General features: G+C 37.7%; 3 pseudogenes; 1 reads left to right on the forward strand and 2 right to left on the reverse strand.

The window, feature by feature from the left end:
- Nucleotides 1-19,661: 19,661 nt before the first annotated feature.
- LOC149192163 (protein DWD HYPERSENSITIVE TO UV-B 1 pseudogene) lies at nt 19,662-20,851 on the forward strand (annotated as a pseudogene).
- Nucleotides 20,852-44,789: 23,938 nt separating this feature from the next.
- LOC149192164 (suppressor of mec-8 and unc-52 protein homolog 2 pseudogene) lies at nt 44,790-45,743 on the reverse strand (annotated as a pseudogene).
- A 70-nt stretch (nt 45,744-45,813) lies between these two features.
- LOC149192165 (suppressor of mec-8 and unc-52 protein homolog 2 pseudogene) lies at nt 45,814-111,362 on the reverse strand (annotated as a pseudogene).
- Between the last annotated feature and the right edge of the window lie 32,817 nt (nt 111,363-144,179).

The following is a 144,179-nucleotide window of genomic DNA, read 5'->3' on the forward strand; positions in this document are numbered from 1 at the left end:
CGCCTCCATAGGTGTCTTCATTCCTAGTATACGGTGTGGGCTTTTGTTATGTAAGTATACTGCTGTATTGCATGCCTCAACCCACAAATGCAGTGGTAGGCTTTGGTCATGCAACATCGCTCGAGCTGCTCCCATAATCAATCTGTTCTTCCTTTCGGCCACCCCATTCTGCTATGGGTTATGGGGTGCCATCAACTCCCGTTTAATTCCTTCTGCAGCGTAGAATTCCTTAAACCGTTGGGAGACATACTCTCCACCATTGTCGTTACACAAGGCTTTTATTTTCTTTCCAGATTCTTTCTCTACCAAGGCTTTAAACTCACAAAACCTCAAGAAGGTCTGATCCTTCTTTTGCATAAAGTAGATCCAACATCTACGAGAAAAATCATCAATAAAACTAACATAGTACCTTTTTTTAGTGGTGGAGGCTGTAGAGAATGGTCCACAAGCATCTGAGTGAAATTGTTCAAGGATTGATCCAGCTCTACTGTCTCGATCCAGAAAGGAAGATTTCGCATACTTACCCAAGGTACAACCTTTGCATGTATTCGTCTGCTCTAACTTTCCCTTGGGAAGTCTAGTAGAAATCTGCTGCATGATCTTCAGGGCTCCATGGTGCAAGTGGTGCAATATTCTATGCCATAGATCACCAACATCTTGGCTCTGCACCATCTCAGCTTTGGAACTCAATGTAGCGCAATCATCTACCTCCATCTTGCAGAGATTCTTTACTTGAATCCCGATTCACTTGGTCTATCGAGTGCCGATATGCCTTAGAAATACCTTTCCTTTACTAAAGACTACATCATAGCCTTTATCTTCTAGCATAGCAATAGACACAAGATTCTTCCTCAGACCTGGTACATACTTTACATCAGTCAGGGTGAGAGGAGCTCCATGCTCCCTCTGAAACACAACCGTACCTTCACCTGAAACATGATACTTTCCATCATCGCGCATCTCGATCCGCATCTGGAGATCCTTCTCCTCCAAGGTACTGAAAGGATTCTTGTCACTTGACATGTGGAATGAAGCTCCTCTGTGTAGGTACAACACACATCCCACCATGGATGAAACCATGCATGCGATAAGAGAGAAATCCAACTCAAACTATGAGGCCAGTGCCTCACCATCAGATCCCTTTGAGGATCCCTTCTTGGATTTACTCTGTGGATAATTCATAGCATAATGGTGTCAAGTCATAAAAAGGGTATTTTTCAACTCTAATTACCTCACATTAACTTGTCAATCCAGGAACGATTTGTTATCTCAAAGATTGTACTCATTTTGAGGCAATCATTTGTCAAAGTAATGCTAGTAGTATAATGCTCAAGAAAATACAAGAATAAACGGATGCTAAAAGAAAATCTACTTACAGCAAAGCACTTTAAATCCTAAACCATGCATTCAGAAGACTAAGTAAATTATCAGTCAAGGGTATAGTAACAATGACTCATCCCTTTGTAAACTGATGTAACTGAAGACAATCGAGGAACAGATCATCAATCTGGGAGCTAGACAACGAATGTCAATGCTCACTACAGTTTCATATCATTCAATGCAATGGCAATGCAAATAACAGGAAATGGAACAACAACTATAATTGAAACAACAACTAGGAAATGAAACTGCGACTAGTCTTGATACACAACGAAACCTTATGCTAAGAAAATGAAGGCAGTAATCGTACCCTATAGGAATCAAAGAACAATCCTTACTCTAAGAATAAATTGGACAGCAAATAGAAATGGAACAACAACCAATTAGCAATGAAATATAGAACAACGCTTAGAGCCAATTGTGAATATACAGTACCAAAATAAATGACATACACAACACACATAGATATTAAGAGAAATAGTAGTTTGACTCTAATACCACAAATATTGATCTCAGTTATAAACGATAATGGTCGCAATTCATAATAGAATAGCAATGTCAATTGAACAGCAATCGTAACGGAGTATAAACTATAGAAGAATACAATAATACCAACTTAAGAATATTAAAACACAGTTACTCTGTAATTGAACAATGATAGAATTCTATAAAGAACAGTAATGTTACATTAATGACTTAAAGGAACAACAATATGTTATAAAGTCAGAATGAACAATACGACTTTCCTGTTACAGAGGCGATACTGTAAATATAACAGAGCTGAGATAAAATAACAAAACACACCAGATTACTGATCAAAGCTGATAATGGAAACCACACACGAACTAAAGATAATGGTATAGGAGAAAGTGTTCCACTAGGGCCCGGCCCTTAGCCTCCAGAGACACACTGCTTGAAATTATTCCAGGATCAAAGATGGAAAAACAACCAAATTTATATTAAAGCATTAAAACAGAGTTACAGTGGATCACTTCTCAATGAGAATCGATGATAAAAGTTTTGAATACAACGAGAAATTACATAAAAGTAACAACAACCCATCCCCTGGGCTAGCAGTGCTGCCCCTTTTTATAACAGCCGAGCGGGGATATCATTGATGCAAAAATAGTTAAGATTGCGATCCCTCAGGATCAAAGGATCGTGAGGGATTCGCTAAACTGTTAATTCTAGTTATCCCTTTGTTTTCTTGTGCCGATTCGATATCTCCTTTTCCTTTCCTTGGATGATATGCTTTAGTTTGGATTGCCGTGTCTACATATGGTTTCCTGCCACAGGGACAACAGTTAATTCTGCTCTGTCTTTTTCCTTGGGATGACAATCTTTCGTTTTTCCCTTTTTCTGCATAAGAAAATGGCGATTATTAGTTATCTTGTATTACATACAATCCTCATAGATTTTGCCATATTTTCTTATTAATTACCTAGTTCATGATGAAAAGGGATTATAACTCTTTAAAGAAAAGTTGACAAAATAATCAATAAAAAATACCTTCTTCAGTACTCCACACACCATCCTGCTTACTCTTTTTCATGCCCTCATGAAAACATTGTAGTTGACATGTAAGGCAGTAAGAGAGTAAGCTGGAGACGGAATCTCATGTGGTGGTCGACAACCATAATGCCTAACTAGGTGTTCAAAAACATGGCCTGTCTAGCCCTCAGGCATCTCATATAGGGCTTGGTATCCAGGTGCAGGGTGCCACATAATTGGACTCCGAAACCTATATCCTAACCAAGATGGCCCTGCCTTCAAAATAAGTTCACCATAGAGGCTCAAACGATCACTGGCTAACTTAAAGTTCTCGTAATTAAATGGTTCCTTGAGTTAGATTTTCAGATTAGAGGTCCGATATCGAAATTTAGCAGCTGCAATGGCAAGGTCCTTAATGGTAAAGAAGTATTCTATCCCTTGTCGATTGATTGTTGTATGAATGGGTCCTAACGTGTCAATTACGCTTGGAGTCCTCATGAGGCTCCTGTGTTTATTCGATAACTATAATGGATCTCTAGGCTCAGCTCTTACCCATAAGTCTAATCCGTTTTCTTGTCTTTGGAAGGCATTATAGGCTTTAATCCATTTGATTTGATTAACTACAAATGAAACAAATGACTGTAGTTGGATATCCCCAACGAAAGGGCCAGGGTTCTGCTCTGTCTCCTGATCTAGTACGAGGTTATGCAGATAGAATTCACATAGTAGTCCTTGAACCTTTACTCCATAGTGCTTACAACAATTTATAAAATCATCAATGGTATTAATTTGTATAGGGGCTCCTGCTTTGACGGCCTTAATTTTCAATTGCAAATATTGTTCCATTAAAAACAAGGCATAATTCTTGGCAGGGGCTCTACATGCTAGGATGTAAGTGTACAAAGAGCATAAGGTATCCATCTCTCTGATAACTACATCTAATCTATGAGTTACCTTTGTGACTTTTTCTTATTCCTTTCACCATCCTTCAAAGGCTTGGCTTTCGGATAAATTGACATTCCTTAACTATTGTTGTAATTCTTCATACTTTTCTCAAGAAACCGTTTGTTCTGTGAGTTTTTCTACTGCTTGCTGAGCTTGCATCAAACCCTCTCATACGGTTATTGTCCTCGGATCGCTGTCCCACGTAGTAGTGGCCAGTGGAAGATTTACTTGAATCTTCTTATTGCGTCGCCTCATGCTTATAGTATGCATTCCTTTAGAGGATTGTGCCTTTGTCTGAACTTCTTTGTCACAAGCCGATATATCGTCTATTTGCACTTCAACATGGGCAATGGTGGAATGTTGTTCCTTTTGCTTTTGAATGGCAGTTTGCACTTCAACAAGAGTTTGAACAACAGGTTGTTCTTCAACAGCGGTTTGAACAACAGATTTTTCTTCGACAGGGTTTTGAACAACAGGCTGAACATGGGTCCTTCGAACCTTTTTCTTGGGGGGTCTCACCAGAGTGGCTGCATGTCTTACCCCTGAAGTCCTTTTTGCTCTCTTTCTCATTCTCAAAACCTTGATTTGCTGTCGAAGTCAAGCTATCACATTTAGTAATCTTTGCTGTTCTTTTCGTAATTGTTTAATTTCTTCTATTTCCTTAGAAAGAACAACTGCCTGTTTACTCGGGCCTGGACTATTATCTTGGCCAATTCCCTGGTTTTCTTCTTTGGGTGCTCTTTCGCTGTTTTGTTCAGGTTGCTTAGGAGTAGAAACCCTAGTTGGATTTGTTATTTCCTGGCTAGGTTCTTTGTCCACCCCTTCTTCTTCATCCAATTCTTCCGGTGTAGTCTGGCTGGGAGCAGATTGTTCCCCTTCTATATCTTCATCATTTTCTTCACCTGTTATACTTTCATCATGAACATAATGATTCTCTTCATTTTCTTCCTCGTTGCGCAATTCTTCAGGTGCATTTTTTTCTTGAGTAGAATGCTCTTCTGGTTCTTCCTCAATTTGGAGGCCTAGCGGGCTAAGAGGTTGGGCATATTCGCCCATATTGGCTAGAATTTTGGCCAATTCTTCATTTTGCAATGGATTTTGCAATGGACTCTCTTTGCATTGCTCTGTCTCTGCCTCCACCTGCTTAGGCTACTCGGTCTCTTCCTCCGTTTCTCCTTCCTCATTTCCTTCCAATTCTTTCTCATTCTCTTCTCCTTCCAATTACAGGGGTTGCTTGTCCCCTGAGTCGTCTATCTCCATAGGTTGGCTGGTACTCCCTTGGAGATTTTCCAACCTCCCTCTACTCCATGCCAATCTAACTGATTTTCTCTGTTTTGATGGTCTATTCGGTGTACCGACAGTATGTTTGCGTTTTGGGGCTGGTGGAGTCGGTGCCCCATCTATCGTAGCAATTAGCTCTTCCCAACTGCTCTGCTGCTGAGCAAGACTGTGGCTAACTATCAGCCGTATTAGTCCATGGTGACTTACTACCGATTCTACATGTTGTGACTTTTTCATGCTTCGGGAAACATCATGAAGTAAGGAATTTAAAAATGTCGGTAGGTTCACAGAGAATTTATCTTTTAATACAGATAAGAGTTTAAGGTGTCGTGGTCTTACAACGTCTTTCCTACCTTCACAGCTGATGTAGCTCTGGAGGACCTTCGCCAATTCTGCCCATGACTCTCCTAATGCTGCTGGTAGGGCTCCCTTTCCTCTGATTGTCGGGTTTTGGCCTTCATCCTGGAAGATCTTCATGATCTTTTGCAGTCTCTCCTTCTTTAGAGTCCACATAGGTCCAGTGGCTGGCAATCCTAAGACCTCTACAATTACGTCATCGGTGACTGCTATATGTTTTCTCCTTACTATGTTGTGATATTATTGCAAGTTCTACAAGAATTCTATTGCCACGGTCTCATTGGATTCCTGTAAACGATTAAGATAGATTAACCATCTTGCATTTTCCAGGATTTCCTATGCAGCATCAAAAACTGTCAATACCTGTAGTTCTCTTCGAATTGACCTTCCTCCCATGCTTTTAGCTCACTGTAAAAACGCAGAGACGACAATGGAACAGAAGGCTGTTTCAAACTGTTAAAAACATGGAGAAAATAACGAAATAGCAAGGCTCGTTCAAATCTTACTAATTGTTGCAGAGTATAATGTGGAAATAGCTTTAGGATAGCAAGGCATGCAAATTGAAAAATGAGATACCGTTAAGCCTTGTTATTCCCAAGTAAAATTTTACCGAATAATAGTCTGACATGTATGCTGGAAAATTATGAGGTCAGCCTCTCCCCTGCAATGTGATAGGCCGTCCTCGGCCATCAAATGAGGGAGCGATGTGCCGAACTTGCTTGGTACAGAGTCATAAAGGAAAAACGTATGTGGAAATGCCATGTTTACAAAAGGAGAAGGTTACCAAAATCGAGGCGTATAATAGGATCACTTAACAAATAAGAGAATGTTGTGATATGATGCGAGGCTGAGAGGATAGGACAGCTGACATGCACAACCAGTCTAATGCGGTCATTATTGACTTTTCTGTCATGATTGGTTATGATAGATTTTTCATACGTTTAATGGTTCGGGGAAGTGATATACATAATCTTATTTGACAGATTACAAAGGTATAAGACAGAGAAGGGTGTTAATGATTGCTATTGGTGTATAAAGAATGTGACTTCAATACCATTAATAGAGCTCTGCTACCAACAGGTGTCCATAACCTTGGCAGAGTTGTTTATTTCACCCACGGAACCATGATCCTTTGTGTATGCTTAGGAAGTGCTATACAATGTCACAATGGAGGTCATTATGCTAGCTTGGTAACCAGTTAAAACATAATTCCATTCACCAGGAAGGAGTGAAAGGTGGGCAGGCCAGCTCTTGATGAGACCTCCTGTTCCAAGGACTCTTTTGCTTTTCTGATATGTCTCTTGGATCATATCCCTGGTGTGGTGGCCATAATGCGAATGCCACTTCACTTTCTTCCTTATAATCATGGTAGGCTGGCTCTTGATGAGACCCTCTATCCTGCATTTGATAATTCATCTAAAAAAAACATTCTTCTTTTTTCTTTTCTTATAAAATGCTTTCCTATCTATACACAAAGGGCGGTTCAGCCCTCCTTAAGAGTAGGAATGGTGGAAGAGGTCTTAAAATCGCAATAGAAAAATATAAACCCTTCGTTCTTATTCCTTAATAATGATCAAAGAAGATTATGGGAATTTAAAAAGAACCAGCGTGATAAAGATGACGAATCATGTCAGTATTAGTAGGATAATGACAGCAAAAGTGATGAATAATTGTGTCCTTTCTTCTTTCTTCTTTATCAATTCACAACAATTTCTTGTAAAAGTAGCGATTTTATAAAATTTGCTGATTTTAGTATGCTCTAGCTTTGTATCCATTGCATGAGTGTATAACTGTGCTCCAAAAGACCTGAAACAAGAGGAACAATAGGTATCTTTAAGCATAAGTAAAAGGAATACGAGAATGTTGTCATTTGAAAAAGGAAGGGCAAAAGAATACAAGTGCTATTCCTTTGAAAAAGGAACAGCAAAAACCGAAAGTGTCGTTCCTTTGGAAAAAGAATAGCAAAAACCAAACATTCCATTCCTTTGAAAAATGAACAACAGAAAATCAAAAGTGTCGTTCCTTAGGAAAAGGAACAACAGAAACATAAGTGCTAAAAAGTGTCATTCCTTTGGAAAATGAACAGTAAAATTCAAAATTGTTGTTCCTTTGGAAAAGGAATAGAAAAAATCAAAAGTGTTGTTCCTTTGGAAAAGGAACAACAGAAAACTCAAATGTCGTTCCTTTGGAAAAAGAACAGCAAAAATCAAAAGTGTTGTTCCTTTGGAAAAGGAACAACAGAAAACTCAAATGTCATTCCTTTGGAAAAGGAATAACAAAAATCAAAAGTGTTTTTCCTTTGGAAAAGGAACAGTAGAAAACTCAAATTCCCTTCCTTTGGAAAAGGAACAACAAAAATCAAAAGTGATGTTCCTTTGGAAAATGAACAACAGAAAACTCAAATGTCATTCCTTTGGAAAAGGAACAGCTGATCCGAATGGAAAATGGCATCAACCCATGGTACTCATCCACCCATATTATTCATCGACCCATGGAATTTACCCATGGTATTGTAAATGGCATCTGTCCGTGCTATTGTAAAATCCACCCATGGTATTCATTCACCCATGAAATTGACCAGTGGTATTGTAACTGAAAAATACTATAAGTAACAAGTCACATTTTGTAAAAGGACATATTTTCCGCCACAATGTAGCCTTTATAGTTCATAGGCATGTAGCCACCACATCTCTTCTTAGAGATAAGCTACCATCGCCCTAGCTGGGTTTATCTAATTCTGTTTGATTTTTTTTTTGGGCGGCAACTTTGCAGATCAGATTTGAAACATTTGGTACAAAATTTACAAAAACAAATACCAGATCTGGATTCCTCTCGAAAAATCACCCAATTTCAAAAAAAAATGGGATGAATCGGAGTTCGGATGTGGGAGATATCGCTGATTTAAAATCAGCTATTTTATTAGAATTTTTGTGACGGCGGAACTGTTGTAGCACGAATCTGAGATCTCAGAGTGTCCAGATAGGGATTTTCAACTCATGGGAAGATGCAAAATTATCCTTCTGCTTCTAAAAATAGGTTATAATAAATATTCTGAGTTATATTGGCCGAGTTATGTCCATTTTAACTTTGGAGCAGCATTCGGAGTGGGTTTCCATTGGAGACGTAAATAATACTTCACTTCATTAATGTAAAATACTAAAATATGCTTACAAACAGTAATGGAAATAAACCAGCTAGGGCGATGGTAGCTTATCTCTGAGAAGAGATGTGGTGGCTACATGCCTCTAAACTGTAAAGGCTACATTGTGGCGAACAATCTGTCCTTTTACAAAATGTGACTTGTTACTTATAGTATTTTTCAGTTACAATACCACGGGTCAATTCCATGGGTGAATGAATACCATGGGTGGATTTTACAATACCACGGGAAAATGCCATTTACAATACCATGGGTCGATGAATAATATGGGTGGATGAGTACCATGGGTTGATGCTATTTTCCATTCGGATCAACAACAAAAGTCAAAAGTGTTGTTCCTTTGGAAAAGGAACTGTAGAAAACTCAAATGTCGTTCATTTGGAAAAGGAACAACAAAATGAAAATGAAAAAGGAACATCTGAAACAAAAGGTGTTGTTCTTTGAGAAAGAAACAGAAAACAAAAATGCCGTCCCTTTGGAAAAGGAATAGAAACAATGACAAAAGTGCACACAAATGTTGTCCCTTCAGAAAAGGAATAGCAAAAACGACAGTACTGTTTCTTCTGAAAAAGGAACAACAGAGAAAATGCAAATACAGAAATATATACAGAAACTGATTTAACAAGACAAAGAAATTATGTACAAAGTGTAAAAACAGGTGAATCACTTAATGAATTACAGGTGAGGAAGATTTCTCTTCCTCCTGTAGAGTTTGCATATCGGAGTCTTCGCGTAGTTTCTGGCAGAAGGATTCCCGAGTAAGTGGTTTGTGGTATAATCGAACTCGGTGGCCATTTACTTTAAAGGTATGTCTAGATCTGTCAATAGTGACTAGAGTAATGGTGCCATTATCATGTACCTTTTGGATTTCATATGGCCCCAGCCAGTGAGTCTGAAGTTTCCCAGGAAAATCCTGAAACCTAGAATCGTATAAGAGCGCCCAATCTCCTTCGCAGAAGACTTTGTTTTTAATGAGAGAGTCATGCCATTTAGCTTGCTGTTGTTGGATTAATGTAGTGTGTTGAAGGGCAGAGAGCCTGATTTCATCTAGCTCATTGATCTGTTGTAATCTATTAATTTGTGCCTCGTTTAGATCTAGGCCGACTTCTTGTGCTGTTCGCAGTGTTTGGATTTCGAATTCTATGGGGAAAATTGGTTTCTTTCCAAACACCAATTGGTATGGTGAATAGCCGGTAGTGCTTCTCCATGTTGTTCTATAGGCCCACAAGGCTTCTGGTAGTCTTGAAGCCCAATCGCGTCTATGTGACGCAATGGTTTTTGTCAAGATTGCTTCTATTATTTTGTTGTTGCTTTCTACTTGACCATTTTCTTGTGGGTGGTATGGAGTAGTAATTTTATGTTGGATATGATAGTTTTTAAGTGTTGCAGCAATCTTGTTACCAACAAACTATGGCCCACCATCTGTAATTATGTCTCTTGGAAGCCCATATCACACAAATATGTGAAACAAGAACTGTATAATAGAATCCTATGTAGCTCTCGGTAATGCTTCTGTTTCAACCCATTTGGTGAAATATTCTGTTGCCAGCAGAATATATGTTTTCTAGTTCGAGGATGGGTTAATCGGACCAACAAAATCAAGTGCCCATTGCTTGAATGGTTCAATAACCAGTTGTGGGTTTAGGGGCATTTCATCAGACTGAACATGGCGTCCTGCGCTTTGACAACTGTCACAAGCTTGAACAAACTTCTTTGCATCTTTGAAGATCATAGGCCAATAATACCTTGTTTTCAGCACCTTATGTCCAGTTCTCCGATCGAAAAAGTGTCCGCCACATGGTCCGTCGTGACAAGCTTTCAAAATATCAAAAATTTCATCCTCCCAAACACATCTCCTAATGTGCATATCTGCTCCTGTATGGAATAGGTAGCCCCCAATCCAGGAAAATCGAGCACTTTACTGGACAATTTGTTTTCATTCATTAGGGGTCAGATGTTTTGGTAATTTACCTACTGATAAGTAATTCGCAGCATCAACATACCAGGGTGTTTTAACAGTGACAAAAAACAAATGCTCATCTAGAAATTGATCTTCAACTGCTGTTGCGTCCACTGGTTTTGGCATTTGCGAGAGAAAGTCAGCTACAAGATTTTCTTTTCCAGGTCTGTCCTTGATTGTAATATCAAATTCCTGTAATAAAATCAGCCATCTAGTTATTCTACCATTTGTGATTGGTTTATTTGTTAAATATTTTATGTCAGAGTGATCTATATACAAGATAACAAGATATCCAGTAATGTAATGCTTGAACTTATTGACAGCATGTATTACAACTAGAAATTCTTTTTCAGTAATAGTATAATTCAATTCAACAGGGGACAAATTCTTGCTAATATAATAAATTGCATATGGTTTTTTATCTTCTTCCTGCCCAAGGACTGCTCCAATAGCTGTATCTGAGGCATCTGATGATATTTGGAATGTCAGGTCCCAATTTGGTCGTCGAAGGACTAGAGCTATAGACACAAGTTTCTTCAGATCCTGAAAAGCACGGTCACATTTTTCTGTCCAAAGAAAGTCAACATTACCTGTCATTGCATATAGATGTGCAACAATATGTGACAAATGTTCTATAAACCTTCTATAATAACTAGAGAATCCAAGAAAACTGTGTACCTCTGTTTGAGTGGTAGGAGTGGGAATTAGCAAAATTATCTGAATTGTGGGTGGGTTTACTTGTATGCCAGCTGCTGAGATATAATGGCCTAGAATAAGTCCTTCAGTCATCATCATATAGCATTTTTCATGGCTTAAGCAAAGCCTAGTGGAAATGCAGTGCTGCAGACTTTTTCAAGTGTGTCCAATGCTGGGTCAAAATCATCTTCGTATGGTGTGAAATCATCCATGTAGACTTTGAGCCCCTCATTTATTAGATCTGAAAAATGCTGATGATAGCTCTTTGAAATGTGGCAGGATCATTGCATAAGCCAAAAGGTAGAACTCTATAGGCAAATATTCCCTAAGGACAAGTAAAAGTGGTTTTGTCTTGGTCTTCAGAGGCAATCTAAATCTGATTGTATCCACTGAAGCCATCTAAGAAAGAAAAGAATTTATTTCCTGCTAGATTGTCTAATACTTGATCAATGAATGGAAGGGGAAAGTGGTCTTTTTGTGTTGCTTTGTTTAACTCTCTATAGTCTACACAAATCCTCCACTTTCCATTCTTATTTGGCCCCACAACAAGTGGAGAGACCCATTTACTATCGGAGATAGGGTAAATGAAGTTAACATCTAAAAGTTTTTGAAGTTCAACGTTTACAACATCTTTTAGATGAGGATTAAGTCCCCTTTGCGGTTGGCGAATAGGTCTCGCATCCTTTTCTATGTAAATGTGGCGGGTACATAACTGGGGATCAATTCCTTTCATATTAGGCTAGTCCCATGCAAATGCTTATTTATATTTCCTCAATAGTTGGATCAGCTTCTTTTCTTGTCCGGAAGTCAGGTTGGCATTAATTTTTAAAGTCTTTCCTCGTTCAATTTCTACAATTTTGCTATGTGAAACAAGAGTAGTAGGTATTGTTTGGTCGTGTGTACCTTTAAGAGGGTCCTCTTCTAATTCATTATCAAAAGCTGCTTCTATCATGTGACATTGTATGTGGGATCTAGGTTCAGCTTGGCTAATGAAATTATTAATGGCATCATCTTCTGTTTGGTCTTTGAAATCAAGGGCCTCTTGTATGGTTAATGGAGATCTAATATTTTTGGTGACGTATGATACAAGATGCTTGTTATTTTTTATTATTGTGACACTTGGCTACCCTGGGGGGTATAAAGCTAGATTATTAATATTTTCCCCCCTAGTAATGGTCATATTGCCTTGTCGGCAGCCAATATAAGCATTGGCAGTTGCGAGCCAAGGTCTGCCTAAGATCATTGGATTTCCATCAAGTCGGTTTTTGGGGTTTATTATCAGGAAATCAACCAGATACCCCTGGGAGTCAATGGATACCATAACATCTTGTAGTGTGCCCTCCGGCCTAACTACAGATCGATTAGCTAGTTCTAATAAAGTGGAGGTCGGTTCTATTGATGTAATGCCCAGTTTTTGGCAAGTAGTTGTTGTTAAGATGTTAATTGCAGCTCCTAGATCAACTAAGGCATTTGAGAAGGTTTGACCATAGATTTGTATGGTTACTATTGGATTTCCTGGGTCTTCGTATTTAATGGGCGTTTCTATTCCTGATAATAAGTCAGATAAAGTGCCAACTACTTGGACTTTTGGGTTATTTGTTATTGTCCTCCTTGGTTTCTTTATACATAATTCTTTGATGGTCTTTGCATATATCAATATGTCTTGACTGGCTTGGAAGAGTGGAATTTTTATGTACAGGTTGCGTAATTCTCTCAGAATGTCAAAATCAGGATATTGTATCAGTCGAGGTATAATTAAGTGTTCTGGTAATGGAGGAGAGGATGTGGTTGCTGGATCATGAATTTGTTGTTTGGTCATGTCCTTTTCTTGTAATGATCGTTCTATAGGTAGCCAATTTTCAACTTGAACTATTTTATCTCGCTCTGTTTCAATGATACGCCCAGATCTTAATTGAAGGTCATCACACTCCCTTAGATCAGTTCCTATCTCTGGTGTTTCAATTATTTGAATGGACTGGACCAGTCTGTTATTTGGATTGGGGTTGGGTTGGGTTGGGAGTTGTGGCCTTAAGTTAGACTAGGGGTTTTGCTGTAGGGCTGGCAGTGTAGGTTGAGGAAGCGGGATAGTTCCTACTGGTTGATTCATTGGTCTTTGCCAATTTGTCTGCCAGGTTTGACTTTGTGAAGTAGGAGGGGTCCATTGTGGCAGATAAACATTGTTTTTCCAATATGGTGGGGTATAGGGAAAATTTGGCCAATTGGGTTGGCTTGCTTGATTCGACCATGGAGATGATGAAGGGAATGACTGTTGTGACCAATTCAGGAAGGGAGGTTGATTTTGCCACATTGAATTATATTGTTGAGCATGATATTGTGGAGGCTGGAAAGAAGAAGCTAGGTCTGAAAACATACCTGTTTGTCACGACTGCCATTGATGGCGTTGATTAAGTAGATACACTGATTCTGGCTCTTCTTCTACTTCCTTGTATACTACTTTCAATCAAGGAAGTGAGGGGCAACTATCTGTGGAGTGGTCTTTTGTAAAAATGGCACAAACTTGGACTGCAAGTAATGGACACTCCTTATGGCTATGTTTCTTTCTGCATCTGGGACAGAAGATTGACAAATTCTGTTCTACTTCTGCTTGCTTTTGTTTGGCTTTCATAATATCAAGTTGTGTTGTCAGCGTCCCCAATATGTCAGTTTTAAAATTTTCTAATAAATTTCCAATTTTTGCACGAGTTACTGCGTCTGCAAAAATTCTTGTTATCTCTTACAAACTGATCATGTTCTGTTGGTTTTAGCCTTGTGCTGCCTCTCGAGCTCCTAATATATAAATCAATAATGTCAGCAAAATTTTCTTGATAAATATCTCCTTTCCCCATAATGTTTAATGTCTCAATCCATTATTCCTTCATTCCCCTAATTAATAATGTTTTGAATACATTATCAGGTAAGGGTAATGCTGCATAAGGAGATCTTCAAAGATTATACTGGAAGCGTTCAACATATTCTTCTAATGTTTCATTTGGTTTAACTACCATTTGAAATATTTCATCTTTTAATTCTCAAGACCTGGAATAGTCCTAATATTTTTTTAGAAAAGACTCTTTCATTTGATCCCAATTATTTATAACATCACCACCTAATCCCATAAACCATCTTAAAGCAGCCCCTTTTAGTGTAGAGGGAAATAATTTCAGTTTCTTGGGATCAGTGGTATAGTCATATCCTCTACACAACGCATCGAATTCAAATAGGAATGCATCTGGATCTTCTGATGTAAGGCCATGGAATGTGGGGATATGCCAAAGAGGAATTGCTTTCATAGGTGCATTAGCTGCAGTATCCACAATGGGGTATTGCAGTGTAGAGGTTTGGGTGTTTGGATGGTTCTGGGCCATTTGGTCAAATATATGCCAATAACCTTCTGGGATATCTAAGAGGGTATTCCTAGGTTTTCGAGGGGGGATGACTCTAATGGGGATGGCCTTGAGTCCTTGATAGCACTTCCTTTATCTGGGATGATGAGAGTGCCTAAGGTTTGGGGGGATTCAGGTTCTTCAACTTCGTTATAAACGATTATTGCAGCACTTCCCTTATCTGGGCTGCTTAATGGTTGAATTATCCTAAGAGGAGATTTTGGTTCTTCAGCTTCTCCTCTTTCTCCTATTCCTTCACAGAGATTGCTAAGGTTCCCTTCTTGCAATGATTTTGGGCTAGAATTTTCAGTTTCTTGAAAATCTTGCTCTTCAGTTTGACTATGCACCTCAGCAAAGGCTACAGATGGTGATCCTGTGGCCTGAAGGGAACTAGTAGGCTATCTAGAAGTAACTTTTCTAGGTCCTACTGAAGGCCGAGATTCTGCTTTCTTAAGTATTTCGTCTATAAAGGTCGATCGGCCAAGGGTCACTGGCCCCTTAGCTTTATCAGGCTTGGGTAGAGGTTTGGTATTCTTTTCTGGCTTTTTTTTCATAGTCATGCACACACAAATCAACTACTAGGTTCTACCCAAACAAAACAACAACAAATCTGCAGGAAAGAGGGCAACGGAGCAGGGCTATTGCATACTCCACATGCAGGTTCTTACCTTCCATTTTTAAAACCTAGTTCTTTCCTTACAGGTTCTTCCACTACTCTGGAAAAAGAAACAAATGGCTACACTCTTCCCTAGCAACGACGTCAAAATGTCAAGCCATAAAAAGGGTCTTTTTCACCTCTAATTACTTCACATTAACTTGTCAATCCAGGAACGATTTGTTATCTCAAAGAGTGTACTCAGTTTGAGGCGGTCATTTGTCAGAGTAATGCTAGTAGTATAGTGGTCAAGAAAATACAAGAATAAATGGATGCTAAAAGAAAATCTACTTATAGCAAAGCACTTTAAAGCATAAATCATTCATTCAGAAGACTAAGTAAATTATCAGTCAAGGGTATAGTAACAATAACTCATCCCTCTATAAACTGATGTAACAGAAGACAATCAAGGAACAAATCGTCAATCTGGGAGCTAGACAACGAATGTCAATGCTCGCTACAGTTTCAGATCATTCAATGCAATGGTAATGCAAATAACAAGAAATGGAACAACAACTATAATTGAGACAGCAACTAGGAAATGAAGCTGTGACTAGTCTTGACACAGAGTAAAACCCTATGCTAAGAAAATGAAGGCAGTAATCGTACCCTACAAGAATCAAAGAACAATCCTTACTCTAAGAATAAATTGGACAGCAAATAGAAATGAAACGACAACCAATTAGCAATGAAATATAGAACAACGCTTAGAGCCAATTGTGAATATAGAGTACCGAAATAAATAACACACACAGTACACATAGATATTAAGAGAAATAATAATCTGACTCTGATACCAAAAATATTGATCTCATTTATAAAGGATAACGGTAGCAATTCATAAAAGAACAGCAATGTCAATTGAACAGCAATCGTAACAAAGTATAAACCATAGACGAATACAGTAATACCAACTTAAGAATATTACAGCTCGGTTACTCTGTAATTGAACAACGATAGCATTCTGTAAAGAACAATAATGTTACATTAATGACTTAAAGGAACAGCAATACGTTATAAAGTCGGAATGAACAATACAACTTTCCTGTTATAGAGGCAATATTGTAAATATAATAGAGCTGAGATAAAATAACAAAACACACCAAATTACTGATCAACGCTGATAATGGAAACCACACATGAACTAAAGATAATGGTATAGGAGCAAGTGTTCCACCGGGGCCGGGCCCTTAGCCTCCAGGGACACATCACTTGAAATTATTCCAGGATCAAAGATGGAACAACAACCAGATTTATATTAAAGCATTAAAACAGAGTTACAGTGGATCACTTCTCAATGAGAGTCAATGATCAAAGTTTTGAATACAAAGAGAAATTACATAAAAGTAACAACCCGTCCCCTAGGCTACCAGTGCTGTCCCTTTTTATAACAGCCGGGCGGAGATATCAATGATGCAAAATAGTTAAGATTGCAATCCCTCAGGATTAGAGGATCCTGAGGGATTCGCAAAACTGCTAATTCCAGTTATCCCTTTGTTTTCTTGCACCGATTTGATATCTCCTTTTCCTCTCCTTGGCTGATATGCTTCAGTTTGGATTGTCGTGTCTGCATATGGTTTCCTACCATAAGGACAACAGTTAACTCTGCTCTGTCTTTTTCCTTGGGACAAAAATCTTTTGTTTTTTGCTTTTTCTGCATAAGAAAATGGCGATTATTATTTATCTTGCGTTACATACAATCCTCATAGATTTTGCCATATTTTCTTATTAATTACCTAGTTCATGATGCAAAGGGATTATAAGTATTTAAAGAAAAGTTGACAAAATAATCAATAAAACATACTTTCTTCAGTACTCCACAAATGGCCCACTTCATGACAATGAAAGCATCGCACTTTCGATTTGTCAAACTTCTTCCCACCATGGGAAGAACTAGATTTGGAATGGGATGCCTTCCCTTTCCCCTTCCTCGCCTTACTCTCTAAGGCTAGATTTTCCTCATCATCTTTATTTGATGAGGATCCATCTCTGGTGCTTCCTTTTATCTCCTACTGCATCAAATCCGACCAAAGTCATTCCCAATCTATCATTTTTTCTCTTCCTTTAACTGAGTCTTGGTAGCTATGCCAACTCTTAGGAAGATCGAGGAGTGCAAGACTCACCATGTCATCATCGGCTGTCATGATCCCTACACTTCCAAGCTCATCCCTATAGGTGGTGAGCTTGTTCAGATATGTAGAGATTGTGTCGTCCTTTTCACACTTAAATTTCTGAAGCTTGTCTTTCAGTGTCAGCTTCCTCTAATCATTGCTGTTCTCATATAGATCTTTCAATGTTTTCCACATTGAAAATGGTGTCTCCTTCCCATGGAGACTCGAGACTATGTGGTCTTGAACTCCCTCTAGAAGGATTCCCCTTGCTCTAGCCACACATTTCTTTCATTCCGCCAATTCAGTAGCATCAGCCGTTGCGGGCTTGGGGACTTCTTGATCAATGAAGTCCTTTAGACGTTATCCTATAATATTGCTTCCATATGATCCTTCCAGGCTATATAATTCGAGCTGCCATCAAGGGCATATTCGAGTCTTAAACCATTGAACGCCATTGGTGAAATTGAGATGTGATAAGAACTTGATTTCTATATTCAGGAACCTCAAACTTCAAACTTCTCCCTTCTTGTATATTGTTCTTTGCTTTGATCACCTTTGCTCTGATACCATGTATAAATTCTCACTGTAGATCAACAGATTATCCAATATACTAATGCAAAATATAAGATCTACTTCTACAACAAACTTTTCAGAAGCTTAATTGAATATGAGAAAGATCAAATAGAACACATATATCTAAGAACGAGAAATCAATCACACATGAACACAAAAGAATAACCCAGGGAAAGCCTCAGTCTAAAACCCCAAGATTTGTATTATCATACAAGTGGAAATATGTTCAAATTACAAAAAGAATCAGCTCACAAGCTATCTTGCTCTCTCTGCAATCAAACAATACAACTCACAGACTAAATAGACACAAGATATTCCTTCCCTTAGCCCTCCAAGCCTCCTATTTCCTTGCGCAGTTTTTCTTGGAGTCCAATGATGCCACCTATGTGATTGGCTTCATCACACACTCACTAAACTGAAGAAGTAACTGCACAATCTCCAAGGAATGAATTCCTTCATAATGCAAGAGATATTCATAATGGAATATTCTTGCCATTGATAGTACATTGTCCCATCATCTGATCGCAACTGAGTCTCTGACTAAACTGACATGCATGAGTTATTTATGAGAGAATATTCAGTTATCTAAAGTGCAGCAGTTACATTCATGCATGCATTGACTAACTGAACTCACAATTAGTTCAAAAACCTATTTGAACTAATCTAACTGGACTTAACTCAGTTAACTGAGCTAACTAATTACAAATCAAATTACAACTCATCCTTATCTCTTTAACTGAGGGATAAATTCCTCAATCAATGGAGAAACTATTGCATGTCTTCACATAGACTTCATGTTTGATTTTCTACAACTAATTAACTCAAGATGAATTAATTAATTATTTTACAAACATTTGCTAAGATCAAATTCGAATTTTACTTCTCTATTTTAGTTCAGGGACTAACTAAAATAGGAAGGTATCCCGAAATGCTATTTATAGCAGTGCTAAATTTAGCACTTCTATATTTAGAATTTATTGTTGCTATTTTCAATAATAATGTGCAATGTATTCAACTGAAAATACTAACTCTTTTGTTCTTGAAATTATTTGTTTAAATCAAGCCTGTAAGGCTTGGTGCATGGAATGGTCTTCTATTGATCATGAAAATGTTAGGTTCCCAGATTCAAAGTCCTTATAAATAGAAGTAGAGGATTTCCCTCAAATAATTGCAGATGATGAGTCAATTATGTGCCATAGTTTAGTTCATAGTCTTGTCAAATATTCTTCAGATGAAAGTGTTGGTGAATTACAATTCCATTTGAGAGAGTCATCCTTTTAGAGGAAAATCTTGCAAACATTTAGGAAACGGATATTCTAGGTGATCTGGCCTGGGAAATGGAATCATGGGCATGTTATTCAATGATGCTAACACCTTAGTGCAATAATTTGTGCAAGTAGGAGTAGAGGAAAGATTCTTTGAGACAGATGAAGGTTTTTTATTCTAGGGAAGATTGACTGATGTCTACTAGAGATGGGGGAATGCAGGGGAATATTAGTGATGTTTCTGGAAAATAATTTCACAATACTTTAACTCTTGATGCATTTTATGATGTAGTATAGGCATCGACACCGCTCTGTGCAAGTGCAATAAGAAATGGAGAAGTGACTTCTATGGATGAGTTGAATAATGAAGATTTGATATTCTTTTTGGAATTTCACTTATATGAAATGCTTCACACTGTCCCTCAATTTATTTTGAAAAAAAAGTTTATTATAGAGAGTTCATGATAGCCTCATTACTTGGTTTAAAGGTTCTTAAAAATTTACCAGTAATTTAATTGGAAAGAGAGAGCATGAACAATATTTGAACATTATTTGGAATCTCTTTAATAGATTTAGAGAGAGAAAGAAAATGTTTTCAAAATTTTATAAGGGCTTGCAATTGGAATAGGCTCTAGAACACTTTTTTCGTGCAAGCAAAAGCAACTAGGAACTGGAAATGGTAATGCTATTTCACTTTCCAGTTCTATTTTTATAGCCAAGATGGCCCCTTCTGCATGCCCAACCACTTACCCTATTTCAAAATTGAAAAGGAGCTCTACTAAAAAATCTACAAAGATTAACAAGAAGTTTTGACCTAGACAATTTGAGTATCATCCATATGATTCTAGTTTGATGGTCTTTGGGACTTTTGATGGGGATATGTGTGTTCAACCATGAAAGTGGTAAAATTATTGGGCATGTTCAGTCAGTTGGAGCAAATCACAGTATTCTTGGACTTTATTGGTTGAACAATGACCCTACCAAGACAACAATAGTAGAAACCCTACCACTTACACATATGAATATTTTGAGAAATTAAAATTTAAGATCTATTGATATTAATGCAAGAAATAATTATTTCCTTGCTAGTGGATATTCAAAACATGCTTCCCTGTATGAGGTATGCATTAGAAAACAATTACAAGATTTTGAAGATCTCCACCATGATCATATAAGTGTGGTAATGTTTTATCATATTTCCCCATAATTGTTTACAACTCCATCATTTGATGAGGAAATCAAAATGTGGGATTTATGGCAAAATCCTACGCATCCTTTATATACAATGACCAAATTAAGAGGGAATTTGATGGTGTGATTTACACGTGATGATAATTAAATCCCTTCCTTAGCTGTTAATAATGAGGTCAAACAACATTTAGCAATGGATGGGAGAACATATATGAAATTTGATATTTCTCCTCCTACAGGAAGTGCTCAAAACTATACTCGATCATATTACATGAATGGGATGGATTACATTAGTAGTGGGAGTTGTGAGTACAATGTTGTTAATATATGATGTTCACAAAATGTAAGAAAACTTAAGGATCTTTCCCTTGAAGAGGAATACTCTATAAGGAAGAAGGCCTAGTTCAAGTTTATGAGGTAGAGCTACCAGTGAATATCCGATTCTTACCAGCAACTTATTGTTTCTAGGAAAACTAGTGTCTTTTCGATCTGCTAGTCCCACTAATACGGGTAGCTATCTTACAAACAAACATTCAAAGTAATTTGCGATTTTCTTTAGATATGATAGATAAGAGAGAAGCAAAGGAGACCAACCTGGATCTTCTGCTTGGCTCCTTGCTTGATTTCTCTCTCCCTTGATAGAGCTTGCCACTCCTCTCCTACTTGTCCCACTTCAGAGAATACCTATAGAGTCAAAGCAACAAAACACCACCAAAGCATCTCGATCTATAATGTCATAAAAAATGAAGAATAAGAAATACATTGACCATACAATTGCATTCACAAATAACAATATTCACAAATACACGATTATATGGAGGAAAAATCAAAGAACTTTATTAATAGTAGAAGAGAGGATTACAACCTAGCTGTCTGATCCAGCATCATCCTCTCAGCATCAAAACCCTTTTCACCTCATGAAAAGCAAGATCACCCAACAATATAATGTCTCTTCTCAATGATAAACCAACAAAACTTCCTTACAAATTACAAACTTCCAGCCTCTAGATCTCTCAGATGAGGGATCCATTTATAGATGTCCTGTAAGGGTGTGAGTTAGCTCTGGGTTTTTGATTAGTGTAATTACACTGGTAGTTCATGGTTCCACTTGGAGATTTCATTGATCTCTTACTCATCCCTAGGCGAATTCAGAGAGGCAAGTGTCATATGAGAAGTTCTGGAAGATTCCTCGCTCATCCTGATCCTTATAGGCCTAGGGTATGAATAAACACTTTTAGGGGTTAAAGAGCCCTTGGTTTATGGACATATGAGTTTGGGGTTGTAGTGCCCAAATATGTCTATAACGGTTGCCCCCTAAAGCATGAGGTCGTAAATCTTTTGATGTCGGGTGAAATGCTTTATCAGGAGGATCTGAGGTATTCAAACTGGAAGGTGACCTGCATAAGATACAATACAATACATCATCGTCATATTATTTTCATGATCTAGCTGAGGCGGGCATTCCCATGCTCAACTTTATAAATTCATTTTCATGTACATAGGACAGACAATCGTCTGCTATTGCAAACTGGTGATTCTTGATATGAAGAGTCATCTTCCCTGGCTTAGATGACTATCTATGCAACTTCTATGTACAATTGATGTCTTTATTTTCCCAAATATATCACAGCCCGGATGGATGAAACTAGATTCGGGGTCTTCAAACTCATTCAATCTTCACTCGATGTAAAGTCAATCCATGTGAAAAGATGTTCTGAAGTCGAACATGGAAAGACATCACCTGATTACCAACCAATAATGTAAGCTGTTAATAGGCACGAGAGGAGTCACCGATAATGAAAATGAACCTCAATATACTACAGTACAATTCACGTGGTGTGAATATATGAGTCGTTGTCGAACACCACGCAAAATATTTCGGTTGAAGGCCATTGATGTAAACCTGTCGCCGGAAGTGAGAAACTTTCCATTGAGGCATGTAAGCTTCAAAGTACTGAGATGGGTGTTTCTAAGTCAACTGTTTGGATAATGAGCTGATGTCAACAAGCAATGACCCGTCATAGGATGGCCTTGATGTATCCCACATATACGACACAAAACGGAGCAAATGATTTTTCTGGAGGTGAAAACGATCTAATGATACAAGGTTTAGGAATGATGGTCATGAAAAATGAAGGGTGAAGGTATTGTAGTGGATGAGGCATTAGCTGGATGGTAAATTCTCTGAATGACTTCTCTTGAACATGTCGGCAAAACTGAGATGGATTGGTAGCATTAAGCCCAAAATATGGATGGTACAGAAGACCAATGGTGATATGACCGGTGAACGGAATAACCCAACCCGACTCAATCATGGTGATGGAATGAAAGTGTCATGTTCAAGAGCGACCTGCTACCAATAAAATTCTTCAAGTTTGCTTCCCATTTTTCCCCAGTCATTGCTGACCAGTACCTCTATTTTTTTCAATCTTGAGGAGGATAACATATGCTTGTTCTATAATTTTCGTTTTGGGAAAACCTGTAGTTATATTTTAGTGAGCCTAGTGATAGTGAAATTCGTTCTTGTCTAGATGGAAAAGTTTGTTGCTATTGTTTTAACGAGTTTAACGACAAATATAACTTAGTCCTTTTCATGTTTAGAGAGTTTGAAAAGGGATGAAAAGGAAACTGTAGCAGTCTTTTTCGTAGCATAATCCCTTAAGTCCAAAAAAGTAAAAAATAATATGAAAGGGATGACTTTTTGATCGCTTTAGCGAGCCGAGAAAGACAAGCACTCGATCTTTTTTTTTAATAATCCCTCAGGTCCAAAAAGATTAAAATGTATAGGAGGGATGGCACTTCCCCTTACTTTAACGAGTTGGAAAGGTCAATAGCATGACAATCTTTTTATATTTAATGAGTCTAAAAAGATTTTAAAAGAGACTCGTTTTTTAGGAACAAGTTGTGTTTTCGGGTAGCAACTGGTTCCAGGTAAGTTTGGAACTTCTCAAAAAATGGCAGTGTGAAGAGGGTGGCTACCAAGACCGCTCATTGCAGTTGTTCCTCAAAAGGGTAAACAATCAATTGGGAGCATATGATTGGCCAAAAGAATGGAGGTGACGGTAGGAACACAACCAAGGTTCAAAAGGCTGATAGCAGGGCAATCACAAAGGTTATTTGCTGAGGGTGGATTCATTTTTTAATGAGCTTGAGCTGAGAGAAACTATGCTCATAGGCGGGTTTATTTTTTAACGAGCTTGAACCTTGCGGAAAAATTGCTCATTTTCCTTTTTATGTAAGCTAGGAATGACCAAACTATAAAGCTAAAAAGCTAAAAACGCTAAAAAGCTAAAAAATGAAATTGGTCATTTTTGCTTGCATAAAAAGGTTTGCATGCCCCCAGCATAAAAAAAGTCTTTAGTAACCATATGGAAACTTATTGTGGTTAATCAGGATGATTTTCTATCGATACTTAGACAAAACACTTCCTGCACTTTGTCTGCTAAATAGACAAAGGTGAATGGTCACCTAGACCGATCACATAACTTACAGGGAAACTTATCTCTACAGCTGGGTTTGTCCGCAAAATAGACAATGATGCATGCCCCCTAAGCTTTGTTACATTCACCGGACTACTCGCAGTAATGAGGTGGATGGAATGAAGGCTGAAAAGTCATACTTGACTCAAAGAGACCATTTAGGGATGATGTTTGAGTTGGAGCTGTGTTTGAACCGGGAAATGAAAGCTGGTTGGTAAGCTCGACAACTTTGCCTTCATGCGGGAAACACATCACTCGAAAGCGTTTGGAAACAATAGATTCCATGCTATAAACATAGTCACGTCCAAGGAGTAGATTATAATTTAACGGCCCTTGAACCACCATCACGTTCAAGTGAACAATTTTCCTTCTCAAAGTTATCGTCAACTTAGGAAGGATCCTTAACGGTCGACTAGTTCCTTTGTTAAAACCTGATAAATTTTGCGTACCAGGCATAAGTGATGGCAAACCAAGCGCTTTCCAAGCAGTTGAGGAAAGGAAACTCATTGAAGCCCCTTTAACTATGATAGTGCCAGACATGATCATTTTGTAAACTTGTACTATGATCCAGAATGGTACATTAGATGGAAGGCGGGGTCTCGCTAGTTGATTCAAATCGAAGGAAATGACTAGACTACTTGGAGGGGGTACCAGATAAATGGTTGAACGAACCCCTTGAACTGGGGAATTTTCCTCCTGTTGTAAAGGAACGAGTAGATTGCCCCCAAGTTCATCGGACTCTGAAGTAACAAAAAGAAATTGAACATTATCGTTCTCACTTTCTTAGCCACTTGGTTACTAGCATCACTATCTTCACCATGCGAAGAGGAAGAAGGGGAGGGAGACAGGTTTCCACTGTGGTCACTTCCGCCATATTACTTGGAGGCGGGAGGGCAAAAGTACCCATTAAGGAAGGGTCTTTTAGGAGACCTACTCCGACATTTTGAAGCGATTGAGAACTTCCATGGATCAATGGAATGCTTCCAGTAGCTTGTAAACTGTTGGGGCAAAAGGTTAGTTGGTCAACGATTGTAATTTTACCTTGGAAGGAAAATGCAATATTTCTAAAATATGTTGACACAACGGTGGCCATAGCATAAATTCAGGGCCTTCCTAGCAAGATATTGTAGTCAAGGTTTCCATCAATGACCTCGACTTCAATTTCTACTATCTTGCCCCCCAGTTCAACTTGCAAGTTACTTAATATCCCATACGGCATGTATGTTCTTCCATCGAATGCTTTTAATGTCGTTGATGATCGTGACAATGGTGGTGAGCCTAAATTTTTCTAGCAACTCATTGACATAATACAGGTAGATGCCCCCTCATCGATGATTGTTCGATGAACAGTTTTGTGGAGGGCTTTTACTTGTATAAGGAAAGCGAGTTGGGTTGGTAACTGAGGTTCGTATCCTTTATGATTAAAGGCCACCAGATTGGAATCCGCCAGATCAATCCCACCTATCGCTGATAACAAAGCCTGCTTTTGGGAGGGGCAATTCTGCAATACTTCAAGTGTTGACATAGTGGATGGCGATTGTGCCAGATCCTCCACTATATTATAATTCTGTGCTACTCATGAATGAGGATTAAATGTCGATTTATGTACTACTCCCTTTGGCAACTTTATATTCAGTTCAGGAATAATGGGCAGAAAAACTTTAGGCGAAGTTGTTGTCGAACTACTAGGTTGATTTGTAGCCTTCTTGTTCGATGACTGTGGATTCCCATAATCTTTATTCCTTGTCAATATCAAAGCATCATTTTGCTGTTTCAAGATGGATAGCATAAGCAATTGGGATGGGGAAGCATGATTGATAGCAACCAGGTTTGTTTCTGGGCTTGAAAACGGATTAGTCAACACTGATGGGGTATTTGAAGTTTTTAAAAATTTCATAACCTCAGCTTTATGTGGACAATCATTCGTGAAATGCTTGTCGTCGCATATGTAACATGGATAAAGAGGTTTCTTTTGCCCAGCAGGGTTTTCAAAAGATTTTTCAGGAGGTGAATTTTCCTGTTTCTTCTTATTATTTTTCCCTTTCTTCTTGCCCCCTGGTTGCTTTGGATTTCTTCTCTTGTCAGATGACACAGCATTAACCTCCGAGGCAAGAGGTTCTTCATTTGATTTTTGACTAGAAACTGTAAGGGATTTTTATATGTAGCCTTTTTGGTTTTCATGCTTGTGGTACTGATCACACCATCGCCGACATGAGAGTCCCTATTTGATTTATGAGGGGGAGGAATGGAAAATTCTGGTCTAAGAGCATCAGGAATTTTGTCGTAGAGTGTGCCTGACTGAGTATAGATCAAGTCTAAATATTGTGCACGAGCATTGACTTTCTCTTCAGTGAAAATTCCTCCCTTAGCCACATCCTCTGTAATAGAGGGCAATAATGACTTTATAAACCATTCAGCTAAAATTTGATTAGGAACATATGTCTTTACCTTTTGCCGACGATGCCACCACTCATGAATATGATCAGATATGTGAGTAGTTGTTGTTTATTTAAAGTTGGTAAGGAGTTCTGTTCTTGTTTAGTACCTTATGGGTAGTTGAAAGTGGGCTAGAAAAGTCGTGGCAAGGGTGATGAAGTTATCAAATGAGGCTCTAGGCAATTCAATATACCATTTTTCTGCCAGACTAGTTAGCGTTCATTGAAAAAGGTGAAGCCTAATCGATCATCATTTAGGGTGTTAGATGAGCACCACAAATGGAAGGTCATTACATGATTTGATGGATCTTCACCTAGATTTCCATTGAATTTAGGAATATCATAGGGAAGTTTATGAGGAATCGCTGGCCACCAAGGGGCGTAAGCAATTGGATCATTCGTCAGCCAGTTCATATCTGGTAATTCTAGAGTTGCTACAAAAGGCAACTATTGATTTAGGTTTGGTGAAGCATACTCAGGATAAGATGGGATCGCCTGAGCAGTGGGTATTTGCATACCAGCATAATGTATCTGATGCTAGTAACTTTGATAAGGTTGATGGGCATAACCATTATAGTATGGTTGTTGATGACCATTTTGAAAATGGGGTTGTCCATTACCTACAAAGCCTTGTTGCTCAGGTCCTTGGTATGTTTGCTAGAATTGCGGTTGTTGATATTGTACCAGCCATGGTTGTTGGACCATTTGTTGTTGCCTAATACTGGATGATCGACCAAGATGTAGAGTGATGGTACCTGTTTGAGCCTGAGTCATTCCAGGTAAGGAGGCACTAACCCGAGGTTGTGATTGAGCTGCAGAGACAAGAGGCTGTTGTATTGCAACCTAAGAGACTTAAGGTTGACACACAATAGGTAGTGCTTGTATTTGCGATACAGTCATAATAGCAGGTGTAGTGGGAATATTCGACACAAGTTGGATTGATTGCATTGAATATACAACCCTTGGTTGTTGAGGCAGTATTGGCACCCAACCGATGGATGTAATTCCATTTTGACCTAAATTTTGTTGTAAGCTCTCATATGGTTGTTCTCCAGGAGGGAACAATGAAAAGGCATACTATCCCCCATATGGTGGCAATCCAGTGCTTAAAGGATAGATCGGTCTTTGAAGACTGGACTGTCCAAATTGATACTGACATATAGGATCAATTTGTTGAGTTTCAAGATAAGAAATACCAGATGAGATTCCGGATGAAGAAATAGGAGTAGACCATGTCGTCGAAACAGTCCCTGATTGGATTCCAGTTGGTGGTTTATAGCTAGCTGGGATAGGTGGTATACAAGAAAACATTGTAGGAATGGTAGCAGGAAGCTTTGTTGTAGCTACATCAATTGACACAGTCCTAGATGTTGATGGTTGCTCAGACATATTTATTCTATCCAAAAGATTTCTTAGCGATTCGACAGGAACTTGCGATGAAAGATTATTAAGAGAACTAACTTCAAGATTAGAAGGATATAAGTGGATCCCAGTTCCAAAATGCAATGGATTACTGGATGGAAGATCCTCTACTATCTCTTCTATGGCAATCAGTCCAAGTGGAAGAGGTAGACCGTCAGGTTCATAAAATATTTCTAGTGCTGAAGAAGGTATAGCTTCTTCAGTAACAGATACTGGAGGGGTGACACCTTCTGAATTCTAGAACTCAACTTCCAGATGTTCAGGTAAGTGAACTTTAGTCTCTAGTTGAACTCTAGATGGAGCTGTCTCAGGTATAAAAGTGTCTACCATTACACTAGGATCAGTTCTAATGTCCTCTTGTAACCGTGGAGTTTCTTCTGTAAAGGCAGATGTACCAGAAATGATCGGAGTAGTCTCTGATGATGTTAAAACACAAGTTTCAAATAAATTAGGTGAATTGGACTCAGTTAAACATGACCATTTTTCCTGGAATGGTTTCATCTCTAGAGTCAAAGATGGTTGAGTTGCTAGTCTCTGTGAATGACAGGGTTTCGATTGACTTTCTTCCACGATTGCGGATTACTTGATCAACTCAAAATTAAGGGGAAAATGATGTTCCGTTTTAAATAAATTTTAATGATGCTTTGACACAACTTTTCTTTTTCAATTTTTAAGAGTCGAGAGAAAGCTAAAGATGACTCTAGTCACCTTTTATTTTTCATGAGCTTGAAATGACAAGTGCTCAGATGGACCTTTTCTTTTAAGGAGTCGAAAAGGAATGAAAGTGACTACTCTAGAAATCTAGACAGAGGGATTACCAAACCAATTGCAAAACTGCAAAACACACCTTGGTGATAAATTAAAGAGAAATTACCAAGGACTTATGTACAACAATCAATCTTCTCGAATGTTGTGTTCAATGCATTGTGATCGATATGGCGACAGACATGGCTTCCTATGGATAAAGGATATCAGCCTATTGTGGTCTCCCAATATATACTCGATGGTATAGGGAACAAGTCCGTAATAGCACTTGGCGTATCAAAGAGGAGGAATCACCCAATCTTCAATGAAAACGATAGTTACCAGGTTTTACGATGCCATAACACGTCTCTAGCCTAGACTTCTAGTTGTGTTGCATTAGGTTCTAAAGCATTTTTATGTTCATTGGGATTTATTTTAGAGTTGATCTTGCTTAGAATTTTGTCTTTCAAGGTTCACCACGTGATGGAGATGTAAAATTCCTAAATATGCAATCTAAAATGATAAACAGTCATTTATTTTCTTTTAGCAATGAAAATCTTAGCTACGAAGGAGAGAAGATTATGATTCTTTCAACAGAGAGAAAAGAGCACACACTAAATGCACTTTTCCTAAATCATTTTCACACATAGTCTAAATGCAAATGCATGTATTTGTTTTTCGTTTCCTTAATGTGAGAATGCCAAAAAGGAAAACTAAGTATAGATCTGAACTATTTTTCTTCAAAGTGACATTTCGACAATTTCTTTTCAAAAAATGAAAGGAAGACTAAGACAACACTTTTCGATTTCGAATAGAAAACTACTTTTGACACTTCAAATATTAACAATTCAAATCAAACACAATGACAAAAGTACAATCGAATATCTAGAAGAGGAAAACTTTACGACACTATTCTTTTGACTCAAAATGATAGTTACGACACTTTTTGCATCAAAAACGACAGTTCGATTAAGCTACTTTTGAAAAAAAGGACTGTAAATGATGGAAAAATACATAAAAACATTCACTAATCCTAATCAAGGGAGGCTAAAACATGTAAAGGAAAGAGGCTTGAACAATGAGATACTGATCATAAGCAACAACACAATCAGACAGAGCTGAAACCAAGGACAAAAAACCAAAATTTAAAGAGAGAAATGAGATCACTCAATCATCGCACCTGTCCTTCAGAGAAACAGGTATGCATCTCATATGCTACACATGGGAGGTGTGATGCATACTGTTTTCCACTCACAGAAAGTGTGATGGTCGAGGGAGCGAATTTGAGTTGGGTTTTTTGTCAATTTTGGAGCTGAGTTCAGGGATTAAGGTTGAGTTATTATGAACAGTAAAGAAAAAAGGACAGAGGTATCATCTTATGAGGTTATTGAGCTACCACAAGGGTGCTTAGAATGCTTGTAAGTCAGATTTTTAGTTCATAAACCAACCCGGAGATTGATTGAAGTAGCTTTCATCTACTTCGCAATTGCATAGCAAAGGCGGTTTGAAGGCTATATGGCTAACTTCAGGCTCTGTCTGTAGTTTATAAAGCAAACAACAATAAAAAACAAACAAACTATTCGATCCCCAGCAGAGTCACTATTTTGTTTCTGGGAAAACTAGTGTCTTTTCGATCTGCTAGTCCCACTAAGATGGGTAGCTATCTTAGAAACAAACAATCAAAGAAATTTGTGATTTCCTTTAGATATGATAGATAAGAGAGAAGCTAAGGGGACCAACCTGGATCTTCTGCTTGGCTCCTTGCTTGATTTCTCTCTCCCTTGATAGAGGTTTCCACTCCTCTCCTACTTGTCCCGCTTCAGAGAATGCCTATAGAGTCAAAGTAACAAAACACAATCAAAGCATCTCGATCTATAATATCATAAACAATGTAGAATTAGAAATACATTGACCATACAATTGCATTCACAAATAACAAGATTCACAAATACACGATTATATGGAGGAAAACTCAAAGAACTTTATTAATAGTAGAAGAGAGGATTACAACCCAGTTGTCTAATCTAGCAGCATCCTCTCAACATCAAATCCCTTTTCACCTCATGAAAAGCAAGGCCACCTAACAATACAATGTCTCTTCTCAAAGAAAAACCAACAGCACTTCCTTACAAATTACAAACTTCTAGCCTCTAGATCTCTCAGATGAGGGATCCATTTATAGATTTCTTGCAAGGGTGTGAGTCAGCTCTGGGTTTTTGATTAGTGTCATTCTGCTGGTAGTTCTTGGTTCCACTTGGAGATTTCATTGATTTCTTACTCATCCCTTGGTGAATTCAGAGAGGCAAGTGTCATATGAGAAGTTTCTTGAAGATTCCATGATCATCCACTTAGCAAACTGTCTCGAACATTTGTCCATCCTCGCTCATCGCACCCTACAAAAGGCCTTTTCAATATGCATCGCACTGCCCGTGTGTAGAAGGTGAGATGCATCACACCCTGACCATGGAGCAGTTAGTATGGTCCAGTTTTGGCCAGTTCTGATTGGATTTTCAGGTGGAACTTTTGGGAAATAATGTAATCAATTGACCATGATCCTTTAGGGTATGAAACAAAACTTTTAGGGGTTAAAGAGCCCTTGGTTTATGGACATATGAGTTTGGGGTTGTAGTGCCCAGATATGTCTATAACACTTATACACAACATTTAGAACTACTATTTATAGACCTGACAACATGAATTATGACAATAGCCCCTCATGTATTTTGGGTGCTAAATTATCAATTTTGCTATTATGAGGTAGACCTACTAGTGAATATCTTATTGTTACCATCAACTTATCCACAAAATTTTGAACTAATGTTTATAGATCTAGGATCATGAATTATGACAACAGTCCCCGATGTATTTTGGTGTTAAATTATCGATTCATCTATCAACACAAAGGAGAGTTAGAAACTTCATTGAAATCATTTTTTTCAATTGTCAAGGACCATTGGATATTCCCACATTTGTAGATGGTGTCATAATGTCAAAAAAAAATTATATTACACACATAGAGATGCTAAAAGGAATTCAAGGGCATGGTTACTATGATGAAATATTTGTCCCAATAATTGACAAAACTACTTCTGAATATGAATTAACAAAATATTCCTTGAGTAGAATCAATTTCCAAATCTACATGTGTCAAGGAAAATGAAAAATGCTTCCAAGTTTTCATACTAGTCAAAATTCTAATGTACTTGGGAGGACAATTCTACCAGCAAAGATCCTCAAATCGTTAGAGTGTAGAATTGTGACTCAAAGTGACTAGAAGTAGTAATAAAATATCAGTGATTACGAATAGCTACAAAGTATCTAAACATATATCCATGATACCTGTTGTTGAAATTATTTGGGTAGTGAAAAGAGTCAGTTCCTATTTCTTGGTGCTAGTGAAAGTATCTCTATCCTTAAGAAGATGGAGTTAAAGAGTCAAAATTGCAGGAGTCGTTATAGTGGTTGTTGTATCCACCAACTAAATTACAATTAATTTTGCGATCTTTAGAATGTCTAGTGATTGGGGGCCAATTTCTTAGTGGTTATGATAATTGTGGCAACTTGAACCTTGGCGAAAAAAAATATGAGAGATAACTCTTGAAATATTCACCAAAAAGTAGGTATATTAAAATTAAATGACTACCAAGGTACCCATCCTACTAGTAATGAAGAGGGTTCAATTTTTAGGTGTTATGTCATCATTTTAAACTGTTGCTGGAGCATGCTTCCATGAGGGATACACAACACAATGAAGATATACTCTTAATAGATATATCGACAACATAATGAAAATTATTCTTACTTAAAAGTTAACAGTTGCATCCATATAGTCTTGCTCTCTCTAGAATAGCATGGAAATCAACACATCCTCAAGTCTAAAATTAGATAAAGGTTGCATATCTATCAAGACATGGTTAAACCTAGTAATCGTGTCTTTCTTGAATGATGAAGCATAGTACCTTCAACAAAATTCTTCCAAGTTTGCGTACTAGTCAAACTTTTAATATACTTAGGAGGACAATTCTGCGAGCAAAGATACTCAGATCATTAGAGTATAGAATAGGGTCTCAAGGCGACTACAAGTATTAATAACATATTAGTGACTACAGGTAGCTAGGAAATATGTAAATAGATATCCATGGAACCTATTGCTGAAATTCTCGAGGTAGTGAAAAGATTCACTTTCTATTTCCTGGTGCTAGTGAAAATATCTCTATCGTTGAGAATATGGAGTTAACGTTTCAAAATTGTGGGAGCCATTGTAGTGGTTTTTGTAGCCACCAATCAAATTACAATTAATTTCACGATCTTTAGAATGTTTAAGTGCTTGGGGGCCAATTTCTTGGTGCTTATGATAATTGTGGCAACTCGAACCTTGGTGAAAAATAATATGAGGGATATCTTTGGAAATCTTCACCAAAAATAAGGTATATTGAAATTAAATAATGACTACCAAGGTACCCATCCTACTGATAATGAAGCGGGTGCACTTTTAAGGTGTTATGTCATCATTTGCAATGTCGTTGGAGTGTGCTGCCATGAGGGATACACAACACAATGAAGATATACTCTCAATAGAGATATCAACAACAAAATGAAAATTATTCTTACTTAAAATTTAAGAGTTGCATCCATATAGTCTTGCTCTCTCCAAAATAATATGGCAATCAACACATCCTCAGGTTTAAAATTAGAGGAAGGTTGCATAACTATGAACACATGGTTAAACATAGTAACAATGCATACTAGTCAAAATTTTAATATACTTTGGAGGACAATTCTGCTAGCAAAGATACTCAGATCATTAGAGTATAGAATGGGGACTCGAAGCCGGTACAAGTAGTAATAACATATCAATGACTATGAGTAGCCAGGAAATATAAAGAGATATCCATGGCACCTATTACTAAAATTATCTAGGTTGTTAAAAGAGTCAGTTCCTATTTCCTGGTGCTAGAGAAAATATCTCTATCTTTGAGAAGATGGAGTTAAAGAGTCAAAATTGTGGGAGTCGTTGTAGTGATTGTTGTAGCCATCAATCAAATTACAATTAATTTCCCAATATTTAGAATGTCTAAGTGCTTAGGGTCTAATTTCTTAGTGGTTATGATAATTGTGGCAACTTGAACCTTGGCAAAAAATAATACGAGATATATCTCTAAAAATATTCACCAAAAAGAAGGTATATTGAAATTAAATAATGACTACCAGGGTACCCATCCTATTGGTAATGAAGAGGGTGAACTTTTTAGGTGTTATGTCATCATTTTCAACTACTACTGGAGCATGCTACCATGAGGGATACACAACACAATGAAGATATACTCTTAATAGAGATATCAACAAAAAAATGAAAATTATTCTTACTTAAAAGTTAACAGTTGCATCCATATAGTCTTCCTCTCTTCAGGATAGCATGGCAATCAACACATCCTAAGGTCTAAAATTAGAGAAAGGCTCCATATATATGAAGACATGGTTAAACTTAGTAACAGTGCCTTTCTTGAATGATGATTAAGCATAATACCTTCAACAATATAGTGTATGTAGGGGTTTTATATCAACAATCAAGGAGAGATGATTATATTGCACTCAAGTATGTTCTTGAATGAAAACGTGTAGGCTTGTAAATTGTTTGTTGCAAATGAGTTCCAAACATTTGAACAAATATTTCGGGTATCTGAGTTAAGTTTGGAATACTCAAAATTTCTATGATTTTAGCATGAGATAGATAACGTTAGCAGTTATTTTGGAGATATGATTAAACAATGATTTAGATGCAGGGGATCTTATTAATTTGATATGAAATTAGTTGATGAAGAAAAGGTTATTGTTGTGTGAGTTTGGAATGCCAATAGTTTGGAAAAACACCATTCCTTATTGCCTTGAGACAAAACTCATTTATAAAGGAAGTTTTATAAACCTTTTTATATTAAAAAAATTATGTTTTAATTTTTATTGTGTAAAAGTAAAACTTGCAATTTTTTAATTCCTACATACCTTTATATATCTTTAATAAATCTGAATTTAAGATAATTATATACTCATTAATAAAAGTAACTACAATAAACCTAATATATTTCCTTACTGGTGTAAATCTCATCACTTGTATAAACTCTAATTTCTAAATAGGCATTCTATAAGTATTTGCAATAATAAAATAACTATAGAAAATATAGTATATGTATAATAGAAAGAGTCGTAGGTATACAAAATCATGCATGGAAGATAGGAGGACTATCATGGTAGTGTATCTCTTGATTTTGGGTGTAGGTTTCCTATTGAATAGAAATGCAATCAAAGGAAGGCTTGATGGATAGTTTTCTGTGCTATTTGGTGAGGTGTATCTGTGTTACAGGCCAGAGGAAGAGAGCTACTATAACAACTAGTTGGTAAGTATTTTGGAGGGTATTAAGGCATGAATAATTCCTTCTTTGTAAGAAGCATATGCCCAAGCTTGAGTGCAGGCAGGTCAAGAATTCTTTCATGAGTTTGGGATTTTTTTATCCTGCCATTGGTACATGGTTGTTGTAGGGTACGTTAAGGAGGAGCCTCAAATCTCTAAATTGGTGATTAGGTGTCTTCTAATGGTAAATCATAGTAATTTAGAGAGTGGAGAAAGAGGGTTGAAGCAAGCAGCGAGAAAACCCTAACTAGTGATCATGATTTCAGAGAAAAAGACATCATCTCTTGAAACATGCAAAGAATGCCAAAATTATAGAATGATTTGGTCCACTTCTTGTCTAAGAGAAATGTTATTAATTGGAAAGTCAGTTTTATTATACTATCTTTCTCTGTTGAACATTTGATAATAATAATAAGAATAATTGATCAATTTTTTTCCCATATTGGGGTTTTCCCTGGCTTGAGCCATATCCTTGTGTACTCTTGTCTTGGCTTATCTTTTGGATCTATTTTTATGTTCTTTCTTCAGTTACTATCAATTATGATTCATATGATTGCTAATGGAAATGATATGGTCTAGTAGATGGGCTAAATATTTAAGTAACTCACCTAAGAAAAAAAATCTTAACTAAAAATTAACATGGTATTAGAACACAGGTAAGGACAAGCTCAAGCAAGAAAAAGTGCAGGCTCTAGTAGGGAGGAAGAATCTCTAAAATATCAAGGCTTCATTCTAAAAATGATCTCTAGTCATAGTATCTATGACTAGACTTAAATCTTATCTAAAGAAAGCGAATATTTTTAAAGGGCATATATTCCACGATCTGGAGGATTGAGGGTCTAATAGCCAACAACAAGCTCAGTTATTTTTCAAACATGTCAAAATTTTGGGTTAGCGTTTGAAGGTATTTCATTGGCACTTCTATGAATTAGCTTGGGCTTCCTGAGGCCATTTGGCCCTATTATGACAAAGCATCTCTGATGGAATCTCTTTGTGACATTGAAGACCTATTATTGGAGATTGTCTCAGCCTTCTTCTAAGTTGGCATATTAATAAGAACTCAGAGGCTTTTCTGATGCAATTCTTGGTGAAATTTTTTTTTCTATGCCTCAAATTCAACCTAGTACCTGTAACAATAACTATCACATCCTTCATATGCTAGACTTTGAATGACCTAACTTTATTTGCAGCATTTTTTTGTGATAGATTTGGGTGCTTAACATTGACTACAACATGGGATTTTTTTGGTAACAAATGTAATTGATTATCACCTTTTAGTTTCTATTACTTCATTCTTTTCTTTATAGTGTAATTGAAATTGGCACCAAGTGCTTGTGATAATTAGATTCTAGTGTGCAGCATCATAGTTGTGTCTACCCCATTCTGTGGAGGGGGAATTGTATATCATGAGTTCCCCAAGAACTTGGAGATTTGTTTGTCAATATAGTCTTGTTAAGGACTTTGTTAATCCTACAACCATTTCAAATAAATTTATTCTAATCACTTTCTTGGAAATAATCCCTTGTGTTTTGTTTATAATAATTTCTATTGTACTTGAACTATTACTAGCTTCTAGTTATATTTTGATTGTATTTAAATAGTAGGATTTGGATAATATCATCCATCCTATTTTCTTTTCTCTCCTTGATATCATGACTCCATAAGACACTGGTTGACTTAAATTCAACTATTAACTTACATAAAAAAGCAAAACTATCAATTTTCCTTGATTTTAATGCATCTTAGGCATTTTACACATATTAACGGGGGCTTTACTGGTGGAGCAATACCATACCAAGTGGGTTCATATTAGGGGATATATAATAAGGAAAATTTGAATTAATATATTGGTGGATATATAGGGGGTATTTTTAATTAGCAAGTATAAAAAATGGAGCTAAAAGTTAATGAAAAAATATAAAGGGGTATAAAAATGTTAATGAAAAAATGGATACCTATAATATTTAGTGAAATTAGGGGTTCTTTAAAATGCGGAGGTGTATTTGGTTCATATTGGTAGGGGGTTAAATAATGTGATTTTTAGAGGTATTTTCCAATATGTAGTCCAATTAGGGGTATTGTTTAGTATGCCATGAACCCACGCGATATGTCAGAGGTTCATTGAGTGAAGCCCTGTTGCACATATTGCACATATATAATAGGCATACTTAATTCACTTTTTCCAATTTTTTGTCAAATTTCCAAAAGATAAGCTTGTTTTTTTTCAATTTTCATTTAGAAAGAGAGAAACTATACTTATTTCACAATTTGCATGGACTGAGAAGCATAAAAACACCTTAAAATACTAAAGGACATCACTTCAAATTTCATTTATAGTGATAAAAACATTCTAAACATCATCATGTATCTATTGTTTTTGAAATTTAATTTATCATAATTACTTCAAATTTGCATTGGGTTATATTCACAACATAATGTTAAATATCTGCATTGATTTCCATGCATTTAGGACATAGAGAGTTTTTTAGCTTGTCGGTTTTCATACTTTAATCAGAAATTATGAACATAACAACAACCTTTTATTGGTTTAAAGATACTTCTACTTTTTTTATTAGAAGTTAACACCCTTGATCAATTAGGGATACCCCTTTGAATTTGGAAAAAAATAAATTTGAAGTGAGAAGGGTCAAGCACGATCATAGTTGCTTGATTTCTAAATATTATCTAGACTACCTTATGGTTTGAGGAAGTGGAAATTTTTAGGTAATGACATCTTAATTTGTTATTATTCTTATTACTATATATATATATATATATATATATATATATATATATAGATATATATATTTTCTCTGTAAAAGCTAATTCTATTAAAAGGAAGGCAAAAAATATTTACAATGTGGTTATGGCCTCAGCATAGAACAACTAAGTCCCTTCTGGAAAACATAACTGCCCCATATTTGGGGAAACAAGTTTGGAATTTCAAAAAACCATATTAAAGACCGGGAGAACAACAACTAAACCAGAATGAATACATGAGAATTCACCATTCTGAAATAGTTGAAAGACCAGATAGAACTAGATACAAAACCACAGAAGCCAAGACCTGACCATTCAGCATGAGAAATCTGAGGTGGCTTTTGGGAGTCCACGTGTCGTCATATTGGGAAATCCTGGTCTGGAGCCTCCTCAACAACTGGACATTCGTTTCCATACGAAACCACGCCTTCTGTCGCCGCATCACCATCTGCCCTGCTAGCTGGAGGACCAGTCGCCAGAGGTAAGTCGCTTGAGCAGCTAGCAATGGCATCAGGAGCATTTCCACCTGGGATCCCCATAACCGGAGGAGTGCCGCTCGAGCTACCCACGAAAGTATATGAAGTGGTGGCTCCCCTAGTGCTACCACCTGGGTGCCGGGTGTAGCCTCTAGAATCACCATCAACATTAAGGTCAACACGATAGGTAACTCCGCCTTCATCCATCGGAGACTGCTCAGGGCCCAAACATTATTCCATTCTGCGAATGTTCTGAGCTTGGTCCGCAGAGAAGTGCGCAGGAGCACTAAGCTGGCTTTCTTCTTCAGAAAAGATAATGGTGACATTAGCCAATATAATGGGCCGGTTCAGGTTGCTCTGGAACCTGAAATGGTTCGAGTGGAAAGCTGAGTGAGGGTAGTGACGTCTAGGCAGACTGGGAGGGAGTGAGCTGGTCTGAGAAGGAGGTGGAGAAGCAAGAGGCAAAGGCAGAGCCTCATTGTGCGCAGCCTGAGAGCGAGAGCTGCCCCCACGGTCCCCTCCTTTGCGACTTCGCATATGATGCCGAACCATCTCGCTGCGCTGGATGAGAGGCTTTGGAGAATTGAGGGCTTAGGAATAAATCTGAGAATGAGCAGAGGGTGCCTGGGAATGGATCAAAGGGAAGAACTGGGAATGAAAATAATGGAATTAATTGCCAAAGGCTAGACAACAGAGCAGGCAGCAGCGTTTTCTTACAACAGTTCTATTGCAAGGGATTTTTGATTGGAGCGGGCAAACACTGCAGGATGGAGGGCGAGAAAAGGGGTTAATAGGCACCATAATGAATTGATATATCTGCATTTCTTGGCCAGAGCAAGCATTTATGAATTTGTGCATGCTGGCCTGCTGTCTCTTGAGGTGAATATGCAAGTGCCAAGGCCGAGCCTGGGATGGTGCATTGTCCAGCAACTGGCTGGGTCAAGCACCATCATTCCATCTCCCTTGCATTAATGCACAATTAATTCATCCGCATCCGGGTATTAATATAGATATATTAAGTCCAATGGGTTAGTTTAATAGGTTCAAACAGATTGTTTGAAGTGGGGTTTGCTATGAGATCTCCAGTTTTAGTTCAGCCCAATCCCACTAGGTAACACAATGTTATTGTAACTCTCAATTGAGTCACCCTTCATTCTGATACTTCAGGGGAAAGGAGGGATCCAATATTGTTATTTTTTAATATAAATAATTGTAGTTGCTATTTTTTTCCATCTCTAGTCCTGTCCCTTGAAAGTTTCGGGGTCTTTTGAGCCATCCCAAAATTTCATCTCTTGTTAGCGCTTATCCTACTAGAATTATAGTCAACCATTATCCTACTAACCTTTGCCACACAAACTTCATATTCATAACTCTAACCATCAACAACAAACATTCAAAGCTCTTAAGCTCAATTATAAGCTTGGAAACTACTTTTCGTAACAAATAGTCACAACCCACATTTTATTTCCCCAATTCCAAAACATAATAAACAACTAAAACAGAAACAGACTTAAATCAAACAACTAAAACACAAAAAAATATGGATATATCCACACCTCTCTATCCTAGCCGTAATTTTATTTTTCCATAATTAAATATACCAATATTCGGATGTTCATAAAACCGTAATCCCACAACTCCACTTAACATGTAGAAAGAGATGCAAAATGGGTTCAAATAGTCACCCAAAAAATCCAAATAAGGAAATAAATGCCAAACCCTAGAGATGTGAACTCACTAACCAAGCACTCCTAAGGATTTTGAAAAGCGTTTTGGAGGAACTCATCGAACTAGTTATGTTTTCCACCATAAGGTATTTGTTCTAGGCATAAGTATTGATTGTAGTTGGGGCCCTATGGTCGTCTCAATGTAGACATCACACTAGTTTTCAGAACCCTTTCAGGAGGATACCATCAATCTCCTCATGTTTTCATCTAAATCCTTCAACAACCATGAATCTAGAGCTCCTTGATGTCCATCTGAGAACCCCTACCTAGAACCCATCTATCTCTCCCTTTTCTTATGAATCGGAAAATCCCTTTACAATTTCCATGACTATGACTCTTGGGTCTTCCACAACCATGAAATCTAGTTCACTAAAATGGCATCATAATATAAAAACATCCATTGACTTTTCAGAGAAAAAAATGAGTGAATGAATCCCCTCCCGACTTTCAAGGGTATGATTGAGGGAAATGCAAACATAAATACGTCTCTTTTACCCTGCATCTTTGATGAAATATAAAACAAACATCATATTCTATAGGCAACAAAGTGACATCCTTTAATAAAATTCCTTCGATGTAAAGAGAGCAATTGAAGACATTTTTTTAAGACAATTTGAGTGTTTATGACAAAAATTTATTTTCATATTAAACAAAATGTCTCAAACTACCCTCTTCTATAGTATTGTGTAGCCATGTTCATTGTGGAAGAGGAATTCAAATAATTTTTCACTGATTCCTTAATTTTTTTTTGCAAAAATTAGGTCTTTAATCCTTTCTCTCGGTGTTATTGTGTCCAAATATACTCTTTATCTCCACTTTATTGAGTCCATTTCTGTAGCACGAAGGGATGAATAATTCTATAATTACGTTATGCATTTATGCTATGGAAAATACTTCACAAGAAGAATTCTATAATTATGCTACTTGTTATGGATGGTCCTTCACAAGAATAATTATTATTACATCCATTTCTAGGCCACGAAGGCTGAAGAAATCTATAATTACAATAGGAATTTATGCTAAGGAAAAAAAACTCCTCAGAAGAAATATATAACTATTTTACTTCACAAGAAGAATTCTATAATTATACTATGCGCTTATTGTATGGAAAATCATATCTTTTGACCAAAATATAATAACTTCACTAGATTCATGTACCAAACTACATGAAATGCAGTAAACAAAATAATGAAACAATACCATATTTGTAGCGAAATTGCAATTCGTAATATTTTTCTACCAAGACAATGAAACCTTTTTTTGACATACAAATTTTCAATTCAACTTGGGGTCATCCATCTCCTCTATTTTTCATGACCGAGTTTCCCAGGGACATCCAAATCCACTAACGACCATCTCTGTTGTTTTTGTCTACATGTGACTGACCCCAGGACTATGCTTGGATTTGGAGAAGTGTTATTTGGTCACTATGCAACCTATTGTACTTTAGGTCTAACTGCAGCCTAAGCTTCAATTTGGAGAGGCATTATTTAGTCATTATGGAATTTAATTTAGGCCTAAGTCTAACTATGGCCCCCAAAAAGAAAGAGATTATAGCCATGATAGGGATCTTCATGTTAAGATACACATTATGATATGCATAAATAATGGTGGATGAATGATATAGTATCAGATAGAAGCTCACTACATGGAAAGAGGATAAATAGATATGCACAATACTCTGTTTAATTCCCAAGGTCAACTTGAAACTATTTTATTGGAATCAAAACATTCATTTGTTAATATAGGGACCAAGCTGAGTTGTATTGAGAGAAAATATGCTTTGCTAAAGCTACAATTTTTGAATAGGAAAGTAGTTAGAATTCATTTCATCCAAAAATAGATGGAGTTAACTCAACCCTAATATTTATCCTATCTTCTCTAATCATCCTGCTGATCACTCTTTTTGGTCTTGTCATTGCGCTAAGAAATATTGATTGCCTATATTTATGGTTTTTTTTAGTGATGATGTTGAATTTATGTTAAATCAATGTCAGCCTAATTAACTTTGATAAGCTTTTTTCCTTAATTGTGGCACAACTAAGGATTTTGGTTTGAGAAATCATCTAAGCTAAGGAAACCACATCTTTTGGCAATTCAAGTAGTCCTATAACCATGATTTCACATGTTGGTAGCACGACCTTCTTCCCCAAAACAATTTTTCTCTTTTAAGTTTAGGATAAAATAAGAGGTCAAGTCTGAACAATAATCAAGGGTAGTGATATATTATCAACACTTAATTACATTAGAAGCTAACAACAAGTGACAACACTAGACTATTCTTACAACATTTTAGAAGAGACTCTGTTACATCATCATCGATAACAACTTTTATGATTAATATACTTATGCTTGAACCTTTCCAAAAACTATCTGATAATAATGTGGTATTACATCAAAATTTATCGATGGTTGTTCAAGATTGAAACTATCTATGAAAAAATCAAAACTCACATTTTCAATCCACCCTCATCATCTAGATTTGCACACCACGCAACATACAAATGGATTTGATGATGCTAAGAAAACCACTAGTATAAAGTGTGAAAAGATCACATTTCAAAGGTAAAACACGGAGTTGTAGATAATTGGTTGTGGGGAAATGAAAGGAGATTATTTATCAAACTGTCACACACACTTAACCTGGTATCTATAGAAAACACCCAGAACCTAATAACAAAGCCCCAAAAACTAGCAAAATTTCTTAGCCAAACAAGAAATTGGAAGAGCTTAACCCATATACTTTAAATAGACAAAGGTTTAAAAGAAATTTGACAAAATCCCCTGAGAAATAGATTATTTATATTAAAATATATTTTGATAATCAAGGGTTTGAAGAAAATTTTAAGCTAACGGTTTGTGGACAATTAACAAAAAATCCACCTCCACTAGAGGAACAAACAAATTAGAGAAATGAAATGAAAAATCCTTACCACTTGGGAAGATTTTATTATAAGAGATCTAAATCCCATGGCCAAGCCCTGCACATTCTCCTTGGCCACTTTATCATGCTCAATGTGTGTGAAATACACAAATGCATATTTTTGTTTTAGTACACTGCTATATTGTCGATGTCTCCAAAAATTAAGGAAATTTTCAATGAGTATAATCTCTTTGGCCTAGCTGGAAATGTTACAAAAACATAAATTTTCTAATGGCAAAGCTTCCTTCTCCTCACCCCCTTTCCCTGGAGGGTGTTCCTTGACGGTGGTCCCCCATGAGGGTCGTGGTTGAAAGGAGCGTCGGTGATGGAAGGAAGCACATTATGTATCAAAAAGGAGGCGACCTAAGTTAATAATAATCAAAATAAGAACTAGTCCAAACAAATCCATAAATACACTTACCGATTTCCATAGACTGGCACAGACTAGGTCGTAGAGTAGTGACTCTTGGATGGTCCATCTATTCCTCTCGAAAATACATCTCACAACCCTTCCTCAATCATTTCTCCATCGCCAACCAATTGAGGTATCTAAGAAGCACACCAACAATCATGGTTTGACCCTGGCCATGGGCAACCTTATTCTTTCCCTCGTACCAATCCATGCCCCGATCACTCTCATGAGAAAGAAAGAAATTGTATAACCCTCATACCAGCCCAGGCTATGATAGCTCGAATAGGAAAGTAGAAATTCTATAACCTAATGGGAAAGGAGAAATTATATAGCCTCATGCAAAGAGAGGAGAAATTTGAAGCAATGAGCTATGGGAAAGAATAGAAATAAATTCTATAAGCTCATGTGAAGAGAGGAGAAATTCAAAGTAGCAAGCCATGGGAAAGAATATAAATTCTTTAACCCTCATGTGGAGAGAGAAGAGATTTGTAGAGGCAAGACATTTTTAATTTATAATCATTAAAATATGAATAAGTTAGAGAATAAATTTTAATTTTAAGATGAAATGATACTTTTAAACCACCTTGACATGTATAGCAGTGATATAATAGAATTTTCACTAAATGTGTGCAAAGACATGCCGATACAAATGTAGATGAATGTAGTGTGTTTTTCACTTTTTGACTCAATAAAGTGTGTTTTTCATTTTTTACTGGTTTATAGTTTAGATCATAAATAAGTAAATATTACCACTTCATATGGGGTGGTGAGATAATATTAATATACCACTATTTCATTAATGTGTATCATCACATGGATGGTGGAGGTACTGAATAGAGTGATCCATTACTCAATGCCATTTCGAAGGATCCTAGACATATGTTTTTTCTCTTCCCAGTCTCACGAATCTCGGACACCCACTTCCCTAGCTCCAGTGGTGCACACCTAGGTACGTTCGAGGCCGAGTCTTGGAATTTTGAATGACATCCATGCCATCAACAAAGTGGCTACCAATACCATCCATGCCAATCATCAGGGTAGAGCAGAGGGTAGGAGATGGGATTATATGGATTTACAAGCTTCTCTGCATCCAACCTAATCATTATGGTGGGCTTATTAATCAAAGAAAAATATGAAATGGAGGTGGCACATTTTCTGCAACAAAATCACTAATGGCGGAGCATACGCCATCTTCCATCAAACACATAAAATAAGTAGAATAAAAATGTTTCATGATGTTCTACATGTTCATTATGTGCATAACAAAATAACTAGAATAAAAAAGCTTCATGATGTTCTGCATGTTATATTTGAAATTCCGTCAAAAGAAAACAACCTTCATCATGTTCTACCTATTATATTTCAAATAGAAGAAAACAAGATATCATACAAAAACATACAAGATACAATAATAACATTCAAATACTATCTTCTTACATATATTCATTAGAGGCTTCCATGGCACATTTTTCTTACAATTCCCAGCTAACAGGTAAGCTTTACATGTAAGCACTCATAAGAACAAATTTTGGCAGAAGCACTGGATTAGAAATTTCCTCATACACAAAGCCACTTCCCTGGTTGAATTTCATCATCATAATGACCTCCATCTTTATCATAGGCATCTGTCTTCTCCTATTTCTTTCCATCCAAAATTTTGTTCATTTTATGTAACTCATTATTTAGCTTCTGGTCTTTATTTTTCTTCCTTGTTTTATGACCATCTACCGTCTTCACCCAAAATTGAAAGGCAGTTTCAGTCATTAATTCCTTTTGTTCATTATATTTTTTCCATTCTTCTTCCATCCCAAAGTCCCAACTATGGATACTTCCCTTGGTCCTACCACTCATATCCATTTTTGTTAGGTCATCCTAATCATCATTGTCTACAATATTTCAATTATACTCCAGATAACCTGTATAACACTCAGAGTAACTTTTAGAAATGAAGTTTTGGACCATTTTCCGAAGCATCCTTCTCCCTCCGCTGCTAAAGCCTACGATTGTCACATTTGAATACAGACCCAAGATCATGGTCCTTCTCCTCTTGAGTCATAAATTGAGGATCCTTATGTAAACTTATTCCTGCCTCCACACTATAAGCTGATATCTCATTATGCATGTATTGATCAGTATAATTTAATTGTTTTGGAGCCCATTTTCCAACAAATTTCTTAGGTAGTGGTGGATGATATTATTTCCATTTTTGTAGGTTGGTCCTTGAATAGTATCATAACCACCTTGTTGCTTCCAATCTTGAACCATTGTTTCCATAGGTCGTGCTGGACCATACATAGGATCATTGAAAAATGGTCGCCTCTTCATGTCCCTAGATTATTCTTCCATCTCTTTTAAGAGGGGACTATAGATTTAATTTCTACCAAGAACAACTTAATCAGTGCCAACACCTTCAAATATGTCATCTTTCTTGTTATTGGCATTCACAAAAACTTGTTTCTACTGCTCCTTTTCTTCTGTGTGAACTTTGCAAGGAGGAGGAGGAGGTGACATTTCTTTACTCAAGTGCCTCTTCGAATCCCCATATACAGGATTCAGTTGTTTTTCATAATCATTTGCATATTCATCGACCAAGTATTGAAGTGCCTTGCCTCTGCCTTTTTTCCTTCCTTTTCTTCTTCAAAACCTTTCAATAGGAGCCCAAGAAGAGATAAGACATGATCTTAGTATTATGCTCAAGCACAGATGAATCCATTCCAATTGTGATGGATTCCTGTGGAGTTGGGAAATCATCTTTACTTCTATGCAATGTTGTCAGAATGTCTTGATAAAAATCCTCAATGTTGTAGACAAAAGTTGTTTGGCCTGGAAGAGCCATTTCATTAGGCTTGTTCATGCTATTAGGCTTTATCATCCATTCATAAATCAAATTTTTTGTAGTAGTGCAGAATGACACTAGTTGGTCTTCCTTCTATGCTCTTGACTTCCCATCTATAATATCTTCATTCTCTAGGTTTTTTGTCAATCTCACTCCTCACTTTGTGCAACAATCCATAATATAATCCTTTCACCATATGTGTATGTTGAATATTACCTCCAAGATATTTGTTGGTCTCAATAGATATTTGTTGTCTCGATAAATCCTCTCTGCAAATAGAGCTGATCCCTCTATCCCAATGAGTGGGACTAGCAACCAACGTGACAATTTATGAGACACTTTCATAATTATAATTGAAATGATAGAAGAGGAAGGAGACCTACCTCATTCTGATGCTATAATACACTCCTTTGTTGAAGATCTTGATCGCTTTCTCTTTAGGCTCAGTCATTACTATACATAACATTTGAATACCTACGCAAGAGGCAAAAGACACAACAAAGCATACAAGTACAACAAACATAATAAAATGTAATCCATTTAACAGATCAAGGAAAATTAAGATAAATGATGCATTGGCACAAGAATTTATGGAAAGTGAACCAGTAGTTGTATATATTAATGAATGAAAGAGGAAGCATACAACCTAAGCCTTGATGTTAATAAGCCCTCCTTGAGTGAATGTCCATGTCCAAGTTGAAGCTCTCCAAGCACTCCTTCTCCAAGGCAAAGTGAATAGCATATAGGCACTATCTCAGCATAAGGGTGCAAATAATCAGAGACCAACCATTTGGGAATGGAAGAGGATGAATATATAGGTAGGGAGAGGGATTTAGGATCTCTCCAAAGAAATGGGAAGGCCCTCATCTCATGGAGGAAGCTCATATGGACAAGATCAAAGGGAAACATGGGGAGAATTCAACCACATCCACAACAAACAACCTTCAACTCATGATTTTGGAAGCCTCTAGATCACGAGGCTTCTTGTCCTCTTTTGGAAAATTTTCCTTTTAGGGATAAGTGCGAGTATATAGGTACAAACTGTGCTGCCACCATGAGTATAGTATGGTACAACCCACCATCAGCATGGGTTGGAAGTGTCATAGTCGCGATGATCTTGAAATTAGGGTTTTGAGCTCATTTCCTGAGGGAAGTCTCAAGGAATGTTTCTATTAATTATTCAGGGAGGATCTAGACTACATATTAGGATATGTACACTACATAATTTCCAAGTTTTTGGCACTCCGAGGTATGACACAAAGAAGTGCAGGAGGTGTGAAAAAATATTGTGTAATATAATAGTCAGTGACGGTTAATATGCTTTACGATATTTTTCAAGGATGAGAACAAGCATCGTTAGGAGACCTACAAATCAAGGAGGCATATACATATACATATATGATATATCTGTCATCAAAACATGAATCCATGATATGGTCGCAACCATATAGATAGAAAGAACCATGTGAAAATATCCATGGTATGGGCACAACCATATAAATCAAAAGGATCATCTGGAAGTCTAAGATAAATGGTATGGATGCAACCACCTGATATAGAATGATCATCATCATCATAGATATAAGATCCCACGGTATGGTCACAACCATCCATATAGAGGAAACATGTATACAATCATGAATAATACATAACTTCATGCAACCTAAGTTATATCAGACAAAACTAACGGTCTTGCACTCGATCCCAACCCAATCAAAGTATGAATTCTAACATGCGAATGAATGTGTCAAAGTCGAACATTCCAAAAAACTACCTGATTACCAGCCAATAATGTGAATCATTGACAGACGAGAGAAACAACCAATAATGACAATGGATCTCAATGTATGACAGTACAATCTATGAATGTGAAAATGAAGTTGAAGTTGAACACTCATGGAATTAGCGAATCGAAGGCCAATGATGAAAACCTATCGTCAAATGTGAAGAAATTGCCATTAAGGCATGCAAGCTCTAAGGTGTTGAAAGGGGGTCTCTAAGTCATCTTCATGGATAATGAGTTGAAATCGACAAGAAGTGACCCATCAAAGGAGGGCCATAATAATTCCCTCATCATTGACATGAAACAAAGAATACAATGGAATAAATGCATATGATCCACGACTGTGGAAAAAGGTAAAAAAATATATAGGTGATAAACGCAGATAGGACTTCTCTTGAACATATCAGCAACATGACTTTGGAGTGTGGCAACATTTGACTAAACATAGGACTAAGGGTGATGATGACAAAATGGAATATTTAGATGAAAGGAAAAATGGATCACCCAAACCTGAGAGGAAAAGTGACTGAGTGAGGATATCACAAACCTGACACGAGAAACAAATGAGTATCATCTTCAAGAGTGACATGCTTCATATAAAGGAGATGTTTCACTTTCATTCTTTGCCACTATTTCTAGTGAGTACCCCAATTATTTTTAATCAGAAGCTTGAAGGGGATAACATATGCATTTTGTATAAGTTCATTCTTTGAAGGAATCCATCCTAGTAAGTTTTACTAGCCCTAGGAAGAATTACCTCAGTCTCGTCATGGTGACAAGTCTTTCATTGTTTATTTTTTAAGAGTCCGACAAAAGAGTAACTCGATGTATTTTTCATATTTAAAGAGTTTCAAAAAGAAATGAAAAATAAAACTCCATCAAATCCCTTTTCGTAATTTGTCTCTCGAACCTCAAAAGGTAGAAAACAATATTTGAGACAACCTCTTGACCATGTCGACCAAGGTGTTCCTTTTTCATAAATAGTCAATCCTAGCACGAAAAAGGGGTAAACATATAGTGAGACAAAGTTAATTCATTTAATTTAATGAGTTTGAAAAGACAAGTACTCGAAAATATTTTCATATTTCGAGAGTCAGAAAAGAGCTGAAATATGACTCCCCCTGGAGGAATGAGTGGTATAAAATAATAACAACTAGTTTCAGGCACGATGGAACAGCTCAAAACATGTAAAGGTCAAGAGGATGTCTAATAAGACCACTCATCATAAATGCTCCCCTAGTAAGGGTAAAGCAACCAAGTGAAAGTATATGATTGACCAAAGAGATGGTTTCATTTTTACACAGGCTTGAAACATGAGAAACTATGCTTGAGCATTCTTGAGGATGGTTTCATTTTTTCAAAAGCTTGAAACAAAGATAAAATATACTTGAGTTTAGTTTCATTTATACCCAAGCTTGAAACAAAGATAAACTATGCTTGAGATGAGTTTGCATGCCCCCAGCATAATGACTCAATTCGAGGTACATGTCCCCTAAGCTACATTTCATTCATCTAAGTAGACTACTGGTTACTAACAAGTGGATGGAATGAAAGTTCACTTATGAGATCAACTGAAAGACTCGACTGGATTTTATGAGATCTAATCAAAGACTCGAATTGGAAGGGGATTTGTTTCATTTTTTAATGAGATTGACAGATGAAAAGATCCACGCTCATGAAACATTGTTTAAATTTTTAACGAGATTGACATAGTAAAAGAACTATACTCATGGTCCTTGTTTCATTTTTTAATGAGCTTGACACAAGAAAAGGAATTATGCTCCAAACATTTGATCACAGACCAAAAGAGGCCATGGCTTCGAATAGATTTTCATCATATGGGAGAAAAACACTCTCGAAGGGATACATTTCAAGGGATCCAAATGAAAAATCAAGCTCCAATGACCCTAGTACATGATGTACTACATCACCTACTAGATCATCAGTAGATGTGGGCATGCAACAGGTGGCCACATCATTAGCCTATGACGGGGGTGATACCTCTTGAATATAAGAACTATTTAGGGACAGCGTTTGATTGGGAGTTGATTCAGGACTAATGAATGTAATATGATCAATGATCACAATGCTTCCTTCATGCGGGAAACACATCACTTGAAAGAGGGAAGAGACAAGAGCTCCCATGAAATAAACATAGTCATGACCAAGGATCATATTAAAATATGAAGGGACTAAGACAACCATCACGTCTATATAGATAATATTTCTTCCCAAAGTAATAGGCAACTTAGGAAGGATCCCTAACAGTTGACTGGTTCCTCTTTTAAAAGCTAACAGATCCTAGGTGACGAGGAGAAGTTGCCGAGAACCTAAAGCTTTCCAAGTAGTTGAGGACATTATACTAACAGATGCACCCTTGTCTATGACTATGCTAGGTACGAACATATGGTAAGCCTATACTGTAATCGGGAAAAGGACATAAGAAATAAGAAGATATCCAGCCAGTCGAATCGAATCAAAAGAAGTGACTAAACTACTTGAAGGGGGTGTCGTAGGAATGTGAGAGCTACCCTCTTGTGTTATGGGAACAAGAGAACTACTCTCATGCACCTTGGGAATGAGAGAATTTCCCTCCAGTTCATTCGAAATTGAATAAACCAAAATAAATTAAGCAATATGAGGTTCACTCTCTACCGGAAAGGTACAATTAATTGAAGGTGGAGCCAATTCTACCATTTTCTTAACCAATGGCTAGTCAAGAATGGACTCATGAGACTCACTTTCAGAGAGAGCGGGTTTTACCAAAGATGGATTTTGATCAATCACTTGATCAACTAGTGGAGGATTAGGCGAAATCTTCCGATAACCAACCAGAAGACAAGACTAGGAAGTTGTAAGGTTTTCCAACTCTTTGGAAACTTCATCCATAAGAGGAAAAAGGGGAATGGGATGATTACTTTCACACAACTTACAAGGAAATTTGAATTTTCCCTTTTTCCCATGGACCTTATTATTACTAGTTAAAGGTTTATCACCAAGATCATCTCTAGATGCTAACAACAAAGGTCGATGTGAACCTGTGGACCACACTTCTAAGACCTTAAGAATACCAGGACAATTCCAAAGAAGGTGGTCACCCTTACATAACATGAAAGGGAATTTTACTTTCTAGGGCTCGTTGGAAGATTTTTCTTCATTAGTTGCATCAATAACAATATTTTTTTTGTTTTCCCCCTTGATTATTTTGCTTCTTTTTGTTCATCCTCTTCTTCGTCTTCTTAGCTTCCTGGTTACTAGAATGTAGACTTACACCAGACGAAGAGGAATACCGGGATGAAGAAATAGGCAAAGAAGGCGAGGGGTAGATTTTAGGATCAATAGGAGGTTGATGTTGTTCAGGTGGAAGAGAACTCGGTTGAAAAGTAGTTTGTACATTCGGAATCACCGAGGTCGAAAATAACCAAACTGGCAGACCAATGGTCAATCTAGGAGGGGTCAACGTTGTCATATAGGGAGCACCAACATTTCCAAAAGAATGGAAAGGACTAGGATTCCCATCAGGGAGGTTTCCTTGGTTGGTAGACTCAGGAAATGTTTCCATTGGTATCAACCTAAGATCTACTAAGGAGTATTTCCATAGGAAGGATGTTTTTCCACGATCAATTAATTCATTTTAGAAATTAACAAAACAAAATAAAAGAGTGGTAAGCTAGGCAAGCGGGTTTGCCAAGTATCTGTGAACTAGTATACACACCTTAGTCGAAACCAAGGATCTAATGTACGATGACCAATCTCCCAGAATGCTGTGTTCGGTGGATTACATTTACAAGGTGGCTGACTCGGTTACCAGTGGCTAAAGGATAGCAACCTAGTGGGGTCTCCCAATATATACTCGACGGAACGGGGAGCACAACTCCGTATTAGCATTGTCTAATGCATAACCGTTCGGTGAAAGAGTTCTGATATACTTACCATACTAGAGTGCCTCCGATATATGCTAGAGTACTGGAGAACCTATGATATACTTTCGTATTGGAATGAGGTTTCACCCATGGGATACAATGCAGGAAGCTAGTGACAACTACTAGGTTTATAGACGCTGGAACACGTCCCTCACCTAGACCTATAATTGTTTGTGTTAAGTTCAAAATTCTCCTTAGGTTAATTGAGGTAAATTTTAAATTTTTTCTTCAATTAAGTTTTGGTTTTAAGGCTCAAAATGATGTCACCTGAACACCGAAGATGCAGGTATATGAGAAAAGGAAAAAATTTCATTTCAATGAAAGCCAGACTGGTCAAGGAAAGAAATTTCAATCAATAATGAATCAAACAGAATGCATTAAGCCAAATTCCTTTCACTAACTTTCACTTTTGTCTTCCAATTGAAATGCCAAAAGTAAAAATGATTTTCAATTTTCACTATCCAAAATGAAAATTTTCGAAAGCAAAATGATTTTTACTTTAATAAGATGCACTTATATGAATTGTGATTTTCTTTTCGTATTGAATTATTTGATGCACCTAATATAGTATTTATATTTCAATCGCCAAAAAATGTAATCTATTCTCAATGATGAATCTCAAAAAATAACTTTTCAATGCAACTAATCTAATGTATTTTCACGAAAAGTAAATTTTGAAAGACAAGCTAAAACCAATGCACAATGATGCTTTCAATGATTTCCATAGAAAACAACACTCTATCAATTAGCAAAACCAACATCTCAATGAAACCGAAAAGCAACAAGTGATGACCAATTGACTAAAAACACTAGAACTCAATCAGATTTCACTTCAATCCTAATCAGACAAATTTTGCAAATTAATCAAGACAATCAATCAAAAAGCTAATAAATCTAATCATACAAGATGGGAAAAGACCTTACGGGCTAAGACACAGTGGATTCTAAGGCAAGAACCCTAAAAATTCTCACGTTGAAATATTAGCGCTACTTTATGTAGAAAAACTCGTGTTTATTGGGTCATCAACGCTACCTTTCATAGTAACAACCCTGCTGGTCGAGGTCATGTTGACAGTGCTCAATCTGCCAACATTCAGGGGATCTCCCTGGTATGAAGTCCCAACCTCACACCATTTGGTGTGGGAGTCCCATCCATTACAATGGTCGGATTGCCACTATCTTAAAAATTTTCCTTATCTCTTGCTTGTCAGCACATGAGAGTGGTCTTTGCTTCGAAAAACAAGGTTCGCTTGCCTGGTGAGTGCTTAGTGTTACTTGTGTCAAGGTTCTTTCACTACAAAGGGAGAGGGTGGAAGTGAGTCTCAAGTTGAAAGGGAATAGTCCCAACTCTATCAGAGACACACAACACAATAGGACATGTGCAACTTCTGGCGGAGTATTCAACACGAATGCAGCAGTCAAAAATACACAGTGAATGGATAACACGTACAACACCTAGCAGATTAGTCCACACGAGTGTGATGGTCATTATAACAACTTTTTGAGGATGGTTCTATTGAGTGTCTTGCAGGATAGCCCACACGGGTGGGATAACATTAACAACTTATAAAACACATTTCCGTAAGCATATGTATTAGAACAACCAAAATAGTTCAATTGCTTTAACATAGTTAAAGAAACATGCATTACAAGTGTCCAAATAATAGTCTTATAAAAAAATACAATACATGTGTGAAAATGTGATGGCCTATTATCAGGCTTCTGAATTAAGTGAAAGTTCCAAAACACATAGGTACACCATACATCACTAACCCTGATAGTGGGGCGTTGGAGCCACTACTCGCTCTTGAAAGAAAATACTACAGACTCTCAAGGCTATGTGGGAGGAGCCAAGGTGAAAATTATGTTGCATGTAGAAATGAGGGGTATTTATAGCCAAGGGTAAAACTAGCCCTTGTGGTTGTTCAACTTCCCACATGACTGTTTGACTTACACGACTCTTCAAATTTATATGCTCTTCAGATTTACATGTGGGTCTCTTGGACTTCCACGTTACATTACATTGATTGCAACAGTATAGCCCATAGTAGTGATGTGGTCAAGATGAGTCATGACATGACTTGAAATGACAAAGATGGTGTGTTCATGCTGCTGGTGGTGTGCATGTTGAGCTATAGTGTTGTTGAGTGATGGATGTGATATTGGTGTATCATAGCTTCACCTTCACATGGCAAGGTGTGCAGAGTCTTTGATGGTCTTAGTGTTTGCTTGATGTTTCATGTGCTCGTAACTCCTTCGCTTGTACTTTGGCATGCTCCATGTGTTCGTTTGTTCATGAACAAATATCCTCACATGCATTCCTTGTTATTTGTTCACGAAAAAATATCCTTGCATGCATTCCTCATTCGTTTGTTTGTGAAACAATCTCCTGGCATGCACTCCTTATTCATCCTGTTCGTCGTCATGTCATGTCTCATCCATGTACTTGTGTCTATAATCACTCATGATGGGACGACATCAAATCTAGAAATATCCTGGTCTACCATGATGCATTTTCATTCGCTTTTTGATGTAGGAGACTGAGAGGGAGGATAAGACTTTGAACTGTGCAAGGTAGATTTCAAGTTGGGATGCGGGCTCTGGGCATTGTTCATGAAAATTTCGCAAAGTTCACTGGGAGGAAGAGATGGGAAATCTAGATTAGCAGTGACTATCTGCGAGAGTTGTCTTGGTTGGAGGGTAGATCTGCACAATTTTTAAGGGAGACAGTGCAAGAAGCAGAAGGAGACTGGTGGTGAAAACTATGCAATTTCTTTGGGTTGCTGGCAATGGGAAGCAGGAGGCTGCTTAGAAAAATTGCATTAATTTTTTAGGGAGCTAGTAGCAGGTTGCGAGAGTCTGCTAGAAAAAAATGCGCAAGTGCTGGGAGGCTCACCTGCTGGACATCCTTGCATAGTTTTTGAGCTGAGCAGAATGCTGGGAAGTTAAGGGACTACTCATGAAAACTATGCAGTTTTCTGGGTGAGAAGTAGGTCATATGACTAGGTGACGAGCTAGAAAAACTACACAATTTTTTGAGAGAGACAATGATGGACATAGGGTTTCTATCTAACATGTTTGTGCAGTTTCTTCAGTCATCAGAGTAGGTATGTTTGGCATCTTCTACGCAATTGTTTTTAAGGAGTAAGGTTTGGGGTCACTGAATGGTCAAAATATTTGGTTGACCAACTAGAGGCTCGGTTGATGTGCTTGTGGGCAGTGCAGATTGGAATGGCTTACTGGGAAAATTCTATGATGTTTTGGGTGATAGTAGATCGATTCGATTCTAGGGTTGCACAATGTAGACTGCCTGGGAGGAAGCCTCAATCTTTACGTAATTCTAGGCAGCGGTACATAATCACTGAGAGATGAAACTGTGTAATGGAGCTTAGCGGATGTCCAACTGTTGGAGGATGGTCTGATCCATAATGTTTAAAAAAAACGACCAAGCGTGTGAACGAGTGACTTTGTACATGAATGAAATTGCAAACACACACTCAACATGACTTGATGACTAGACACCTCAAACCATCAAGACAACATACGCTCAGTGTGATAGACCGACGATGTGAGCGACAAACATGACACTTGTGATATATCATTGAATGACCGTGATGACGCTTGTGTGACAATGCATATGACTTTATGTGTGAGTGCAGAAGATGTTTACATGGAAAACACAACTTGCACACACGAAGATTGACCTTATGCATAGCCAGAACATGTTTGCAAGCATGACATTGTGACCAACATGAAAAAAGATGCCCGATGAACGGTCAAGTGAGGAGGGTGTAAAGACTCAACCCGACCTCATGGGATGAGCCTAAGTACTTGCAAACATCAAGGAAGAACCCAAGGAAGGCTTTAAAATTAGATGCAGGCCAAAATTTTGGAAGGTGTTGTAGCCACTATGACACTCGGTGACACACTGGTTGAATTCCAGCTTCTCTGTTTTGATCCATTGACACTACAGGGCCTTAGTCTTTCAGGGAGTATTGATTCATTATGTGGGTTACTTTGGTTTTCCCACTTACCCCATGGATAGACATGGTTCACCTTTTGCCAACTCAGTCAAACACAACAACACATTTAAGCTTGATCACATTGTTTCAAAATCAAGAAGGGTAGTTTGGCTCGTGAGTTAAAAAATTTTAGAGTATAAGTTTTCATCTCTGGTGTTGCTCCACTGCCAGTAGGCCTAAATAGTACGCCAATGGAGTCATGCAAGAACAAACACATTTCTCCACTGCCAAAGAGCCTAGTCAGTACCCTATTGGAGTTGCATGTTTCACCTCTCTGCACAGGAAGCCTTTCTCTTCTTTCGCCTTTGTATTTTTAAGAGGACTGTGCATAGGCACTTATTTAGTTTTTTGGGTAGAAGAGGGATCCCAACTTATTGAGAGCAGAAGAGGTTGTTCCTTCAGAGAAGCATGTCAGACCTCTGACATAGGTTTTCTTGTTTAGATTTTCCTCTTCCTCATTTCTACTATTTGGATGAGCTTGAACACACAGAGCATAAATCTAATTACATGCACAGGGTTTCCTAGTGTGGACACAGGTTCATCATTGGACCCAACCTTCCGTTATTGACAGATCATATTTTCTGTCAAGAATTCATCAGCTGAAGGTTAGAACCAAGCACAGAGAAGACAAACGTAGGCCAGGCCAAGTGTTGCATTGTCACAAGACTCTTTAGATCTCAGCCACATACTCATTCAAAAGCCATAACTTATTAAAGGGCAACACTTATTTACAAAAACAAAAAATAACAATATACTAAAAAAACAAAACAAAATAAAACAAAAATAGGAAGCAAAGTGAAAAAGAAAAACAATAAGTAGTAAATAGACTATGTACATAGTGCGGGGCACATCCCTAGCTTACTATAAATGCTTGAGATCTTAGCCGTTGATAGGAAGGTTTTCAATCCTCCCGTCAAGTGATTGCAGATGGTATGTGTGTGGGCCAAGCTTCTCATGTATAATGTACAGGCCAATCCATAGGGACTAGAACTTTATATGCTTGCCTTTGTCTTCATGGGGTTTATCCCAATTCAAGGCTAAGTCACAAACATCGGAGTTAGCATTCCCTATAGACTTCTTGTCGAACCATCTTTTGATACGGTTCTGGTGGAGTGTAAAATTATGTTTTTATTTCATCCTTTCTTCCTGTAGTTTTTGAAGTGTATCCATCCTACACTGAACTAGTAGACAAGGCTTGCCTTGACATTCTTTAGATAATTGAGGCGCAGGAAAGTAGACATTTGGCGGTAGGATGGATTCTTTATCATAGACCATGGAGTATGACAATATATTCAGAGAGGGTGTGGGTGTTATGTGGTCAGCCCATAAGGCATTAGTCAAGGTAGAGTGTGAGTTACATTGTTAAGAGTAAATTGTCTTTTTGATAATGTGTATAAGGTTTTCGGTCGTGGATCTTGCGAGACCATTTCCCTATGGGTAGTAGTTAGATGACTGTTTCAACACAATACCATATTGCAATGAAAAATCATAAAGCTTGAAAGATGAAAAGTATTTTTCATTGTCAAACACAAGTGATATCAGAATGCCAAAGCTTGTGATAATGTTACGTTCAAGGATGCCAATGACATCCTAGTCGTTCACTTGCTTGAGTGGAACTACTTCTGTCCACCATGTGAAGTAATCAGTTGTTGTCAAAATGTAACCGTGTTGTTTTAACAAAATTGGGGAAATTTCCCCGATGATGTCTAGGCCCCATTGTTGGAATGGTTCAGTCAATACAACAGGGTGCAGTGGGGCTGCTAACCTTCGTGTCCTACTATTACATCACTGTCAGACCGGACACTTTCGGGCATATGCGTGTACATCCTTGAAAAATGTGGGCCACTAGAAACCAACTCACACAAATTTGTGCACATTGGTATTTCCCATGAAGTGGCCCTTGGCTCATTTTTCATTCAAAGCATGCGAAACCCTGTCTGGTTCGCGTGCCTCCAGGCACCTGAGCAAGATTCTATTACTATGCTTTCTGTAAAGCACTCTGTGAACCAACTAATATTGCAAGATTTAAGGCACAGTGCCATATTCTGTCTTGTGGAGAAGTGAGAGGGTATGGTGCCATGCTCAAGGTACTAGAACACATCTTTGTACTAAGAGTTTCTGGATGCAGTGGGTTGTGCTCACTCTACAACATACATGTCGATTTCTTGCTCCCAACCATCGAGCTCTTCTTCTTTCTCTTGCACGTGTACTACCTGAATGTTGGGTTGTGTTATATTCTTTCCACGACTAGCCCACATAGTTAACCGGGGGGTTACAAGGGGGGCGGAGCCCCCCCTTCGTTGCACCAATTGCGTAGCAGGGGGAGTCACAAGGGGTTTGAGGGGTGTAGGTAACCCCACTCTAGGGGTCCTGAGTAGCGCCCTGAAAATTTTTGGTTTTGGACCCTATGTTAGGTTGGGTGGACCTACCTATGGTTTTGTGCATGTTTTTTGCACATGGTTTTGGGTGTGATGGTTTTCGGTCCATGATTTTGGATGCGATGGTTTTCGGTCCATGCTATTAAATGCTTCGGCATGTATAAATATGTATTTTAACATTGAAAGGAATATAATGAAAAATCAAGCTGGTAGTCCCAGTTTTTGGATCCAGGGGAAAATATCTGTGTATATGTGCTTTATGTGTTATGCTCTCTCATTGTTTGTTTTCTGTGTTTTAGAATTCATCTGTAGGTAATTTCCGTATGGGGTTAAAACCTACATTTGGTATCGAAGCTGTTTTTGGCTTCAAGGGGATGCCTTTGTTGCTGAGGAGTTTCACTCGAGCCTGTGTTAGACCCTGTTCAGTGGGAGATCTGCGAGATCGATTCTGGTGGTGAAAGAAGATGGTGAGCAGTGGAAAGATAGAGATCGAGAAACTTAATGGTCAGAGTTTTGAGTTGTGGAAACTCAAGATGGAGGATCTGTTGGTGGACAAAGATTAGTGGATCATGATAGATCTGGGTAATAAACCAACGGGAGTCTCCGATGAAGAATGGAAGAAGTTGCATCAGAATGAAAAGAGCACAATACGATTGTGTGTCTCAGATTCAGTATTGTTGAATGTATCAGGGGAAACTATGATGAAGGCTTTGTGGGACAAGTTATTGACTTTGTACCAATCTAAGTCCCTAGTGAATAAATTTTTCCCACAGAAAGGGTTGTATAACCTGAGGATGAAAGATGGAGACTCGGTGAGAGAACCTCTAAACACATTTAATATTATGGTAAGTCAGTTATCATTTGTTGATATTAAAATTTTAGATGAAGATAAGTGCATCAATTTGTTGTGTTCTCTACTAGGTTCGTGAGATAGTCTAGTTATTGCAATAGGTAGCAATGCAACTGCCTTGCAGTTTGATGAAATAGTCTCATCCTTGCTAATGGAGGAGATGAGATGGAAAAATATGGAGAGCCAGAATGGTGATTCCTTGTCAGTATGAGGATTGTCCTAGAACAGAAACAAAAATAAGTCATCGAGTGGGAGATCTAAATCTCCAGGAAAACTTGTAAAGGTGGTGTGTTGGAAATGCAGAAAGGAAGGGCACTACAAAAGGGATGTTAAATCTAAAGCTCTTGATAAAGGAAAGGGATATGATGATGCTCCTTCTGCCGAGGCAAAAACCACCTCAGATGAAGGTGGGGATCTGTACTTGGCTTCTTCAAGTACACATGTTGATCATGAGGCATTGTTGATTGACTCAGGTGCATCCTTTCACTTCACTCCCCATAGAGAGTGGTTCTACGAGTATGAGAAATATGATGGTGGTGATGTCTTCTTGGGGGGTGACAGGAAGGCTACAATCATTGGTCACGGAAAAGTAAAGCTGAAGTTGCAAGGTGGAAGGGTTAGAACACTTTCGGGTGTTCTACATATTCCTGCATTAGCCAAAAATATGATTTTTGTAAGCAAGCTAGATGATGCAGGTGTAAAAACAGTGTTTGAGAAGGATACATGTAAGATGGTTTGGGGAGCACTGGTATTGATGTGGGGAGTTCGGATTGGAATTCTGTACAAGCTGCAAGGTAGCACTGTTGTTGATGGGTGCAACAACTTTGTGGTTAGTGAAAGTGGAGTAGAAAATCTAGTGGTCTCTGGAGAGAAGACCATGTTGTGGCATCAAAGGCTTGGACATATTAGAGAGAAGGGCCTTCAAATACTTCATGGTAAAGGTATGGTAGAAGGTATGAGTAATAGCTCTCTGGATTTTGATTTCAGTGAAAAATGTGTATATGGGAAGCAGAATACGGTGAGTTTCCCCTCTAGTGGTAAGAGGGAGAAACAGATATTAGAGCTTGTGCATAGTGATGTGTTTGGACCTGTGAAGGTTCCATCACTAGGTAAGTCTATGTACTATGTAACATTTATAGATGAATTCTCAAGGAATACATGGATATATTGCCTTAAGAAGAAATCTGAAGTTTTGACAGGTTTAAAGAATTTAAGGCTCTGGTGGAAAACCAGATAGAGAAGAAGATAAAGGTGTTGAGGACAGATAACGGTGGAGATTTTTGCAGTAAGGAATTGAAGAATTCTGTAAGAAGTGTGGTATAGCATGGAAAAAGAATACTCCATATACACCTTAGAAAAATGGAGTTGTAGAAAGAATCAACAAGATGTTGACGGAAAGGGCAGGAAGCATGCTCAGTGGTGCCAGGTTAGAACAGGATTTCTAGGCAGAGGCAGTGGAGACAACATGTTACCTGGTCAATAGATCACCTTCATCATTGTTGGAGGATAAGACTCCACAAGAGGCATGGACTGGTAAGAAACCCTCTCTTTCACATCTGAGGGTATTTGGATGTGATGCATATGTACATTTTCCAAAGGAGAAATGAACCAAGTTGGATAGTAAATCTGAAAAGTGCATATTTATTTGGTATAAGGATGGTTTAAAGCATTATAAGCTTTGGAACTGAGTAACAAGGAAGGTTGTGTACAACTGAGATGTGGTGTTCAGAGAGGTAAAAGATGTTATTAAACATCAAGTCCAACCAAAGGAACCTGAGAAGATAGAGTTTGAGCTAAAGGAGGAAGAATCAAACTCTATAGCAGAGCAGGAATCAGAATATGAAGAGCCACAAACTCTGGGTGTGAGAAGATCAGTTCGAGAAAGAAGGAAGCCAAAAAGGTATAGTCCATCTGCTTTCTGTTCAAATTTTTCTTTATCTATTACTGATGATGATCCCAGAACTGTGAAGGAAGTAGTAGATTCAGAGGATGGAAAACTCTAGAAAGAGACCATGGTTGATGAAATGGCATCTTTGCACAAAAATGAGGCTTGGGATCTGGTGGAGTTTCCGGCTAGAAGGAAACCCATTTGTAGAAAATGGGTGTTCAAGAAGAAGACAAATGCAAAAGGAAAGGTGGATAAATACAAAGCTCGTTTGGTAGAAAAAGGTTATTCCCAGGTGTCAGGAATTGATTTTAGTGATATATTTTCTCCTGTTGCCAAGGTAACTTCTATTACATTACTTTTATTTGCTGCTACTGCTTTTGATTTTGAGATAGAACAGATGGATGTGAAGATAACATTTCTTCACGGGAATCTGGAAGAGGAGATCTACATGAAGCAACCTGAAGGCTTTGCGGTGAAGGGTAAGAAAGAACTAGTATGCAAGTTAAAGAAGTCTCTATATGGATTAAAACAGTCACAAAGGATGTGGTATCAGAAATTTGATACATTTATATAGGGACTTTGCTTCACTAGAAGCAAAGAAGATCACTGTGTGTATTTTAAATTAATTGGTGACTGTTTTATTTATCTGGTCTTGTATTTGGATGATATGTTGCTAGTTGGAAATGACAAAGAAATTATCCAAGATTTGAAGAACCATTTGTCCTCCAAATTCGACATGAAAGATCTTGGTGCTGCAAACTATATTTTGGGCATGGAAATTAAAAGAGATCAGACAAAGAGGAAGCTCTAGTTAAACTAGAGGAAGCATGTCGACACAATATTATAGAGGTTTAATATGCAGGATAATAAACGGATGAAGGTTCCTATTCCTATAGGTGTAAAGTTATCCGTTGAATAGTGTCCCATGACACAAGAAGAGGAAGAGGAGATGTCTCGTTTTCCATATGCAAGTGCAGTGACTAACCTGATGTATGCAATCGTCTGTACTAGAACAAACATTTCACATGCAGTGGGAGTATTGAGCAGGTTTATGTCAAAATCAAGGAAGGAGCACTGAATAATAGTGAAGTGGGTTTTCAGGTATTTGCGTGGCACTAGTGATTATGGTTTGTGCTACCAAGGAATACCAGGATTGGATATTCGTGGCTTTGTTAATGCAGACTGGGCTAGAGATATGGATCAAAGAAGATCTACAAGTGGGTATGTGTTTAACCTATTTGGAGGTGTAGTCAGTTGGATGAGTAAGAAACAAACCGTAGTGGCACTATCAACTACAGAGGAAAATACATGGCAGCCACTCATGCAAGAAAGGAAGCAGTTTGGTTGCAAAGATAGTGTTCAAGTATCGGTTAGTAAAACGAGCTACAAGGATAGACTGTGACAACGAAAGTGCAATATTCTTGGCAGAGAACCCTGCATATCATTCAAAAGCAAAGCACATTGATGTTCAGTATCACTTTGTGAGGGATATGATAGAAGACAAAAAGGTGTTGCTGGTAAAGGTGGACACTTTGAATAATACTGTAGATACATTGACAAAATCTGTGAGCTCTAAGAAGTTCTCTTGGTGTAGAGAAACAATGGGTGTTTTAGGGATGGATAAATAACTAAGCTCTCTTGTGGCTCCCTATAGAAAGAAAACAACAAGTGGGAGAATGTTGGGTTGTGTTATATTCTTTCCACGACTAGCCCACATAGTTAACAGGGGGGTTAGAAGGGGGGCGGAGCCCACCCCCCTCGTTGCGCCGATTGCATAGCAGGGGGAGTCACAGGGGGTGTGAGGGGTGCAGGTAACCCAACTCTATGGGGTCCGGGGTAGCGCCTTGGAAAATTTTGTTTTTTGGACCCTATATTAGGTTGGGTGGAACTACCTATGGTTTTGTGCATGTTTTTCGCACATGGTTTTGGACGCAATGGTTTTTGGTCCATGGTTTTGGATGTGATGGTTTTCGGTCCATGTTATTGGATGCTTTGGCATGTATAACAATGTATTGTAACATTGAAAGGAATATAATGAAAAATCAAGCTGGTAGTCCTGGTTTTGGGATCCAGGGGAAATCTCTGTTTATATGTATTTTATGTGTTATGCTCTCGCATTGTTTATTTTCTGTGTTTTAGAATTCGTATGCAGGTAATTTATGTATGGGGTTAAAACCTACACTCAGCTATGAGTCTACAGGGACCATGACCCTTAATAGTGTGAACTAGGTTGATGTCAAGATCATACTCTTGCAAGCCTATCATCCAGTTTGCACATCATTCACCCAGCTCTTGTTGTACGAGCAGTGAGCACACTGCTGGGAGAGATACATAAAGTATGCAATGGATATTTAGGAATTTGGTTATGAAGTGTTTCACCATTGTCTATACTTTATATGCTTGTTTGTCAATAGTGGGGTGGTTGAATTCGGGTCCCTGCATGCTTGCGCTCATGAAGGAGATGGGATGTTTGTCGTTCAGCTCATCGTTCTGAGTGAGTACTGTAGCAAGCGAGTTGTCGGAGGTGAAGGTGTATATAAAGAAATAATTTTTGAAATCTGGGATGTAAAGTGCAGGTGCTTCTACTATAGCCTACTTGATACGGGTGAATGCATTGCTTTCCCTCCTTCCCCAGTTGTAGGTTGCATCGTTCTTGATCATATCTTGCATTGGTTTTACTATTTGCGCATATTCCAAGATGAATTTCTGGAGGAAGTTTATCTTTCCAAAGAAGGATTCCGTTGCTTTCTTGCTAGGTGGGTGAGGGATCTATGTGATGGTTTGGACCCTGTCCAGATCAGTTGGGTGGCTGAGGGATCTATGTGATGGTTTGGACCCAATTCGAATCAACCTTGATCCCTCTTTTGGAAATGATGTGCCCAAGGAGGTTCCCCTCAGACACTGCAAATACACTCTTTTTGGGATTCAAGGAAATCTTGTATTTTTGACATCACTCAAAGATTTTCTTCAGGTGGCATACGTGGTTTGACCATTTTCTAGAAAATACAGTCATGTCATTGAGTTATACCACTACACTTTGTCCAATGAGTTCATGGAAAATGATGTCCATGGTGCACTGAAAGGTTGCACTTGCATTCACAATCCTAAATGGTATTCATCTATATGCGAACGTACCCAACTTGGTACAGAATATAGTTTTGAGTCGATCAGGTTCTACTACTAGGACTTGATTATATCCTAAAAACTCGTCAAATAAGGAAAACATTTTTTCCCCAGATATTGACTGTAAACTATGCTCCATAACGACACGGGGTAATTGTCTTCGTCCTAGGCATTGTTTAATTTTCAAAAACAATGCACAAGTGGATCTCCCTGGACTTCTTTCATACAAGAACAAGGTTGGAAACCCATGTGGAATGATGAACTCTGTATATGATCTATGCATCCAACAAATTGTTCAAATCTTTCTGTAGAAGGGGTTCAAGTGACGGATGGACTTTCCTTAGCTTCTGTTGGAATGACTTGACCCCTTCCTTGATTTGAATGACATGCTGGATGATTCATGTGTCTTAAGTTTTCAGATCATGATAAGTCCACGTGAACACATCCCGGTACTATTTGAACAAGCAGACAATGGCTTGCTACTCCTGTTGTGTGCAACACGTACCGAGATTGATGAATTTCAGATCTTGTTATGTTCCTAGGTTTATCTGTTTGTGCATCATGGTGGAGATGTGGGTTTTGATGTTCCTTGACCACTGAAAGTGGTTCTGCAAGTCATAGATCTTTTCCAAAGATACCACACCCTTAGGGATGAGGTTGCCTTTCTTATCATTAGCCCTAACTTACAGAGACTGCTCGTGCTTGTCTTCGTCAATCATTGCGTATTTGAAGACAACAATGTTTTCCATGAAATGTAGTATCTGTTGATAATGGTCAAAAACACATAAGTTAGTTATGTTATCAAGGATATAAGGCTTATAAAAAATTTCAACAGTAAATCTATCCCTAAGCGGTGACATCCTAGAAGCTTTGTTTGCTAAAGCATTGTCAGCTACATTATGCGTTATTGGTACAAAAGTGATATTAAATTATTAGAAGTTAGAGATCAGTCACCATACCTCTCGCTGGTAGCTTTTTAGATAAGGTGATAAACATTGTATGGTGTTACGTACCTACTGTACCACTATTTCTGAATCATCTACCACTTTGAGCATGACCATGTTGAGGCTAATGGCTTTTTCCAAGCCAAACATGAGTCCTTCATATTCAACAGTGTTGTTTGTGCACTTGAACTCCAAGTGGCTTGAAATCAAATGTTTCCTATTTTTTGTGTCTATCAAGACATACCTGGCTCTAGATCCATCTTGTATCTTTGATCAGTCAAAGTACATGGTTGACAACTCATCTATACATGGACCGTTTGATGTGTTTGTACTACTGCTACAACTATTGATGCTACTGCTACTACTACTTGTACTGCTACATCTACTAGTGTTACAATGCGTTGTAAAAGTTTCATTTTAATCAGTTGGGAAAGGAAGGAGACCCAACTGCATGTTTGGTGGGGTTGGAGCTGGATGTGCGATATAACACCCCAGTGTTGCTTCCAAGAGGTAGTTGCCGAACATGATGTTTGTGAAGGCCAACGATTTGTTGTCACCATTTATGTGAGTGATGTAATGACTCGTGTATCTATATGATACCACCCATATTTGGTTACTTTTTCCATGGTACAGAAGCCACAAGTGTGACCAATCTATACCAAAATATCCATTCAGCTTGCTAGATGAGTCTTTGCTGAGTAGTACGCCCTATGCTTCCGGTATGTCCACTAAAAAAATCCTTATGCACTGGTGAACTCAGCTGTCCTGAGATAGTCAGATGATCACATTCTGAAGTTCACCAATGGCTAGTACACATGTCCAATCAAGTTTGATGATCTGTGCAGATTTATTGCTCCATTGCACATTGATCTTCTTGGCAATGGTGAGTGGCATGACATTTGCTGACGCACCAGAATCAACCAAATAGTTGTGAACATTACAGTTGAAGATTTAAAATTAAATTAGTAATGGAGGGAAAATGGAGTTTGCTTCTTCCATCCGGAATGTGTTTAGCACAATTGTGAGTGATCCAAGAGATGTGCTTGCTCCCTTGCTGGTAGAGGCTACGATGTTAGTAACAGAATATCTTGTTGACTCTTAATATTATCCAACTAGAACAAATATATGTTTGCGTGAGTTTTCTTCATGTATTCTACGATATTGTAATCCAAATTAGGTAGACTCACTAAGATGTCTGGGGTGAGACTGGTGTGCATGTTGTCTGATGGAGTGTTCTACAGTTTGCTACTCATGGATGTACTCTTTTCTACCTCTGTCTTCGCAGGCTTGCTTTTTGTTTTCTCATTTTGGATGGCTGGTGGATCAACCTTCCTCAGTAGTTTGAGCCTTTGTTGCATTTCCCCAATTGTAAGGGGAGCCCCTTGAATTCTAAGATTGTATCAACCATTTTCCTTTTGGGGTTGCTTCTCAGTGTTTGCCTTCTGCACTACTCACGAGCACTCATACATGTTGATCACCTGCCCAATGTTGGATATCTCATCAGGTACAACATCTTTGTCATCATCTATGTCTCACGGCTGGCCTTGCGAACTACTCACTATATTTGGCATATGGTCACATAATGAGCCTGGAACTCATTTCTTGTCTGAACAAGACCCTTATGTATGCTTATCTTCATGAAAAGAGAAAAATTTGTTGTTCACGCATTGCTCGACCTGGAACACTGAGATGGAAATTTGCACAGTTTTAGTTGGGAAGCAATTGCTACTTGATGACATGCTTCCTTGTATTTGTCTAGGTAATTTACTGCTTGCAGATGTGTCGATGGTTTTTTGTTTGAGTTCAGACACTTCTGTTGTAATGTTCTTAACAAGAAGAACAAGGGTTTCAATATCACTTGCTTCCTTGTCCTTACCCTTGCTTGCCATAGCTTGGGGCTTCCTGTTCACGTTTCTAGAGTGTTTTGTTGGTTCTTCATCCTTGATAACTCCAATCACATGTAGGTCCTTCTCTATAATGATTGCCTCTTCGTAGTTTTCTAACAATGTTGGTTTCACAACTTGCCTGATGAACTGCGCATTGCTGGTTGGTAGTACAGATGTGTAGTAATAGACAGTGCTGGAGACATGACGCTTCATGCCCACTGGAAACTTGTTCAATATGCACAGAAACCTTTGACTGAAATCCTTTCCTTTTATTTTGCCTCCATCTTCAAGCTGCCCACCCCTTTGAGTAACATGGCTGGGGTATTGTCATCAACAAATTTTTTAAGAAACATGAATTTGAACATACCCCCAGTTATGGATGGAGCTGACAGGAAGGCTGTGATACGATACTGTTGCATAGCTATCCGATGTACATGGGAACAGTCTACATGCAATGTCATCGTACTATACATCGAGTGTCTATAGTTGTATGTAGAAGTTCTTCAAGTGATATTCTACCTTCACTTCTCTGTCAGGGTCATACTTTGTGAGCATTCTCTCTTAACAATTTGGCATCTTATGCAAAGCACCCAAGAGAGCCAATGGTCATTGAGTCATCCATTCTAAGTTTTGGTCAGCCATGTCTTCTTCTTCTTTTTTGTCCTCCTCCTCTTTAGAATATGACAATTCCATATCTGAGTCTGTTGGTTCATCTTTGCCCCCGCCTCCTCTGCTCCCTTCCCCTCTGCCTCCTATACCAGTGTTATAGACATTTTTGGGCCCTACAACCCCAAGCATGAAATGTCCATAAATCAAGGGCTCCTAAGTCCCTAAAAGTGTTGTTCTAACCCCTAAAGGAACAAAGTCAACAGATTACAGCTTCTCCTAGAAGTTCTCCATGAAAAACTGCTCAGAATTGGTCAAAACAGGATCATTTCAGCTGCTCCACTGGCTAAGTGCGTTGCATCTCACCTAAATACACTGTGTGGGTGCATTTCATTTCAAAAATCCCTTCTATGGGGTGCGATGGGTGAGAAATGACAAATGGAAATGTCATTCCGCAAGGTGGAGAGGCAATGGAAGCTTCCAGAATCTTCTCCTCTGACACTTGCCTCACTAAATTCGACCAAGGATGAGTAAGAGACCATCAATCTCCAAGTGGAAGCAAGAAATATCAGAGGGGAGACACTAATAAAATCATGAGCTGACTCATCTCCATTACAAACATCTATATATGGATCCCTCATCCCACAGATCCAGGGGCTAGAATTTTGCATATTGTAAGGAATTGATGTTGGTTTCTTGAGACAAACATCAGATTGTTGGGTGATCTAAGCTTTGTTTGAGGTGAAGAGGGGATTTTTAGCTGGGAGGTTGATGCTGGGTCAGAACAACTGGTTGTAACTCCTCTTGGCTCTTTCTTGTTTATCAATAAAAGCTATTCAAGTTTTCCTCCATGCTCTTGTGTCATTGATGCTTGCTACATTTGTATGGTCAATTTACATCTGATCCTAGATTGTTTATGATTATAGATCCATGTCTTTGTATAGTGTTATGCTTCTATGATCTTACAGGTACTTTGTGAAGCTGAGCATGCAAGAGAGCAGGTAGCTAAAGACTATCAAAGAAGAGGGGAATCAAATCAGGAGATTAGCACAAGACAGAGGTTGGTCTTTCTGTTCCTCTCTATCTATAATTCATAAAGGAAAAACAAAAGTAGCTTTTCTTTGTTTGTTTCTAAAGCAGCTATCACACCTTAGTGGGATAGAGCAGTTCTATATAGACATTTTTCCCTGTAACAAAATGGCAACTCCACTGGGGAGAATTAGTTTGTTTGTTTATCATTCCTTGTTGTCTATTTCATAAACTTACAGGTAGTATTCGAACTGCATTTTCCATAACAAATGCAAAGTAGATAAATGCTACTTCAATCCGTCTACTGGATCTGTTTATGATTTAAACAACTGATTCACAAACTATCTGATTGCCCTTGTGATAGCTCTTAGATCCTCCTTAGATCTAACCCTGATTGTTGCATTACTGATTGCTTTTTGCTCGACCAAAACCCAAGAACTGAACTGCAAACTGTGACCCGGAATCCAAACAGAGTCTCGTTTCTAGCCCAGCACAGGTACTGTTCAGAGAATCTGAACTTCAGCGCACTTCCCGAGTGGACAAGTTGCGCTGCATTTCAAATTCTCTGTGTTACAGGTGCACTGATCAGGCTAGGCTCTATGCAGTTTTGGTTTCTGTGATTCATTATTTCCTGTTCTATTCCTGAATTTTGCTGCCTGTGATAAGTATATGTCTGTTTAAAACCCCTTTTCCTTGTTGTTATTCCGCCTCCTTTGTACAAAAGAACTGTAGATGTTTTTGTGTGTTTGTTGAGTCATTTCCAGTTCTCCTTTGCAAAAGTAGCATAACCATACTGTCGTCCTTTCATTTGAAACTGTCGCAAGTGTTGATTTCAATAGTAGGAAAGAGTTTGATTGCTGTTGATGGTCAATTATCTTGTTACTATTGCTTTTGGTCTGAATTTGTAATTTTCTAGTGTCAAGAACAAGTATTCGTTTCAAAATCGTAAGGTGTTGTGATCATCTCCATTTTTGATTTCGAAAAGAAACTTGTTGATATTTGTCGCTTGAAAAGAAATTCAGATTTGTGCATCAACTTTCTTTTTAGCATTCATATACTAAGAAAGTCAAAAATAAATACATGCATGTGCATTTGCATATAGATAGTCTGATTCGCTTGATTTAGGAAAGTGCATTTAGAGTGTGCTCTTTGCTCTTTGTGAAAAGATTCTGTCTTTCTTTTCCTTAGTAGCTAGGATTTTCATTGCACAAAGAAGATAAAAAGTTTGTTTATCATCTTAGATTGCATTTTAGGAATTACATCTACATCTCATGGTGAACCTGAAAGGCAAACTTCATAAACAAGATAAACTTAAAATAAATTCAATGAATCTAACAATGCTTTGGAACCTAACGCACAACATTTAGAAGTCTAGGATAGAGACGTATTCCGGCGTCGTAAAGCCTGGTAACTGTTGTTCTCACTGATGGTTGGGTGATTCCTCCACTTTGATATGATAAGTGCCAGTACGGACTTGTGCTCCCATGTACTGTCGAGTACATTTTGGGAGACCCCAATAGGCTTAATCCTTTATCCATAGGAAGCCGTGTCTGCCGCCCTATCGATCACAATGCACTGAACACAACATTCGGGAAGATTGACTGCCGTACCGTAAAAAGTATTCTGCAATTTTGCGATTGGTTTGGTAATCCCTCTACCTAGATTTCCAGAGTAGTCCCTTTCGTTCCTTTTCAGACTCCTTAACAGAAAAGGTCCATCTGAGCACTTGTCACTTCAGGCTCATTAAAAATCGAAGGCGACTAGAGTCATCTTTTTTTTTTCTCGACTCTTAAAAACTGAAAAAACAAGTTGTGTCAAAGCGTCTAAAATTTATTTTAAACGGAATATTCATTACCCTTTCCTACGTTGATCTTGGGTTGAGAAAATGGAATCCACCAACCAAGGAATTCCCCTTGGAGGAAATCCTAGTCCCTTCTCCTCTTGGGGAGATGTTGGTGCACCCCATATGGCCACATTTTCACTTCCAGGACTGACAATTGGTTTGCCTATATGGCTCTTCTCAACCTCTGTCGTTCAGAACACCGCAATTCTTGAACAATCAAATCAGCAACTAGACGAGTCCAGAGTTACCCACCAACCTTCTACTTCCAATAATTTTTCCTCTCCTCCTTCCTCTTCACTTGATGGGGCTGGTAAAGCCAAAAGTCAAGTACCCGAGAAGAAGAAGGAAAAGAAGAAGAAAGAGAAGAAGAAGAAGGAGCCAAAAGCGAATGGGGGCAAACGAGCATCGTCTAGCGAAAATCCACACACTGCACCGACCAGGCCTAAATCGCCATGTGTCATTTGCAAAGGAGACCACTATCACAGAGATTGTCCTTGCATCCATCGGATCTTAAGGGATTGGTCTCCTCGTTTGCACAACCCAGTGTCGTCAACCTCTAATGATCATGTTGAAAACACACCGTCAACTAGTGAAAGTGAAGCCCCAGGACAAAAAGGAAAATATAGATTTCCTTGTAAAATGTGTCAAGGCGATCATGTCATCCACCATTGTCCCTTCTTAGACGAGGCTAAAAGAGTTTTGGACGATCGTCCGGTTTCACCGTTACGACTTCCTCCTGGATATAAAAAACTCTTGCCGAGTCCGTCACTAGTTGAAAATCCGGCTGGCCCGCTTAGGTGGTCGGCTGAAGCATCTATCATTGAAGACAAACCATCTGAACCCATACCAGACGAAAGCCAAAAGGTCGAGGCGGTAGTTGGCCCGGTCTTGCCTTCAGAGGTTCCATCTTCAGATGATACAGTCACTGAAGAGAACAAGGATGACACCGTCCAAATTCTTTTCATAAGCACAGACTCCGACGAACATGGGGGCAATTTACCCGTTCCTTTACCGTAGGAAGGAAGTTCGTCAGAGTCGTACCAGGTCGTCTATTCAGTCCCACCTCCCATGGCCGTCTATTCGAACATCGGGGCAATTTACCCGTTCCTTTACCGCAGGAAGGAAGTTCGTCAGAGTCGTACCAGGCCATCTATTGTCTCCTTCGACTGGAATCAACTAGGCAGACCCCGTTTACCAGCTAGTATACCATTCCGAATCATTGTTCAAATATATAGAATGGTTATGGCCGGTACCATCATAGATAAAGGGGCTTCTGTGAGTATCCTTTCCTCGAATGCTTGGAAAGCGCTTGGTTCGCCATCGCTTTTGCCTGAGATGAGAAATCTAACAGGCTTTGACAAAAGAACCAGTCGACCGTTAGGGATCCTTCCCAATGTACCCATAACATTGAGAGGGAAAACTATTCACATGAACGTAATGGTAGTTCAAGGACCCCTAGATTATAATCTACTCCTTGGACGAGACTATATTTATTGCATGGGAGCAATTGTCTCCTCACTCTTTAGAGTAATGTGTTTTCTGCACGAAGGAAGAGTGGTCAAGCTCGTAGACCAGCTTTCATTCCCCGGTTCACGCATAGCAAATAGTCATATACCATCCCTAAATGGTCTTTTCATGCAAGAAATGTCTCAATCCCCAGTCCGTCCACCCGATGAGCGTGAGTGATTCGGAGGGACATGACTGAAACCCAGGGGGTATGCACCCTGGTCTGCTTCGGCAGGAAAACTTCAGGTATAGGGTAGGTTTCCACGAGAGAATATGACTAGTCTGTACTCCCGTCCGTGATTGGAAGAGGGGGTTATTCTAGAACAAGATTCTCTTGTCAAAGTTACGTGAGTGGAGTAGCCTCCTTCACTCACCTTTGTCTATTTCGGTAAACATCGCCGAAGAAGTGTTTTGTTTGCGCTGTGAATAAAACAATCTTTGGGTAACCCATAAGAGGTAGGCCTCTCCCAGTAAAACAAATGTTTTAACGGAATAAAGAAGGGGTAACCTTGAAATTCTGTTTTATACCTGGGGGCATGCAAGCCTTTTGGTGTGCAAGCGAAGAGCGACTATTTATTTTTTTAAATTTGTAGGTCCTCTAACCCTTTAAACTCATAGGATTGGTCGTTTCCTAACATGCATAAAGAAAGGATGTGGGGCAAAACTCTAAAAATTGCCATTTTTTATATGAGACATTCTTATCACACGACTGGATTAATCGAGCAATGTTACTGCAAGGTTCAAGCTCGTTAAAAAATAAACTCACATCGAGAAGTTTTAGCACATAGTTCAAGCTCGTTAAAAAATAAACATAAGCCATGAGCAAATGTTTCCCCCCGCGTTTAAGCTCGTTAAAAAATGAACTATTCCCTGGTAAATAACCATCGTGAATGTAGTACTTCAGCCATTAAAGCCTTGGTCGTGTTTGCACCATCACCTCCACTTTTGCATTGGCCGATCATTCACCTCCATTTGATTGTTTACGCATTTTGAGGAACAGCTGCGAAGAGTGATTTCACTAGCCATCCTTGTAACTCTGTCGTGATTGGAAAATTCCAAACCTTGCCTGGAATCAGTTGCTATCCATTTTATCACTCATTCCTCAAAAGATGAGTCTCCTTTAAGCTCTTTTCAACTGACTCGTAAAATATGAAAAGATTGCCAAGCCATTGGCCTCTCCAGCTCGTTAAAGGGACAGGAAGTGCTATCCCTCCTCTAAATTTTAATATTTTTGGACTTGAGGGATTATTACACAAAAAGATCGAGCAGTTGCTTTGTTCGGCTCGTTAAAAGTATCGAAAATTCATCCCTTCTGTATTGTTTTATACTTTTTCGGACTTAAGGGATTAGATGACGAAAAAGGAATTTTGGAGTTACCTTTACGTTCCTTTTCAGACTCTCTAAAATTGAAAAGGACCGAGTTATATTTGTCGTTAAACTCATTAAAATTTTAATAGCGACAAACTTGTCTATAGACGAGAACGAGTTTCACTATCGCTAGGCTCGTTAAAACATAGTGATGGGTTTGCCCGAAGGGAAAATTATAGAACAAGCATATGTTATCCTCCTCAAGCTTGACAAAAATAAAGAGGTACTGGTCAGCAATGACTGGGGAAAATTGGGAAGAAAACTTGAAGAAATTTTGTTGGTAGCAAGTCGCTCTTGAACATGACACTTCCACTCCGTGTCCGAGTCAGGTTGGGTTGTTTCATTCACCGGTCACATCACCATGGTCCCATCATACCATCCACATTCGAGGTTAATGCTACCAATCCATCACATTAGTGTCGCCGATATGTTCAAGAGAAGTCATTCAGAGAATTCACCTGTGTCTCACCCACTACCATACATTTATCCTCCATTCTTTATTGACCGCCACCCTGAACCTTATATCACCAGATCGTTTTCACCTCCATTAAAATCATTTGCTCCGTTCCGTGTCATTGATGTGGGATTCATTAAGGCCCTCCTATGACGGATCACTTCTTGTCAACATCAGCTCATTATCCAAGAAGTTGATCTAGGAACACCCCATTCAGTACTTTGAAGCTTGCATGCCTCAATGGCAAGTTTCTCACTTCCGGCGATAGGTTTACATCAATGGCCTTTGACTGAAAGATTTTGCGTGGTGTTCGATGCCAAGTCCTTTATTCACACCACGTGAATTGTACTGCAGTACATTGAGGGTCATTATCATTATCGGTGATTCCTCTCGTTCCTGTTAACAACTTACATCATTGGCTGGTAATCAGGCGATGTCTTTCCATGTTCGACTCCAGATCAGCTTTCACATGGATCGACTTGTACTTCGAGTGAAGATCGAACGAGAATGAAGACCCCAGATCTAGTTTCATCCATCCGGGCTGCGATATATATTCAGAGAAATAAAGACATCAAATGTACGTCATTGCCACACAGATAATCATCCAATCAAAAGGATGATGGCTCTATCAGAATCATTAGTCTACACTCAGACGATTGTCTGTCCTATGTACATGAAAATGAATTTATAAAGATGAGCATGGGAATTCTCGCCTCAGCTAGATCATGAAAATATTATGAAGATAATGTATTGTATTGTATCTTATTACAGGTCTCCTCCCAGCTTGAAAGAACTTCAGATCCTCATAATAAAGCATTTCACCCGACATCAAAAGATTAACGACCTCATGCTTTAGGGGGCAACTGTTATAGACATTTTTGGGCCCTACAACCCCAAGCATGAAATATCCATAAATCAAGGGCTCATAAGTCCCTAAAAGTGTTGTTCTAAGCCCTAAAGGAACAAAGTCAACAGATTATAGCTTCTCCAAGAAGTTCTCCATGAAAAACTGCTCAGAATTGGTCAAAACAGGATCATTTCAGCTACTCCACTGGCTAAGTGTGTTGCATCTCACCTAAATACACTGTGTGGGTGTGTTGCATTTCAAAAATCCCTTCTATGGGGTGCGATGGGCGAGAAATGACAAATGGCAGTGTCATTCCGCAAGGTGGAGAGGCAATGGAAGCTTCCAGAATCTTCTCCTGTGACACTTGCCTCACTGAATTCGACCAAGGATGAGTAAGAGACCATACATCTCCAAGTGGAAGCAAGAACTATCAGAGGGGAGACACTAATCAAATCATGAGCTAACTCATCTCCATTAAAAACATCTATATATGTATCCCTCATCCCAGAGATCCAGGGGCTGGAATTTTGCATATTGTAAGGAATTGTTGTTGGTTTCTTGAGACAAACATCAGATTGTTGGTTGATCTAAGATTTGTTTGAGTTGAAGAGGGGATTTTTAGCTGGGAGGTTGATGCTGGGTCAGAACAACTGGTTGTAACTCCTCTTGGCTCTTTCTTGTTTATCAATAAAAGCTATTCAAGTTTTCCTCCATGCTCTTGTGTCATTGATGCTTGCTACATTTGTATGGTCAATTTACATCTGATCCTAGATTGTTTATGATTATAGATCCATGTATTTGTATAGTGTTATGCTTTCGTGATCTTACAGGTACTTTGTGAAGCTGAGCGTGCAAGAGAGCAGGTAGCCAAAGACTATCAAAGAAGAGGGGAATCAAATAAGGAGATTAGCGCAAGATAGAGGTTGGTCTTTCTGTTCCTCTATATCTATAATTCATAAAGGAAAAACAAAAGTAGCTTTTCTCTGTGTGTTTTTAAGGCAGCTGTCACACCTTAGTGGGATAGAGCAGTTCTATATAGACACTTTTCCTTGCAACAAACAGAATCTCAGCCCAATATCATGAGGTTTTCTCATTCTCCCTGTTGGAAGACCAATGGTTCCTCTCCATTCTCAACGTCTTCTTTCAGACCTTCAAGTGTGGTAAGAACTGCTTCTTCCACTAATGATACAACAACTCCTATGGGAGTGGTTTTTGGCTTTCTTGATGTGTATGGAAGATGTTTTATTCCTGGGACTAGTCTGACTTATTTCGTGAACTGACTGGTGATGGGATGGACAAAGTGAAGGTGCTGATATGAAATTTCATGTTCACATCTGGGAGGTGAAGAGTGACCAACTTCAGAGTCACGCATAGGTGATAGGGAGTGCAAGTTACTACCTTAACCAGATAATTGATGAGTGGGGGTGAGAGAACATTCAACCATAAACAACCAGTGTCCCTCCTTCTAGCACCAAAAATGTTGATGGTGCTGCACCCGCCAACAATTAGGGGATCTTCCCTGTATGAAGTCCCAAATAGACCTCACATCGTTCGGTGTACGAATCCCATCCGGTACGATGGCTGAGGTGCCATTATCTTAAAAGTTTGCCTTAGCACTTGCTTGTCAGCACATGAGAGTCATCTACTTTGTCTTCAAACAATGAGGTTCACATGCTTGGTGAGTTCTTAATGTTAGTTGTATCAATGTCATTGCATCGTAGAGGGAGAGGGTGGAAGTTAGTCTCAAGTTGAATGGGAATAGTCCCAACTCTGTTAGAGTCACAAAACACAACACGACATATGTATCTTCTGGCAGAGTAGTTCACATGGATGTGGCAGTAGCAAACAAACAGTGAATAGATATCATGTACAACACCCAGCAGAGTAGTCCACATGAGTGCAACAGTCGTTATAACAAGTTTTTGATAATCATTTTGTCGAGTGTCAGATGAGATAGCCCACACAAAAGGGACAATGTTAAAAACTTATACAACACATTTTTGTAAGCATATGTATTAGAACAATCAAAATAGTTGAATTGTTTTAACACATGTTAAAGCAACATGCATTATAGGTGTCCAAAGAATAGTATTACACACAAATACAATACATGTGTGAAAATGTGCTCACCCGTTATTAGGCTTCTGAATTAAGAGAAATTTTCAAGACACATCGGTACACCATACCACGCTAACCCTGATAATGGGGCGTTGAAGCCACTGCTCACTCCTCAAAGAAAATACTACACACTCTCAAGGCTATGTGGGAGGAGCCAAGGTGAAAAATCTGTTTCATGTACAAATGAGGGGTGGTTATAGCCAAGGGTAAAACTAGCCCTTGTGGTTGTTCAACTTCCCTCATGTTTATTTGACTTACATGAATCTTCAACTTTAGATGACTCTTCAGATTTACATGTGGGTCTCTTGGACTTCCACATTACATTACATTGATTACAACAGTGTGGCCCACAATAGTGATGTGGTCGAGAGGGCTCATAAAATGGCTCGACATGACAGAGCTGGTGTGTTCATGCTTCTCATGGTGCGCATGTCAAGTTGCAATGCTGCTAAGTGATGGATGTGCTCTTGGTGTACCATAGCTTCACCTCCACATGGAAAGGTGTGCAGAGTCTTAGATGGTCTTGGTGTTGCATGTGCATGTCACTCCTTCACTTGTACTTTGGCATGCTCCATGTGTTCATCTATTCATGAAGAAATCTCTTCGTATGCATTCCTCGTTCGTTCATTTGTGAAACAATATCCTTTCATGCATTCCTTGTTCGTTCGTTTGCGAAACAATCTCCTCGCATGGGATCCTTTCTAATCCCATTCATTGTCATGTCATGTCTCATCCATGCACTTGTATCTGCAATCACTGAGGATGAGACGACATCAAATCCAGAAAGATTCTAGCCTACCATGATGCATTTTTGTTCGCTTTTAGATGCAAGATATTGAGAGAGAGGCAAGGCTTTGAAACTACGCAAGGAAAATATCAAGTCAGGATGTGGGCTGCAAGCATTGTCCATGAAAATTGTGTAGAGGTCATTGGGAGGCTGAGATGGGCAATCCAGATCAGAAGTAATTGTCTGTGGGATCTGGCTTTGCTAGAGGGTAGATATGCGCAATTTTTTAGGGAGAGAGTGTAGACAAGAGAGGGATACTGTAAATGAAAAATGCGTAATTTATCTGCAGAGCTAGAAAAGGGTCACAAGAGGCTTCATGGAAAAATTACACAATTTTTCTAGGGAGCTGGTAGCGGGCTGCGGGAGTCTGCTGGAAAAAACTACACAATCATTAGGAGGTTGGCCTATTGGAAATCCTTGTGTAGTTTCTGAGCTGAGTGGCATGTTGGGTAGCTGGGGGATTTCTCATGAAAACTGAGCAGTTTTTTGGGTGAGCAGCAGGTCGGTTCACTCGGTGACTGGTTGGAAAAATGTGCAATATTTTGAGGGAGATAGTGATGGACACACGGTGTTTGTTTGGCAAGTCTGCACAATTTCTTCAGTCAGTGGAGAGGACATGCTTGGAAAATTCTATGCAATTGTTTGGAGGAGTGAGGTTTGGGGTCATTGCCTAGTCAAACTCTAAGGTTGACCCACTCGAGGCTTAGTTGATGTGCTTGCAAGAAGCGCAGATTGAAATGGATTGATGGGAAACTTCTAAATTCTTTTGGGTGATAGTTGGTCAAGTCGATTCCAGAGTTGCACGGTGCAGAATTCCTTGGAAGTAGCCTCAATCTCTATGCAATTATTGGCAGCAATACATAATCAATGAGAGTTGAAACTACGCAATGTAGCTCATTAGATGTTCAGGTGTTGGAGGATGGTCCGATAGATAGTGTTTCGACAAAATGACCAAGTGTGTGAATGAGTGACTTCATACATGCATGAGCTCACGAACACACACTCAACATGACTTGATGACTAGAAACCTTAAACCATTAAGACAACATATGCTCAGTGTGACAGACCGACGGTGCAAGCAAAAAGTGTGACACTTGTGATAGATCATTGAACAACCGCGATGATGCTTGCGCGATAGTGCATACAAATTCATGTGTGAGTGTGACAAATGTTTACATAGCTAACACAACTTGTGCACACAAAGATGGAACTTATGCATAGCCATAACATGGCTACAAGTGTGGCATTGTGACCAACATGCAAAAGGATGTCCAATGAACAATCAATCAAGGAGGGTACAAAGACTCAACACGGGCTCATGGGATCAGCCCGAGTGCTTGCAAACATCAAGGAAAAACCCAAGGATGGATATGAAATTGGATGTAGGCCAAAATTTTGGAGGGTGTTGCAGCCGTTGCAACAGGTCATCAACTCTACTTTATATATCAAAACCGATGTTGATTTTTAGCACGAGAAAATAATAGATAACAAGGTTTTTAGTGTGACTGTACTAGTAAAACCAAGCGCTCCCAGTGTGAATGTCACTGATAAAACTCACACTGAGAGAGGAATATGGGAAAAACAAAAAAGATTCCAAAAAAAATCTACACTTAGCACTCTAAGGGAGTAATCAAAGATTATGCAGATTTATACTGACTCAATCTAAATGAGAATTGGATGGTTCGTCAAACTAATCAAAGGATTAGATTGAATAAATGGATGGAAATTTTATGGCTTCCCTATCGGAGTTGGCATTTTTTTTGTCTGGGTAAATCCTCTCTGCGAACAGAGACGATGCTCTAGTCCAATGAGTGGGACTAGCAACCAATGTGACAATCTACAAGACACTTTCCTAAATTATAATTGAAATGAGAGAAGAGGAAGGAGGCATACCTCGTTCTGATGCTATAACACACTCCTTTGTTGAAGATTTTGATTGCTACCTCTTCAGGCTCAGTCCTTATTGTTCACAGTGTTTGAATACCTGCACAAGATGCCAAAAACACAAAAAATCGTACAAGTACAACAAGCATAATCGAACGTAATCCACTTAACAGATCAAGGAGCATTAAGATAAATGATGCATTGACACAATCATTTATGGAAAGTGAACCAACCGTTGTATATATTAATGAATGAAAGAGTAAGCATACAACCTAAGCCTTGATGTTAATAAGCCCTCCTTGAGTGAATGTGGAAGTCCAAGCTCAAGCTCTTCAAGAACTCCTTCTCCAAGCCAAAGAGAATAGCATGTAGGAACTATCTCAGCATAAGGGTGAAAATAATCAGAGACTAGCCATTTGGGAATGGAAGAGGATGAATATATAGGTAGGGACAAGGAGTTAATATCTCTCCAAATATAGGGGAAGGGCCTCATCTCTAGGAGGAATCTCATAGGGATAATATCAAAGATCAATATTGGGAGAATTTCAACCATATACACAACAAACAACCTTGAGCTCATCATTATAGAAGCCTCTCGGTCACGAAGATTCTTGTTGTCTTTGGGAAAAAATTCCTTTTAGGGATCAACGCGAGTATCCAAGTAAAACCCGTGTTAGTACCACGAGTCTAGTATGGTGCAACTCGCCACCAGCATGGGTAGGTAGTGTCACAGTTGTGCTGATCCTAAAATTATGGTTTTGAGATCATTTCCTCAGGGAAGGCTCAAGCAATGTTTCCATTAATTCTTCAGGGAGGATCTCGATTGCATGTCAGGATGGGTACACTGCATAATTGCCAAGTTTTGGGTGTATGAAATAGGGAAGTGCAGGAGGTGTTAAAAAATACTATGTAACAGATGCCCCCTAAAGCATGAAGGCATAATAGGGAGTGATCGTTGAGATGATTTATGAGCTTTTTCAAGGATGAGAAAAAACATCGTGAGGACACCTGCAAATCAAGGACACATATACATATACATATCTGATATCTCTGTCATCAAAACATGAATCCATGGTATGGTCACAACCATCCAGATAGAAAGGACCATGTGAAAATATCCATGGTATGTGCGCAACCATTTGAATGAAAAGGATCATCTGGAAGTCTAAGATCCACGATATGAATGCAACCACTCGATATAGAAGGATCGCCATCATCATAGATATAAGGTCCCATGGTATGGTTGCAACCATCCATAGAAAGGAAACATGTATACAATCATGAATAATACATAACATGCAACCTGAGTTATATCAGACAAAACTAAGGGTCTTGCACTCCATCTCAACTCGACCAAAGTATGAATTCTAACACACGAATGAATGTGTCGAAGTAAAACATGCTAGAAAGCCACCTGATTAACAACCCATAATGTGAACCATTAACAGGAACAAGATAAACCACCAATAATGAAAATGGCTCTCAAGTTATGACAGTACAATCTGTGAATGTGAAAATGAAGCTGAAGTCAAACACTCATGGAATCATCCGATCGAAGGCCAATGATGAAAACCTGTCGTCGAATGCAAAGAACTTGCCATTAAGGCATGCAATCTCTAAGGTATGGCAATGGGGTCTCTAAGTCATCTTCTTAGATAATTAGTCAAATTCAACAGGAAGTGACCCATTGAAGGAGCGCCATAATGATTCCCTCATCATCAACATGAAACAAGGAATAAAGTCAAATAAATGAGTATGATCTACGACTGCAGAAAAAGGTCAGACAATTTACAAGGAATAAACAGAGATAGGAATTCTCTTGAACATATCAGTGACACGACTCCGGAGTGTGGAAGTATTTGAATCAACATAGGAGCGAGGGTCATGGTGACGAAATGGAACAGTCAGATGAAAGAAAAATAGATCACCCAAGCTCGGGAGGACAATGACTGAGTGAGGAGATCCCAAGCCCGACATGAGAAACACATGAGTGTCATGTTCATGAGATACATGCTGCCTATACAAGAGATGTTTCACTTTCATTTTCCCCACTATTTATAGTGAGTACCCCAATTATTTTTAATCACAAGCTTGAACGGTATAGTATATGCTTGTTCTATAAGTTCATTCTTTGAATGATTCCATCCTAGTAAGTTTTAGGAGCCCGAGGAAGTAGTAACTCAGTCTCATCATGGTGACAAGTCTTTCATCGTTTAATTTTTACGAGTCCGAGTCTTTTTCATATTTAGAGAGTTTGAAAAATAAATGAAAAATAAAACCCCATCAAGTCCCTTTTTGTAATTTGTTTCTTGAACTTGAAAAGGTGGAAAACGATATTTGAGAGAACCTCTTGACCATGCCAACCAAGTTGTTCCTTTTTCGTAAATGGTCCATCTGAGACTGAAAAGGGGTAAACATATACTGAGATGACTCCAATTCATTTAATTTAATGAGCTTAGAAAGAAAAGTACTTGGTAGTCTTTTCATATTTTGAGAGTCAGAAAAGAGCTGTAAGATGACTCCCCTTGGAGGAACGAGTGGTATAAAATGATAACAACTAGTTCAAGTCATGATGGAACTGCTCAAAACATGTAAAGGTCAAGAGGTTGGCTAATAAGACCACTCATCACAGATGTTCGCTAGGTAAGGGTAAAACAACTAGGTGAAAGCATATGATCGACCAAAGAGATGGTGACGATGTAAAGGAAAAAACCAAGGATGATATAGGAAAATTAGGCTAATAAAACCACAATCATGAGAGGTCAAATGAGAATGGTTTAATTCTTACACAAGCTTGAAACATGAGAAACTATGCTTGAGCATTCTTGAACACGATTTCATTTTTTAACAACATTTAAACAAAGATAAACTATCCTTGAGTTTGGCTTCATTTTTACACAAGTTTGAAGCATAGATAAACCATGCTTGAGATGAGTTTTCATGTCCCCAGTATAATGACTCAATTCAAGGTACATGCCCACCAAGATTCATTTCATTCATCTAAGTAGACGACTACTTACTAAAAGGTGGATGGAATGAAAGTTTACTTACAAGATCAAGTGAAAAAATCGATTGGGATTTTACAAGATCTAATCAAAGACTCTAACTGGAAGGGGATTTGTTTCATTTTTTTAACGAGATTGACATAGGAGAAGAACCATGCTCCTGACACATTGTTTCATTTTTTAACAAGGTTGACATAGTAAAAGAACTATCCTCATGGCCCTTTCTTCATTTTTTAACTAGCTTGACACAAGTCAAGGAACTATGCTCCAAACCTTTGATCACAAACCAAAAGAGGCCATGGCTTCCAAGAGGTTTTGATCATATGGGAGAAAAACCTTCGGAAGGGATACATGTCCATGGATCAAAATGAAAATCAGGCTCCAATACCCCTACTACCCGATGTAATACATCACATACTAGATAATCAGTAGATGTTGGCATGAAACAAGTGGCCACACAATTAAACTGTGGCTGGGGTGATACCGCTTGCATATAAGAACCATTTGAGGATGATTCTTTTATTGGGAGTTGATTCAGGACCAATGAATGTAAGATAATCAATGATCACAATGCTTCCTTCATGCTGAAAACACATCACTCGAAAGAGGGAAGAGACAAGAGCTCCCATGACATAAACATAGTCACGGCCAAAGAGTAGATTGAAGTATAAAGGTCCTTGGAAAACATCACATCTATATATACAGTCTTTCCTCCCTAAGTAATAGGAAACTTATGAGGGATCCCTAATGGTTGATGGGTTCCTTTGTTAAAAGCTCACAAATTTTGTGTGGTGGGGACAAGTTGTGAAGAACCTAAATCTTGCCAAACAGTTGAGGACAAAATACTAACAGATGCACCCTCATCTATGAATGTGCTAGGTACATCCATATGGTAAGCATGTATGTAATCTGGAAAGGCACATAAGACGGAAGAATATATCCTGCTAGTTGTTGGGTGCTAAAAGGTGTCTTTTAAAACTCCTAATTGGCTCACATTAATTATCAACCCGGGCAAGTTATTTTATTCCAAGAGTGTACACAATATGTGCAAGCTATGAATCCAAAGAGTAATGCTTTTTAAAATGAAGTATAAACCTATGATACAAGAGTAAGCAGCTGCATTTACAAAACTCAACTTGCAACTATTAAACGAAATATTACATCTAAGAATCAAGACTTAATCCTCAATTGAAATCATAATTAAATCTCAAACAAGCAATTCAATTGATAGTAGCACCAACTGAGAGCATAGTAGCATTAACCAATCTCTGTTAGTTGATTCTATCTAAATCACACTCAATATCAATTAAGAAATTCAAATGGAAATGATGTCGATCAAGAGTTCAGTAGTATTAACCAATATTTCAGCTAATTCTATAATAACCACACTCTTATCATGATAAAAAAGATTCAATTCTTTAACTGATAATCAATTTAATCTACAGTAAGCATAAATGGAATCAAATGACAAAGCTGCGAATCACATAAGGAAAGTAAACTAACTTCAATATTGGAAATCGGCAAATAGCAAACAGGATAAATTCACAGAGAATGGAAAAACATCAAATCAATCAAACTTGCATGAATTAGAAAGATATAACACAAAGGATAGCAGTTTGATCCACTAGAGGTCGGGCCCTTAGCCAGCAGCAAATACTGCTAAGCTACTTTAGAGAATACGAATGAATAGCAACATAAATTATGTATTAACCATTGAAATCAATGCTGATTACAATACGGTCGTGTTCCTCAAAAGCATGAGTCTGTAAGTTAAAATTACAATTTGAAATCAACAGAGATTGATTGATTCCTCCCCTTTCTAGATTTTTCACTTTAATAGTAAAAAAGGGTAAAAGTAAACGTGAAATGCTATCTTCTAACATTCTTCTTATTTAGCATTGATCCTCCTGATTCGTTCTCCAGCCTAACTGCAACTGACGCGCGTTATTCCTCCTTTGTTAGTTTATGTTGTTCCATATCTAGGGAATAACAGTTGTTCCTTTCATCACTTTTCTGTATAAAAATTATTAAGAGTTAGTTATGGTGGCTAAATCTTAATCAAGAGTAGTTCATTCATTTCTTATCATAATCCATCAATATGTTAGCGTATCAAGGTACGAAAGAGATAAGAAAATAGGAGAAAGGCACTGTAATTGAGAGTAAATACATACCCATTACATAACTCAACATACTCCCCTGCTTGCCCTATTTCATGTCCTCATGAAAGGTAAATAGTTCTTATGCAATGCAGTTAAAGAGTAGGCTGGAGAGAAAGCTTCAAAAATTGGCCTAAAGCCATGATGTTGAGCTAGGAGCACAAAGGCATGCCTTTCTTTTCCTTCAAGAAACTCGTAGTCAACTCGATACCCTTCAGGAGGATACAAAATAATGGGACTCCAAAACCAACATCCCAACCAATAAGGTCCTTCTCTCAAAATAATATTGCTGTAGGTGATCATCCGGGCCACAACAACTTTAAAATTCCTATAATTAAATGGTTCCCTTTCTTTCACACTATTAGTGGAGATCGTCCATCTGAGCTTAGATGCAGTCAGAGATCTTTCTTGAATGGAGAGGAAATATGTTATTCCTTTATGCACAATCTCCTTATGTATGGGTCCTAAAGTTTTAATCACGCCCTCTCGTGTCATCAACTTTTTATGGTTGGAAAACATTTGTAAAGGGTTTTTAGGTTCACTCCTCACCCAAAGATCCAATCCATGTTCCTGTCTTTGAAATGCATTATAAGCTTTAAACCATTTGAGTTGGTTAACTGCAAATGAGATAAAAGCATAGAATTTAACGTCTCCAACAAAAGGATTAGGGTTCTTTTCCACCTCATTTTCTAATATGAAATTTTGCAGATAAAACTCACAAAGAAACCTTTGGACCTTTGTACCATGTTGCTTGCAGCAATTTATAAAATCTTCAATTGTCCCTAATTCAATTGGTTTACCAGCTCTTACGGCTTTGATTTTCAATAACAGGTACCGTTCTAATAAGAACAAGGAATAATTGGTGGCGGGAGACCTACATGTCAGGACATCTAAATACAGTGAGAAGATGGTGTTTGTCTGACTCATGACTCTATCTAGCTTGAATTTCACCTTCTCCAGCTTTTCTTCCACCTTTCTACACCTGTCAAAGGTCTCGTCCTCCATTATAGTTAGTTCCCTAAGTTGTTTCTGCAGTGCTTGATATCTCTGCAGGGACACTCTCTCTTGTTCATATCATTCTAAGGCAAGCCAGGCTTGTGCCAATTCTTCCTGAAGATTTAGTAAAATAGGTTCATGGTGCGCCAGAATATCTTTGGCTTGTATGTCTGTCTGAGTGCCTATGCTACAAGAGGGGATATCCTCTGTCTACACTTCTTTATTATGGGAGGTCCAAACCTCCGTTTGAGCAGCTACATCTACTAAATCTGCATGCAATCCTGCTTGAATGGTGATTGTTCGAGTAGGTATGAGATCAGTTTGAGTCCCTATAGACCTACCTTCACATAATTTCGTTTGCATGACCACATTGGCTACCTCAAGGGTATTGTTCATAGTTTTTCCCATTGTAATTTTCTTTATTTTTTGTGGGAGCCTCTTGACCGTCTTATGAAGCTTTTGGTGTTCTTTTCGTAGCTTCTTCAATCTCGTTCTGGCTCCGTGCTTCTTCTGAGGAGCAACTGCTCTACTAATAGTCTCGTTAATAGCCTTTGTCTCTAAAGAGCTGGGTTGATCACCCTAGCTTTGCTCCAATAATACCGTGTCTCCAGATTGATTATCAGACTCCAAAATAACCTTTGTCTCTACTTCCTCTTCCTGGCCTATGACTTCTGTGTCTAGACCTTCATGACTGTTTTCCACTGGGAGCATGTCACCAGATTGTTTCTCTAATTTCTGAATAGCCTCTGCATCTACTTCCTCTTCTTGGTTGTATCTTTTGGGGAAGGCAAAATTCTGGTATGGCCAGAATTCCCTGGAGATTGAGCTTCTCCTAAGTTAGGATTCAGATGTTCTTTAGGATGCATGTAGACGTTCATATTGGCCAGGACCTGGGCCATACCTACCTCGAAATCCTGAAAAAAATCATCTTGAGAACTCATATTTGATGTTGGAGGAGGCGCCACTTCATTTTCTAGTTCATCGTCAAAATGCCCTGCTCCTTCCTGTACTGAGTCGGGTCTATCTCCTCCCTCAGGTTTTGATTCAGGATTATCTTATCCTTTTGGCTCTAGTTGCAAGTCCTGTACATTTACTAGGCTAGATAATTCTGTTGGTTTACTAGCACTGCCTTGAGGATTTTTAGATGTTCCCTAGTTTGAATTCAACCTTGTAGATTGTCTACGCTTGTGAGGTCTGCTTCCTAAAGGGGTATTCCTTTTTCTTTTTGGAACAGGGTTAGGTGCTGGTAGGTTTTCACCTCTTTCGAGGGCCGATATGAGATCATCCCATGTTGATTGTTGTTGGGCAAGGTTGTGACTAACTATTAACCTGATCAGAAAATGGTGGCTAACTACTATCTCTGGGTGTTGAGACCGTCTCAGCCTCTTGGCAATGTCATGCAATAATGAATTCAATAGTGCAGGAAAATTAACAAAGCATTTTTGTTTTAAGACTGCTAAAAGTTTGAGTTGCCATAGCCTTACCACATCTTGATGCCCATCACAGGTAATATAGTTTTGGACAATTCGTGCCAATTCTCCCCATGGCTCTCTGAGAGAAAATGTCTGAATGCCTTTTCCCTTCTTGATTAGCTCGTGTCCTTCGTCCCTAAAAATCTCCATAGCATTATGCAGCTTTAGTCGCTTGTCAGCCCATACTGGTCCTTCTCCAGGTAGCCCAGACACCTCTACTATCACAACATCTATTACGATAATTTGTCTACCTTTTACCAAGGATTTTCCATTCTGTAGATGCTGTAGAAATACAATGGTGATTTCCTCATTAGGGGGTTGAAATCTTGTAAAATATGTTGTCCATCCTGTGCGAGCTAGAATTTCTCTAGCTCCATCAGAGACATCTAGTATTAAAGGTTCTCGGCGCACTGTTTTTCCTCCCATGATTCTTGAGTTCTTCCTACTCTTGCAAACAATTAGTATAGTGGAGAAAACACAGCGACGAGTAGTAGCCGAGAGATGGAAGAACAAGTAGTTGTAATAACACTGTCAGGTGATGTTTTATGAAAATAAATACCATTAAATCGAGGACTATTATAATTCCACATGCTCTGTGATTATGGGATGTCGTATTATTCTACAAAATCAAATAAAATGATGACACTGCATGCATGGGTGTACTAGAGGTCCCCATCCCCTCTCGAAATTAAAGGTCACCTATGACCGAATGGATGAAGAGATGATGTTCTGGTGGCAAAGTACAAGGGTTATGGATTGGGTTGTAAAGGTGGTAGAGTATGTATATCAATGAAAGGATCATAAAAGGGTATTGGAGTAATGAAAACAAGGTGTGTAACGAGAATTATTAATAAGTGATAAGATGCCGTGAGGTGATGCGATAAATAAAAAGGACAACATTCGTAAGAGATGATACCTTACTGCCGTTATTCTACCTGAAAATGATGTGATGGATTTTAGAAAAGATTAAATCATGCATAAAGGTTCAAGGTAAGGTAAGTTGGGGAAATAATCTCTCTGCAGAAAAAATAGAAAAATAAGAAGAGGGCATAATAATTATTGATGTAAGAAATAAAACTTCAATACCATAAGTAGAGCTTCTACTACCTGCAGGCATCCATAGCCTCGACAGAGTTACTTTCTAACCCTTAGGGGCCAGGATCCTCTATGTATAGTTGGGGAAGTGCATTATGATGTCCACAATAGAGATCATTGTGTTGGCATGGTGACCAGATAAACACATTGCCATTCACAGGGAAGTAGCGAAAGTGGTCAGGCTGGCTCGTGATGAGACCTCATGTTCCAAGGATTTTGTTTCTTGATGCATCCATTAGATCATGTCCCTGGTGTGGTGGCCATAGTGGGAATGCCACTTCACCACATACCTATGAACATGGTAGGCTGGCTCATGATGAGACCCCCTATCCTCCATTTGTAGATCAAAAAATAAAATTGTTAGTGAGTTTTATTATTATTATTATATATATACTTTATTTTTTTACACTCCCCATTTTATATATAGAGGGTGGCTCAGTACTCCTTAAGAGTAGGGATGGCAGAAGAAGTTTAAAGATATCAATAGAAAAAAGTATACCCATAATCTTATTGATAATAAGCAGAGAGAATTATACTAGAGGGAGTAGAACCAGCATGGTGAAGATAATCAATCAATACCATTTATAGAGGAAATGAGGATAGTAAAGTGATATAGATAATTGTGTCCTTTATTCTTTGATCATCACAAAGAAATCTTGTTAAAGATAATAATTTTAAGGATATTCGCCTACTTCAATAGACTCCATACTTCTTGTCCTCATATATGTATTGTACTCTATGCCATAAAGAGGATTAAAAAAATGAGCTGGGATGGGCTAGGAATGATCATGCAAGGGGAAGAAAGGGTTGTTCTAAAAAATACTCACAAAGTGTTGTTCCCTCAAGGGAATGGCGAAAACCCTCAAAAAGTGTTGTTCCCTTTAGGGAACAGTGGCTATCCCCTGTAGGGAACAGAAAATACACTCAGAAAAGTGTTGTTCCCTTTAAGGAACAAAAAAATCATACTAAAAAAAAATGTGTTGTTCCCTTTAAGGAACAACAAAAGAAAACACATAGAAAAACTGTTGTTCCCTTAAGGGAACATTAGTTGTTCCCTGTAGAGAACAACAAAACAAAATACTCGAAAAAATGTTGTTCCATATAGGGAATTGCAAAAGAAAACACATGAAAAAGTGTTGTTCCCTTTAGGGAACAAAAGCTATTCCCTGTAGGGGAAAACAAAAGAAAACACAAAAAAAAGTGTTGTTCCCTGTAGGGAATAGAAAAAGAAAATAGTTGAAAAAGTGTTGCTCCCTTTAGGGAACAACAATTAAGAAAAAAACATGAAAAGGTGTTGTTTCCTTTAGGGAACAACAACTGTTCCCTATAGGGAAGAACAACTGTTCCCTATAGGGAACAACAGTTGTTCCCTACAGCCAAAGAAAACAAGGAGAGAAGAAAAACACAGACAAGCAATCATCCCTACTACTCTAAACAAAAGAAGGGCTATGATACATAAGAAAGAAAAACAATAGAAAAAAGCAGAAGAAAAACAATTGTATTTACAAGTGTCAAAAATAACTTGTTTTTACAGGACGAGTGCTGTCAAAGAGTTGCCTTCTGCAACAAGAATTTGTATCGTAGAATCTTCGCGTATCTATTGGAAAAAGGATTCCCTTGTAGGCGGTTTGTGGTATAGGCGTACTCGATGCCCATTTTCTTTAAAGGAATAGCCAAACCCATCAATGGTGGCCAATGTAAGGGTGCCATTATCGTGTACTTCTTTTATCTCGTAGGGACCTAACCACCTAGTCTGGAGTTTGCCCGGGAAGTCTTGGAACTTGGAATCGTAGAGAAGCGCCCAGTCGCCCTCATGGAATGTCTTTTTCTTAATGAGGGCATCATGCCATTTTTCTCTTTGTTGTTGAATAATTGCAGTATGCTGAAGAGCCAATAGCCAGATTTCATCTAATTCATTTATTTGTTGTAATCTATTAATCTATGCTTCATTCAAATCCAGCCCCACTTCTTGGGCTATCCTTAATGTCTGGATTTCGAATTCTATGGGGAAGATAGATTCCTTACCAAACACCAGCTGGTATGGGGAGTATCCCATTCTATTCCTCCAAGTCCTGTGATATGCCCACAGGGCTTCTGGCAATCAGGTAGTCCAGTCGCATCTATGTGAGGCGACTGTCTTTGTTAGAATGGCCTCGATTACCTTGTTGGTACTCTCTACCAAGCCATTTGCCTATGGGTGATACAGAGAGGTGATTCTGTGCGAAATGTGATGATTTTTTAGTGTAGCAGCAATCTTATCGCCTACAAATTGTGGCCCTCCATCCATAATTATTTCTCTGTGCAAAACCTACTACATGAAAATTTCAAAGAGAAAATTGATTATTGTTTCCTCTATTGCTCTTGGTAACTCTACTGCCTCCACCCATTTAGTCACGTATTCCATTGCAACCAGTATATATGATTTTTGATTAGATGATGGGTTTATTAGGCCGACGAAATCTAATGCCCAATGATCAAAGGGTTCAATGACTAGCTGTGGGTGTAGGGGCATCTTGTCAAACTGGTTGAGGCGACCCATTCTTTAGCAGCTATCGCATGCCTGGACAAATTTCTTGGCATCCTTAAAAATTGTGGGCTAATAATAGCCCATCTGTAAGATTTTATGTCTAGTCCTGTAGTCCTGTGATATGCAAAGTGTCCACCACAAGTTCCATCATGGCAAGCTTTTAGGATATCATAAATTTTGTCTTCCTTGATACACCCGCGGATATGCATATCGACTCCTGTGTGAAAGAAGTATCCTCCGATCCAGGAGAACCAAGTGTTGTGTTGCACTATTAATTTCCTTTCTCTGGGTGTCAGGTGTTTGGGTAGTTTCCCACTGCTATGTAATTTGCAACATCTGCATACCAGGGTGTTTTCACGGTCACAACAAATAGGTGCTTATTGGGGAACTGGTCTTCTATCACCACTGTGTCATTTGTTATTGGCACTCAATAGAGGAATTCTGCTACCGGATTTTCCTTTCCTGGTCGATCCTTGATCATTATGTCAAATTGCTGCAAAAGGATTAACCATCGTTAACTCTTCCATTTGTAATAGGTTTATTAGCTAAATATTTGATAGCAGAGTGATCAGTATACAGGACCACAGGGTATCTTCTTATATAGTGTCTGAATTTATTAATAGCGTATATTATAGCTAGAAACTCCTTGTTTGTCACTGTGTAATTCAACTCAGCAGGAATTAAATTTTTGTTGATGTAGTATATCACATAGGGTTTGTTGTCTTCTTCTTGGCCAAGAACTACTCCAATGTTTTTATCTGATGCGTCTAATGAAATGTGGAATGGTATATCTCAGTTCAGGCCTCGTAGTACTGGTGCTGTTGATAGTAGCCATTTTATTTCTGCAAAGGCAATGTCACATTTGTCAATCCATATAAAATCAATATTTCTTGTCAAGGCATATAATGGTGCAGCAATCTATGAATTTTTTTTATAAATCTTCCATAATATCCAGCAAATCCTAGAAAGCTGAGTACCTCTGTTGGAGTGCAGGGGATAACTAGTAAGAGCATTACTTATATTTTTGCTGGAACTACCTAAATTCCAGCTGCTGAGATGTAATGGCCCAGGATCATGCCTTCTGTCATCATCATATGGCATTTCTCATGGCTCAAGTAGAGCCTAGTAAAAATGAATCTTTCGAGGACTTTCTCCAATGTCTGTAATGTCTACTTGAAGTCATCTCCATAGGGTGTGAAGTCGTCCATGTATACCTCTAATCTCTCGTTTATCAAGTCTGCAAAAATACTGAGTATGGCTGTTTGGAATGCAGCAGGTGCGTTGCAAAGTCCAATAGGTAATACCTTGTAAGAAAACGTCCCCTAGGGGTAGGTGAAGGTAGTCTTATCTTGGTCTTCAGGGGAAATTTGGATTTGGTTGTAGCCACTGAAGCCATCTAGAAAAGAGAAGAATTTTTTACTTGCCAATGTGTCTAGAACCAGGTCGATAAATGGAAGGGGAAAATGGTTTTTTTTGTGTTGCTTTGTTAAGCTCTCTATAATCGACGCATATACACCATTTCCCATTATTTTTAGGAACCACAACTAATGGAGAAACCCATTTACTGTTAGATATAGGATATATAAAATTCACATCTAACAGTTTCTGCAGTTCATCTTTAACAATATCCTTTAGGTGAGGGTTTAATCTACATTGAGGTTGTTGAATGGGTCTTGCATCTTTTTCAGTGTAGATGTGGTGCATACATAGTTGAGGGTCAATCCCTTTCATATCTAGGTAATCCCAAGTGAAAGCCCCTTTATATTTCCTAAGGATTTGAATAAGCTTCTGCTGCTGGTCATTACTCAAGTTTTTGTTAATGTTAAGGATTTTCCCTGGCTCAATTTCAATAGGTTTGCTATTATAGACAGTTGTTGTTGGTATTGTTTGGTCATTGACATCTTTTAAAGGATCTTCTTCAATTTCATTATCAAGGACTGCTCCAATAATGTGACATTTTAGATTAGATATGGCAGCAGGGTGGTTAATGTAAGTGTTTATAATATCGTCTTCTGTTTGTTTTTTAAATTCAATAGCATCTGCTATAATTAATGGTGATCAAATATTTTTGGTTAAATATGTTACAGGCTGCTTCCTAGTTTTTATTATGGTTAAGCTTGGCTGAGCTGGAGGGTATAAAGCTAGGTTCTTCACATCATTCCATCTCTTTATATTCATATTGTCTATTCGGCAGCTTATATAAGCATCTACAGTCACTAGCCAAGGTCTTCCTAATATTAGAGGATGTCCATCTAGCCAGTTTCTAGGATTAATAATAAAAAAATCTGCCGGGTATTCCCAAGAATCTATAGACACCATCACATCCTGTAATGTCCCTTCTTGTTTAATAACTGAATGGTTAGCAAGTTCCAGCAGGGTCGTAGTTGGATCTAAGGCTGTGATGCCAAGTCTCTCATAGGTTGTCGTTGTGAGAATATTAATGGCTGCCCCAAAATCAACTAACACATTGGGAAATGAGCATCCATTTATTTGTACTGTGACAATATGGTTTCCTGGGTTTTCATATTTCACCAGTGTCTCTCTGCCTAATAATAGATCAGACAAAGTTCTAACTACATGGACAGTTGGTGTTGTCTTTATTTTCCTCGTACATGTTTTGGTACTCAATTCCTTTATGGTTTTTGCATAGATTGGAATGTCCTAAATAGCATGGAGGAGGGGTATTTTTACGCAAAGATTTTTTAGTTCTCCTAGGAGATTGAAGTCGGGATATTCAATTGGGCGAGGTATAATCAATATTTCTAGGAATGGTGGAGAAGAGGTAATGATCCATTTGTGACTTTTCTACTTGGCTGTATTTTCCCTTTAAGGTGTTTGTCCTACAACCAATGGCTTATTTGGGTGTGGTTCTTCAAGTTGCAGATTTTTATCATCCTTTGGTGCGATTATTCGTCTAGACCTCAATTTGAGTTCATTACATTCTCTCAACTCAGTTTTTGGATCCAGGCCTTCAATGGTTTGTACCAACTGGACTGTTCTGTTGTTAGGATTTGGGTTGGGCTGGGCTGGGAGTTGCGGTCATCGATTGGATTGAGGATTCTGCTTCAACATATAAGGTGCTGGTAGCATGGGATGAGGAAGGGGGACTATCCCTACTGGTTGGTTCATGGGTCTTTGCCAGCTTAATTGCCAGTTTTGGTTTTTTGAAGTGGAGGGGGGCCATTGAGATGGATATGGTTTGTTCTGCTAGAATGATGTAGGGTAAGAGGGATTTGGCCAACTATTGTTTGGATTTGACTGATTGGACCAAGGTGGCATGAAGAATGCTTATGGTGGCCAATTAGGAAAAGATGGCTAGTTCTACCATGTAGCTCCTGTATATTGCTAGGAATTATATTGTGAAGGTTGAAAGAATGAAGATGGGTCGGTAGGCATACCTGTTTGCCGTGCTTGCCATTGGCGATGCTAGTTTAATAGGTATATTGGTTCTGCTTCTTCTTCTACCTCCTTGAAGACTTCTTTTAATCCTAGGAGCGATGGGAAATTTTTTGTGGAATGTTCCTTAGTGAATATGGAATAGGTCTGTCCCATATCCAGTGGACATTCTTTATGACTATGTTTCTCTCTGCATCGAGGGAAAAAAATAACTAGGTTCTGCTTTGCTTCAACCTACTTCTACTTGGCTTGCATGATGTCTAACTGTGTTGTCAAGGTTCTCAGGATATTTGTTTGAAATATTCCAATAGGTTACTGATTTCATCATGAGTAATGCTTCCTCCAAAGACTTTATTGTCCCTGGTGATCACATCGCATCCAGCTAGATTCAGTATTGTATGGCCCCTTGAGCACCTAATGCACAAATCAATAATATTAGCATAGTCTTCTTGATAGATATCACCTTTACCCATGATATTTAGTGTCTCTACCCATTGGTCTTTCATCCCTGTAATCATCGTGGTTTTTAGAACATTATCAAGAAAATTTGCATAAGGGGAGATTTGGAGATTATATTGGAAACGCTCCACATACTCTTCCAAAGTTTCGCTAGGCCTTGCTGCCATTTGGAATATGTCATCTTTTAGTTCTCTAGATCCGCAATAACCTTGATATTTTTTAAGGAAGGCAGTTTTCATCTGGTCCCAATCATTGATGGTGCCTCCACCTAGTACCATAAACCAATGCAAGGTTGCTCCCTTTAAAGTGGAGGGAAATAGCTTCAGTTTTTGGGGGTCAGTGGTGTAATCATAACCCCTACATAGGACATCGAATTCAAATAGGAATGTATCCAGATCTTCTAAAGTGAGTCCATGAAAGGTGGGAATGTTTTGTAGTGGGATATCTTTCATGGGGGTGTTGACATCTATGTCAATAATAGGATACTATAGTGTAGAGGTCTCAGGTGGTTGTGGATTATTGGCCATTTGGTCAAAGATATGTCAGCATCCTTCTGGGATCTCTAGAGCTAGAGAGTTGTTCCTAGGATGTCCAGATGAGGCAGAAATGATCTTAACCACACTCCCTTGATCTGGGACACTTGGTGTCCTCTGCTTAATTACTAGATCAGGAGATCTTGGTTCTGCTAGTTTAACCTCAGATTTACCCATTTCTCCTTCTCCTTCACAGAGGTTGCAGGAATTCCCTTCTTGTGAGGGAATTGATCGTGAATTTTCAGTATCTTGAAAACTCTGTTTAGTCCCTTCAATTTTACTATGAACCTCAGTGTAGGCTACATATGGTGATCCTGTGGCCTGAAGGGAGACAGTAGGATGTCTAGAAGCAATGGTGCGGGGTCCTACTGATGGCTAAAACTCAACTTTCCTTATGATTTCGTCGATAAAAGTTGATTGTCCAAGAGTCACTAGTCCCTTATATTTCTCAGGTATGGGATGTGGGATTATATTGTTTTATGGTCTTTTCTTCTTAGCCATTCGTGCAAGAATTCAAATGTTTATTTCTACCTTAAATTCCTAGCAATTCTGCTAGAAAGCGGGTGGGGGAGGATGCATTTTACTTGCTCTGTACGCATGTTCTTACCTTTCATTTTTAATACCCAGTTCTCCCTCAGCAGACAAACATCAAACACCTACTTCACTTCTCTGCAATTGTGTTGAAGAGCGGGCGTTAGATTAAGCACTTTGCTTGCTCGTTATATAGGTTCTTACCTTCCGTTTTCAATACCCAATTCTTTCCCAGCAAAAATTATCAGATATACATCACTCCTTGTAAAATGGTGACACTCTCCTCGACAACGATGCCAAAATGTTGGGTGCTTTAAGGTGTCTTTTAAAACTCCTAATTGCCTCACATTACATATCAACCCGAGAAAGTCCTTTTATTCCAAGAGTGTACAAAATATGTGCAAGCTACGAATCCAAAGAGTAATTATTTTTAAAATGAAGTATAAACCTCTGATACAAGAGTAAGCAAATGCATTTACAAAAATCAAATTACAAATGTTAAAGGAAATATTACATCTAAGCATCAATACTTAATCCTCAACTGAAATTGTAATTAAATCTCAAACAAGCAATTTAATTGGCAATAGCATCAACCAAGAGCATAGTAGCATTAACTAATCTCTTCTAGCTAATTCTATCTAAATCACACTCAATCTCAATTAATCAATTCAAATAGAAATGCTGTCAACCGAGAGTTCAGTTGTATTAACCAATCTCTTTCAGCTGATTCTATAATAACCACACTCTTATCATGATAAATAAGATTCAATGCTTTAACTGATAATCAATTTAATCTACAGTAAGCATAAATGGAATCAAATGACAAAGCTGCGAATCACATAAGGAAAGTAAACTAACTTAAATACAGGAAATCGACAAATAGAAAATGAGATAAATTCACAGAGAACGGAAAAAGAACATACCAATCAAACTTGCGTGAATTAGAAAGATATAACACACAGGATAGCAGTTTGATCCACCAAAGGCCGGGGCCTTAGCCACCAGCGAATACTGATGAGCTACTTTAGAGAATACGAAGGAACAACAACATAAATTATGTATTAACCATTGAAATCAATCCTTATTACAATACGGTCGTGTTCCTCAAAAGCACAAGTTTGTAAGTTAAAATTACAATTTGAAATCAACAGAGATTGATTGATTCCTTCCCTTTCTACAGTTTTCACTTTAATAGTAAAAAACAGTAAAAGATAAATGTGATCCCTTAGGATCAGGAGATTCTGAGGGATTCACAACTGAATGTTATCTTCTGACATTCTTCTTATTTAGCGTTGATCCTCCTGATTCATCCTCTCGCCTGACTGCAACCAACGCTCCTTATTCCTCCTTTGTTAGTTTACGCTATTCCTTATTTAGGGAACAACAGCTATTCCTTTCATCATTTTTCTACATAAAAATGATTTTGAGTTAGTTATGGTGGCTAAATCTTAATCAAGAGTAGTTCATTCGTTTCTTATCATAATCCATCAATATGTTAGCGTATCAAGCTACGAAAGATAAGAAAAGAGGAAAAAGGCACCTTAATTGAGAGTAAATACATACCCATTGCATAACTCAACACTAGTCGAATACAATCAAAAGAAGTGACTAAAATACTCAGAGGGGGTGTCATAGGAAAGTGAGAGCTACCCTCTTGTGTTACGGGAAAAGGAAAACTATTCTCATGCACCTCGGGAATAGGAGAATTTCTGTCCAGTTCACTCAAAGTTGAAGAAACCAAAAGAACTTGAGTAATATGAGGTTCACCCTCTATTGGAAAGGTACGATTAATTGATGGTGGAGCCAAGTCTGCCATTTTCTCAAGCAATGGTTGGTTGCAAATGGACTATAGAGACTCAATTTTAGAGAGTGTGGGGTTGACAAAGGATGGATTTTGACCAATCACTTGATCAACTAGCGAAGGATCAGGGGAAAGCTTCTTATAACCAGTTAGAAGACATGGTTGGGAATCTATAAGGCTTTCCAACTCTTTGGAAGCTTCATCCATAAAAGGACAAAGGTGAATGGAATTATTACCTTTACACAACTTACAAGGAAATTTGACTTTTACATTTTTCCCATGGACCTTATTATTACTAGTTATAGGTTTATCACCAACATGATCTCCAGAGGCTGACGACAAAGATCAATGTGAATATGTGGACTACACTTCTAAGACCTTAAGAATATCAGGATAATTTTGAAGATGTTCACCCTTACATAAAATGCAAGGGAATTTTACTTTCCAGGGCCGCTTCGAAGATTTTTCTTCATTAGTTGCATTAGTAATGATAGTTGTTTGGTTTCCCCTTGATTATTTTTCTTCTTCTTCTTCGTCCTCTTCTTCTTTTTCTTAGCTTCCTGGTTACTAGAATCCAGAATTTCCCCAGGCGAAGAGGAAGATCGGGGTGAAAAAATAGGTGAAGAAGGTGAGGTTTGAAATTTAGGATCAACATGAGGTTGATGTTGTTCAGGCGGAGGAGAAATCGGTTGAAAATAAATTTGTACAATCGGAATCACTGAGGTCGAAAATAACCAAATTGGCAGACCAATGGCTAATCTAGGAAGGGACAACATTTCCATATAGGGAGCACCAACATTTCCAAAATAAGGAAAAGAACTAGGATTGCCATCAGGGGGTTTCCTTTGTTGGAAGACTCAGGAAATGTTTCCATTAGTATCAACCTAAGATCTACTAAGGAGTGTTTCCACATGAAGGATGTTTTTCTGTAGTCAATTAATTGATTTTAGAAATTAGCAAGACAAATTAAAATATGGGTAATATAGGTAAGAGGGTTTACCAAGTATGCATGAACCGTTATATACAGCTTAGCTGAAACCAAGTACTTAACATATGGTGGCCAATCTCCCCGAATTTTGTGCTCAGTGTATCATGTTTACAAGGCGACTAACTCAGTTACCTTTGGCTAAACGATAGCAACCTAGTGGGGTATGCCAATATATACTTGACGGTATATGGAGAACAAGTCTGTATTAGCATTTTTCTAATTCATAACCATTTGGTGAGAGAATTCTGGTCTACTTACCATACTAGAGTGCCTCCAATATACCCTATAGTATCAGAGAACCTCCGATATAATTCCATACTAGAACGAGATTTCACCCACAGGATACAATGCAGGGAGTTAAAGAAAACTACTAGGTTTATTGACATTAGAACACATCTATAGCCTAGACCTGTAATTGTTCACATTAAGTTCCAAATTCTCCTTAGGTTAATTTATGTTAATTTAAAATTTTTTCTTCAGTTAAGTTTCAGTTTTAAGGCTCAAAACGATGTCACCTGAACACCTAAGATGCAATTATATGAGAAAAGGAAAACTTTTCATTTCAAAGAAATCTAGGCTAATCAAGGGAAGAAATTTCAATCAACAATGCATAAAAAAAATGCATCAAACAAAATGCCTTTCACTAGCTTTCACTTTCATCTTCCAATTGCAATGCCAAAAGTAAAAATGTTTTTCACTTTTCACTATTCAAAATGCAACTTTTTCAAAGAAAAATGATTTTGAGTTTACTAAGATGCACTTATATGAGTTATGATTTTCTTTCATTTTGAATGATTTGATGCACCTAATACAATATTTAGCTTTCAATCACCAAAAAATGTGATCTATTATCAGTGATGAATCTCAAAAAATAACTTTTCAATGCAACTAATCTAATGCATTTTCATGAAAAGTAAAATTTGAAAGACAAGCTAAAACCAATTCACAATGATGTTTTCAATAATTTCCATAGAAAACAACACTCAATCAATTAGAAAAATCAATATGTCAATAACACCAACAAGCAGAAAGTGACGAACAATTGACTAGGAACCCTAGAACTCAACTATATTTCACTTCAAAGTGAATGAGACAAAAATTCACAAATTAATCAAGACAATCAGTTAAAAAACTAACAAGTCCAAGCATCCAGGATGGGAAAAGACCTTAGTGGCCAAGACACACTGGATTCTAAAGCAAGAACCCTAAAAATTCTCACATTCAAAGATCAATGCTAATTTATATAGAAAAACCCACACTGATTGGGCTATCAATTCTACTTTTCATGGTAAAAATTGTGATGGTTGAGGTCATCAACACTACTTCGTATATAAAAAATCGTGTGGATTTTCAACGTGAGAAAACAATGGAAAAAAGGGTTTTCAGCGCAACTTTACTGGTAAAAGCAAGCGCTGCCAGCACAATTGTCATTGATAAAACTTGTACTGAGTGAGGAATATGGGAAAACAAAAAAGATTCCAGAAAAAAAAATCAGACTTAGCACTCTAAGGGAGTAATCAATGATTGTGCATACTTATACAGACTCAATCTAACTAAGAACTGCATGGTTGGTCAAACTAGTCAAAGGATGAGATTGAGGAAATGGATGGAAAGGTTATAGCTTCCCCACCAAAGTCACCATTTTGTTGTCTAGGTAAATCCTCTTTACGGACAGAGAAAATCCCTCTATCCTAATGAGTGGGACTATCAACCAACGTGATAATATACAATAAAATCTCCTAAATTACAATCAAAATGAGAGAAGAGTAAGGAGACCTACCTAGTTTTGATACTATAGCACACTCCTTTGTTGAATATCTTGATCTCTCACTCTTCAGGTTTAGTCCTTACTATTCACAATGTTATGAAACTAGCTCACAAAAAGATAGAAAAGATAGATGAATGCCTTAGAAATAAGCCTCTTCGAGCGGGAAACCTCCTTTACATTACACAAATGAACAATTCTTGGATGATACAAATGACAAGACCTCATTTCTATATATAGGAGTCTAAGGGGTCGTAATACAATCAGAGCCGACATAACAATAATAATGTAAGTGCACAATAATAACAATAGTGGACTTCTATGGGGCATAATAATAACAATATGGGGACTACATGGGCACAAAAATATAATAAGGGGGTTGTACTAATAACAATAAGGGGTTACACTAGTAGTATAGGGGCCTAACATGCCCCTCTCCTTCAAAAAGTGTCGTCGTCAATGCTTGAATAGTTCTTGATGCTTCTGTATAAAATTCTTGTCCTCACATGTGTAATATTCAGCGGGTAAGTTCTTCCACTTGATGAGATACTCTGAAGTTGCTCGATTTTGTAGCTGTCGAGTTCTTGTTTCTGTGACTGTTCCAAGCTCCAATATGGATTTTCCTTCCTTGTTAAGTTCTGGAAATATTGTTTGAACTGGGATCTTCTGCAACTTTTGAATGAGTGGCCACACTTCTTCATCCTTTTTCCATTCCTCCCTCGCTTCATTTATCCAATCTTCTTGGATAATAGAAATAGCACAAAAAAATGCTTCCACATCCTCATCCTTTCTTCAGAGTGCATCTGCAACAACATTTTTCTTCCCTTTTTTGTAGATGATTTCAAAGTCATAACCCAACATATTTGTGACAAATTTTTTCTATTCTTATAAATATAATCTTTGTTCTAAAAAGTATTTAAGCCTATCATGATCCATTTTTACCTTGAAGTGTCTTCCCATTAGGTAAGGTAGCCACTTCTTAAGTGCATGTAACATTGCCAATATTTCCTTCTCATAAATAGCTTTCTTGAGATGTAGTTGTAAAAATAGCCAATCGCCTACATCAAAACTTCTTTCACTTTGATGTTGATCTTCCTGTTGTTTCATTCGATTCTGCACCAAAGTGGAATTATCCTTTAAAAGTTGGAGAACTTGTTGTTGATGCTCGATGTGATGTTTCACTGCTTGAATCTTCTTCTTCTTGATATGTCCTTCTATCTTGAGAGTTTTAGGAGTGGTAATTTCTTCCAATCCATTACAAGATATGGTCGGATTCATTTCTTGATGCTCGATGTGATCTTTCACTTCTTGAACATTTTTCTTCTTGATATGTCCTTCTATCTTGATAGTTTGAGGAGTGGTAATTCTAGACAATGCATTACAAGATATGGTTGGATTCATTTCTTCTTTCTCAATGTGATCTTTCACTTCTTGAACCTTTTTCTTCTTGATATGTCCTTATATCTTGAGAGTTTGAGGAGTTGTAATTCTTGCCAATGCTTTACAAGATATGGTTGGATTCATTTCTTCTTTCTCAATGTGATCTTTCACTTCTTGAACCTTTTTCTTCTTGATATGTCCTTCTATCTTGAGAGTTTTAGGAGTGGTAATTCTTTCCAATGCTTTACAAGTTATAGTCAAATTCATTTCTTCTTTATTTGGGGTTGGTTCTTGTGTATATACTCTTCTTTTGACGTTTCTTGATACTTTTCTTCCTCCTCTCTAGAATCAATGTAAGATAATTTCTTCTCAGCACACTTATGACCTTTAATGTATTTGTTGATCCATGTCTGGGTGTGACGAAGGACCCTTCCAAGACCTTTTACTTTCGTGATGTGTTAAATTTCATTTTAAAAGAACATTAATGAATACATCTGCATGCGGAAAAGAAGAGGATCATAACAGTCATCAGCACATGAAATAACAAGACCTTGATAATAGAGTTTGTCCAGGAGGGACTATGTCTCCGAGCCCCGGTGTCAAGATGGTGTAGGCTATTGCATTAAGTGCTGTCAATAAAGGTGATGTACACAAGTGATGATGTTGCAATCATACAATGAAAAATTCTCTCATGCAGGAGTGGCTCTAATAGATGTTCCACAACAGGAACTCTCATTCAAACTCTTATCAGTATGACACAAAAACATGCATGCTGAGCATCTCGCCAACATGGCACAAAAGGGATGTCAAAATAAAACATGCATGATGACAACAAGAGTATCCCAGCAACATACAACAAGGGATCTGAACACATAACCTGATGAGTTATGTCATTAAGTACATCACATAGAAGATTCCACATCCAATCAAGCAAGGAATCATGACAACATGTAATAAACAAGATCCTGCATCAAAATCAATCAAGGATCTGTGCAGCATAATGAATAAAGAAGAAGTACGTGAACACATCATATACCTCACAACGAAGGGCCATATGAAGAAGTGGATGTCGCACTGCTGAAGCTGCTCGGACCATCGATCTCAAGGCATCGATTATATGAAGATGATGGCTCACATATGAAGTTGGACATCTGCACTAGCACTTAGAAAAGTGACTAGTAGAAGAAATAAGAGAATGAAAAATCTAAGTGTACCATTAGATTTGTGGCATCGAGTGGTGCTAAATCGACTATCCAAAATCCGAATTCTGAAAAGTTGAGAATTCTGGGCTCAAGGAATCTTTTAGATTCCCCTAGGATTCCTCAAAGCTTCTGTTCCATGGATGCACTGAAAATATGCAACTCAGATGGCGAATCTGATCTCACTAATGTGTTCCATGCTAAAAACCATGAAAAACAAGTATAAACTTGACTATGTTTTGACATGGCAAAATTTTACCTCCTTGGGGAAATTTCAAGGCTCACAGTTCTGCTCCATGTTTTTGCTGAAATCATGGTTCCACGTGCAATCTGGAAATGACCAAAAAATCCAGAACTCTAATGGAGAAATGGACAACGCCACTATGCTCGTGGAGACGAGAGGTGTAAAATCCATACAAAATTTGTCAAATTCTAACAAAGTGAAAATTTTTCCCTCTTGCAAAATTCATGGTTCCTGCATTAAAATATTAATTAATTGCCTCAAAATCCATGCCATACAATCTCTCTCTCCCTGTGCACTGGTAAAAATGATTGTTTATATAAATTCACCAGCAGATTTAACAAGAAATTTGTTATGGTTCATTGGTAAAACATTGGTTAATAGGGAGGAGGTTGAGTGATCAAACCCCGCCTCCTGCTTTTTATGCACTGAATTCATTTTAATTATAAATAATTCTAGGTGGATGGGCCCTAGGTGGCTCGCCCCTGTACCCTCCTCCACAGGGGTTGGCATATAACTTTTATGGTTGCATGTAATATGGTTATGATTTGGTTGTTGCCGCGTTTATATATGTTTGGGGCTGCCTGCTTGGGGGCCAGCCACATGGGCCGGGTGGGTTCAACCCCTGCTGGTCCTGTTTCCTATGCTGTCAGTGCAGTTGGTGGCATTTCAAGTGGCTCCGGGGTGTGGGCCAGGTCTACTGCCAGTGGCCGGTGCCCGCCCAAAATACATGTGATATAACATAGTTCGGTGGCAAAGGGTGAGGGTTCGGTGGGGTGATGGCCACCGAGCCACAATTAAATTAATTTTTTTTTGTTAATGATATAGTTGCGGTTCCAAGGAAGTGGGGTCATGGCCACCCGCCCCATGTATATTTTGTTATGAGGTTTTGGGGTGTCGAGGGTGGTGGCCTACCACCTCATAATAATTTTTTTTAGATTTTATTATAAGGTAGGGGTGATTTTAAAATTTTAAGAAAATAAGGGTCATTGGGCAATTTAACGAGGCCATAATTTCGACCAATTTTAGGAGCTAGGTTTATGCCTTGGGGTCGGTCAAATTGTAGGACACTTAAACCTGGACCATAACCCAACTTCAACCAAAACTTTGATTGGCATGTTCTCCCTCATACAAGCTCGGTTTGACGAACCGTTCACACCTCCATGATCAGGACGACGAGATCTACGCTCTGGTCCTAGTTCAAGCATAATCTAAGCACTTTGATTTTTGAGTGCTCATATGCCCTCTTTGTCCTATGTGTCTCTCTGGAGCCACCTGGATCAATCCTCCCCACTGAGGAGCATTTGGTCCTCCAAAAGCATGAAAAATAATCTGCAACTTTCTCTATACCCTGCTTGCATCACAAGCATCCTGAAAAGGTCTCGCTTCCATCTCCTCCACCTTTGTTCTTCGAAGCCTTAAGCGACGAGCCGACACCTGTACCTACAACCTGTAGTACATTGTTTTGCAAATTACATGCTTGAATGACATGACCAACTAATGACCCAAACATCCCACACTTGCCACGAGTTTATAACACATACTCGGTGGTCAAGTTTACAACAAGATGGATGCAATACCCCAGCTATGACAACAAGGCCAACACATCATTGTTGCTTCAACAAGTGATGGAAAACACATCATCACTGCAACACATGATTTATAATCATAAGGCCAAACACTATTGTTTTGACAAGTGATGGAAACAAAACATCACTTTAAGAGTGTAAAATACGACTCAAAACATGACCAGACATCATTGTTTCTGACCAAGTGATGGAAACACATCATCACTTTTACATTTTAAAATGAAACAAATGATTTACAAAAGAATGACCATGAAATGACAACATGTCTAGAAACCAGTTTTCACTTATCAAAGTGAACGGGTTGCCTCCTTGTGGTGATTTTGCTTCTCGAACAACTGCTTTACCTGCTTAACGTACCAATGCTTTGTCTTTAAGGCGCTTCTCTGGGTGGAGCCTCCAACAAGTGGCTCTTTGATGGCCATTTCTATCGCAATGAATACAATAGATTTTCTTCCTCCATATCTGCTTAACCTGCTTCCTTTCATGCTATTGAGAGGGTCTTTCATGCCTCTTGAGTGATGCCATTCTTTTCCAACACTTAGAAAATGTATGGTTAGGTAAACACAAAAGGTACATGTTTTTCGATACCTTGACCTTCATTCATTATTAACAACATGATCATAATCAAAATGAACATTCGAATATCGAAAATGGTTATACCTTTCCTTGTTGTCTCTGATGTCAGTATGGCGATGAGAGCTTGCCTCAGGTCTCTCCCTGCAATAGAAACTACCATGGGATGATGGGGACGTTTTCCCATCATTCTCTTTCCCCGATAATGTCTCAGACGAATCTAACACCTTCGAGCACTCTCCTTTAGTGTATCTCGAGCCTACAAATGGATGTTCGTGCACAACCTCTAGAGGTGGAGTTATGCCTTGGTTATTAACACTAAGTTCTTCCTTCTCCTTTTGCCTCATCCTTGTAAGGAGCCTCATGTTTGTCCCTATAATTGGGATCTCCAAATCTCCAACAGAAATCGTACTATGAGAAGATAAAATCGAAAGGGAAAACATATTTTACCTCCTCATTCGATTTGGAAAGCTCTGATGAGGGTTTCTCATCATTCATCATTAGTGGTTCACTCGCTGTCTCAGCGCATTCCCCAACTTCTTTCCTGACATACCCAAGTCCTGCCTGATGGGGTAATTCCTCTACTTTTATGGGATTGACAATGCCTTGGCCATTGAAACCCAAGCATTTTCCTTCATACCTCATTCTCTTCAACAATTTGGAGCCAATTCCTGTGGTATGATTTTCAAAAACAACAAAATCATCATCAAGAAACATACATGAAGATGGAGAACTACTTTTTACCTCACATGGGTCTCGTTGCTGCTTTTCCAAGGCCTCATCCTTTGCTTTCAGCTGTCATAGCAAACTTTGTTTTTCCTCTTTCTCTTCATGTAAGCGCATCTTGAATTCATCATTCTCTGTTTGAAGATTATGTTTGTTTTGCTTCAATTCTTCCATGGCCTCTTCCCTGGCTTGCAACTGAAGCTGCAATCACTCCTTTTCCTCTGTTTCTTTCTGTAGAGTTTCATACATGATTTCCACTCTCTTGGAAATGTTTGGCATGGTCTTGTACATCGCTCTTTCATCCTCTATCATTGTTCACGCTGCAATTCACATCAACGCAAAGACTGCTTTGATACCACTTGATGCAGGTCCAGGTGTGACGAAGGACCCTTCCAAGACCTTTTACTTTTGTAAGGTGTTAAGTTGCATTTTAAAAGAACATTAATGAATACATCTGCATGCAGTAAAGAAGAGTAACATAACAATCATCAACACATGAAATAACAAGACCATGATAATGGAGTTCATCCAAGAGGGACTACATCTCCAGGCCCCAGTATCAAGATGGTGTAGGCCGCTACATTAAGTGTTGTCAATAAAGGTGATGTACACAAGCGATGATGTTGCGATCATACAAGGAAAAATTCCCTCACACAGGAGTGGCTCTAAGAGATGTTCCACAATAGGAACTCTCAAGCAAACTCCTATCAGTATGACACAAAAACATGCATGATGAGCATCCCGCCAACAAGGGACAAAAGGGATGTCAAAACAAAACATGCATGATGACAACAAGAGTATCCCAGCAACATACAACAAGGGATCTCAACACGTAACCTGATGAGTTATGTCAGCAAGTACATCACATAGAAGATTCCACATCAAATCAAACAAGTAATCATGACAACATGTAATAAACAAGATCATGCATCAACATCAATCAAGAATCTGTGCAGCATAATGCATAAAGAAGAAGTACATGAACACATCATATACCTCATAACCAAGGGCCATCTGAAGAAGTGGATGTCACACTATTGAAGCTGCTCGAACCATCGATCTCAAGGCATCGATCATATGAAGATGATGGCTTGCACATGAAGGTGGACATCTGCACTAGCACTTAGAAAAGTGACTAGAAGAAGAAACGAGAGAATGAAAAATTTGAGTGTACCATCAGAGTTGTGGCGTCGAGTAGTGCTGAATCAACTATCCAAAATCTGAATTTTGAAAAGTTGAGAATTCTGGGCTCAAGGAATCTTTTAGATTCCCCTCAGATTCCTCAAAGATTCTGTTCCATGTATGGACTGGAAATCTATAACTTAGATGGAAAATCTGATCTCGCCATTGCGATCCCTATGGAAAACCATGAAAAACAAGTATAAACTTGACTATGTTCTGACATGGCAAAATTTACCTCGTGGGGAAATTTTAAGGCTCGTGGTTCCACTCCATGTTTTTGTTGAAATCATGGTTCCACGTGCAGTCAGGAAATGACTTAAAATGCAGAACTCTGATGGAGAAACGGACAATGTCACTGTGTTTTTGGCGACGAGAGGTGTAAAATCCATATAAAAGCTGTCAAATTCTGACAAAGTGAAAATTTTGCCCACTTGCAAAATTCATGGTTCCTACATTAAAATATTAATTAATTGCCTCGAAATCCATGCCCTACAGTATCTCTCTCCCTGTGTACTAGTAAAAATTACTATTTATATAGAGTCACCGGTGGATTTAACAAGAAATTTGTTATGGTTCATTGGTAAAAACACTGGTTAATAAGGAGGAGGTCGTGCGGTCAAACCCTGCCTCCTCCTTTTTATGCACTGAATTCATTTTAGTTATAAAGAATTATGGGTGGTTGGGCCCACCTTAGGTTATGATTGGGTTTTTGGCGGGTTTATATATGTTTGGGGTCGCTCGCTTGGGGGCCGGCCACTTGGGCCAGGCAGGTTCAAGCCCCGTTGGTCCCATTTCCTATGCTATCGGCGCAGTTGGCTGCATTACAAGTGGCTCCAGGGGGTGGGCTGGGTCCACTGCCGGTGGCCCGTGCCCACCACAAACACATGTGATATAACATAGTTCGGTGGCGGAGGGTGAGGGCTCGACGGGGTGATGGCCACCGAGCCACACTTCAATTAATTTTTTTTTATTAATGATGTAGTTGCAATTCCGAGAAAGTGGGGTCATGGCCACCTGCCCCATATATATTTTTTTATGAGGTTTTGGGGTGGCGGGGGTGTGGCTTTCCACCTCATAATAATTTTTTTTGGATTTTATTATAAGGTAGGGGTGATTTTAAAATTTTAAGCAAATAATGGTCATTGGGCAATTTAACGAGGCCACAATTTGGACCGATTTCGTGAGCTAGGTTTATGCCTTGGAGTCAGTCAAATTGTAGGACACTTAAACCTGACCCACAACCAACATTAACCAAAACTTTGACTGGCCCATTCTACCTCATACGAGCTCGGTTTGATGAACCATTCACACCTCCACGATCAGGACAGTGAGATCTATGCTCTGGTCCTAGTTTGAACATAATCCAAACACTTTGATTTTTGAGCATTCATATGCCCTCTTTGTCTTGTGTGTCTCTTTAGAGCCACTTGGATCATTTTTTATCACAATTGTAACAAAGCCCTTTTTCTCTCTTTTCTTCCAATTATTGTGGTGTAACCCTTGTAGTTTGTGGAAGGCTACGAGAAACAACACTTCCATCTTTATTGTTCTGAGGGGTAGACTTCCTTGTTGCGATAATTTTTCTTTCCACTTTGTAACAAAGCCCTTTTTCTCCTTTTTCTTCCAATTGTTGTGGTGTTGCTCTAAAGAAGGTGTTGCTATTTGTATCCTCATAATGTGCTATAATTTCCTCCATGAAAATTGACCAAGTGACAAGTGCTTTATGAGAACAAAAACCTTGATACCATAAAAATTGATTCGGTTCTAAATATGAAGATGCAATACATACCTTTTGTAACAGTGATACACCATGTAGATCAAAATATTGCTCTATTTGTAGTATCCAATTAACCGGTTCCTTGCCATCAAACTTCCTCATATCACCTTTTCTTGATTTTAGGAGCTCGATCTTGAAATGACTGTAACTTTGTACTTTCAGATATCAAAGTTCTGAAATTGTGTCCTATAGTAGCCCTCTAAGTCCTCTTTCTAACCCTGCAAGTCTGATCAGAATTTGATTGTCCAAGAAATATTTATGCCCAATCTCCTAAGATGACTCGATTATATAATGTTTTAGTAGAGCAAACTTGTATGATGTGCCACATGTTAATGTTTTGACCTTCAGATCTGAAAACTATAAACAGGAAACTACAGTTCATCCTCATTTTGTAAGTTTTTACGAAATTTAAATCTGATGCTCAGAGAGAAAGTTATGATGATTTTCCCAAGGTCACTTGTTTAAGATGTAATTCGGAAGTGTGCAGAAACCTTAAATTTCTCAGATCATATATCCAAAAATCTAGCGAGACAAGATCTGAAATTCGAAACCGAGATTTAGAATGATTTATTCTCAAATAGGCTTTTTCTTTAGCTTCGGAAACTTCATAGTGAAAAGGTTATAGTGAAAATACAACGATGATGTGTTTTAGATGAAATTCTAGAGCTTACAAAAACCCTACCTTCCTCATATCATATCTCCAAAAATATAGTGAGACAGGATCTAAAATTCAGGTGCGAGCTTCAGTATGATTTCGGCTCCAATGGGTTTTTTATTAGATTCTGAAACATCACAGAAAAAAATTTATAGCGAACATTCCACGATGACCTGTTTGGAGCAGCGAAACCCTAGAATACAAAGCTCCAATACCAAATGCTATGAAACCAGCTCACAAAAAGATAGAAAAGATAGATGAACACCTTAGAAATAAGCCTCTTCGAGGGGGAAACCTGCTTTACCTTACACAAATGAAAAATTCTTGGATGATACAAATGACAAGACCTCCTTTCTATATATAGGAGTCTACGGGGTCATAATACAACTAGAGCCGACATAACAATAATAACAATAGTGGACTTCTATGGGGTACAATAATAACAATATGGGGACTACATGGGTACAACAATATAATAAGGGGGTTGTACTAATAACAATAAGGGGTTACACTAGTAATATAGGGACCTAACACAAAACATTTGAATACCTGGGCAAGAGGCCAAAGAAAAAACAAAACGTACAAGTACAACAAGCATAATTAAATATAATCCACTGAACAGATCAATGAACATTAAGATAAAAGATGAATTGAAACAAGAATTTATGGAAAGTGAACCAACAGTTGTATATATTAATGAATGAAAGAGGAAGCATACAACCTAAGCCTTGATGTTAGTAACCCCTCCTTGAGTGAATGTCCAAGTCCAAGCTCAAGCTCTCCAAGCACTCCTTCTCCAAGCCAAAGTGAATAGCATGTAGAAATTATCGCAGCATAAGGGTGAAAATAATCAGAGACCAACCATTTGGGAATGGAAGAGGATTAATATATAGGCAGGGAGAGGGAGTTAGGATTTCTCCAAAGATAGGGGAAGGCCCTCATCTCAAGGAGGAAGCTCATAGGTATAATATCAAAGGGGCAATATTGGGAGAATTTAACCACATCCACAACAGAAAACCCAACTCGTCATTCTGGAAGCCTCTCAACATGAGTATCTACGTAAAAATTGCACTTCCAGTGTGAGTCTAGTATGGTGCAACCCGCCATTAGCACGTGTATGTAGTGTCACAATCACATTGATCCTAAAATTAGGGTTTTGAGCTCATTTCCTTAGGGAAGGTCAAGGAATGTTTCCATTAATTCTTCAGGGAGGATCTGGACTACATATTAGGATGGGTACACTGCATATTTTCCAAGTTTTGGGCACTCCAAGGTATGGCACAGGGAAGTGCACGAGGTGTGACAAAATATTGTGTAAAGTTCTCATAATAATTTCCCTATTCACCAACCAATTATTGAAGTGTCTTGCCTCTACCTTTCGATTTTTTTGACCTTTTATTCTTCAAAACCTTTCTATAGGAGCCTAAGCAAAGATAAGAAATGATCTTAGTAGTATGCTCTAGCATAGATGCATCCACTCCAACTTTGATGGATTCCTATGGAGGCACGAAATCATATTTACTTCTATGCACTATTATTAGAATGTCTTTATAAAACTCCTCAATGTTGTATACAAAAGTTGTTCTATTGGGAAGATGCATTTCATTAGGCTTGTTGATTCTCTTAGGCTTTATCATCCATTGATAAATCAAATTTGTTGTAGCAGTGCAGAATGGTACTGGTTTGACTTGCTTCCGTTCTCTTTAATTCCCATCTACAATATCTTCATTCTTTAGTTTTTTTTTGTCAATATCACTAGTAACTTTGTGCAACAGACCATAATCTAAACCTTTCACTAGATGTGTATGTTCAACATTGCCTCCAAGATATTTTTTGTTCTCAATAGATATCCTATGTGCATTAGCTATCCTTAAATCAACTATCCTAGGTGGTGCAATGACACTAAGAGAACCTATATATGTGGGCTCATAATCTATATTTTGATGTTCCCATCCTTCCTTGGCATGATCTTGGTACCTTGGAAGATCTATTTCTTTCACCCTCTCCATCCTCATCATCCACCTGTTTATTATTTCCTTGAGGGTGTTCTTTCGAATTATCCTCGACATGATGAGGGGTTTCCATGACCATTCTCCTGAAATCAACATTATAAAGGTTTCTAAGAGCATGGCCACTGTTGTTGTTGCTCTGGTTGCTCTGGTCTCTCTTTTCCCTATCCTTGTCTTTGGGAGGAGGCTTGGGTCCTTGTGGTCGAGCTAGAAAATAAAGGAATGCGATAGCTGTACTTTGTGGGAAAATCCTTTCTTTTGGTTGATAGTTCTGCCAGCGGTTGAGTGTCTTGCACATAGGCCACTACATATCAAATTGGGTCGCTACATATCAAGAGTCCAATAAAATTGAAATATTTGCAATCCTTTTCAATGTTAGAGGATGATCACAAGTTACAACTCACATTTTCGATCCATTCAAGGACACATTGTAAATTTTTTATGAGGCATATAAAATCCAAATGACTAGCATAGATAAATTTAAAAAAAAATTGAAATTATATTTATCCAAGTCCTATATAGACAAACCACCCATAATCACTCCAGCTATATTTTTACAAATTATACAACTTTTTTCAAAAACAACATTGGGATTTCAAAAAATAATAGCTCCCCACATCCTAGAATAGAGTAATTTATACAGAATGGAATCATAGGATAGGAGCTCCCATAACTATGACCTATTATGAAAGTCAGGCAATCAATGGGTTTCCAATCTTTAGTCAGGGTATATTTTATGCAAAGTTGTAATTAGCATCGTGCAAGCATTCATAGAGACATTATGAATTTAGTTTAGGGATATTAAAATTAAAAGAAATAGAATAAACAATTTCCATAAGATTTGGTAAGTTTTTTTGGCAAATGGCAATGTTAGCATGTTCAAGCCACAATTATTCAAGCTAAGTGTTTTCCAAAATCGACCCTTTCAATAAAAATTACATTGGTCGTTACCAAGAGAAAAGATAACTCTAGAGATTCTCAAGTAAATAAATTTATGGATAATTGAATCATAGTATAAGGGTGCTTACATATATTTGCTAATCTTAGGAGCCCAACAAAATCTTGGGTTTTCCCATCTAACTCCCTAGGCATACTTTATGGAAAGTTGCAAATCACTTCATTCAAAAACACATTGTGAATTTTATCCATGGGTGGAAAAGCTAAAATAAGTGGTATAAATGAGTTCCAAAATATAAAAATATTGTGTTTAACCAAATATGAGCACACTATTTGAAATAACTTGAGTCATGGTCTTGCAAAATTGGACACTTTGTGAAAAAATCACATTGATATTTTCTAAGCTAAACTCTATCACAAAAGATCTTCAAAGAGTACAATTTTAAACTCATGGGATCATAACAAAAGGATGCTCCTAGATATGATCTAATGTTAGGAGTCTAACAAAATTTATGGGTCACCTATCCAAGTCCCAATTAGATTTTTTGGCAATTTTCAACATCTTCATTTGGATTTTAACAAATGGTTTTCTTCTTTATTTGGATTTTAACATCCATAGCTTGATTCCAAAGGAGATAAAAGATCAAATAATAAGAGTAAAACTAAGACATACTTCAACTTTAGATGCATTTTTGGGAGCTAAGATTTGGTGGCATTGGCTCCAAGGAGTCTAACACCTTTGGAAATGTATTTGTATGAAAAAACATGCAAATGAAATTCCTGTTAGGCATTTTAGAAGAATTATCATCTCCAAAGAAGGCTCCTACATTTATAATTTATAATTTACTATGAAAATATACTATAATTCTTGATTGAGGGAATTTATAGGAGGAACAACAAAGAGAACTAAAAGGGGCTTATTATTTTTTCATGTAAAAATGCCAAAGATAAAGTGGGAATTCATTATAGTATTCCTTAGTATTTACTTGATGGGTGGGGAATTAGATGTGAAGTTATATATATTGCAATCCATTGGGAAGATAATTATGCTTAAGAATAAGTACAACTAAGTGGATCATGTCACCAACATCCTAAAGAATAACTACAAATAATGTCAAAATTATATGAAGGTGATATGGTTCCCATCTCTTTTTATTTATTTAACAATGTTGTAGGTCACTCTAGTGGGAGAGACCTCTTTTACTAGAAAGGTCATACCGTTCATGAGGAACTTTAAGTTCTTTGCTAGTAATTAGTTGGGAAAGACATAGTCTCCATCGAATACATCCTCCATGCAATCCTTCCATGCAATGAAATTAGAGGTTCCTTCCAAGGAATACTCTAGCCTCAACCCATTGAAGGTCAACTTTTCAGCTCTCAAGAGATCCTATTACACTGAACTGCAAATTTGAACCTCCTCAGAAACAACTTCAAAATTACTACTCTATTGTGAATCATGCTCTAATACCATGTAGAAATTATGGTGTATATTTGCAACTGATCATGAATTTTTTTTAAAATCAGAAGACACAAACCTACTCTACTGCTCTAAAGAATTTAATTCACAATTTAGAACAAAAATTTCAAACATGTAATAAGAAATAACACACATGCACGCAATTGTTTTCTTGGAGAATGCAATCTCCTAAAAACCCCAATTCCCACTTGCATTAATCTGATGAATAGAGATGTATTACAATTTCTTTGCTCAACTGAGAACAACTTCCAAGTGAATGACCTATATCTCTTCTCATTGAGAAGGTTTGTGTTGGCATTATGTTCTCTGGTATGGCTATATGTTACAGATGTTGTACTTGATGGCAACTCCCATGACAAGGCTCTCATTTTATTGAAAAATAAGAAGGACGCAGGATATCAGTTCAGAAGGTGCGTACCTGCAGGTACACCTTGCAGGGACCGCGTCCAGAGACGCAGGCCAGCCATTCAGGAGGTGCGTCCACCCAGTGCACACATTTCAAGGCAGAGAAAAGCTCACGTGGGGGTTTCTTGTGTTTTACTCTTGGTATCTAGCCGACGGTATTGTGTTATTATGGTGTCGGCTCGTGGTATTGTTCCATGATTTGAGGAGGAGCTTGCCTATATAAAGCAAAGGAGATCATTTGGTTTAAGCATGGTTTTGGTTGAATATCTTATGAGGGCTAGATCTGGTCTAGATCTAAACAAGGCGAATCTACTGATGGACCGAGATCTCTTCGGCGCATGTTCAGATCTATAGATCTGACTGTCTGGGTTACTTCTGAAGTCTTGAAATCATCTATGCCCGGAGGGACGTAGGTGCAGTAAGGGTTCAGGTGCGTCGGGACGCAGGCGCAGAAGGGTTCAGGTGCGTCGGGACACAGGCACAGAAGGGTTCAGGTGCGTCGGGACGCAGGCAGTTCAATAGACTCAGAGCGAGGGACGCAGGCTATCAGTTGAGCAAGGTGCGTCCGGGACGCAGGCTAGCAGTTGAGCAGGGTGAGTCCGGGAAGCAGGCTAGCAGTTGAGCAGGGTGAGTCCGGAAGCAGGCTAGCAGTGGAGCAGGGTGCTTCCTTCTCTTAAAATCTTTGTTTATCATTGTTGTGTTCTGGGTTTGGTCCTATTACTGTTGATCTAGTTACTACAGTTGATTGGGTGATTCTCTCATACTTGATGATCAATTGATGCTTATGGATCCAGTTTGAAAATTTATGAAAAGTGGTCCTTGTAAGAAAAGAAGTAGGGGGTTGTAGCTCCCTTCCAGGAGAGACTGGAAAACGAGAGAGAGTTGTAGCTCTCTGCAGGTTGCAGCCTGCGTACTGGTAAAGGACTGCACTAGTACAAAACCATTGTAAAAGAAGTTTCTAATTTGAAAGAAGATAGAGACATATTGCAGCAGGTGGTTTTCACCCACATTGGGTTTCCACCTTACATCTTGTGTTCTTTGGTGTGACTATCTATTTTCTTTGTTCATGCAAATTATTTTATGGTACTGACATGCAAATATAATTCAAAGATCAAATAAGGAAGGTTCATTAAAAGAATTAGATAATACTGATTCACCCCCCCCCCCCCTCTCAGTATTATTTCCAACAATTGGTATCAGAGCAGGTCCTTCTGAGGAAGCTTGATCGCTTGAAGGAAAAGATCCATCAGAATGGCTAATCCAGAAAGAGAGGCACACATCAGGCCACCAGTCTTTGACGGGAACAATTTTACTCACTGGAAGATAAGAACCACTGCATATCTACAATCACTTGGAGCAGAAGTTTGGGGAATCGTAGAAGGAGGATACAAATTCCCATCAGCAACTCCTACAGATCCAGCAGAGAAAAAGAAATATGAGCTCAATGCCAAAGCTGTTACTGTCCTATTGAGTAGTTTGACTCAATCAGAATTTATGAAGATCATGCATTTCAAATCAGCTAAGGAAATATGGGACAAAATTGTCACAAGCTACGAAGGAGATGATCAGGTAAAAAGAGCAAAGCTTCAAACTCTCAGAATCCGGTATGAAACTCTTAAGATGCGTAATAATGAAAGCATAGCTAATTATTTCCTGCGTATGGATGAGATTGTGAATTGTATGAGGGATCTGGGTGAAGAATTTGAGGAAGTTGTCTTAGTTGAAAAAGTTTTGAGATCTCTGTTTGCTAAATTTAACTCTAAAGTATCTGCCATAGAAGAAAAGGAGAATGTGCAGAAAATCACCATGTCACAACTTCATGGGATCTTAACTGCTTTTGAAATACGACAAGAGGTACCACCAGAGGCCGCATTCGAAGTATCAGAGAAAGAAGATGAGGTAAATTTTGTCAAGAATCTTGAACGGGGAACTGGACGGTTCAAAGGTAAGCTACCTTTCAAATGTTTTCTATGTGGTAGAGTTGGTCACTATGCTGCTAGATGTCCTCATAACAAAGGAAAGATATCTGAAGAAGAGGGTAGAAGCTATTATACCATATTAAAAGTTCATTCAATGATAGTGAAGATATTAGAAGTCTCATGGCACATAAGAAGAAGAATGCTTCATCCAATAATAGCGAAGATATTAAAAGTCTCATGGCACATGAAGAGAAGAATGCAGAAACTGAAGAAGTTGCCAAATTAAAAGAACAATTGGAGACAGAAATCAGGGTAAGGGAGCAATTGCAGGATATAGTAAAGGATCAGAGTACAACTATTCAGAAACTTGAATCAAGGATCCTCTCTCTAAAAGAAGATCTTAAAAAATCAAGAGAACAGAACAGAGAAGATCTTGAAGATCAAGAACATGAAGTGATCAAACTAAAGTGACAAGTGGAAGAAGGAAGAAAAGCTGAAGAAGACCTAAGGAATCAATATCTGAAAAAGGAAGAACAACATCAAGTTGAGGTAAATATCTTGAAAGGTAAAATAGAAGAAAAGGATAAGCTTTTACGATTTCAAGATAGTACTAAAGTCTTGGATGATATTCTTAATAGTCAAAGGTCTCCTGCTATCAAGACTGGTCTTGGTTTTCATGAATATGTTGAAGGTGAATCTAGTTCACAAGGTGAGGCAAGAAACTCTAATGAGAAATCTGAAATGCTCAACGAGGAACAACCAAGGAAAGAAATTCCTCAAGGAAGATCCTTTACTCCTAACTATGATAGACGATTATTTCCTCCACTAAAAAATGTTGAATGTTATGTATGTCATAATCTTGGACATGTTGCAGCCAGATGTAGAAGTAGAATGGTTCAAGACAGATCATCGCATCCCAGGTATTTCAGAGGATATTGTTTTGCCTGCAATGCATATGGACACAAAGCAATTGATTGTGATAGAAGGAACATGAAAAATGTAAGATGTTATACCTGCAACAACTATGGGCATAAAGCAAGGGAATGCAGGAGCAGATTTCAAAATTCAAAACAAAAGGACCATACATCATCACAGTCGCAGGAATTAAAGAAGACAGAGACAGAAAGGTGTGGCATAATTCAGACAGCGGACAACAGACACAGGGGAATCTGAAAGTGATGAAATTCAGTATTCCATCTTGCATACGTTGATATAATGAAGACAAGTCGCGTATATACGTGAGTTACAGGCTGCAAAGTCGCGTATATGAAGAAAGGGCAGCAGAACAGACTCAGGTTCAGTCATGGTTGGCTCAGGCTCAGGGGGAGCATAACAGACTCAGGAAATGGTTCAGTCATGGTTAGCTCACAGGTTCAGGGGGAGCATATAATGCATTGTTGGCATTATGGAGGATGGTCAGAAGGAGATCTTGCTGCAATATGTCTCTATCTCTTTCATAGTGGATTATGGTTCTTTGTTGCAGATCTGGTTCATTTTCAGGAGGAGCATGATCTTAGGGGGAGCATACCCCTTTGCCCTTGATGTCAAAGGGGGAGAATGAAGCTGAAGATTGTAAGGTTGCCATCAAGTCCAAAGGGGGAGATTGTTGGCATTATGTTCTCTGGTATGGCTATATGTTACAGATGTTGTACTTGATGGCAACTCCCATGACAAGGCTCTCATTTTATTGAAAAATAAGAAGGACGTAGGATATCAGTTCAGAAGGTGCGTACCCGTAGGTACACCTTGCAGGGACCGCGTCTAGAGACGCAGGCCAGCCATTCAGGAGGTGCGTCCACCCAGTGCACACATTTCAAGGCAGAGAAAAGCTCACGTGGGGGTTTCTTGTGTTTTACTGTTGGTATCTAGCCGACGGTATTGTGTTATTATGGTGTCGGCTCGTGGTATTGTTCCATGATTTGAGGAGGAGCTTGCCTATATAAAGCAAAGGAGATCATTTGGTTTAAGCATGGTTTTGGTTGAATATCTTATGAGGGCTAGATCTGGTCTAGATCTAAACAAGGCGAATCTACTGATGGACCGAGATCTCTTCGGCGCATGTTCAGATCTATAGATCTGACTGTCTGGGTTACTTCTGAAGTCTTGAAATCATCTATGCCCGGAGGGACGCAGGTGCAGTAAGGATTCAGGTGTGTCGGGACGCAGGCGCAGAAGGGTTCAGGTGCGTCGGGACGCAGGTGCAGAAGGGTTCAGGTGCGTCGGGACGCAGGCGCAAAAGGGTTCAGGTGCGTCGGGACGCAGGCAGTTCAATAGACTCAGAGCGAGGGACGCAGGCTATCAGTTGAGCAAGGTGCGTCCAGGACGCAGGCTAGCAGTTGAGCAGGGTGAGTCCGGGAAGCAGGCTAGCAGTTGAGCAGGGTGAGTCCGGGAAGCAGGCTAGCAGTTGAGCAGGGTGAGTCCGGAAGTAGGCTAGCAGTGGAGCAGGGTGCTTCCTTCTCTTAAAATCTTTGTTTATCATTGTTGTGTTCTGGGTTTGGTCCTATTACTGTTGATCTAGTTACTACAGTTGATTGGGTGATTCTCTCATACTTGATGATCAATTGATGCTTATGGATCCAGTTTGAAAATTTATGAAAAGTGGTCCTTGTAAGAAAAGAAGTAGGGGGTTGTAGCTCCCTTCCAGGAGAGACTGGAAAACGAGAGAGAGTTGTAGCTCTCTGCAGGTTGCTGCCTGCGTACTGGTAAAGGACTGCACCAGTACAAAACCATTGTAAAAGAAGTTTCTAATTTGAAAGAAGATAGAGACATATTGCAGCAGGTGGTTTTCACCCACATTGGGTTTCCACCTTACATCTTGTGTTCTTTGGTGTGACTATCTGTTTTCTTTGTTCATGCACATTATTTTATGGTACTAACATGCAAATATAATTCAAAGATCAAATAAGGAAGGTTCATTAAAAGAATTAGATAATACTGATTCACCCCCCCCCCCCCCCCTCAGTATTATTTCCAACAGTTTGACCCAGACTTAGTCAATTTATGCCTTTTCTTGAGCTCGTATTTCCTTGAGAAATTAGGCCCCTATTATTTAGGAATTTTTCCAAAATGAATTGCGAATTCCTAAGGTTGATCATCTGAATGCATACAACACCTATACACTCAAGGCTCATCTACAATAGATGTTACACTACCTTGGATCTCCACCACTATTGAAAATAGCAACAAGAAATGCTAAAAATAGCATTGCTATAAATAGCATTTCAGGATATACTCCAACTCTGTTGGAAATAGAAAAGAATAAAAATTCTAAAAACAGCATTGCTATAAATAGCATTTTGGGATATATTCCAATTTTGTTTTTTCCTTGAATCAAAATTGAGAATTAAAATTCGAATTTAGTCTCACTAGCTGTTTGAAAAATAATTAATTAATTCATCTTGAGTTAATCAGTTGGAGAAAATCAAACATGAAGTCTTTATGAAGACATGCAACAGTTATCCCTTTGATTGAGGAAGTTATCCCTTAATTAAGGAGATAAGGATGAGTTGTATTTGAGTTTTAATTAGTTAGCTCAGTTAACTGAGTTAAGTCCAGTTAAATTAGTTCCAAATAGTTTGTGGAATTAATTGTTAGTTTAGTCAGTTAATGCATGCAACTAGTGTTCTCCAGATAACTGAATATTCTCTCATAAATAACTCATGCATGTCAGTTTAGACAAAGACCTAGTTGAGATGAAAGGAAGGGACAGTGTACTATTAGTTGGAGGAATTTTCCTATAAAGGAAACTCATCCATGCAGAAGGAATTGACTCCTTCAGGATTGTGCAGTTAATTCAGAGGTCAGTATTGTGTGTGAGGTGAGAATCACACAGGTTGCAACTGGAGGACCTAGAAGAAATTGCACAAGGAAATAGGAGGCTTGGAGGATTGAAGGAAGGCACAGGTGTTGTCTATTCTATCTATGAGCAGCAATGAGGGATTGTACTGAGAGCTGGATAGCTTGTGAGCTAAAGCTTTGTGTAATCCTGAGATATTTCCACTTGTATGATAATGCAGATAGGAAGTTTTTTAGCTAAGGATTTCCTAGAGTATTCTTCTATGTTTCATGTGTGATTGAATATTATTCTCTGTTATATGTGTTCTGGTTGATCTTGCTCAAAATTGATTAAGCTTCCACAAGTTTGATTGTAGAATTAGATTAAGTATTTTGCTTTAGTAAATTGCATAATCAATTTAATCTACGCTTTCTCTACAAGATGAGTAGAAAGCAAAATTTCTACATGGTATCAGAGTGAGGTTTTGTAGAAAAGGTTCTACATTGTATTGGAGAAATGGTGAGCCTTTCTCTCCTCGGTCTTCCTAAGAGCTGGCATAGCTACCAGGACTCAGTAAATGGAAGAGAGAAACTGCCAAATTGGGAATGACTGTGGTTGGATTTGATGCAGGAGGAGATCAGGAGGAGCACCAGAGATGGTTCTCCATCTAAGGAGGATGAAGAAAATCTATCCTTAGCTAGTTAGGCAAGGAAAGGGAAGGAGAAAGATTCTCATTCCAAATAAAGTTCTTCCCATGGTGGGAAGAAGATTGACAAATCTAAAGTGAAATGCTTTAATTGTCATGTGGTGGGCCATTACACAACTAATTGTCCATTGAAGAAATCCAAGAAGGGATCTTCAGAAGGATCTGAAGGTGAGGCCCTAGCCTCTCAGTTCGAATTGGATTTTACATTCATCACATGCATGGTTTCATCGATGATGGGTTGTGGTTGGTTTCTTGACAGTGTAGCCTCATTCCACATGATCGAAAATAAGAGTTTGTTAAGTACCTTGGAGGAGAAATACCTCCAAATGCACATAGAGATGGGTAATGATGGAAAGTACTGTGTTTCATCAGTGGGCACGATTGCTTTTTAGAGGGAGAATGGAGCTTCTATCACCTTGATAGATGTGAAGTACGTGCCTAAACTGAAGAAAACTTGGTATCGATCGCGATGATGGAGGACAAAGGCTACGATGTTGTCTTTAGTAAGGGAAAGGTTTTCCTTAGACACATCACCACGAGACAGGTAAAACAGATCGGTTCACGTGTACAGAACCTGTATGCTCTTGATATTCAAGATGCATTCAAAACCTTGAGGAGAAAGGAAAATGTTAGAGACTTGGTGGTTGAGAGGGAGAGTACATTACCTCTCAACATGCAGTGCCAGAAGAAGTCTCAGACAATTGTGGAGGAGTCACAATTGGTGAAGCAACTTCAGGAGGTTGTGGAGCAGCCACAACTGGAGAAGCAAAGAGGAGACTAAGTGGAGGCATCCACTCATGCAGAGACACCCATTAAGGGGAAATTTCGAGCCAAGTGGGCAGAGGGATCACATGCAGCCATACCTCCAGGTGTGAGGTGGAGTGATGTGAAGTAATAGTCCCAAGAGGGCTGAAATAGGGGCAGGATTCTTGAGGTACCCAACCCCTTTGATTAGACCATGCTATGGGAGCCCTGACGATGAGTAGCAGGACTGACTGAGTGGGTAGAGACAGATGCAGATGGAGAGGCAAAGGGAGCTTCAGCATCAAAGGTTGTTTCTAGCCGAACAAGGAGGTTAGTTGGGAGATTAGTTACTTACTTCTTAGTAACTGAGTTTTAGTGTAGCAGTGGACAAAACGATGCAACATGATGAGAGGAGGTGCAATTCAGATGCATGCCGGGAGATAGGACCAGTAGCAACACGGATGCAGTAGGAGGAACCAGTGTGATTGTTGTAGTCAGAGATCAGAGTGACAGAGACTAGAGAAGTCAGATACTGAGGAGCACATAGGTGTAGAGTTTTCAGTCAACAGAGGAAATAACAGTCAGAGACTTTGATGACAGATGCATCATACTAATTTAGGTTGTATATTTTTTATTTCTGGAGTTTCTACAACAACAACACTTGAGAGAAGTGTTGCATGCAGAACATTCCAAAGGTTCAGGATCATGTTTGAGTTGAATGCCTTTCTTGCTAAGAGGGAGTGTTGAAAATAGCAACAAGAAATGCTAAAAATAGCATTGCTATAAATAGCATTTCAAGATATACTCCAACTCTGTTGGAGATAACAAAAATTAGAAATGCTAAAAATAGCATTTCTCTAAATATAATTTCAGGATATATTCCAATTTTGATTTTTCCTTTAGTCAAAATTGAGAATCAAAATTCGAATAAATAATTAATTAATTCATCTTGAGTTAATTAGTTGGAGAAAATCAAACATGAATTCTTTGTGAAGACATGCAACAATTATCCCTTTGATTGAGGAAGTTATCCCTTAATTAACGAGATAAGGATGAGCTGTATTTGAGTTGTAAATAGTTAGCTCAGTTAACTTAGTTAAGTCCAGTTAAAGTAGTTCCAAAAAGTTTGTGGAACTAATTGTGAGTTCAGTCAGTTAATGCATGCATGCATGCAACTAGCGTTCTCTAGATAACTAAATATTCTCTCATAAATAACTCATGCATGTCAGTTCAGACAGAGACCCAGTTAAGATTAAAGGAATGGACAATGTACTATCAGTTGGAGGAATTTTTCTATAAAGGAAACTCATCCATGCAGAAGGAATTAACTTCTTCAGGATTGTGCAGTTAATTTAGAGGTCAGTGTTGTGTGTGAGGTGAGAATCACACAAGTTGCAGCTAGAAGACCTAGGAGAAACTGCGGAAGGAAATAGGAGGCTTGGAGGACTGAAGGTAGGCACACGTATTATCTATTCTATCTATGAGCAGCAGTGAGGGATTGTACCGAGAGCTGGATATATTGTGAGCTAAAGCTTTGTGTAATCTTGAGATATTTCCACTTGTATGATAATACAGATAGAGGGGTTTTTATCTGAGGCTTTCCCCAAAGTATTCTTCTGTGTTTCATGTGTGATTGAATCTTCTTCTCTGTTATAGGTGCTCTGGTTGATCTTGCTCAAAATTGATTAAGATTCCGCAAGTTTGATTGTAGAAGTACATTAAGTATTTTTCTTTAGTACATTGCATAATCAGTTTAATCTACAATTTCTCTACAAGATGTGTAGAGAGCAGAATTTCTACAACCATAACTGGGGAACTTGAATTATTTGTATGCACTATATATTTTGGGTTGATTGATTAGTTAACTAGATGATCACTGAGTTTGACTAAAGTCCCACTGCACAACTGACCTTCCACTATTTCCTCCAATAGTTAGAACTAGTTTACTGAAAACAACTTGAGATAAATGACTTTGATTACTACACATTAGCAATTACACATGCTTAACTGAACTCTAACTCCTCCAATAAGAATTTATGGAGTAAACTGGGTGACATAAGCCATGTCATTCAATTTAATTCCATCCATGTTGTCTAGTAATGTAGAAATTCAAAATTTCTCAATTTAATCAAGGAAAAATCAAATTGAGAATTTCTTGCTGCACTTTTCAACACTCTTCCACATAAATCTAATCCATGTTCCGATGAAATCAGAAGTTCCAACACAAAAATGTGTTGATAACAATAACTAGTGGATAGAAGTAGCGTTCAAAATGAATCAAACAATAAAAAAAACACATATTAAAATACAATTGATGTAGACCTCGAAAAGTACTCTAACTATGTTAATGCCTATCCACGTTGAGTGAAAGTGCATCCATCGCTCCTTTCACAAAGCACACCTCTGTTGTCTACCTCCATCAACCTAAATCCCATAAGTTGTTGTAAGCCTCCATCGCTCCGCTTCCTGAAAAACCCATCAGCAACGTAAAGATAGACTCCTAATCCTTTACCTTTTTTACTAGTGCCTCACATTGAAATTTATTTTGTCTTAAAATCCACCATTATGTAGTAGTGCTGAATGAAAGGACAAAGAAGTTGTCTTCAGTCATATCAACAAAGATAAAAGGGGTAGAAGAGGAATTGATGTCCAAGAAATCTTTCCAGGAAAAGTTTTCCCATTCTTCAGAGTTGGCTATCCCCACAAAATGAAGAGCCCAAAAAATCATTGTCTTTATATAAGATAACGTGAATGGTAAGTGAAATAGCAGCCTCGATATAGGTGCAGGACAATAATAGCCTGCAACCTGGCAGACTTTGGTCACACTGTTAGAGTCAATTTTGTAGTTTTTAGATAATATTGTCTTAAATTTATATGTTTTGTCTTAATTGCTAATTGTCTTAAATGGGTTTTGTCTTAAGTGGCCACTGTCTTAAATATAAAGTTTTGTCTTAAAATAATTTTGTCTTAAACTGTTTTTGTCTTAAAATATTTTTGTCTCAAATTTTTCTTGTCTTAAATATAAAGTCGTCTTAAAATATTTTTGTCTCAAACTGTTTTTATCTTAAATTAAAATTTTTTTCTTAAATATTTTTGCGTTAAATTGTTTTTGTCTTAAATATAAAGTTTTGTCTTAAAATGTTTTTCTCTTAAACTGTTTTTGTCTTAAATTTTATATTTATGACAATTCAATTTATATTAAATTTTAATGCAAAATAACTAAAATAAAAAGTGAAGTTTTAAGATAGATTTATTTTGTATTTAAAAAATGTCTTAAAAGTAATCTTGGTGTAGTAGTGGTAGAAGACTTCAACTTCTCACTAGATTTGAAACAGTTCCACACACTGCACTAAACTAGTTTTGGTGGTCATATTTAAACCACGGTTTGTTGAGACCTCAAGTTCTCTCACTTTATTTCATCATTTCAAAGAACATATTCAGCCTATTGTTGTCATGCATTGTTGTATTTTTGTATTATAGTTTTCGTCTTGGACTCGTATATACCCCTTCAAATTAAGGGGGATGTTGGACACTTAATCCGCTAAAGGTTGGTGTTATGGAAGTTAAACAATCACTATGGTCTAGGAGCCCTTGGAATATGAAACCAATGGTCATAAAGATTGTATATATGTATATATTTGTGAATATAGATGTATCTCATAATTATCTTTGATATCTTTGATATGTTTAACACCTGTATCTATTACCGTAATCCTAAGTTTGTCATGTACCTAAAGCTCATGCAAATAGAAAACAAGAGAAATTATGCCAACAACATAGCTACCATGGCCTCCAAAACCTCTTTCCAATAGATAAGGGTCTACATTCCTTGTAACGTTGTTCCAATCTTAAGATTGAATTATGCAATATCCTATAATTAAATCATTTTCTGAGGATGTGTTAAAAGAAGGAAAATTCGAATGTGGGTTTCTTTTCAAACAACTTACAATAGCGGAATCTTGGGAAATGTTTCACGCATCTTCTTATGTAATTTCCTGCCAAATATCATGTCTACTTGAGATGCCTATGGTAGGCTAGTTAGTTGCACATGCTTTTATAATTTTGAGATGCCCACGGTAGGCTGGTCATCTCCACGTGTTTTTTTAATTTCGTAAATATGTAGAGCTTTCTATGTGATTTTTATTTTTAAAGGATATCATAAGTAAGAATTAGCACAACTACATTTATTAATATGGTTGATATATGTTAATAGGCATATATGAAGCATATATACAACTGCATTTTCCAATATGGTTAATATATGTCCATAGGCATATATCAACAACATTAATAATTATTATGTGTATTTTTTATAAAAACCAACCATTTATAATTATTAATAACTATATAAATAATAACAACCATATTCTTATATATTTATGATTATTATATTAATATTATATTATATATTAAAATAATATTAAGTTATTTTATAATATATTATTTAATATTGATAATGATGACGGTGGTGGTGGTTAACGTCCATTGAGACCAAATTGGTCTATCTGACCTATAATTTTCTTAGTTTTTAATTGTATGGCTCCTCGTCTTTCTTGGTGAGATTGGTGTTGTAGCTTTCTTTTTTTTCTCTACAGTCTTCCAACTTCCTTTATCTTGCATCTCCTTCATCTCTTCTGGTTCTTGAGAAATTGGTGTCTTAGCTTCGCAATCTGTTGTGTTCATCCTTTTGAAGACATTTGGAGAAGAAGTTTGGTCTAGGAGATTTTATTTGCTGTTAAAAGAAGATTTATTTTGTGCAATATTCGAATCCTCATAACTATTGATGCTTGACGGGTTGTCGAGTTGGGCGGGGCTTTCCCCCCCTCCTTGTTTTGAGAGTTGTTTCTTTCTTGCCCGATTTCTTGTAATTCAGAGTTTTCTCGAGAGTATTCTTCTTTGGTGACAGTGTAGTTTTCTTTTTGTGCTCCTTCCCACCATGTAGATCTGTGGTGATTTTTTCTAACATTTTTCTGAGAGGCTTTTGGGCAATTTTTGATTAGATAACCTACCTCAAAGCAGGATCAACATCTGAAGAGGACACTTTCATAATCGAGTTTCTGGTTCCACACATAGTCTTTACTTGTTAGGTTTATTTCAGCTGGGAATCTGGTTCTAAAGTCCATTTCCACACAGATGTGTGCATAGGTGGTTCTGACATATTCCTCTATTTCTAAGCACTTGCAGTAAAATCTCCCAATTGCATTTCCAATGGCTTTTAACGAGGAGAAATTCTAGAGATGCAAGGGTAGGTTTGGCAATCTCACCCAAACTGGTGCTAAGGTTGTGACTGTTGTTGAGGGATCAAATGATGGGTTCCATGGCTTCATGAATAGCCCTGAGTGTTCCCAAAACCAAGGGCTAGAATCTAGAATGCATTGTCTGCTTTCAGGGTTTTCAAAATATACTATAAAGAAACTCCTAGCACAGGGGTAGATATTAATTGCATTAGAAATGACAGGCTTCCATACCTTTGAGATCCAACTGTGGAGAGCTATCAGTCGCAGCCAAAAACCATTAAACTGACAGATTATGGTACTTTCAGAAAACTTCAGAACCTCATCGAGTGAGGTCTGGACCACTTGGACAGTGGGAGCTGGGGCTTCACTGACGATATGGGTAGGAGCTTTCCCCCCAGAGGCGGATGGAACTAAGTCAACAACTATTTTTGCGAAGATGGGAGCCATCTGGAGTAGAAGATACCTACCCGCAAGAGATTAGACCCCACCGCAAAAGATACTTGGCCGTAGAAGATCCGAAGAGATTTCTCAAATACCATATAACATCCGAAGATCCGAAGACCACGGGAGATGATCCGAAGATCAAAAAAGATCATAAGGGATTTCTCCTGATTATAGGTAACTTCGATATGGAGAATAGGCTTTTTGTGGTTATGGAGATCGACGTTGGATCAAAACCCTACTGTGCAACGGCCCTCTGAAGACCGTAGAAGATGATCCGAAGATCAGTGGTGTATAAGCACGTAGTATAATACAATACATAAAGGATCTTGGAGGGTCATCGTGATTTTGGAATCCAGTTTACTTCCTATTTATGTGTCATTTGTTCCCACGAATCTGAAGATCTGAAGACCGCAGGAAGACTGAAGATCTGAAGACCACAGGAAGACCGAAGACTATAGGAAGACTGAAGATCTGAAGACCGATCTTCAATTTCAAAGTATTTAATATAATTTAAATATTTAATAATAATATTAACTGATAATAATATTAGTAAGATTAATTAACAATAATAATCTTAATAACAATAATTATTTTCGTAAATGTGGTTGATATAGGCATAAGGCTTTATTTCTGTCTATAACACAAACTATTGATAAATATATAATAAAAATAACAACATAGTAATTTATTATTCCTTTTTTATAAAATGTAAATAAATGATTACTTATTTTATTAAAAATAAAATAAATTTTAATATTGTTTTTCAAAAAAATATAAATAGTTTTATTGTATTTTATTTTATTTGATAAGCTATAATAATAATAATAATAATAATAATAATAATAATAATAATAATAATAATATTAATATTAATAATTTACTAGTAATAATTAATAAATAATAGTTAAATAGTTAATTATTGTTAAAAAATAATAATATTTTTTAATTAAATCTTATTAAATAATAATAATATGAATATTAATTAATTAAATAAAAATTTTCAGTATTTAGGCTTTTGTGATCCATAACGAACTAAGCACAATGTTTCCGTACAAATCACATACGAGAAATTTTTGGGTAACACGCTTTGAACCAAATAAAAGGGCAAACCATGGAAAGGTAATTAATTCTTTTTTACATAATAATAATTAATAATGATAATAATTAATTATTTGTCACAATGTGACATTAGACCATGATTGACCCTCGTTGGCCATGGTTGATTTTCATATTAAGACAATCATTGTCACCAAGCGACTTTTGAGCATGGTTGAGCATGGCTGACTATAATTCACCATATTTGACCCAAAGGAATAACAAACCATTGGGGTTAATACTAAAAACCAAATATTGACCATGGTTGACCACGACTGACCATGGTTGACCATGATCAACCATGGCTGACCATGGTTGACCATGATTATCCATGATTGTCCATGATTTTTATATGGAGACAATTTTTGTCACAATGCGACATCTCACCATGGTTGACCATGGTTGACCATGATTGATATTATAAACCCAAGTTAATAATAAACCCAAGGGATTGATATTATGAACCCAAGGAAAAATAAATCTTAGGGATTAATACTAAAACCCTATGATTGACCATGGTTGACAATCATTGACCATGATTGATATTATAATCTTAAGGGAATAATAAACCCAAGGGATTGATATTATAAACCCAAAGGAATAATAAACCCAAGGGATTAATACTAAAACCCCAAGGGATTATGAACCAAGGGAATAATATTAAACCCAAGCGACTAATATTATAAACCCAGGGTATAAAAACCCTAAGATAAATATTAAAAATACTAAAATAAACATGGTTGAGGACGATTGATTTTCATATTGAGACAATCCTTGTCACAATCTGATGTTGGAGCATGGTTGACCATGGTTGAACATGGTTGATTATGGTTAACCATTGTTGAATAATATTAAACCCTAGGAATATGAACCCTTAGATCAATACACCCAAAGGATTGATAATATGAATCCAAGGGAATAATAAACTTAAGCAATAACAATTATAAACCCAAGGTAGATAAACCCTAACATCAATATTATAAACCCTAAAATAAACATGGTTTGCCATGGTTGTTTTCGATATAGAGACAATCCTTATCATAATGGAATGTTGGACCATGGTTTACCATGTTTGATTTTCATATTGAGACAATCTTTGTCAAAATGCAACGTTAGACCAACCATGGTTAATTTCCCTACTGAGATTTGTTTGACCATGGTTGAACATGGTTGGTTATGATTGACCATGGTTGAACATGGTTGGTTATGATTGGCCATGGTTGAAAATAATTAATATTATAAACCCAATGGATTGATATTATAAACCCAAGGGAATAATAAACCTAAGGGATTAATAATAAACCCCCAAGGGATTATGAACCTAAAGGAATAATATTGAACCCAAGGGACTAATATTATAAACCCAATGTATATAAACCCTAAGATAAATATTATAAACACTAAAATAAACATGATTGACCATCATTGATTTTCATACTCAAACAATCCTTATCACAATTCTACGTTGGACCATGGTTAACCATGGTTGTTCAGGGAAAAAGACCCAAGTGATTGATAAGATAAACCCAAAGGAACAATAAAACCAAGGGATTAATACTAGAACCCGAAGGGATTGTGAACTTAAGGGAATAATGTTAAACCCAAGGAACTAATATTATAAACCAAAGGTATAATAAACATAAGGGATAACAATTATAAACCCAAGGTATATAAACCCTAACATCAATATTATATACCGTAAAATAAACATGGTTGACCATGGTTAACCATGGTTGATTTTCATATAGAGATAATCCTTTTCACAATGTAACGTTAGACAATGGTTAACCATGGTTGACCATGATTTTTTTTCATATCAAGACAATCTTTGGTAGAATGCAACATTAGACCATGGTTGATTTCCATATCCAACCTTGCTTTACCATGGTTGAACATGGTTATTTATGTTTGATTATGGTTGACATTAATTAATATTATAAACTAAATGGATTGATATTATAAACCCAAGGGATTAATACTAAAACCCCAAGGGAACAATATTAAGCCTAAGGGATTAATATTATAAACCCAACATATATAAACCCTATGATAAATATTAGAACCACTAAAATAAACATGATTGACCATCGTTGACTTTCATATTGAGACAATCATTATCACAATTCCATGTTGGACCATGCTTGACCATGGTTGACATCATAGTAAACCATGGTTGATCGGGGAATAATAAACCCAAGCGATTGATATTATAAAACCAAGGGATTAATACTAAAAACCCAAGGTATTATGAACCTAAGGGAATAATATTAAACCCAAGGTACTAATATTATGAACCCAAGATATAAAAACTCTAAGTTCAATATTAAAAATACTAAAATAAACATGGTTGACCATGGTTAATTTTCATATTGAGAAAATCCATGTCACAATGCGACATTGGACCATGGTTGACCATGCTTGAACATGGTTGATTATGGTTGACCATTTTTGAATAATATTAAACCCTATGAATATGAACCCTTACATCAATAAACCAAAGGGATTGATATTATAAACCCAAGGGAATAGTAAACCTAAGTGATAAAAATTATAAACCCAACGTATATAGACCGTAACATGAATAGTATAAACCATAAAATAAACATGGTTGACCATGGTTGATTTCCATATAGAGACCATCATTTTCACAATGCAACATTGGACCATGGTTAACCATGGCTGATCATGATTGATTTTCATATCGAGACAATCTTTTCCATAACACAGCTTTGGACCATGGTTGATTTACATATCCATATGGTTTGACCATGATTGAACATGGTTGGCTATGATGTACCATGATTTACCATGATTAATATTATAAACCCAAGGGAATAACAAACCTAAGCGATTAATACTAATACCCCAGGGATTATGAACCCAAGGGGATAAGATAAAACCCAAGGGAGTAATATTATAAACCCAACATATATAAACCCTAACATAAATATTATAAACACTAAAATAAACATGATTGATGATGGTTTATTTTCATATTGAAACAATCCTTATCACAATGCCATGTTGGACCATGGTTGACCACGATTAATTCTCATATCGAGACAATCTTTGTCACAATGCGATATTGGACCATGAATGATCCACTTAATCATGGTTGATTTTCATATCGAGACAAATTTTTGTCACAACACAACGTTCAAACATGTTTGACCATGATTGACCATCGTTGACAATGTTTGATTCTATAGGACATGGTTTACCATCATCAACCATGGCTAACCATGGTTGACCATTATTATCCATGATTGTCCATGCTTTTTATATGGAGACAATTTTTGTCATAATGCGAGATCCGACCATGATTGATAATGGTTTACCATTGTTGGTTATGGTTGACCATGATTGATATTATAAACCCAAGCGATTAATAATATGAACCCAAGGGAATAATATTAAATCCAAGTGACTAATATTATAAACCCAGAGTATAAAAACCCTTAAATAAATATTAAAAATAATAAAATAAACATGGTTGAGCGCGATTGATTTTTATGTTGAGACAATCCTTGTCACAATCTGATGTTGGACAATGGTTGAACATGACTATTTATTCTTGACCATTGTTGAATAATATTAAATCCCAGGAATATGAACCCTTAGATCAATAAACCCAAGGGAATAATAAACCTATGGGATAAAAATTATAAACCCAATGCATATAAACCTAACATGACTATTATAAACCCTAAAATAAACATGGTTGACCATGGTTGATTTCCATATTAGATTAATCTATTGTGATATTGACATAATCATAAATAGTTGGACTAATATTTAACGCTTAATATTGGGGTTTTATAAAACCAAGAGATTATTAATATTATAAATGCAAGAGATCAAATAAACCCAAGACATTAATATTATAAAAACAAATGATTAATAAATGAAAGAGATCAATATATCCAGGGAGTCAATAAACCCAACAAACTAATATTAAAAACCCAAATGATTAATAAACCTTAGGAATTAATATTTTAAGCTCATGGGATTAATAAAACCAAGGGATTAAATTATAAACCGAATGAATTATTAATATTATAAACATGAACAATGAAAACATCCAAGCGTTTAATATTATAAACTCAAGGAATTAATAAAGTCAAGGGAAAAATATCAGAAACCCAAGGGATCAAAAAATGCAAGGGATCAATATTAAAACTAGAAGGGATTAATGAAGCCTATGAATTAATATTTTAAACCCAAAGGATTGATAAACCCACATGACTATGAATATTATAAACCCAAGGGATCAATAAACCCTAAGGATTGTTAATATTATAAACCCAATAGTTTAATAAACTTAAGGGATAAACATTGTAAACCTAAGGGATTAATATTAAATCTTAGGACTATTATTTAACCCTTAATATTGGGGATTAATAAACCCAAGGGATTAAATGATAAACCTAAGGAATTATTGATATTATAAACTTAAAGAACAAATAAACCTAAGTGTTTAATATTATAAGCCCAAGGAAATAGTAAACCCAACAAAATAATATTACAAACAAAAAGGATTAATAAATCCAAGCGATTAATAAACTCGAGGAATCAATAAACCCAACAAACTAATATAAAAACCAAAGAGATTAATAAAACCTAAGAATTAATATTTAAAACTCAAGGGATTAATAAACCAAAGAGATTATTAATATTATAAACCCAACCATTTAATATTATAAACCCAAAAAATTAGTGAACCCAAGGGATAAATATTAAAAACCTAAGGGATCTAGAAGCTCAAGGGATCGATATTACAAACACAGAAGATTAATAAACCCTAAGAATTAATATTCTAAACACAAAGGATTGATAAACTCACATGATTATTAATAGTATAAACCCAATAGATCACTAAACTTTAGATATTGTTAGTATTATAAAACCAAAGAATAAACAAACTAAAGGGATAAACATTATAAACATAACAGATTAAACCCTTAATATTGGAGTTTAATAAACCGAAGGAATTATTATTATTATAAATCCAAGGGATTATTAATATTATAAATACAAGGGATGAATAAACCCAATGCATTAATAATATTATAAACCCAAGACATTAATATTATAAAAACAAATGATTAATAAACCTAAGCAATGAATAAACCCAGAGAATAAATAAATCTAACAAACTAATATTAAAAACCTAAACGATTAATAAACACTAGCAATTAATATTTTAAAGTCAAGGGATTAATAAACTCAAGAGATAAAATGATAAACCAAATGAATTATTAATATTATAAACTCAAAGAACAAATAAACCCAAGCATTTAATATTATAAACCCAAGAGAAAAATATTATAAACTTAAGGGATGAAAAAATGCAGGGGATCAATATTAAAAATGGAAAGGATTGATATTTTAACCCCAATGGATTAATATTATAAACTCAATTTGTTTAAACCCCAAGGTAAATATTATAAATCTAAAAATAAACATCAATGACCATGTTTAGCCATTGTTGATTTTCATATTGAGACAATCTTTGTTACAACGTGATGTTGGACCATGTTTGACCATGATTCGCCATGGTTGATTATGGTTTTCATCTTAAGACAATATTCATCATAACACAATGTTCAACAAGGCTCAGGATGATTGGTTTTGAAAATGAGAGAATATATGTCATATTAAATATTTTAAACTTCCCAAGTCCTAAATCCATGACATCAATATTATAAATGTAAATAATGCTATAATACAAAACAATAATAATAAACATAAACCACAATCAATATAAGAATCACATTGTAAACCATTAAGACATCAATAAAAAATTAATATGAATACATTAATAATAATACACTATAAATTATTAAATCATGATAATCCATCAACATATTCAAAATAACACATTTATATCACTACATTATAAACAATAAATAAATTTTAAAGCATAAATACATTAATACCTATACATGAATATATTAATAGTATAAATATCAAGAATATTGATATAAAAAGAGAACATGAAGCCCCAACAATAATATTATAAATCTCAATAGTATTTTCATTTATGAAAGACGAGCAAAGCGAAGAGACCCATACAAAAGACCAAAGCAATTACAAATGCAAGATAAAAAAAAAAAAAAAAAAAAAAATAGTAACACCATCATTGAAGAAAAGGAACATAAATGCAAAAACACATCTAAATTGCACACATTGGATTTAAAGAAGAACACCATGATAGGACATTTTAAGACCAAATATATATAGTTTTCTATATAACAACAACAACGTGAATAAAAGAAATCAATTTCACAGACATTGCAATGACATAAAGAACATTGAAATTAGCATATATTTTTTGTATTCTTTACATCAAATAATTCCACTACAAAATTAAACTTGAAACAGTGCATCAAAAGTCACCTATGGAATAACCTCTTCCAAAACACAACCAGACCGATGACAAAAGTAGCACCAATTCAAATCAACAGGATAATAATCACGATACTTAATTCTTTCCAACCAATTCCTTCTTGTTCTTCTACGAGACTCCCTGTGGTGCACATGTTATAAGTATTTTACATTTTTTTTCGTTTCATCTAACACACAAAGATGATTATCAATAAAAGCATGATGGAGCCCATGTTTTCTATCAAACTTGTTCCGAAGATACGAAAGAAAACTTATTGCTCTAGAAATATTGTGCACTGTTATGGCATAATAGATGACATCATTATTGTTCGTATATGCATTTGAAAGACAAAACAACAAAATCAAAATTAATACACATAGGCACAAATAAATAAGCATAGATATATATACATAAAACATAACACCCCATTTTTATATATGTTAAAAAACATAATCTTATAAATCTCATGCTATAAAATAATCTAATGTTACATGAACCAAGTGATATAAAACATTCTAGATATATATACCTCACTTCACAATACAATGGATAGAACTGTGGAAATAGAATAAAATCGTGGCCAATATTCAAAAAATGATTATTGGACATGCTGATGGCCAATTTGCAAAACCTCCATTTTGCATTTGATGATGTAATATGAATCTACAATATTAATATCGATATGAACCATTTATAAAATTAATTTTGAATGATTGGTTCATATAACTCGTTGTTTATGTCTAAATAGTTTTTTGAACAATAGTCACTTAAATAAAAAAAATAAATTGAATAACATAACACGATGTAAAAAACTTTCTCAAATATTACTATGAATATGATAAATGTATTAATGTCATAAATAAATGAAAATGAATATTATATTAAAAGTAAATCAAGAAGACCATAAAAGCAATTAAAAAAAAAATTATATAAAAAGGTCACAATGTTATTAGTTGTATGTCATAGTGCTATGGACTTAAATCGCTCATCTTATTTCTTCTTAATAATAAGATATGCACTATGTTTCATCTTGACATAACCTTGAAAAGAGAAAAGCTATAATAAACCATCTGTTGCTTTCACTGTTGATATTGGCTGTGAAGGTTAGGCGTTGTTTCTCTTTACCTTCCATGATGTGAAAAACTCATTGGTGATGATTCCAGGCCCATTTAGCTTCGTGCTTTTCTTATCAGTAAAAATAGAAGAATATTTACCATGTGTTGCCCATTTTTTTTTTAATTATTGAAAGCATGCATATGAAATCCTTTCATATTCATTCAATCTCCATGCAGTCACGTCTTTTTTTGTCTTCTGCTATGTTTGCAAAACAATTAATAAATGATCTTTGGTAATTACTTTTTATTTAATTTTCCATGCGATGTGATTTGCATAAGGTCTCCCTATCGCTCTTCGTGTCGAGAGAAGCACAACTACTGCTAGAAATATAGAAAGCGGTCAAGGAGAATCCAATCGTGAGAACCGAACATGCACGCAGCAGATATTTCATACCTAAACGTTGCTGTGATTTTTATTTTTCAAGGATACCATAAGTAAAAATTATTTTGACCTTGTATTCTTGGAATATATCATTCCATAGAGACAAATTTGCACACATAGATATTGGATGTAATTCTTTTTATTTACTGCAATTGAGAAAAAGCATAATTTTGCAGAAGAACTATTTGTTTTTAACTCCTTGAAATGCCTAGTCCCTAATAAAACATTTGTTCAAGGTATAATGCATAGAATATCTTAATATTTTTTGTTGTTGCTGCTGTATACACCTTCGTGCATCTAAAATGCTTCATCATTTCTCTCTAACACAACAGTCGATCTGGCGACAAAATCGAGACTAGAGCTTGCAATGCAATATCAAAAGAAGTTGAAATTCAAGAATCTTTGAGCATATCATAGCATGGAGGAATTTCATTAGGGGTTGGAGCAAGTTGTATGATGGAGGAAGGGTAGGCAGGGAGGTATCACAGGTGTTCTGCACACTATTTTCCAAAATTGATCAACAAAGACTAGGAAAACCAAAGATCTAGCTATTTTGACCTAATTTGACCTAAAAACCAGAAACATGATGAACAGAAGTTTATTGGCAGAAAATCATGCAATATAACTGTGTAAGATAAGTAAGAATAGATTCTAAACATGCAAGTACAACTGGTATCAACTTCCCTAACTAAAATTCTAACACTAGCAATTACATGAAGAGGCAAAAACAGTTTTTTTGTGGCAGCAAGTATGCCTTGGTCTCAGCTCATGGTCCCAAGGAGGGAGAGATGAGATCAATGATTGCTTGATGGCATTTTTGCAGATATTTTCTGTTACCAAACTACCAAATCAACATGAAGCATGAAAAACTATCTCAATCATCAAAACAACCTAAGTAACAAAGCAAGATTCTAACCTAAATAATAGAAATTATTCTATGAATGCAGCAAAGACACATAAAAGTATACAAAGGAGGTACTGGCACTTGGGTTGGGCCCAACCCCAAGAGCTATAGCCTCCTAAGAAAGATCAAAGCTAGTGCAAAGCTGGATTCATATTTATTGATCAAAAAATAAAAGTTACATCCCAAAAATTGTCTACAAGAAAAAACTCGAAAATGTGTTGATACAGAGCTACACTAAAGTGTGAAAATAGACTAACAAAATGACTAACCTACTGACTAAAATATAACTAACATGTCACTAACTCTTGAGTAACCAAACTGAGGCCCTAAGCCTTCTTATTTTTACAAATTGAGGACCCTAACAGTCCTCCTAAACTTTAGGAACTCGGCTGCCAAAACTTGCAGTTAACAACAACTTTACTAGCCCTTCTTGACTGCCCTTGTGATCATCGATGTGGTGGCCCTTGAACTCCAAGATGCTGATGGAGAATTCGAGGTAAGGGCTCATAAATAAAGGGGACACCTTCCTACAAATCCTCTCCCTTGTTCTTCCATGAATTTGGCTGCCATGTGCTCATTAAAACCTTTGATTTTGTCTCAAAATTGACCAAAAATCTCCATAAAGCACACATTAGACTTTTTGGCATAATGACTAACCCAATTCACTCTATTAGCATAAATATAATCAAAAGCGTGCAATAAACTAATGAGAATGGTGGATTAAGTTGAATTATGAGGTTAAATGAGCCCATATAATTACCCATTTCTGGGGCTCATCATCACCCCCCTATTGAAAGTGTTGCTCATCCTCTGAGAAACTAATATATCTCTTCATCTTTGATGGCCGTGGTGGCCTCGCTATCATCCCAAGCTTCTGATGTGGTCTACTCATGTGTGCCATAAAATCCTGCCTTCTTGTCCATGTCCTTCGACTGCTCCTCCTATTCTGCTTCTTTGAATTCTTGTGCTTTTCCTGGCCTTTAAATACAGGGAGGCCTACCTTCTTCCTTTTCCTTTTATTGTTTTGTAGGTGTGCTTAATGCAGCGAGCACAACTACTACTTCCCTTGCCAACGTTGCAGGGGATTTCTCCTTTTGCTGTTCTTTTCCTTCACTTCCTATAGAAATCTCTATGCCCCCTATTTCTGCTTGTGTCCCTGATATCTCAGGGTGTGTCTCTTCTTCCTTTTTTTCCTCTTCTTTTGTCTTCTCTGCCTCTGTTAGCTTTGCTTCCTCACACTCTGTTTTGGTTTTCTTCTCATCTTGCTTAGTTTCTTCCTTCTTTGCTTTAGTCTTTTCCTTTTCCGTTTCGGGTCTTCCTTCTCATCTTCTGTTTTGATTTCCTCCTCTGTTTCAAGTTCTTCTTTCTCCATTTTGGTATTTTGCTCTTTTTCTATTTCCTCCTCATCTTCCCCTACCATATTTCTAAAAATATCCCTATCATGATGTGTAGTGATTGCTAGAAATGTTTAGGTGTGGAGGAAGGAGACAAACTTTCAAAACCAGAAATGGAGAAATGGTTGAGGTTTGTCTTTTTGGAATCAAGAATTTCTCATGTTCTTCTTTTTCACAACATCAATTTTCAATTTTTCCTTCAAACTGTTTCCAACTTGAATTTGCTTCTCAGTTTTTGACAAAAATCAATACTTTTGACAGAACAGAGAATATTTATAACACAGTGTTTTTTCTTCAAAGAGTGGATAGTCTTGCAAATTTTGCTTTTCACAGGTTGGCTTCTACGGTTGCATCCCTTTTTTTCAGAAGAATGTGAGAAAGAAAAGGAAAGATTTTGGATGCAGAGCGGAAAAACGGAGAGACTGTGTAGAACTCAGAGAAGGAAAAAAACACAGGCCGACTTTTAAGCTTCACTTCCCTTTCTTTCAACCCAATACTGTGTTTTTAATCCTCCACCTTATATAAATATATCATATGTAGAGTATTTTCCCAAGCCTACTTCTTTTCAAGCTTGAATTTTGAAAAAAATCTCAAATTTTCTGGCTGCAGAACTGCTCTCTACCCTTCTTGTAGAAATCTTCTTATAGACAGTGTTCCTATAGAATGAAACTATGCTTCCTGTAGAGCCCGATAGGTGAGAGATTTTCAAAAAAACAGGCAGAAATCTAGCGGAGGATGACTGGTTAGCTACTCTGGAAGTGGTAGATGCGTACTCAAGTCGAGAACATCATGAAGGCATAGTGAACAAAGAGTGGTGAATGCATTAACTGAGCTGTCTTTTAACTGTTGGTGTGATTTGTGGTGAGGAGACGAGGTGGCCAGATGTACATTGGCCCCATGTAGACTGCAGTGTTGTTATGAAACTATATGCTGCTTGCTCGTAATCACTTCCATCAATTACGTTGGAGTTTAAACAACCATCACTACCTGTTTTCAGTTTTCTTCCCAAGATGGCTAAGCACACGTGCCGATTGCACCCACTAAGCACTGTTTGAACTAGACGAGGTGTTATTTGAACTGGATGAGGGTGGCCAGTTAGTTGGACACCGATCTTGTTTAATCACAACCATCTCACTGTCCATGCAGTTCTTAAATTACATTCATGTAACAGAGGAACAGGTTTAGTCACGTACTTGGAAGTCGAATGAATTTGCTGTGAGGTGTTGTGGCCTTTCCTTCTGCTGCATGCCTTTGTTTTTGTGGATGCATGCTGGTATGGTTGCTGATACAAGGCTATTTTTCTTGTGCAGGTATCCTCTCGTTGGATCTAAGCTGCAGGATTCTGTTTCAACGTTCAGATTTGCACCCTCATGCTGCTGATGCTGGAATTTTACAGGACAACGACTTGTTTTGTCCATAGCTCCCAAACGATAGACCAGATTGACCTGAAACTTTCTAAGAATGTTTATATCATCATTATTCACCTCCCGTAGCAAAATTGTGGTCAATGGATGCACAGATTTTGAGAAAAACTGAAAATGGCTGAAGGTGACAGAGGTCAATTTCTCGAAAACTGTGAACTAGAATTGGCTGAAATTACTTGGGAATGTTACTATCACCCACATGCATCTCCTCGTGAAACAAGTTTTAAAATGGATGCATGGATATGGAGAAAATACAAAATGTGCTGAAGGTGATGGACGTTAATTTCTTGGAAATTGTGCACTAAAATTGGCTGAAATTGCTTGGGCATGTTGCCATCATCCCTATACAGCTCCCCATAAAACAATTTTCTAAATGGATGCACGGTTTTCAAGTTAGGGAAAAAACAAATTTCTGCTCTATGTATTTTTGTATCAAAGCATTTTATAGTTTCTGCATAGTAAGGAAAAGATGAGCATGGGTTGTAATGCAGACTCAGGTCTCAGTTGATGAGGAATCTAGATAGAGGGTAATAGGTATGGTGAGTGAAAAATGATTGCTTGATTTGTCATTAAGGAGTTTTTGTTGGTAGTATGAAGAAAATAGGATTTCTGTGTGTGACTGTGCAGGAGCATTAAAAAATGAGTGCAATGGAGGTGTACAGAGATGGAAAAAGGTGACATATGGTGATGGATGGAAGAAGGGATTTTTACAGGCCTCATGGACAAAATCCCAACCTTCGGGTCCTCCTCGAAGATCGATCTTGGCTTGTTTGTAGGCTCTACATGATCTTCCTGTAGAAGACACAGAACTTCCTGTAGAAGACATAGAACTTCCTGTAGAAGGTGAAATCTCAATCCGAATGAGACCAAATCTTGGGAAAGGGTAGTGGTCATAGAGGAATGGATTGTGAGGGATGCTTGTAGCCTGGTGCTGACCTCTATCTTTGTTTTGTGCTATCCTCCTAACCTGCAATGTCCTTCCTGTAGCATGCAATTATTCAACAGAAATTAGGTTTATTTTTCTTTTTCTCTTTTCGTCTTTCTTTTTCTCTTCTTTTTTTTGAAAACAACTAGGGCGCCTCAATGAGGTTTTCACCCTAATTGCCTACCCTGGGCACCTCCAAGGGAGGTTTTCACCCAGGGATCTTATTCCCTTTTTCTTTTCTCTTATTTCTAACCCATTGACCGCCTCATGGAGGTTTTCAATCAATGAGCCAATCTGAGGTGCCTCCAAGGAGGTTTTCACCTTAGATTTTTATTCTTTTCTCTTATTTTCCATTTTTTTTTTAAATTTTTTTTTTTTCTTTTTTTTCTACCCTACCCTACTTGAAAAACAAAATCATTTTCAAGTATAAGAATACTTCCAATGGAGCCATGTTCACATCGAGATGATAGGCAAAATCATGTGGAGGCTTGAAATGCATGCATTGACAGGTATCCAAATTTCAGAGACCAAATGATTTGACTTTGAAGGGATCCAACATAGCTGAGGAAGAGAGTATTGCTACAACGTAGGGACCGTTTGGAACCACACCTCAATATAGCTCTAACATCCTTGGTCTTTTTGCTGATCTGGATCATTCTTCATGTCACCTTCTACCATGACCTTCTCATCTTCCTTCTTTTGTTGATTTTTCTCTAGAATACATGGAGGATTTGATGGTAACCATGAAGAAGCTCTCTCGATCTCTGATTCTATTGTCTTCAATGATATCAATATAATCTCTTTCTTGCAATATTCTTCCTAAGCTATGGTGAATATCATTGAGCTCAAAAGGAGTTGTTTGGAAATGTTGTACCTCATCTTTGCAATTGGGTTGAGCTACTCCAATGTGTGGGTTTGGAAATGGTGGTATGGGTAGTTGAGTGGGGGTGTATATTTGAGATGGATGTGGATGGGTTGTGGTTGGGTAGGTGGTGGAGGAAAAGGAGAGGGAGGAGTGTTGTACTAGGGCCTCCACCCTTGATGAGGTGCATTCCACTGAGGCTGTGGCTGAGCATAAGAGTGAAATGAATGAACAACTAGTTGGGCATAATATTGAGGAGGATATGACCAAGGAGGGAGTGTGGACTAGGAAGGACGAGCAGGTGAACCCCAAGAAGGCATGGAAGTGGCTTGATAGGGGTTGTAATAGGTCTAGGATGTCCCTTGCATTCCCTCCTAGTAAGTTCTGGGTCCATGTGGCCTCCTTTGGTTCATGAAATAGAGTGGTTCAGTGGCTCCTTTGGCCCTTTGATATGCACCTTTAATTTCGGGCAAGGAAGGGCACTGATTCCTAGGATGGTCTCCTTCAAAGAAAAAATACACTTCTATGGAGTGCAATGGACATTCATTCCTAGGATGCTTTCTAGTGCCCCTAGCACAAAAGATGGCAAAAGCCTTCTCGGCTTCCTCTTACTTCCTTTGGATCTACAATGTATCCATTTGCATGGAAAGAAACTGCCTCATCTCGCTCTTGAAATCTTCCCACATGTTTCCAATTTCACCTTCAATGGATGAGTTGGAAGAAAAGGTACTACTCCCAACATTTCTGTTTTCAGCCATTTGCTCTAGAGGAATGTTTTCTTCTTCTTCTACCCTAGAGGTTATTCAAATATGTCTTGTTGTCCACCTAAGGGTTCTTCTTAATCATAGCCATCGAATAAGACAGAAGGTTGGTTGTGTGAAGCAGTGGGGGTGTTGTGCAAACATTTTTCTGAATTATCTCTACTCCTACAAGGCATGAAAGGAAATCTTTTTGGTTGATTTTTATTTTTTCTGCTTGTACCTACAAAACTAAAATAGATTCAACGGAAACTAACTAAAATCTATCTTGCCGAAATGAAAATGAAGAATTGAAATGAAAGCAGGAAAAGACTAATCTATTTTGCTGAAATGAAATTGCAGAATTGGAATGAAAGCAAGAAATGCTAATCTACACTTGTTGAAATGAGATTGCAGAAATGAAATGCTAAGCTACACTTGCAGAATTGAAATACTAATATACGCTTGCAGAATTGAAATTGCAGAATGGAAATGCTAATCTACGCTTGCAAAATTGAAATTGCGGAATGGAAATGCTAATATACACTTGCAGAATTGAAATGCTAGTCTAGGAAAGTAGGAAATGTCTACTCTACTTTTGCAGAAATGAAATTGTAGAATGGAAATGAAACAACTACTCTACTCTTGCTGAAATAAACTACTTAACAGAAGGTTGCAGTAGAAAATAGAAGAAAAGTAGCATTCAAAAATACTCTGATGCCTCCCCAGCAACGGCGCCAAAAATATGGTGGGCTCTAGTATTGCAGCAATGATGCTGCAACTCCTAGGACTCCCTTCTTTACTTTTATCAACCTGGTAGTTCGTAACAAACTTGGAAGCGACGATGCTATATGCACAAGTACTAGCTCTTACTATGGGCTGTCACTTGATTAGCTGGCACAAGTTCGCTAGGAGCTTAAGCCAACTTCTATGAGTTCTTAGAAGAAGATTTTAACTGTGATGGATGAAAGCTAACTGAAAAGAGGCTAATCTACTTGTAGAAAGAAGTTGAAAGCTAAATGGAAATGCAAACCCTAGCAAACCCTAGTTTTACCAACTAACCCTACTAGTGGAAGAAAAGAGATGAAAGCTGCTGAAATGGATGCCATTGACTCTTGGAAAGGTAAAATGCATGTGACTAAAAGCTACTTTTGAAAGAAAATATGGAAAAATCATCTTTTTGTATTTTTGAGTAATTTTGCAGAATTATTATGCATGTGCTTTAACTATTTTTGACTGTTCAGAGGTTGATTGGAAAAAGTAAATGAAGTGGGCACTTGCAGGAGGTTGGAAAGGTGAGAAGAGGGCCTAAGGGGTCTATGACATCCTTCCAGAGAGTTTCACAGTGATTGGATCTCGAAAAACGATCATGTGAACTTCTATAGGAAGTCTGTAGGGGTTATAAAATGTTCTACAGGATGTTCTACAGGAAGATCCGAAAGAGGATTTTGGAGGGTTGATGGTGGAAAAGTAGTGGGAAAGTGGAAATGAAGGTTGGATGAGGATGTTAAGGTGTCTAGGACCTGGTGAATGATGTTAAGAAGTGATTAAGGTGATTGGATTTGTTTAAGGATGGAGGGAGCAATGATGCACAAGAATGTAGAAATTAGGGCAAAGTGGGGAAATGTGCAAATGAAGGGAAGAAATCTTGGATTAGGGGTTGGAGCAGGTTGTATGATGGAGGAAGGGTAGGGAGGGAGGTATCACAAGTGTTCTGCACACTATTTTCCAAAATTGATCAACAAAGACTAGGAAAACCAAATATCTAGCTATTTTGACCTAATTTGACCTAAAAACCAGAAACATGATGAACATAAGTTTATTGGAAGAAAAGAATGCAACATAACTATGCAAGCTAAGCAAGAATAGATTCTAAACATGCAAGTACAACTAGTATCAACTTCCCTAACTAAAAATCTAACACTAGCAATTCCATGAAGAGGAAGAAACAGTGTTTTTGTGGCAACAAATATGCCTTGGTCTCAGC

The sequence above is a fragment of the Pinus tabuliformis genome, chromosome 2_2 (genome assembly GCF_031772625.1).
Source record: "Pinus tabuliformis cultivar Carrire ecotype Pingquan chromosome 2_2, CPIR1, whole genome shotgun sequence".
In the NCBI taxonomy this organism is placed as follows: Eukaryota; Viridiplantae; Streptophyta; class Pinopsida; order Pinales; family Pinaceae; genus Pinus; species Pinus tabuliformis.